General features: G+C 35.3%; 1 pseudogene; it reads right to left on the bottom strand.

The window, feature by feature from the left end:
* Positions 1-19,553: 19,553 nt before the first annotated feature.
* LOC124994537 (UDP-glucuronosyltransferase 2A3-like) lies at positions 19,554-103,296 on the bottom strand (annotated as a pseudogene).
* Positions 103,297-110,746: the final 7,450 nt, after the last annotated feature.

Below are 110,746 nucleotides of genomic sequence, written 5' to 3'. Positions count from 1 at the left end.
GACTGTTATATATATAAAAAACCTATTTTTGAAGACTTTTTTTTCTGAGAAAGAATTTGGTATTGAAAAATAATATTTTCATTCAAAATCCAAGATAGAAAGGAGAGAAATAGGACAAATCTAGGGATGTAAAGAAGTTACAGATTGTAAAAGAAAGTCACCAAGGCTTGTAGAAGATAAATCTTAGGCAATTTGTATATGGATTAATTTGGTTCTATTGAAAAGGTTATTTAAGGACTGTTTCTGAGGTCAAAATTCAATATGCTAACTTAAGAGCAGAATCTAATTTTCTATACGTAAAACAAACAGGTTTTCTTAAGATATTGATCTTCTCTTGGTTATGTTTGCAAAATCTTAACAATATGAAATAGCAAATTGAATATGTTCAGCACCACATCTCTGAATATCAAGGCAGTAATCATTTGAGGGAAAACAGATGTTATGTCATTAAACACAAAAATCTCAATGTAATTGTTCAACTTTCTTGTGATGTCTAGCAGATTTTCAGTGTAAGCTACAGCAAATTTAAAGTTATGTAAGCATGAATGAGAAAACTAAAAATCCCAATATGTTTGGATTAGCCAAATTTCAACTTTCCCAGAATCTCACATAATGTAGTGATGTGATGGCAAAGTCAGATCTCATTGTGAAATAAAGCTATAAAAACCTTATAGTAAGAAACCAATGTCTGGAGAAAGTGTTTGTCCCCACCCTCAGTCTAACCCTTTGGAATAACTGCCCTAGCAGTCTGACCACTCTCTCTTGAAATGTAACGATTTTCTTCTTATCTCTTTCTATAAACATGCTTTATGTTAGACACCATGCCAAAGGCCTTCAGTCTGATAGATTATGATTTTTTTTAAGAAAAGAGAAAAAAGTCCCAAATAGGATGGGTCTAAGATGACAAAAAATTATGTATAAATTTTGCAAGGCACAGTGAATCAGGGCTCCAAATCTGGAGTTTAATTTTCCCCGGAACTGCCAGCATAAAACAAAGTTTGGAGTTCTCATCTTCTCTGAGTGCTGCTTGCTACTTCTCCACCTGTTAGATTCCTGCAATACTGAATCATCCTGGAGTAACAAATAATAGTTTTCTGGAGGGAGTTAGCATACATTTCAAATAAGAAAATTGTATCACTGATTTTCTGATAAATTATCAAGGCAAAGGTAAGCTTACTTTCCCTGGAATAATTTAGTTTCTGGATGTCAAACATAAGGGGGCATTAATGACATATCAAGGAAAGATAGGAGAAAAGGAAAGAAGGAAGAAGAAAGAAAGAAAGAGAGGGAGAGAGAAGGGGAGGGCAAGCAAGGAAGAACCAAACCAACAATTTTATGATTTTTTAACAGCATAAATAATTAACTACTGAGCTGACTATGATGCATACAACTGAAGACCTCAGTGGGATGTTGAGACAAAAATCCAAAGTTTGAGCCCAGCCTGGGCAACTTATGAGACACCATTTCCAAATTAAAAAATAATGATAATAAGGATGTATCTCAGTGTGGTAAAACACCCCTGAAGTCAATCCCGGGATAAAAATGTTATAACTGTAAATGACAAATGAATAGGTAACTCATTTTTTTTCTCTTCAGAGAATTGAATATGATAGATCATTTCTAAAATACAAGTTCCAAATCACCTTTTGTCTGTTATTTCCAGACAAAAGGAATACCACTCTAAAGAATACAATAATGTCAACGCACTGGAATTCCTTGTATTCCATCCCATCATTTCAATGTATAGAACATTATTCTTTTGTAGTAATTTCCATAGTGATTCATTTACATGCAGATCCTTTTCTTGGGTTTTAAGGTAAAGATGTACATACTATTGAAAGGAGACAATGAGGACCATGAGAACACAAGGTTAAAAGAATAATTCTATGAAATGATTCACTTTACTGACTCTCCACCCGCTTTCTTTGACAAAAAAACTATCTCTCTGCAGCCCCACCTGGCCTGAAAGTCAGGATATGTCACATTTGTCAAAATACTAAGGGGGGGAAGAAGTTCTGGCAGTCCATGTAGGTAAGGAATGATGGGGATTGAGAAGATCAGGGTTGGTCATCAAAGTAAAGGCATGGTTTACTGAGAGCTAACTGCTAGGATCACACTTCCCAGCACAAGGAGTTAGTAATAATTAGCCCCTGTGCTTCTCCTTCCTAACCTTCCTCACATACATGGAAGAATGGAAGAAGAAAACCAAGTGTGGTGTTCTGGGTGTATAAAAGAGCAAGACACACATACACACCCATGGATTCCCAGTTCTTCCCCACCCCCACTTCCAAAGAAGTTTGTCCCTTGCTTAAACAAAACTTGCTTCTTATGTTTTTTAGTGTTTCTCAGGTGTTTCATCTTCAACAATTGGGGATCAAGGGTCTGAACCTGAACTACAAAACTGGTGTCACATGGGGCCTTATCCAGGATAAACATGGAGGTAATCTCTTACATACTTCATATCTTTCAGAGGTGTGTTTTTACATCCTTTTGTGTCTCTTTCTTTCTAGAGTACTTGAGCTCTACAAAAGTCTTCCCACCCTTCTATCCTGACTTTGGCATATCTAGTGCCCTGGACAGAAATTCCTAATACCAGTTTACATTTGAAGCTGAGGAGTTGAGTGAAAGAGGGAAGCAGCTGTTAATTTCTTGTTAGGGCCACTCCCTGGTGAATTCCATAGGCATCTCCCCTGACTACCTCTCCTGACACCCCTCTGGGTATCCTGTGGTAACTGGTTGATCAAGTGGTGCTGAGTCAATGTCCCAGTAACCTATAACACATTTGTATGACCTAACCACGTTTTCCCTCCCTCTGCTCATTCCTCCTGGCACCCCTTCCCTTGACAATAAAACTCCAGCCATGAAAGGGGGACATTTTACATAAACTGATTCATAGAAAAATCCTCAGTCCTTCAATTGACCTATTCCTTAGATTTCTCCAGGGAAAGGGCATTAAAAGTTCAACAATGACTTGTTATCCTTGCCTACTAGACATTCCTTTGGCCCAGAGCAAGCTTAAAGACTTTATTCCAGCATTTACCCCTATTGTTTACTGCTACCAATCATGAGCTCAGTACAAACTCACCAATAGAAAATCATGGGCATCAGAGGAAAGAGACATTTTAATAACATTTTACAGATTAGCCTGTTCTGGAAAATGTGAGGAAAATAGTCTAAGTGTCATTTGTGGAGGCCTAAGGACATCTCAGACTTTATTTATAAAACCCAATGTGTGCCAAAAATATAAATTAGACTCAGATATGATCCTCCGTTTGGAGTGATGCCCAATCCCCCCCACATAAAATCAAAAAGTTTATTAACCAATCCTAGGCTCATCAAAAACAGGTCAGGATTTATTATAAGAAACATATCTAAGGATCTCATGATCTCCCAGAGTAACAAGTAACATGGTAGGTGTGGATAATTCTAGGCTTACACCTTTTTCATGGCAACCAGGAAAAAGGAGAGAAGTTATGACCACATTGATAAAGTAGCAGTCAATACAGAGGTCATGGGAGGAGAGGTGGAAACTGCTGACCCCCAAAAGCTCCAGGAGTTACAGGCTCCAAGATCAGGGAGATGTCCCCTAGCTAAAGAGACAGTTTCCTCAGAGCAGGTACCCATGTTCTGATCTCTTTCATTCATTTCATTTTTTTGTTCAGAAGGGAGCTTTGTCCTAATATATCATAATGGGAGATGACATAATCACTGTAGAGGAAAAGAAGATGACTTATAATTGGCTACATAGAATCCTGGTCTGAAAGGATTAAAAATGGTCTATGTATGAGGTTTTGCATCTCACATGGCAAACAGTAGTTTCCTTACTCCCTAGCTTTCTTCCAGACCTCTGTCTCTCCAAGGCTTGCATCTGAAATATAAGCTAGAGAGACAATTGTCCAAAACCTATTTGGAACCAAAGGGAAAAAGAAAGGTGTCACTTTTAAATTCAAACTGCTCAAGGATCTGAATGTATATCTTACAGGTATTTGCACTTTGCGACTTACTCTCTTAAAACATTACTCCCTAAATTCTACAGCACTGAGAGGAACAATGAATATTCTCTTATGTACAAGCATTCTTTACCTTGAGAATCATTGCCTAAGGATTTCAGGGTGTTCACATTCTTTATATACGGGGACTGACTTTACTCTGACCCAAAAGTGCACTCTGATAGGATGAAGATGTTCCATATGCTCCTTTTTTTTTTTTTTTTTTTTTTTTTTTTAGTGGTGCTGGGGATCGAACCCAGGGCCTTGTGCTTGCAAGAGCGAGCACTCTACCAACTGAGCTATCTCCCCAGCCCACATGCTCCTTTACTAGAATAATTACAACCATTTCACTTTTTTAGAACTCATGTATTTTTTAAAATTTCTGTATTTTTGAAATCATGGTTTATGGTGAATACATATGCACCTAAATAATATAATTATCTGGTCAGTCTTGTTTTATCTGACTGTAAAGTTTGACTTATTTTGTTTTTATTTTTTATCACTCTATCTTTATTCAGAGGTCAAATACCCAGGGGAAAGCACAAACCCTTCTTTCCTCTTGGGTTTTATGTATATTTTTTTACACCTGTGTATTGTATATGTCTCTATATGTCTCTGTCCATTCAACTTTGACATTACAAAAATTGGTCTGTAGATAAATGAACACTTATAAATTAAAATTTAAGAAAAGGAATAAATCTAAATAACTTTTAGTTCACATGGCATCAGAAAAACTTCAATTTAAATTGGGTAAACAAATGAGAGCAAGATGTTTTAGAAATTACTAACCCACAAGACTTTCTAGGTGTTCAGACAATTAACATGATTTTTCTATAAAATATCTAGAGAATAGACTCCATTGCTTCTGTGACTTTATTTCAAAGGGAAGATATGACTGACACCACTAACTACACTTGTCTGATATCTGGGTTTTTACAGGTAAAAATGAGTAAGTTAGATTTAACATAAAAGGGATTAATCTTCATAAATGTTTAGTAGATCAAATGTCTGATTAAAATGCTAAAATATCAATTTCTATAAAATCAAGTACTCTAGGCTTTTTGTATTCCACAAGGTAATATATATATTTAAGTATTGGATGTGTTTTCATAAATTGAAAATAAAAAAAAAAAAAGTGTTCAAGACTGTTTTGGTTTTTGTATCTTCAGTAAATGCAAGGTTACCAAGAGTTAAATTCTAACGTGTGTAAAACTATGTACAAAGAATACAAAAAATTTCAGTTCAGTTTCAAATAAAGTATTATATTATTTTTTTTTATTCATTCTGTTATTTTTTCCTTTCCCCCACCCCTCCCACCCCTCTTTTCCCTCTATACAGTCCCTTCTTCCTCTATTCCTGCCCCCCTCCACCCCCCATTATGTGTCATCAGGCGGAAGGGACCGTTGGCAGGTGTGCTGTGCGGAGGAGCAGGTGGCCGTGTCCAGTGGCCTCTAGGCCCACCCTCAGCAGGCCTCTAGGAGAGGAGAGTGGTCCCTGTCCTGAGGCGGAAACGACAAGGTGGGTCTCAGTCCTATAGCCGCAAGGAAGCAGCTCTGCTAGAACTCCCAGAGCCTGTAGAAGACACAGCGCCGGATGAGACCTCAGCCCTCGTGACACCTGGTTTCAGCCTGGAGGTCTGAGCAGACTCTGCTGTGCTGTCCTGGATCCCCACCAGCCCGGACGATGAAAGTAGGTTGACACAGCTCGTCCAACACGGAAAAGGACACGGGTGCGTGTGGCGATTGAAAGAAGGGCGCTGAAGTCAGACCTGGAGCAGACGCGGCAGGCACGCCCTGCAGAGCGACAGACCCGTGCCTCTGGGGTGTTTTGTCTTCACTACTGGACAGAAAGTACGCATCTGCACCAGGCAGCAACTTTCTGCTCTTTACCCATTTTCTAGTTGCTATATAATAGAAGAAAGGAAAAAATATCCTCCATACATGATACAAGCAAACTCACGGGAGGAATTGCAAGCATCTTGAAAGCTCCTGTGTGCTCCTTTCCAGCCAAACCACTTCTCATCTTCAGTCTCCATGTGGACACAAACATCAGTGGTGCAGAGGCGTCCGTAGTGGCGAGAGCTACACCACTCTAGGGGGCATTTGTGTTAACCACGGTGTAAATCATGTCCTTTCCAGAGAAAGGAACCTAGTACCTCACCCATGCTAGGCAAGCGCTCTATCACTGAGCCCCCACCCCAGCCCCAGAGAGCCTCCCTCTTAATGAAACGAGGTTGGCTGAAGATGGACAGCACGACCGTTATACAAGTAGCACATGGACTCCGTAGAGCTTGAGATGACTTAATTCCTCCCCCTCCCTCTTGGAGGAACTACATGTTGACATGGAGGAAATGAGATCAGAAGGATTATTGGATTGGAATTCCTGCCTCTCTCTTCTCTCACCCACTGTTCACATGAGACTCTTCTGGTTACCCAGACACCCCGGGAAGTGCTGAAGACTGTTTGGGAAACACGTGACTCTGGCTCTCTTCTGAAGGTCTTGTAATTCCATCTTGCTGTGTTGTCCCCAAATCTGAATGATGGCCTGCCTTAGGGTCTATCTGACCAAAATAATGCATAGCTTCTGGAAGGGCCTGCTGTTGACATTGGCTGTGTTTTGTCTTTTTTCATTTTTTTATTCTATTTGCAACAAAGTATGGTCTCATATTCCCTTGATACCTGCTTATTATTTGAGAAGCCTTTATCCATGTGTATTTGAATAGGAAGAATGACTGGAAAAAAATTAAAAATAAATATTTTATCTTACTGAAATGGAGTAATTTGTATAAATTTGGAAATTTTTTTTAAGGATTGTTTCAGAATATAAATTTTGAAAAGGGTCATTAACTAGGAAAGAGATATATGTAAGAAACTTTTAGGTATGGAAGCATATTAATGTGGAAAGTAGAGGGAAAAAGGAATGTTCTGGATAAGGAATTCTTTTTTATGGTAAAATAAAAAAGTTGTAGAATGTCTAAGTAAGTAGCACAAGGTTTGTAACTCAAAGGGAAACTCAAAAATTTGTGTGTGATTAAGATGGCTATAATTAGCACAATCAGGTAAAACTATTTAAGTTTGTTTTCTAAGGTCAAGTATTAATGTACTGATATAAACCAAACTTTAAACCTCTATGTGTTGAGCAACAAGGGTTTCTTAAAACATTGATCTACTCTTATGTATCTAATAATTTCTATTGACTATTGTTTTATTAAGAGAAACGAATATGAAGGAATTAGAGTTTTTACAACTCTGCTTTAAAAACTACTTTTGTTTTAGTGTATTAAAATACACTCGGGATTCTAAATATGTTTTTAAACTAAACTTGACTACTATAAGAACATCAGTATAATTGTGGTGCTCTTACTGGCTTCATTGTACACTGCATGCATTCATGTCATCCAAATATAAAAGTCTTTAAAATACAAGATTTAGAGGAACATTTTACCCAAGTGAAAATACCACAAACTAACATTTTCTGAAGGAAGAGTCTCTTTCAGACTCACACAGTAATAACACATTTAGTTGGGAATTTATTTATATCAATTAATGTGTTGTAAATGATTGAAAATATCCTGTCATAAGTTATGTATAATATTTGTGTTACTCTTTACAGTTGAGTGGGAACTTAAATGAATTTTTTGAAAGTAATAAGAAAAGACTGGTTTATTTAAAGGTTAACATTGTAAAATAAGAAAACATTTTCCCACTTCCCCACAAAAAGCGATTAAAATCTCTCTTATCTTCTTTTATTCATGGTTCAGATGTGATGTTGAACTGTGTTAACTAACATTAGGGAGCAATATATGTCCACTTTGTAAAATAGTATTTTAAAAAGAAGCAAAGATCAGCTTCAAAATAAAAGATTTTTCCTAGATTTTCAACAAGCCTTCTTAACTAAGTAAGGACACTGATTCTTGCCTTATTCCATGTTAGAATAACTACTTAAATTCATTCAGAGTTAAGTTCAAAAGATTTTTTTATACAGATTACTGTGATGTTAAAATAAATAGGAATATAATATATAGTGAAGTAAAGGTTTGGAATTTTAAGAATTATGTTTCTTGGTTCATAGCTATTATACAAAACAAATGTTATTGGTCTTCTTAATTACATTTTTCTATTATCTTTTAAACTTTATAATTGTTGCCTGTTGGTGCATTATAGAAGTGCAATTTCTAATATAAAATCATGAGCTAATTTGAGATAACAGGCCATCTCCTATAAGACACATTATAAAAAATGATTTGCATGGATGTGTTTGTAACAACTCTGATAATGTTTCTAAAGCCTTAATTGGCCTATATTTAAAAATAAGTAGCATGTGAATTGCATGTTATCTTTTTCATGGTTTCCAGAGACCAGTTCATAATACTGATTGCTTTTATGGTAATTGTTTGCAAAAAAAATAATTATTTCCTGTTTATTTAGTGTTGTGTCAGCATGATCCCTGCCCCAGGCACACCTCATCTAGTCACCCAACAACTGCTACTGATACCAGTTTTGAAAATCAGTATTGGGTCTTGGTTCTTCAGTATTGAAGATTAAACACTTGAGAAATGTCAAGGTAAGATAAAGAACAAGTCAGCGCCTTGTAGGAATTTCAGATTAGTCAATGTACAGAGGAGCAAAAGTCCTTAGAGTCAAGCAAACTCCTCTGGACACAATAGGTCCTCTGAATGACTTAGACACACTCTGCATTTCCTCTGTCCTTGAGGCCTAGAGACATTATCTTATTATAATAACCTTTGTTACTAGTGAACTCTGAGAAGCAAGCAAGTTATGTGATATGCACCTGGGCAAAGCTAAATACACTATGTAACCTAGTGTAACTTTATATGACCCTGGAATAGATAATAATGTGGACTGAATCATACAATATTTGTCCTTTTGTGACTGACTTATTATACTTAGCATAGTGTCTTCAAGATTCATCTATGTTATAGCATGTATCAGAATTTTGTTCCTTTTTAAGGCTGAATAATATTCTACTGTATGTGTATACCACATTTTGCTTAACCATTTGTCTGTTGAAGTACATTGATTATTTCCACCTTTTGGCTATTAAGAATTTGTTACTATGAACATAGAATTGATTTTAAAGTATGAACTCTTTCATATTCTCTAACTTTTAATTTTTACTTATTTTTTGTTTTTGTTTATGGAAGTGACATTTTCTTTCATGTCCCTCAAAATATTATAGTTTACTTTTTTCTCCTGTTCTTTGTATGTCTCTGTTCCCTTAAATTTCTTTTTCTGTTTGTTTTATTTTTAGCTTTCATTCAAAGCTTTTGTCAAATGTCTGATGATTCTTTGTTTCATGTGTAAGAGGGTAGCATTAAAAAATGCTGGAAGCTTTGTGGGGAGAAGCGGTTAGACTGGTAGACTTGACTATGAGACTGATCAGGTCTTTTTATTGGAGTATGCCAAATGCCAATCTTGTGAAGAAATTTTCTCTGGAGCCATTTTTCTCCATGTAAGAATTCTCATTTCCTGTCTGAGGACAATGGGGCACAGGAGACAGGCAGGGTTTAGGGAAGCAGTAACTGTGGGTGACAGGAATATGAGTAAGCCTTGTAGAAGGTTTCTGAGAGCAGAATGGGGAACCCACTTTTACTTACTCCATCTGTTTTCAATCCTGACATCTCCAATATTGAGTCTCTGAGGAGTTCTGTGCCTCAAAATGTCTAGCTTCTAGTTACTATTATCCTTTGAGATATTTAATGTGTAATTTTACCCACTCTGCTAGTCAGTAATTTTTCCTTCATCTGCTTTTTCTCTTCCAAAAATGTATTGAAATATTTTATCCACTGTTTTTCCTCTATTGTTCTCTTTGTCCTTGTTGTTTAATACAATTTTTATTGCTTTACTGACATTTTGATTGGGGTTTTAGATGGAGAGAAAGGGAACACAGAATACATCATAGGTAACTCCTTAGAGTAACTAGAGTTTATCATTCATAAATGATTTACAACATTTCTTTCCCTCTTGACAGCAAAATATTTTACTCAGGGCAATAAATAAAACTAAGATATCATAATAACTTTTTTAGTAAGAAAGGGTTTTGAATAGTCAGGTAATATCCTATAGCATTTCTAATGATCGTGTCTAGGTTTCCTGAGAAAAGATAGAAAATAAGATGCCCAGGATTTAAAAATCTGTTGATTTTTAAAAATCATACAGCTCATAGAGGCATTATATAAAAGGCATATTGTATGATTCTACTTATAAGAGTTACCAAGAACAGTCAAATATATAGCAAAGAAAGTAGAATAGTCAGGATAGGGTACAAGAATGAGCAGTTAGTGTTTAAAGGGTACAGAGTTTCAGAATGGAATGATGCAAAGTTTCTGGAGATGTGTAGGTTGCACAACAATGTGAATATACTTAATGCCACTGAGCTGTATAGTTAAAATGGTAAATTTTATGTCATGTAAAATTTAATAGCAATGTTTTCTTAAACTAATAAAGGTATTAAAAGATGAAGAGCCTCCCAAGAAATAGGAAAAAAAGAACAAAAAGTTATATTAGCAAGAAACAAGTGGAAATTAAAGTTTTTTTTTTAAAAAAGCCATATCAATGTTGAAAAAGGATGCCAAATTTCAGTTACAAAGAAGGAGTAAGTGCAAGAGAACTATTGCTCAAATGGTCACTATAGTTCCTAACAATGTGCTGTATTCTTGAAAATTTCAGAGATTTTAAGTGTTTCATCACAAAAAAAGGAATACATATATTAATTAGCTCGATTTAGTCATTCTATAATGTATACATATTTCAAAACATCATGTTATAAATACATATCATTTTTATTTGTCAATTTAAATAAATAAATACTGAAGAGTGGATGAAATACTGAAGAGTGGATTTAACAAAACATGCCCAATACCATTACACTGCAAACTACAAGCATTGAAGAGAGAAAACATAAAGAAGTCAGAGGAACTTAAACTTGAATTTAAGATTTATGTTAAAACCACACATTAAAGACAGTGTAGTACTAGTATAATGGTAGAGATATAAATGAAACAGAATAGAGAATAAAGAAATAAACCCATAGATTCACATACACAGCCAAAGAGTTTTTGACAAAGACATTAAGGTATTTCAGTGATGAAAAGATAATCTTTTTAACAAATGGTGCTTGCTATAGCGCGGATCTGGAATATCCCTAAAGGTGATGTGTTAAAGGCTTGGGGCCCAGGGAAGCACTATTGAGAGATGGCAGAACTTGTAAGATGAGGGTCCTGGTTAGAGGACTTTAGGTCATTAGAAGTGCGCCCTCAAAGGAAATAGTGAGACCCCCCAACCTCTTCTTCTTGCTCTCCTCCAGAAAAAAAAAATAATAATAATGTGGACTGGCTTTCCCACAGAAGTTACTACTACTTGCTCTTCACCACCCTGTGTGCTGGCCTCTTTATTTGCTCTCCCCTTAACACTTTTAGCTGGACTCCAATTAACCTTTAAACCTCCTCTTCCTTTCTTGCCTATATGCCCAAAGGCAGGAAAGAATAGCTCCAAGGGTTAAATCACTTGTGTTAGAAAGTGAGAAACTTTTCCCCACCAGTGGTATTTGCAGGCAGTTGAGCAGTGGGACGTATTAGCATACCATTTCCTTTTTTTGATAATCAGTCACCATCTTTCAAACACAATCATTTATTATCTTTGCTGACTACTTGTCCTTGACCTCTGACTTATTCCCCCCACTGGCTTAAGGGAACCCTTACTGCTGCAAGGGGAAATACGTGAACTGCACTAGCTGCTCCTGGTTGAGAAGGGATGATGAGGGCAAGCAGTTTAGGTTTCTCCTTTATGAATATTTGGTTCTGTTGAGGGGATCTGTGGCAAAAGTCTGGTTCTGAAAGAATAGGTTGTAAAGTCATCAGAGAGGTATGTGCTCTTTGTAAGAGACAAGAAGTCATGAGTACTGGGTTGTGATTAATACAAAACAAATGATACAGTGTCTGAAACATGTCAGTGAATATGATAATGATGATAGAGACCACCAGTTTCTTCACTAGGAGGTGCAAAAGCTAAGAAGTTGTTCCTATGATAAGGCCAGTGAGGACATGACATCTATTTGGACATGTAAGCCTTTAAAGATATTAGTTACATTGCCAGAGTTATCACAAATGTAAATACAACACTTAGTTTTATGTCACAGATACCTCCATGAGATATCCAAAATATCCATATCATATGATTTTTTGAAGTACCTTTCTATTAGCATAATCTCTGTGTTTAGTACAGATACCTTTATTTCAGTTCCTTAGGGCTATATAATCATACTAGCAACACTGATCAAGATTACATATTTGGTGTTTAGGAGGATTGAATTGACTACAAAAAAGCTTTCAACTCATACTCTGTTTTGATAGTGACCATGGTCTGCTGTCTAATAATTTCTCTTTTATAGCCTCAAGTAGTACTCACTCCTGCTGGGGCTGTCTCAAGTGTACATCTTAAGTTACATTAAGAGGAATATATATATATACATATGTTGGAGATTAGTGCTCTACCTGATATGTGTGTGGTAAAGATTTTATCCCATTTCACAGACTCTCTCCTGAAATTATTCTTTCCGTTGCTGAGAAGTTAACTATTTTGCTTGAATTCATCCCCTTCCTGTTTCTTGATTCTTGATTTTGTTTCTTGGGCTTTAGGACTCTTGTTAAGGAAGTCAGATCCTAAGCTGACATTATAAAGATTTGGGCCTACTTTTTCTTCTATTAGGCTCAGGGTCTCTGGTCTAATTCCTAGGTCCTTGATCCACTTTCAGTTAAGTTTAGTTCAGGGTGAGAGATAGGATTTTAATTTCATTTTGCTACATATGAATTTCTTGTTTTCCCAGCACCATTTGTTGAAGAGGCCATCTTTTTTGTAATATATGTCATTGGTGTCTGATAAACAAATAAATGAAAATATGTTCAACATCTCTAGCTTTTGACAAATGCATCTCAAAACTACTGCAAGATTTCTTCACACTTTAGTCAGAATCATTATTATCAAGAATACACGCAACAGTATGCATTGGTGAGGACGTGGGGAAACGTAGACTCTTACATTGTGGTGGGACTGCAAATTGGTACAACCACTCTGAAATTCCACTCTGGGGATTTCTCAGTAAACTGGGAATGGAACCACAATTTGACACAACTATTCCACTCCTCAGATTATACCCAAAGAACTTAAAATCAGTTACTACAGTGATGCAGTCACATCAATGTTTATAGCAGCTCAATTCATAATAACTAAACTATGGAACCCACATAGAGGTCCTTCACATATGAATGGATAAGAAAATGTGGTGTATATATACACAATGGAATATTACTCAGTCTTAAAGGAGAATGATATTATGGAATTTGCATGTAAATGAATGGATTTGGAGAATATCATGCTATGTGAAAAAATTCAATCCCCAAACAACCAAAGGGGAAATTTTTCTGTGATGTGTGAATGCTGATTCATAATGGGAGAGGGTAGGGAAGAATGAAAGAACTTTGGATTGGGCAGAGGGGAGGTGAGGGGATGTATGAATGGGAAGGATTATGGATTAAGATGGACATTATTAACCTATATAAATGTATCATTGCATGACTGGTGTGACTCTGTGTTATGTACAGCCAGACAAGTTAGAAGTTATGCTCCATTTGTGTACAATGAGTTGAAATGCATTCTGCATGCATAAGTAAATAAAATAAATTAGAAAATCGAAATGAATAAACCTGGAAAGAAAGAGCTATTATGTTTCTTTTTACTTACCCAGGTATTGCTGTGCTTTGGTTACAAATTTCTTGCCTGAGGTTTAAGGCAAAGATGATCAAATTGATCTTGTTCTCATCTATATTTAAGAGTCAGCTGATATTCCTCAGGGGTTAACTCTTGGGAAGTTGGGAAAACCTCTTAGTTCCTCTAGTGTCCTCTTATATGATAGGTCAGGGTCTTCCTGACCATATGTGGCTTCCCTTGAAATCATTAAGTATATTTCCCTCTCCAATGTCCTGCTTCATTGTAATATGTACACTATTTGACCTTCTGAAATCCATGTTCTCATTGATCCCTCTCTAATCAGGAAGTTATATGACCAGGAGTTGCAAAGCCCTTGGAGAAAATCCATTGTTCCTTGAGTTTGAGCTCCCTCAGAGAGAATGAGTTAAATATTGGCTATTTTCTTTCTTGACCCTTTTTCTACTTGACATTAGTCTCCAATTTCTGGTTTTTAATATTTGTCATGTCAGTTTTACCAGTCTTCAAGTAGGAGTACTAAATTTTATCTTTAACATCCATAACTTTACAGTTACTTATCCTTTTCATTTTATGGAACTCAGTATTAGTGCTGAAAGTGAGCCTTATATCCTGTGCGGTCTGTGTGTAATGGCCTGTTATCTGAAATTATCTTATTTGCATTCAGAAACAATCCTTATAAAATTTCTGATACATTGTTCTAATTTAATAACATGACATAATTTATGTTTTATAGTCCTTTAATTGAAACCCAACAGAAATATTTTGTACTCTTTCTATATATTATACTTGATATAAACTTACCTCTCAGTAATTTTGAGTTTTGTGAACACACAGAAAAAGAGCAATCCAAACTTTTTTCCATTTATCATACTAAAAACTCATATTTAATATTTAAATATATTATCTCATGGATTTTACGAAGTCAAGATTGCTAGATTTTATAAATAAGAGTTGCTGTTCCAGCATTTTAACTTGGTAAATTAATCAGATGTCTTCTCTAACATATTTATGAAGACTATTCATTTATTTTAAATCTAATTTACTCATTTTACTGTAAAACCCTAGCTATTGGACAAGTATCATTAACAGTATTATCCATCTCTTCCCTGTTGAATGAAAATCTCAGAAGCAATGGATAATACATACTAGATATTTTTTAGAAATTAACATTGTATTTCCTGACCACCTACAACAACTTGTAAATTACTAATTGTAAAGACATCTATACACTCATCCATTTACCTAATTAAAAATAAAATTTTTAGGTCACATGAGCTAAAAGGTACCTGAATCCATTTTCTTATGCTAAATATCCTTAACTCTCAAGAACTTTTGAGTTTTTTTCCCCCAAGACATCACCAGAAGCAGTCAAACACTCTAAAAGTGTATACCCAAATATTCTAACATAACTTAGTGACCCAAAGTCCTTAGGGGCAATGTAAGGGGACAACTACATGAGGACCATGGGAACACAAGGTTAAAAGAATAATTACATGAAATGATCCACTTTACTGACTCTCCACATGCTTCCTTTGCCAAAGTGCTATCTGCCTGCAGCCCCACCTGGCCTTAAAGTCACATTCATCTACAAACAAACTGAGGCATGGAGCAGAAGGACTGGCAGTCAGTGTAGGATATGAATGATGGGGACTGAGAAGATCAGGGCTGGTTATCAAAGAAAAGGCCATGGGTTGTTAACAACTAACTGACAGGATCACATTTCCCAGCACAAGAAATTGCTAACATTTATCCCTTGTGCTGCTCATTCCTACCCTTCCTCACATACATGGGAGAAGGAAGAGAAGATGGGGTCTTCTGGTGTCTATAAAAGAGCAAGACACACCCACCCTCAAGGACACCCAGCCTGGAAAAGATGATGCAGTGACCATCAAAATAAATTAGTCTTTGTTTTCCATTTTTAAAATTTCATTGACAGATGCATTTCTAAGAAAAAATAAGTAAGATGAATGGAGTAGATAAATTTGGGGAGGGAGTTATATGGAGTAGGAAAGGACTATTTTAAGTAAAATGAAATTCAAGATAAAATATGAAGGATTAGGAGCAAAAGGCATCTGAGGGAAAGGAATCATAATATAAAAAGACTGTGTGAGTTAGATGTTTTTCTGCCTGCTAGAACAGGGGTCCACATACCATGAGCTGGACACACCAGAGGGAAAGTGTGGGTCAGATGATTATGTAAACCAGAGTTTTCATTATGCACAAGGTTGTCTTTGGACACAATATACTGAGGTAGACTATGTGGCTGAAGGGTTTGAAACTGAACAGAGACACAAATGGTTTAAGATTTAAAATATCACTCAAGTTGAGGAACATAGAGAGTATAATGGGAAAATTGGGCTAAGGTGAATATGCACATGAAAACTGGCAATGGATGCAAAAAACAGTTCTGAAGAGAATACAAAAGGACTTGATTCTGGGCATGCAGGTGAAAAGTTGAAGGAATGAATGGAAATGATGTGCATTTTGCAGTACTGATATTAGCTGCTAAGTAAGTATTGTCGTTGGTTGTAAAATTTTAAAACTGTAAATGTCAATGATGTGTATACTGTACAGGTGAAAATCTAGAAATCATTTTCTTGTTTCTTTTATGGAATAAGCTAAACTCTCCAACAATTGAAATATAATCCTATTTTTCTGCTTATAATTGCCAAGCTTTCAAAAATAATAAAATTATTAATGAAGATATAGAAAAAGTGGCAAACTTTTCATTGCTTCTGGAAACATAAAATGATGGAGCCACCATGTAAACATTATTGAAGTTCTTCAAATGTTTAAAAATAGAATTACCATGTGATCTAGCAATCCTATTCTGATTACTTATCTGATAAACTGAAATCAAAATATCATAGGTGTTATTTGCACTCCATATTCATTGAAGTATTATTCAAACTCGTCAAGATATGGCATTAAGCAAAGTGTCCACTGATGAATGAATGGATCAGGAAAATGTGGTATATACTTAAAATACTTTTCAACTTTAAAAAAGAACAACATCTTGCTATATGAAACAGTATGGATAAGTTGTAGGGTGTTCTGCTTGGTGAGATAAACCAATTACAGAAAAAAAAAATACCACAGAATTTCACTTAGGTGAGATATCTGAAGTGCTGATGCCCTGGACTCACATAAAGTCTTTTGCACAAAGGGTTCTTTACACTCTCTCCTAATCCCTGTGCTACATAGCAAAAGTAGTCATTGGCTTTTATTAACATTTAGATGATACTGGAAACCTGACCATAACTATGCTACTTCTCATGACCATTAAGATACTATAAAAATAGAAATAGAACTGAACATTAACAATATTCTACTATTAAATGGATTATATATACATTATATATATAATCCATTTATATATATATTTATATATATATAAATGGGCTTGACCAATTCCAGAGAAATAAGTAATTTTTCATACCTTACTTAGAATTTCATGGAACCTAGTAATATTTTAAGATAAATCACAGTAATTCACTATCTTAGAACATGGAGAAAGTCTTTATTAAAAGCAGGGAAAATATTCCAGGAAAAGGTTATGTAGGCTTGCATTATATTCACAGAGCTACAGGAAGTAGTCTTTGATAATATCCCATTCAGCAATGTCACTGAAAGATAACTGTGAAACAAAATCTTTCCAATCACAGAATATGAAGCAACATATCTGGATAACATTTGGGTTCAGGTGAGGAGGCAACAATGGCTTGTATTACAAATCTAGAGTCAGGGCAGTGACTAATGCATTGACTAGTTGAGCAAAGAGTTGATTTAGAGTGGAAGATTCATGATCAGATTTCTAAGCTAGGATTACATCAATGCCACTTGGATTTGGCATAGGTATCTTGAATTTTCAATTTCCATGGTACTTCCCACCAGAAGGCCTAAAATCCAAATAGTATCAATAATAAAGTAACCTGATGACCTGTCCCATGGGAGTCAATCTCTTCCTCCTGACACTCCAGAATTTGGATTAAAACTCATGTACAAAAGAGCAGCGATGACTGGAATGGGGACTATGCATTAATGTTCAGCATGAATGTTATCACTAAAATCAGTCTGGTTACTGATGCTGCCATGCCCTTTATCTCTTAATAGCAATTATCTCCCCACTGCTTCCCAAGAAGGCTTTTACTCTCTAGAATTCTAGCTAGCTACAGGTAACAGATTGTCTGCTCACCCTCTACCCTACAGGATGCATCAGAAGAACTTATAATCACGGTAGCATTTCTGCATGAAATTCAGTGGACATAAAGTACTAGTGAAAATCATAGTGTCAATCTTCACGCTGAACATGACCAGGTAATATATTAATAGGAAAAGAAATACAACAAGGTCAAATGTCCACAAAATTTGCAGATTTTTATCACGTTCTCATTACTTAATGACAGTTGTCTAAGATTTAAGTTAAAAGACCATACCTTAGGTATTTGAAGGGATAAACTGAAGGATATATTCTATGTTTTAAGTCATAACCTGATACTTGATGTCTTTTTATTTTAGTTTGAGTACCTAAGTCTGGAAGTCAAGAAGTTGAAAAGGAGAATGGGGCAAATAAGAAGTAGTCTTTACTCTTTCTCTCTGAAAATTTTGTCTTTCATTATTATGATCTGGAGTTAGAAAGTTTGGGGGTTGCATTTTCAGGGAAGAAATAATTCAACCCAGGATTAGGGTCATGATTACTTAGATTGGAAGATATGAGTGTTCTATTATTATTCTGTTTTTCTCTTTTACAAATTCAGTTATAGAAAGCAATGCTATCTTGTATATGTGGTGACTGGTCCAACTAAGTTGCAGAAACACGTTGGGTGCAGGCAAAATTCTGTCTAGTATTCAGCACATTACTTGGATACAACTCAAATCTCTGATGTTCAATAGTAAAGTACAATGGAAAGTTGTGAGAAATGTCAAGAAACATGTTATCATATTGATTTGGAATTGATGAATTTTGGTTCATCCTGCCAGTGAACCTTAAGCACTGGAGAAGTGGCAAGAGGATACCCTGTTCAAACACATGGAATGTATATGAACAAAATAAGGTAAATTATCAACTTCACCCTCTCCTGCAGCTCCAAGGGATATGAAAGAGCTATGCAGAAGCATTGTATTGATGTGCCCAGGCTCTGTTTAATGGTGTCTAGAATTTTCATATCAGAAAGTTTTAGGAATGACATTAAAAGAAGTCTACTCCCAAACTTTTTTTTTTTAAATCAAAATTCATACCATAGTTACATGGACATACTATAGTTACCCAGGAATTTCTGCCAGATGAAACTTCTTTGTGATGATATTTAGGAAAAAGAAGACACTAGCAGGATATCAAAAAGCAGGGGGAGAAAAATCCAATGAGCTGGAACTCTTGAGTAGTAGTGAATCTTTTATGACATGGTGACCAGTCTCAGGGAACAAAAGGGGGCCTGAGCCTCAGCAGGGCTCAACTCACAGAATAAATATTCTACTGCTCCTTGGAGGTATTCCAACTGCACAAAACAACCTGATAAGGGAGTCAACATAAAAACTCTTAATTAAAATATAGTAAAGTGGTAAAACTCAAAACACATCCATATGAATCAGATTTTTTAAAGGTTGTTCAAATATATCAAATGCATTTTGAGCCTTCACAAAACATTTAATTTGCATTATCTGTAATATATATATTCATGATGGTATACATGTCATATAGTTACTTTTTAAAATGAAGTCATTTTCAACATATCACTTTAAAATGAGTAAAAATTTAAAAATTTTCACTAAGCCAACGAATGTCATTTATGTCAATTTCTATGTCAGATACTAAAAAGGAAACAAACTATGCATACCATTAAGTTTAAAAAAGTTAAAGAAAGTAAAATTTTAATATATTTGATAATTTAATGCAGAGATGATTCAAATAGCAGTATTTGCCTTTAATTACTGTTTTCCTTGGCAAATATTTATTATGCCATATTCTTGTTCAAGCTGATAGACTCATGTATCTTTAGAATGAGTATTATTAGATTAATTTAAAGTTGTAGAAGATACAGAGTGGAAACAATGATCTCAAATTGAAAACAGGAATTTTTGACAGAAAATTAAATGATGATAAATACAGATAAAAAGTTATGAATAGTAATGTTTAAAACATAATTAATTGATACTTATCAATAGTACTGTCACTTAAATTTTTTTTTAAAATAACTAATTATGTTCTGTGGTCCTGATTATTTTTTCTAAAAATGATCTCTTCAACTTTATTGCTGATTCTGAAAAAAAATTTTGATGACTTCCTCTTCTGGAAACAGTACCTAAATCCATCCAGTAGAGGACACACAAGAATATTTGTTGAAGAAAAGCAGAAAAAGACAATGATTACCTAAATGTGTTCAATGAAAATTTTGTAGACCTACTGTGATGGACCATCAGTTATAAATCCATGCTGTAATCACTGTAACAGTAAAGAAGCAAAAGAGTTATTATTTAAATTTAAAAATAAATTTAACTAATTTCCTATGGTGGTTCTTAGATTTGTGTAGTATATGGGGACTTTTGAATTTGACTCCTGATTTCCCTACATCCATCAAATTCCATTTACACTTTGTGCCTGTCCCAGGGTTCAGTATCTTGTTAGTCAGCATATAATTTGATGTTAAAATTTTTAAATTACTTATGAAAAGAACATACGTAGACGTAGTAATGTCCCTGCGTCAGGAAAGTGAGAGGAAGATGGTAAAGACACCTGGGAAAGAAAGAATGGAACACACTCACTAGTTAATGATCATATTGAACTCTAGGTTTTTCCCTAGACCAAGTCAAAGGACTAGGATTTTGGTTTGTTTTGCTTTGTTTTTCCTTTTGTGCCACTGTGGATTGAACCCAGTGCATCCTAGGCAAGCACGCGAACAACTGAACTACTCCTCCAAGCCAGATTGGGATATCTGAACACAGCATGCAGATGGGTTGTCAGTCATCTCTTGAAGGATGGAGTTAATAGGATTTCCCCGTTCAGGACTTTGTCAAACTTAGAAAGGTCTGTTCCCTCTTTTTCTTCATCTATTCCCTCTTTTTCTTCTTTCCTGTCTTACCAATTTTTTGACAAGAAAATAACATTTTGTGACTATGAATATAAAAGTTGCCACACAACCCAGTAAGAACCCAATCACATCTAAAGAGTGATACTGGAACCAGGTGAGGTCATGGGAGTCTGGCCTGAGGTGCTTGGCTCCTTTGTGGCGCATGACAAACTTGATCCAGAAGACTGCTCTGTCCAGGGGCTTTATAGGCTGATTATGGTGAATTCTTGATAACCTCATAGCATTCTCTTTATAACTAAAAGACACAATGCATAAAAATTAGTTTTGATTATCATTTTTTACTGTAGTTAAGTTCTATGTTGTACAAGTCAAATGTTATACGATGTGTTATACTAGCCAAAATTCATAGACATGTTGAGGGAAAGTTTATCTTGCATGAACTTACTGAGTTGCCCGGGGTTTTAAGAGTCATAACAGGGTAGACGTGCAAGATTCTTAACACAATGTGATTGTTAGGCGTACAGATATAGATAAGAAAGGAATGGAATATTTATTTGTGAATGGATAACCTTATTTTTCAAGGAAATAATTGATTTTATGTGAGCTATATTGTCTGGAACTTTTAAGATCAAGATGTGATTGACCCAATATTATTGGATAATATCATTTAAAACATCAATATGCATGGTCACTGACATTTAACTACTTTATATGACAAACATGGGGAACTCGTCATAAACATTAATGACTCACTTTACAGTGTTGAGATCTTTGCAGTGTGCTAATTACTCCTTTGCACACATTTGCATATTTGAGATGAAAATGACAATGTCTTTATTGGCCGTGTTAGGACCGAAGGGAAACATTAGGATAATTTAAAAAGTAGCATATCCAAGTACACTGATTTCTTGAAGCTAATAAAAATGTCTCCCTAGAATGAGATCACCTAATCAACATGGCACTAAAATATCAAGAGTCATAGTTAACAGCTCTAATCATTTCTCAAACACAATTGGGTAGAAGTCTATGTATTTAAAACTTCATTTGAAGTTTCCTAGTAGCCTAGCCAGAATTTTAGTCGGTTTCACATTGGGTTATGTCTTAAGTAAAATTTCCAGACTGGCTTTCATGGAGATGAGAGCAGGTTTGTGGTTTGGGGCGATATATCCTGGTGTTGGCAAGACAGTTTTATGATCAGGGAAAGGGAGTGTACTCATCTTTCACAAGTGACTATAATGCACTACATCCAGAGGGTGAGATTATCAACATGCATTCTTTGTGTATAATGAAGAAGAGTCATGCCGCCATTCACCTCCATTGAACTATATAGGAAAGGTCATTCTATTGCATTTTAGGCAAAGTGAAGTAGTTATCAAAACATTTTTCTGGGGATGGAGTTGTGGCTTAGTGGTAGAGCACTTGCCTAACATGTGTGAAGCACTGGGTTTGATTCTCAATGCCACATATAAATAAATAAGTTAAAAAAATAAGGCCTATCAACATCTAAAAGATATTAAAAAAAAAAAAAACTTTTTCTGCCAATCAAATATTTGTTAAGATTTTCACTCTTCTCAGATTGAGAATATATATAAATTCTATAGATAAATGTATACAGATGAATGCATATAAACTATGTCTTTTTAATGAATAAGACAGAATAATCAAGAAAAGTGTTCGTCAATGTATTATTTCATATCTTAATGTGCTGCTTCATATTTATGATACAATATTTTGAATAATTAAAATTACTATGATTTATATATTCCAATGTAATATTTTGTGCTTATATGTTTTTTAGAATAAGACAATGGAATACCATAAATCCATATTTATTCTCTGCATTTTACCATCCTTGTGTGTTCAGGATAATCTCAGCTGTAGTATTAGGTTGAGGGTTACTATGAATACATTTTAAATAGACAACTGTTAGTATTTACTTGGAAATATCTATGAGTATTAATAATTCCATTTTCTTGAATCAAAACTTTAAAAATTAATAAAATTCAATGGACAGTCTATACATTAGAGTTAAAAAGAATCACAAAATAGATCTACTTTCATGTGTAATAAAATGAACCAAATTATCAGTGAGTAACATCTTTGTAAGAATGTAATCAATTAGATATCAAGATCAAAATTTACAGGGAAAAATAATCATACTAAGAATTATTGAAATTCCTAACCCCTAGCTATCTCATAAATTATGATGTCATTAATATCCTGAAGATTATAAGTCATTCAGAAATAACTGTTACCTAAAAGCAGTGTTTAAAACACTGTTTAACACTGAGTAGTAGTAGTTATTTTGAGTGTTTAATATTGGGAACATTACTGCTTCTATTTTGTAGTTAATAAATGGCTTATGATATTTAAATATTTTTATTCATGACATTATACAAATAATCCAGAAAACAATGTAAGTTCTTCTATTATATGGTGCTTATTTTGCAAAACATTGGTAGATTTTTTGAAGCCAAGTTTTGTTGCTGTTATTGTTGTTATTTTATTTTCATCTCAGGAAACCATTTTACCAGTTGGGAATAAAATAAATGGTTTTACATTAGTCAAGCTATATTATTTGAAAATAAACCGATTACAAAGTTATTAGGTAGTGGAACTTTCCTAGGATTACCGATAACATAATCACTGACAGAGAAGTCTTTAAAAGTAGCAGTACTCACGAAGGTTCATAAATGACTGTTCTCAAGGCACTGAGCAAATCCGCACTTGTCATTGTGTTGAAGTTCACCTCCACAGCTGCTCCTTTGGCCTTCATGTGAGCGATGTTATCAGGTTGATCAGCAAACATGGGGATTCCCACTATAGGGATCCCATGATAAATAGCTTCATAGATCCCATTAGTTCCACCATGAATGAAAAAACTTTGGTTTTAGGATGACCTAGTTTGGGAATAGAGTGAGAAGTTTGCATGGATTTCAAGCTAAGACATTGGCAAAATTTCAGAGCTGGAAGGGACCAAAAAACTATACTATATAAGTCACTGAAGATGTAACATTTGTTTTCTGGTTTTCATTTTTGTTTTTGTTTTGTGGAAAAGCTTACCACATAACACAATGCTACTCTAGAAAACTGTGATCCCAGAAAGAGAATAAACTCTTCTTCATTGTCTGGGAAGGCATTACTGAGGTGGTGTTATCAGAGCTGGAACTGCAACTTGAAGTATGAGGAAAGTCTTAACAGAACTAGGGCATGAGTCTATGAACTTAATGGACAATTGTTTAATTTTTCCTGCTTTAAAACTGGAAGACAAAAATTGAAATATTTGATTATTAAATATTTTTAAATGCATTTGCTGCTATTTAACAGAACTTTTATGTGACAACACACTGTCACAAGCAATAACTTAACTTTTCTGTTACCCAGTTGTATAGCTTTTCTTCTCCCACAGTCTTACCAAGAAGGTCATTGTGATAGCCAATCAAAAATCCGAATATTGGCTCCTAGTGTGGCTGGCTTCTTTCCTATGTATTTCCATAAGACCTGTGGAAGACGATGCTATAATGTTGCAGGTACACACAGTGAGGTTGTGTTAAGTCTGTAGGCTTATTTAGGAATCTCATTCCTCCATATTGTAGGTGCCAGCTGAGAGCGAGCATAGAGAAAGAGTTCGTAGCTTGTAAACACTGAGGTATATATTAGGACTGCTCATGTCTATCTGTAAAGGCTTCTACTCAAAATCTATTAAGAATAGTATACATATTTTGAGGCTTATCGCTTTAAAATTAATGAAAGTGGTTCTTTAAATAAAAAATAGAAAACAAATAGGACTTGTCTAAAAAATCAGAACATGGAGGTTAAAAACAATAAGAGAAACACAAATTCTTTGTAAATTTATTTATTTCATTTCTACCTGTTCTGTTACACATGTAATTTTTTTCAACAATATAATTAGCTTTAGTTTTTTAGTGTTTTGTTGTTGTTGTTGATGGTATTTTCTTCATGGCTTTCCTTCCTCCTCCCTGCCTCCTTTCTTACCTCTGCCTTTTCATCTTTCTTTACTTTTGCGCTCCCTGTCTCTCCAGCAATCTGTCTTATTTCTTTAACTTTCTGGAAGGGGGATTAAGTAAGGATTTCCTTATAGACTACTTTTAAAAGAGTATTTAAAATTAGGATATTAACCATTTTTGTACATATTTTTCTTCTGGGGTATAAGGCAAATTTTAAGAAATAAGAATGGAAATAAAATCCAGATTATAAAATGCCTAATTAGCATATGTACCTAACTACCATCCTATGTAGTTTAACTAATATATAAGTATAAAAGTACCAGGATGGATTATGAATAGGATTATACAGAGAATAGAATATAGACTTCTAATTACAAAAATCAAGGTAAATTGAAAACAAATTACAAATGCATATTGCTTGAAATACTCATGTTTTTTCTTTTTAACTGTAGAATATTCAGTTGGGAAAGAATAAGTGAATCTTAACTTCTACTTCTAAGGCAACTACACTTTGATAGAGTTTTTAAAAGACTCAGAAATTTGGAGTATATTTTTTAGCATGATTTTCTCTACTCTTCGTATAATCTTTCTCTTTTCCCGCATGATGGAGCTAACATACTTCAGAACTAGTCCATGAGTAGTTCAAGAGCAGTCCATGTAAGCCAAAATGTTACAAGTGGGCTAATATTTACACCTCTATTCTATTAAAAACAAATGATTACAAAGTGAGTTCCCATAGAAAAGTCAAGGTGCAGTCAGCAAGTGATCAAATATACCTAAGTATAAGTTTTTAATGTTATATAAATATTTACTTAACACTGGTGTCAGTTATGCTTAGTGTTCATGAGTTCCAGCATCCATCTGGGAAGAGTACTCTTAGGCAAATTGTTTATCCCATTAGTAAGAAGCTGTTGACCAGAGTTTCAGGTTGTACCAACCTTCTGTGGAAGTTGGACAAGGGCCGAGGCAATGAAATTGTCCTTTTCTTCTGTGAGGTTTTTGACCATTGACCCCAGAGAAAACACCACAACACCATCTTCACCTGAGCTCTGGACAAAGTCTTCCATTTCCTGCAGACATACATTCTTTCTATTAAAAAGTGCAGCATCATGAGGAAAAACATGTTTGCCTATACTTCTAAGAAGAAGAAGTAAAAAGTAATGTCAGAGAAATTGTTAGACTAGTTCTGTCTTCTGACACATAATTACATGTTTATTTGAAAAGAAGTATATCCCTGAAATTTATGGCTAAAGTATATCATAAGTGATTGCAAGTATAAATAAGAATCAAATCACCACAGAAACGTATAGGCAATGATGGCAGCTCATCTCATGGCAAGTGGAACTGTTATTCTCAAGGTATCATTTTCCCAACCAACAGAGTTATCTACAAACTTGTAAAACTATTTCATGACAGGAAGCCCAAGAAAGGATCCAGACCTAGGCTTTTAAAAGTATGCCTGTTACACCCAACAATGTACCTTCTTTTGAGACAAACTTTCAAGATAATTTTCAGAAGAATCCACTTTTCTGATTAATAGGGCTATGAAGAAGTTTGTTAAAAATGTGATATATAGTAAAATATTTTGGAGGGAGATATCATAGTTTATCTATAGCTACAATAATAATCACATTTTTAATATAGTACATTTAATTTGAGCCTTAGAGCAGAACTAAAGTACAAATTCCTATGTAATTAAAATTCCCTTAGTCACTACTTAGAGATTTGCAAATTGGGCACTGCAAAGTCCAGGACTGGAAACATTTACATAATAATCTATGTGAATGCCGCCTTCTAAAGGTATGTTCTATTTTCTTTGTGCAACTATTTGTGTTTACTCTGTTAACACTCTATCTCTCAGTTAATGGCTAGTAAATTATTGGGGGAGGGGCAATGTGTTGAGAGAGAATACACTGTAATTACCACCTTGCTTAATATCAGCAGAGTGTCTCTGAGGTGCTAATAATTGTTTTCTCCTAAACAGGTGTTCATCAAGCAAGTCAAAACACCCAAACACACACACACACACAAAACCACACTGATCTGTATTTTTGACTTAACTGGGTCCATTACTTCTTTATTCTATTCATCTAGTGACTAGCATAACTCATTCATCACACATAAAGCTATGATTGGTAGTCATACTCCTCGAAGCCTGTATCAATAAGTAATCTGGGTATGGAATTGAATCACTAGCACTTCTTGTAAACCATGTCTAAGTTTTTTTTGTGTGTAATTATTCATGTGAAGGGGGGAAAAAACGGATGAATAGTATGGTAAGGGTATTATCTAGTGATTATGGATGTGTTATATCTCTCTCTGTGTATTTTTTTAGTTATTGTTTTGTTAACTCCTGTACTGACCGTACTCAGCAAAGCTTCTCTGCATCCATAAACTTGTCTGCTAAGTAAAGCACATTCATAATATTGAAATGAAATTTTAAACTTAGGTATGTTTTATTTATGTTAAACAGAAGTCAAAAACTCTCCTGGGAACTCCATTTGACCTGCAGCCTACTAAGGAGAATATCATTGACCTACAAACCAGATAAAAAAATGTTTTGTCTCCTCACTTACCCCTATTAATAATTAACAATAATGTTCTTACCAAGGTGATCTAATGATTTATTTCCTAAAACTTATTTCTGTCCAATATTTCTGGCATTCCAAATTTATTCATTGAAAACTTTGGAATTTGACATACAATTTTATTTTTCACTCAAAAACCAAATATTAATCATGCTTATAGAAAACAATGATATTATTTAGACTCTCTCTCTCTCTCTCTCTCTCTCTCTCTCTCTCTCTCTCTCTCTCTCTCTCTCTCTGTTAATAACGATTAGGTTTATTTTGACCACATGAGGAATGCTGGCGGTCAGAAGGTACATGTGAGCTTCACCATGTAAAGAAAGAAAAAATGACCATGTATCCCTTTTTCCTCCCCAGAGAACAACTCTAAGGGACATGAGCAGGGTTGGCTCACTCCTCGAAATTGGATCTCATCTCTGGTATGATTTCACATACACTGGCAGGGACATATTTTGTATTTAAATTACTGCTAAGTCATTATGACATGAAATTTTCTCTTGTATCCATGCTTCTCAGCCACAGTGTTTGAGAAACCTTGTTTTCTCTCAATGCTTCTTCACAATACCTTTCTTTAAGAGAATTCCATAAGACCCAGGCTGCCTTCCATATCTTCCAGGGTCAAGGCTGAGGCCCCTTGGGGTAGCTGGAAACACTTGGGGCGGCCACTGCTCAGGAACTGAGGTTCTGCTGTCTCTTGCCTGCTTGCTGAGGTGTCTGAGTGACCAGTGCTGCCACAGCCCAAGGACTGGATTGCAGGACCAAGGAGGGAGAGATGGGGGTCACTATTCAGCTGGTTATTCCCAGTAACTCATGGAGTGAAGGCTCAGGCCTGTGACTGTGCAGCATTGTGTTGGCAGTTGTCCAGAAGTGGGGACCTGAGGCTGAGGCTGTCTTTGAATTTGTGATCTTCCTGACTCAGCCTACTGAGCTGCTGGGATTATAGGCATTGTGAGTCTTTCAGTTTTATTATTAATTCTGTATGTTGATGACTGTCAATTTATTTTTAATGTTTTCTACCAACACTGAGACCTTGTACTACCCAAACAATTTTCAGAAATCACATGAAAATCCCTTTTAGGCAAAAACTAAACTCATCATAACTTTGTGCTTTTTTTTCACCAATTGTTACCTCTGATAATAAAGGTTACTACTATGCAATAACCCTCAGGATTAAAATCTAGGAATGCTACTTTGTTCCATGTCCTCCCTTAATATTTATCTTCTTATTCATCAAATCCTGTGCAATTCACAAGGAATTCTCATGAAGGTATCTTTCTCTATCAACCTTTTGGAAAGTGTGCCTGGTGATACTTTCTTCATGCAAGTGGAAGACCAAAGTGTTCACCTTGGTGATTCCCATGGTTCTACTACCTGTCCCTGTACACAGTATCCACACTAGAGATGCAGGTATTTTTTAGTATACAACTGGAATTATTCTTTTTGGCTACAATCTCATGTAATTCCAGAAAACCTAATATAACTCAAAAAAGACCCCCCAAAATAAGGAAAATAACCGGGAAGTGACAGACTGAAGTGATTCAACAACATATCTGTGTTATAGGAGCTATAAACTTTAAAGAAAAATGGGACAATTTTCATTATCATAGACCTACCTTAGGTAAAGTTTTGGCAGGTTTGTTGAAATATTGTAAGTTTTCATCAGGATGAGAAAACGTCAATGGTGTGTATAAGGACATATCAATCCAACAATGTTCTACACTACTGCAGTTAAATAAGAAAACAATTATGTGAACAAAGAAGATCTAGGTGCTGGTCTAATGATATTTTGTTTTGTATATAATCCAAAAGAAAATACTAATAAGTCATTAGAATTTGTGACAGTTTAAATTTTGAAAGTTAAGGCTAAATATAAGTAACAATGTCTGTGCACAAGCAGATGAAAATTTAATCTAAATTTTTTTAAATTTAAACTTGAATACATTCTAAACGATTGTATAAACTAGGGGGTCAATTGTATCTCATTCTTTGATTCCCAACATCAACAAAACCATGTGTAAACTATATTTTAGGATTATAAAATCTTATTTAAACTCACAATAATAAAACATCTAACATTTTCATGGACAACAAAGGTCTACATTCATAAGGATGTCCAATTTCCCAAATTGATCTGCAGATTCATTGTAAACCTTACTACAATATAAAAATCAGAAGATTCATTGAACCTGACAATTTCTATAGAACTTTATATGTGCCTCTAAAAACCTACATGGAAAAGCAAAGAGCCAAAAATAATGAAGAAACTCCTGTCAAAGAGTTACAACGGAAATAGGAATTATCTTACAGATGACAAGAAAGTAAAGGAAAGTAAGTAGGATAACAGCAACAAAACCACTTTGATAACAAAAGTTCTGAATGACAAAGCAACCATTTCAGATATGTATGAGAATGAAGGAGCCTTCAACAAACATTGATGGAAAACTCCCCATTCCTGTGCAAAAGTAGAAGAACGAAATGAGATGAGAAAGGTTGAGAAGGAATGATTCAGAGAAGAGGATATAGAATTGAAGAAAAGTAAAATGCAAAGAAACTGATCCATCTTACAAAATATGCAAAAATAAAATTTTAAGTAGATTAAAATCTTCAAAAAAAGGAGCAAAAGAATAGTCTCTTTCAGTCAATTAAGTAGAAAATAATTTCCATTGCTCTAATAGAACAGAAGACATATACCAGAATGCTCTCAGCATTATACAAAAACTATAAATAGATAGTTGTCTTGCTATAGTTACATGGTAGAACACTACAGAATACATAAATGTATCATAAAATTAGTATTAAATGTAAGTATCAAGTGCAAGCATCCATTTGTACACTATTTAGAAAAAATAAACAATATAATGTTTAGAAAATAACATCCATGTTAGTACTGTCAAAGTTTGCAAAAGGATGTTAAAACCAACTACGCAAGATGATTTCTAAACTATTGGTAGCAATCTCTTAACTACAGGAAATAAAAATGTTCATTCTATTATTTCAAGGATTCACTTAAATTAGACTAAAGTTTATATGTCAGTAGGTGCACTGAAAAAAATATTTGTAATATTTTTTACAGAAAAGTCCTACAATGCCTAAAATGATAGAACAAGTTACAGGTCAAAAGATAAAGAACCCACTAGAAAATGGAATAACTGTATTTGCTGCCCAACTTCAGAAAGGTCTGAGGATAAATGCTATGTGGCTCAACAAGATTAGAAGGCATCATGGCAGAGACACAAATACAATCAATTCAATTTAATGCTTTTTGTAGTGGCAGAGTTGGAACAACACAAGTACTTCTCAGAACTGAAGTAATTCAGTGATTTCTTATATCAAAAAATTAATGTTATTATGGTAATTCCAAGAATGGTGAAAAGGTTATGAATTTTAATGGAAAGATTTTCACATCTGCACCGGGTTAAAAAAAATAGACATGTATATTTAGCATTTGTCCCTAGTGGACAAAAACAATTATGTACGGACTAATGCTAAATATAGCATAGAACATGTCTTAATATGAAGACAAGCTAATGGTGCTTGCAGGAAATGAAAAGTCAGCTATTTTTAATTTAAATACACTTTGCTCCTTTTGAATTTTTTTAGCCATTTGTTATTTGTCCTTTTATTGACACTTTTATTGAATTAAATTATATTCTTGGTGCATTGCATTTGCCTAGTAAGTAAGGAATATGGAAAAATGAAGGAATAAAATCAATGAGAGCTGGGCACAGTGGCACATGCCTATAATGCCAGTGGCTTGGGAATCTGAGGTAGGAGGATCCCAAGTTCAAAGACAGCCTCAGCAACTTAGTGAGGTCCTAAGAAACTCTATAAGACTTTGACTCTAAATGAAATGCCAAAAGAAAAAAAACAGTCAATGAGACACTTGCACCAAAAGGAAAATCTTTTAAGAATTACAGATTAATTTGCCATAGAGTTTAAGGATTACATTTCAACTATAAGCGTTATATAGACAAAATCCCATTCCTTTTCTCTGTTTAAGCAAATGTCTCTGAAAATAGTTTTGAAATAGGGAACCACCCTAATTTTCAAAATAAAGAGAACCTACTCTATTCTTCTAGTAAAAATAAACATTTGGAAATATATTGATTTTCTAAATTTGCTTTTTTCTGATAATTTAAACACCTATGATAAGGTCAGAAGTAAAGAGCAATGACAAAACAACCTCAAACTTTTACTTTTTTTCTACCACAGTTTGAACTCAGGGGCACGCAACAACTGAGCCACAACCTCAGCCATTTTTGAGATAAGATCTTGCTAAATTACATAAGGCCTCCCTAACTTGAGGAGACTGGCTTTGATGATCTTGCCTCAGCCTTCTAGGTGGCTGGATTATGGATGAACACCATGGCGTGCAGCTTCGAACTTCTTTTTAATTAACTTTTTTTTACCTCTTCTTTCCTTGTTAACTGCTGAAAGAAAAACAGCACACATTATTTGAATTAATCTTTGAATTGTTAGCCACAGTTATTTCAAAGGACATTTCTCAATTCCACAAAATAAATTAGCAAACAGAAAAGTGACTTAAGTTTTCAAGGAAAACCTTACATAGATCATAGGATCAGTCTGAATAGAAAAATCTGAATTCATGTTTGGATGTGACTGCATTCCAGAGACTATGTCTACATATAAGTAGGAAAACCTTCAAGGGGAAGTTGAACAAAAGTAAATCACTTTTCTTCCAATCAATGTGTCAAAAAAGAAAGCTGTCCTCTAAGGATTGTGACTTTAATTATATTGGGGGAAAAACAGTTTCTTGATGGGTAATGATGAAAAACTAAAGTAGGTAGTTTGGTAGAAAATTTATCAGTTTCTATGCATGCTTTCTCTCACTGAAGCATGGTTTTCTTTATTTCATGGAATAGCTTAACCTTTACTAAATATAAAAAGTTGGACCATCATTGTCTTTAGAGTAGTGGCTATAGAGAATTTAATTGCTTACAATGGATACTAAAGTGGAAAATATTTATTGTTCCATGTAACACAAGTAAAATGGAAAAGCAGTGTTTAAAAACATGACATAACAACGTCAGTGTACACTTGTGCCCATCACAAAACCTGAGTTTATAACCAGATATATTTAGAAACAAATATGCCTACTATTTTGTTTTAAATTATTTTCTGTTTTGACATTGATATAATCTAGTATCATTCATTATCTATGGACTAAAGCTCTTGAATATGATACAGATTATCAAGGAACCCCTTCATAGAGAATATCACATATTTGCACTCTTGTTAAAAGTACAAGATTAGTTAGAGGTAAAAAAGATAACTTTTAGAAAGTCTGGTTTGCATGGCAAACCAGAAACTGTCATCATACTGAATAGGAAAAATGGAAAGTAATTTCTTTAAAATCAAGAAAAGAAAGAGTTGACTATCCACTCTTAGGAAACTTAGGAAATTGGAATTAAAAATCATAACTATATCATGAGAGACCACGGTGAAAAGACCAGTATAGAAACTGAGTTGTCTTAAGCCAGTATGAGAGTCTTAAGAAGAAAATGAAAGACCATTCCTTCTTTTCACCAGAAGAATCATCTGGTAATGTTTTACTAAAACTTTGCTATTAAAAGGGTGTCCCCACACAAAAAAATGTGTGATATTTCCTGTACATTCTCTGCTTAATGGAAGAATTCTCCCATTGTATTCTGTTATAATATTTCTACTTCTGCTCACCTTCAATTTATATTCCCAAAAGACTTCATTCTTAATCCTGTATACCAAAGTTTCACAGTGATATATTTATGGCTCTATCTCTTCCATTTGTCTGTGAAGGCAGAATTAAAACCAAGATCATGGTCTTATTAACCTTAAGTCCAGTTTACTAGATGTTAAATTATTTACTGAGATGCTATTACAGTATCACACTATTTCAAAACCTTGTCTAAAGCTAAGAATTTATAAATGGTGTTACTTGAACATTATTATTTCAGTGAAAATCAGTGTTATATGCCCAAATAAAAAATGCAATACACAACATAAAAAGAACAAAGGACAAAAACCACATGCATATTTCAAGATGCAGAAAGGTGCTCAACAAAATACAAAATCTCTTCATGATAAAATCTCTGAGATAACTTGGGATAGAGGGAAGTTACCTTGCAATAATAAAGGCTGTGCATGGCAAATCAGAAACTGTCATCATACTGAATAGGAAAAATGGAAAGTAATTTCTTTAAATCAAGAAAAGAAAGAGTTGACTATCCACTCTTTCAACTCATGTTCAATGTATTACTTGAAATTGTAGTCAGAGGAATTAGGCAACAGAAGAAATAAGTGGTACAAAGAGGATAACAACAAATCAAATTATCCATATTTGTAGGTACTATAATCCTATACATAGATGATCCTACAGATTCCACCAGAAGATTCAAGAGTTGATAAGCAAATTAATCAAAGTAACAACAAACAAAAATCAATGACTTTTCTGTACTACAATAGTGAAACTGCTCATAAAAAAATCAGGAAAGTAATTCCATTCATAATAACTTCAAAATATAAAATATCTGGGAATAACCTAACCAAGAAGGTGATGACTTCTATAATGAAAATTACAGAACACTGAAGAAATATATTCAAGGAAGCATTAGAAAATGGAAAGACTTCCAATTTTCATGAATAGCTAGAATTCATATCATTGAAATGACCATTTTCCTAAAAGTAATGAATAGAGTCAGCATAATTCTCATCAAAATAGTATGCTCACCATGTACAAAAGAGAACTCAAAAGGTATTAAAGACTTAAATATAAGCCCAGAATCTTTAAAAGTGTTAGGAAAAAAAATAATAAAACTGCAGAAACATTTCAAAAAATAGATACAGGTAAAGACATTCCTATGACTCAGGAAATAAAAGCAAAAGTCAATAAATGGGATGGCATCAAATTTAAAAGCCTCTGCACAGCAAAAAAAAAAATTTTTTTTTTAAATGAACTGAGTTAAGAGAAGACTGACAGAATGGTAGAACATCTTTCCTGACTGTTCTTCAACAAGGAATTAATAGACAGAATATATAAAAAATTCAAAAACTTCAAAACAAAAAGAACAATAACCCATAACCAGAAGAATGAGAAATTACACTCCATTATATATGCTGTATAAAAATGTATTCTAGGGCTCTTTCCATGGGGTGATCCAAGATGGCAGACTAGATGGTGACTGCATCTCCTGTCGCTCCAGAACCCAGGATTCAAGAAGGGTAGGCACTGAGAGACTCAGACTAAAATAGAGCCACGGGTTGGGTCTCCACCACTGGGTGAAGCTTGGCCTGGGCGGCAGCCCTGGATGAAAACAGCTCATCAGAGCAGGGCAGGGCAGCTAGAGTCTTCCCCAGGCAGCCCTGCTCCCTCCGGCAGTGGGCTCCTCCCACACAGCAGGCTTCTTGGAGCAGGCCCCCCAGTGAGAGCCTTTCTGCACAGAACCAGCTCCAAGTCCAGAGCCAGTGGTGAGCTCCGGCCCGCAGGCAACTTCAGGGAACAGGACAGGGCAGTCAGAGACTTCCCCAAGCAGCCCTGCTCCCTCTGGTGGCAGGCTCCTTTCACAGCCAGCTTCTCGGAGCAGACCGCACAGTGAGAGCATTTCCGCACAGAGCCAGTTCCAAGCCCTGGAACCGGAACCAGTAGCAGGCTAGGGGCAGCTTCCTTCAGAAGCACTGCATTATCAAGTTCCTCCAGGACTTCAGGCTACTGAAGGCTGGGAGGTGATACACTGGAAATCTACAGGGACACTAAAAGCCTATAGAGGAAATCTGCAATAACTCAGAGTCCCACTGACATCTGACCAATATGAGAAAACAAGGGAAAATAATGTTCCAAACAAACCTAGATACTATATCAATAAAACCCAATGACAGCACAGCAGAAGAAATGTCAGAAAGGGAATTCAGAATGTACATAATTAAAACAGGGAAGCAAACGAGGAGATGAAAGAGCAAATGCAGGCATTAAATGATCACACCAATCAACAGTTAAGAGAGCAAATACGGGAAGCAAGAGATCATGTCAATAAAAAGTTAGAGATACTGAGAAAAAAACAAACAAACAGAAATCCTTGAAATGAAGGAAATAATAAACCAAGTTAAAAACTGCATAGAAAGCATAACCAATAGGATAGAACACCTGGAAGACAGAACCTCAGACATTGAAGACAAAATATTTCATCTTGAAAACAAAGTTGAACAAACAGAGAAGATGGTAAGAAATCATGAAGAGATTCTACAAGAATTATGGGATATCATGAAAAGGCCAAATTTAAGAATTATTGGGATTGAGGAAGGCTTAGAGAAACAAACCAAAGGAATGAACAATCTATTCAATGAAATAATGTCAGAAAATTTCCCAAATCTGAAGAAAGAAATGGAAAACCAAGTACAAGAGGCTTATACGACTCCAAATATACAAAATTACAATAGACCCACACCAAGGCACATTATTATGAAAATACCTAACATACAAAATAAAGACAGAATTTTAAAGGCCGCGAGAGAAAAGAATCAAACTACATTCAGGGGGAAACCAATAAGAATATCAGCAGATATTTCAATCAAGACCCTAAAAGCTAGAAGGGCCTGGAACAACATTTACAAAGCCCTGAAAGAAAATGGATGCCACCAAGAATCTTATACCCACCAAAACTTACTTTCAGATTTGACGATGAAATAAGATTCTTCCATGATAAACAAAAGCTAAAGGGATTTACAAAAAGAAAGCCGGCATTACAGAACATTCTCAGCAAAATATTCCATGAGGAAGAGATGAAAACAATGATGCAAATCAGCAACAGGAGGAACTAGCCTAAAGAAATAGCCAAATAAAGGAGAAACCAAACCATGTCAAAAATAAAAATGAGTCAAATGACTGGGAATACAAATCATATCACAATAATAAGCCTGAATGTTAATGGCCTGACTCATCAATCAAAAGACATAGACTGACAGATTGGATTAAAAAGAAAAACCCAACAATATGCTGCCTGCAAGAGACTCATCTCATACAGAGAGATACCCATAGACTAAAGGTGAAAGGATGGGAAAAAACATACCATGCACACAGACACAGCAAAAAAGTTGGAGTATCCATCCTCATTTCAGATAATGTGGACTACGAGCCAAAACTAGTCAGAAGGGATAAAGAAGGACATTACATACTGCTTAAGGGAAGCATATATCAGCAAGACATAACAATCATAAATATCTACAACCTGAACAGTGACTCATCCATGTACGTCAAACAAATCCTTCTAATTCTAGAATCAAATAGACCACAACACAATAACACTAGGCGATTTTAACACACCTCTCTCAACACTGGATAGATCCTCCAAACAAAAATTGAATAAAGAAACCATAGATCTCAACAACACAATCAACAATTTAGACTTGACCGACATATATAGAATAGACCATCCAACAAAGAATGAATACACTTTCTTCTCAGCAGCACATGGATCCTTCTCTAAAATAGACCATATTTTATGCCACAAAGCTACTGTTAGCAAATACAAGAAGATAGAGATACTACCTTGTACTCTATCAGATCACAATGGATTGAAATAAGAAATAAAAGACAGAATAAAAAATAGAAACTTCTCCAATACCTGCAATTTAAATAATACACTATTATATGATGAATGGATAACAGAAGACATCGGGAGGGAAATAAAAAAATTCTTAGAAGTAAACGAGAACAAAGACACATCATATCAAAATCTCTAAGACACTATGAAAGCTGTACTTAGAGGAAGATTTATTACATGGGGCGCATTCAACAAAAGAAGTAGAAATCAACAAATAAACGACTTAACACTACAGCTCAAAGCCCTAGAAAAAGAAGAGCAGACCAACAGCAAAAGTAGTAGAAGACAGGAAATAGTTAAAATCAGAGCCGAAATCAATGAAATTGAAACAAAAGAAACAATCGGAAAAATTAACAAAATAAATAATTGGTTCTTTGAAAAAATACACAAAATTGATAAACCCTTAGCCACACTAACAAAGAGAAAGAAGGAGAAAACTCAAATTACTAAAATTCGGAATGAACAAGGAAATATCACAACAGACACGAGTGAAATACAAAACATAATTAGAAGCTATTTTGAAAATCTATACTCCAACAAAACAGAAAACCTCGAAGACATCAACAAGTTTCTAGAGACATATGAATTACCTAAACTGAAGGAGGAGGACATACACAACTTAAATAAATCAATTTCAAGCAATGAAATAGAAGAGGTCATCAAAAGCCTACCAACAAAGAAAAGTCCAGGACCAGATGGGTTCTCAGCTGAGTTCTGCAAAACCTTTAAAGAAGAGCTCATTCCAATACTCGTCAAAGTATTCCATGAAATAGAAGAGGAGGGAACCCTCCCAAACTCATTCTATGAAGCCAATATTACCCTGATACCTAAACCAGGCAGAGACACATCAAGGAAAGAAAATTTCAGACCAATATCCCTAATGAACATCGACGCAAAAATTCTCAACAAAATTTTAGCAAATTGCATACAAAAACATATTAAAAAGATAGTGCACCATGATCAAGTGGGTTTTATCCCAGGGATGCAAGCTTGGTTCAACATCCGGAAATCAATAAATGTCATTCACCATATCAATAGACTTAAAGTTAAGAATCACATGATTATTTCAATAGATGCAGAAAAAGCATTCGATAATAAACAGCACCCCTTCATGCTCAAAACCCTAGAAAAATTGGGGTAGTGGGAACATTCCTTAACATTGTAAAGGCCATCTACGTTAAGCCCATGGCCAATATGATTCTAAATGGTGAAAAACTGAAAGCGTTCCCCCTAAAAACTGGAACAAGGCAGGGATGCCCTCTTTCACCACTTCTATTCAACATCGTCCTTGAGACTCTAGCCAGAGCAATTAGACAAACCAAAGAAATTAAAGGGATATGAATTGGAGAAGAAGAACTCAAACTATCCCTGTTCGCTGATGACATGATTATATATTTAGAGGAACCTGGAAATTCCACCAGAAAACTTTTAAAACTCGTAAGTGAATTCAGTAAAGTAGGAGGTTACAAGATCAATGCTCATAAATCCAATGCATTTTTATACATAAGTGATGAATCTTCAGAAAGAGAAATTAGGAAAACTACCCCATTCACAATAGCATCGAAAAAAAATAAAATACTTGGGAATCAATCTCACAAAAGAGGTGAAAGACCTCTACAATGAGAACTACAGAACACTAAAGAAAAAATTAAAGAAAACCTTAGAAGATGGAAAGATCTCCCATGTTCTTGGATAGGCAGAATTAATATTGTCAAAATGGCCATACTACCAAAAGTGCTATACATATTCAATGCAATTCCAATTAAAATCCCAATGATGTACCTTGCAGAAATAGAGCAAGCATTTATGAAATTCATCTGGAAGAATAAAAAACCCAGGATATCTAAAGCAATCCTCAGTAGAAGGAGCAAAGCAGGGGGTATGGCAATACTAGATCTTCAACTCTACTACAAAGCAATAGTACCAAAAACTGCATGGTATTGGTACCAAAATAGACAGGTAGATCAATGGTACAGAATAGAGGACATGGACACAAACCCAAATAAATACAATTTTCTCATACTAGACAAAGGGGCCAAAAATATGCAATGGAGAAAAGATAGCCTCTTCAACAAATGGTGCTGGGAAAACTGGAAAACCATATGCAATAGAATGAAATTAAACCTCTATCTCTCACCCTGCACAAAACTCAACTCAAAATGGATCAAGGACCTCGGAATCAGACCAGAGACCTTGCATTTTATAGAAGAAAAAGTAGGTCCAAATCTTCAACTTGTTGACTTAGGATCAGGCTTCCTTAACAGGACTCCCATAGCACAAGAAATAAAAGCAAGAATCAATAACTGGGATAGATTCAAACTAAAAAGCTTTCTCTCAGCAAAGAAAACTATCAGAAATGTGAAGAGAGAGCCTACAGAGTGGGAGAATATCTTTGCCACTCATACTTCAGATAGAGCACTAATTTCCAGAATCTATAAAGAACTCAAAAAACTCTACACCAAGAATGCAAATAATCCAATCGACAAGAGGGCTAAGGAAATGAACAGACACTTCACAGAAGAAGATGTACAAGCAATCAACAGATATATGAAAAAATGTTCAACATCTCTAGTAATAAGAGAACTGCAAATCCAAACTACCCTAAGATTCCATCTCACCCCAATTAGAATGGCGATTATCAAGAACACAAGCAACAATAGGTGTTGGTGAGGATGTGGGGAAAAAGGTACACTCATACATTGCTGGTGGGTTTGCAAATTAGTGCAGCCACTCTGGAAAGCAGTATGGAGATTCCTCAGAAAGCTTGAAATGGACCCACCATTTGACCCAGCTATCCCACTCCTTGGCCTATACCCAAAGGACTTAAAATCAGCATACTACAGAGATACAGCCACATCAATGTTCATTGCTGGTCAATTCACCATAGCCAGATTGTGGAAAAAACCTAGATGTCCTTCAGTTGATGAATGGATAAAGAAACTGTGGCATATATATATATATACAATGGAATATTACTCCGCCATGAAGAATGATAAAATTATGGCATTTGCAAGCAAGTGGATGAAATTGGAGAATATCATGCTAAGTGAGATAAGCCAATCTCAAAACTAAAGGACAAATGATCTCGCTGATATGCAGATGAGGACATATAATGGGGGGGGTGAGGGGTTAGTGTTAGGATTATGGTTAGGTTTAGGGTTAGGGTTAAGGAGGGTGGTAGGAATGGCGGAAGGAAGGACTGTATAGAGGGAAAAGAGTGGTGGGAGGGGTGGGGGGGTGGGGGGAAGGGAAAAATAATAACAGAATGAATCAAACAGCATTACCCTATGTAAATTTATGATTACACAAATGGTATGCCTTGACTCCATGTATAAACAGAGAAACAACATGTATCCCATTTTTTTACAATAAAGAAAGCAAAAAAAAATAAAAAGAAAAATTGAATTCTCCGTCATGTATAACTAGTTAAAGCAAATTCAAAAATTTTTAAAAAGCAATAACCCAATCAATAAATTGGAGGACAAAATTACATGAAAAACTATCCAACATCATTAGTCCCCAGGGAAATGGAAATCAAATCTACACTGAGATTCCATCAAAATGGCAATATACCAGTGAGGATGGCAATCATCAAGACTACAAATAATAACTGCTGGTGAGGATGAGGGGAAAAGAAGTTCTCTGGCAGCATTTGTGAGAATGTAAACTGGTATAGTCATCATGGAAACCAGTGTATAGTTTCTCAAAAAGTATAAAATAAAGCTATCATAAGTTCCAGCAAGTCACTCCTTGTTAATTATCCAGAAGAATTAAAGTTGGCATACTACGGTGATACATGAATTCTCATATTTATTTCAGCATAATTCACAATAGTCAAGTTGTGGAATCAACCAAACACTTACTATGTCATTTGAAGGAAAGGGGTGAAATTGCCAACCATCATTCTGAGTGAATTAAGTCAGATTCAGAGAGGAAAGCTTTATTTGTTTTCTGTCACATGAAAAGCTGAATGAATAATAAGTGGGCAAAGAGGAGCAGATGCCATGAAAGTAGAAGAGAGACCAATGGGTAGAGGAAGGGATCAAGGAAAATGAAGAGGAGCAGGTGGGTGAGGTGTTGGAGAGTAAACTTGATCAAATTACGTTTTTAAGTATACACAAATATGCCACAATGAAACCCACCATTCTGTATAAATAAAAAGCACCAATCAATGTATATATGAAAAAGAAAATCAATGTGATGGACTCAGTTGTGTTTTCCCAAATTCCCTTGGAGAAACTTGACTCTATTAGAAGTAGTCCTTAGAAGTGATGAAGGTTAAGTGAATTAAAGGGTGAGGCCCTAATCCAATATGACTGGTATCCCTCTGTAAAAGGAAAACACACCAGGGCACAGAAATGGAAGAGGCAAGGCCTTGTGCAGACACAGGAAGATAGGAATCTGCAAGAGGGGAGAAACCCCAAGAAAAAGACACCTTTGCAGCCCTTGATATCAGACTCCTAGCCTCCAGAACAGGATAAAAGTACATTTTAAGTCACCAGAGTCTGGTCCTTAGTTTAGCAGCCCTAGCAAATTAACACAATTGTGGAGTTTAATTAGCTATTATGTTTTAATACCCACTATCATCTTTTGTGTGGAAGCTTGTATTTCCTCAATATTCACAGTTGAAATGCAAGCCTTCCTTTGATGGGTTCAGAAGAAAATTAGAAAGGAACATCAATCACTAGAAAACAGGTAAGCAACTAAAAATAAGTTGAATAAATATTACCAGTGAAGTAAAAATTTATTACATTTTTAATGTATTGAGAAACAAACTCTTTTAGAGTATTTTAAGTTTTCAACTCTCTGTTATATACTCCCTGAAGTATAAAGCACCCTAGGATATTCTTCATTATGACCAGCCATGGTGAAGCAGTTCACAGGACATACTGAAGTTTCCTACCTGATTAATGAGATGCACAGAAATAGTAGGTACACTGATCCAAGTCAAGAAATTTGAGAGTAATAAGAAGTTATTCTCAAAAATTAAGGAAGGAAAATTCAAATGTCAAAATTCAGATTAAATTTATAATGGATTTAATTCCATTCTCAAAATACTCACATTTCAGTTTATTACTGGTACAATGCAAGATTTTCTTATTATGTCATACACTGCAATTTTTCTTTTTTTCTTTTTTTACCCTTTAACCAATAAGAAGCTGAATAGCAGAGAAAAGGGGAATTCAATGTCTTGCAAGTATTTATATAATATAAATATATTTGGCAAAAAAAAGGCTTCTTCCCTTGGACTGACATTGATTTACAAATGGTTTTATTTCTTGTTTTGATAAGAATCTACTAAGTTTCAAGGTATCTTACAAAACACTCTGATAATTATGAAGGAGTAACACACAGGGTGGTCATGCATACTTTTAATTCCCTCTCAGCTAGGAGAAAGGACGATCTCAGTTCAAGGACAGTCTCAACAATTTAGCAAGAAGCTAGGCAAAAATTAAAAATAAAATTAAAGGACAGGGATGTACCTCTGTGATAAGACACCGTGGTTTTAATCCTAAGAGAACTTCCCCCCAAAAAAAGGAAAGAAAAAAAGAAAGGGATTAATCATGGCAAAAGAATATTTGTCTTCTCTCCATTCATTGTTATCAATTACAGAGATTTATGTGGAAATCAATGATATGAAAAATGTATTCCTTACATTTCTGCAGGTTTTCCTTTGGCTTCCTAAGGGTCTTTGGATACTAGTGTACCATGAGAAGCAGTGTCTCTTACCTAATGCTTCACTGTAAAATTGATCCCAAAACTGAGAGTCATATTCCTGGAGCATGAAGTCAAAGAGCAATGTAAACATCATATTTTTAACCCTTTCTATGAAGGTCATGAAAGTCCTCCCATTGAAACAGGCACGTAGGAAGGCAGAACTGGAAGATTCCCAAAGTACCTCTCCATAGTGTTGCCCATGGACAGCCTTATTGTGTTCACAAAAGGGACCCCAAGCAACTCAGCCACCAGCTCCCCACAGGGAACCACAGGGTCTATAACCATGACATCATACTTGGTTTCCCGGAGCTTCTCCATGAGGGACTCATTGTAGACTGTTAGATCAAGAAAGTAATTTTGAAATAATTTAGCAATCAATGACAATGATTGGCATAATATTCACAGCTAAATCTAAAAGTCGTTTATTGATTTCTCTGCATCCTCTTGGTTCCCTGACACAAAGATCACCTCAAAATTAAAGGCAAAAGGGTTGTGATAGTTAACCAAATAACTCTGTGAAGAAATCAAAATTGTCACTTCATGTCCCCTCTGCAGGAGTTCCTCAAGAATGATCTTCAGGTTGAGCCAGTGGCTCATTTCACAGGGCCACACGAGGACCTTCCCACAGAATCCACAGCCAACACAGCAGAACTGCAGCAGAAGAATTGTCAAAACCCATTTCTCAAACATCTTGTCAGTGTCTCTCTGCACTGTTCTTTAGTGGTGGAGTGTTCACTGGGTTAAGTAAGAACTTTGGTAAAGAGCAGGTTAAATATTAACTACCGAAAGTAGGAAAGGACACATGTGCAGAGAACTTTTGTCAATCTTTGTCTGGGTGCAGCACTTATATGACATTTGTTAAATTATAAGAACCTTTTAAACATTTGTGCAGAATTTGTTTTAGTATTCCAATCATTCTACATTAAATATCTTAAAATAGCAAAAATTTGAATATCTTCAGATTAATAATTCAAAGTACAATAGAAGAATACATTTAAGGAAATTCAGTAAATCGTACGGTGTATCTTATGGAAAATGATAATTGATAATATGGGGAAATATAAATATAGGTCTTGCCTTAAAATTGGTTACATACTAGTATGCAGAAGACACATAATATAATGAAAGGAGATAAATACTAATTGTCAAAAATGTGTTACACTGTTTCAGGTCTCCAGAAAAAGATGCCTCACTTTTAGAAGAAGGAAATCAGGAAACCTTCTGGAATTGGAGCAGACATAACAGCTCTGTCTAGAAGCAAAGTTGGGAGAAGAGAGCTACTCAGGAGGAGAGGAAGAACTCAAGATAAAGAATGATAATGCAGAAATTGTGGAATTGTGATCACCTGAGTTCAGTATGCGTGGAGCACAGGGTGACACAGAAACAGTGTGGAAAAGGAAAATTTAGGTGAATTTGAAGAGACTTGATGCTATTCTCTGGTTTCAATTTTTAACTCTAACTTGGTTTACAGATGGGAAACATAGAATGAGTTCTTAGAACTGTTGAGAAGTGGAAGGGGACCAACCTTTACGTAAAAGCAAAGGAATGACTTATTTTTTAGTTTGAGGAACCAGAGAACAATGACTCAACAGAGACATGAAACACAAAGTTAGGAATGACTGTGGGAAAACTTTTTGGCCTGCCAGGTGTAAGTTATTAGTCATGTCTGTGGATATACATACATTTGACCTATAAATACTTGATTCTTAGGAAAGAGGTAAAGATTAGAAATACAGGTTTTGTATCCAATTATCCATCCATATTTCAATGTGATTTCAGTATCTCCCTTCTTAATAATTTCATGTATTTAACAGTGTTTAGCACTTGATATATGACAGTTTTTGTACTATGACAGGACATAGAGAGCATGATATAGTCCCATTTAAAAGGAGTTCACACTTTATTTTAGTACAGATTCAAACAACACTAACTACAAACATAAGAGAGGGGTTTTAGCAGGTAGGAGGGAAAAACCCTGGAAAGAATTGTTTGGCTGAAAGAAGGAAATGATAAAATAATGCTTTATTTAAGACTTTAAGAGTGAACTGAAAATTATAATTTTGAAGGAAATCTACTGATGTAAGGGCATTCTATGAAGTGATACTAACTATATCAAGGGTTAAATTCAATAATAATGATTAGTGCAATAAACAAATTATCAAAATTTCAAATCTCTTGACCCAAAATAGGTTTATTTAAAGGACACAACAGTAAAGCTAACATGGAAGATTAATAAATTTTATTATATTGTATGACTAGGGTTTGCAGAATTTCTGGTGCTAGCTGATAAAAAGCAAGGAAAAAAATCAGAAATAACACCAAATACATGGGCCATAAAAGTATTGTAATCAGAGTAGGTAAAAGTGTTTTTATACAAGAAAACCAGGAATCAATTAGGAGAAAAAAAATGAATTTATATACACACTTTGACCAGTTCATGATGTGCTATAGAATACTTTAAACAAAGACAAAGAAAGAAATGGTATAGAACATACAAATATTACGTTCAAGTATATATATATTATTTGAGAAATATGTATAAATTACTTTATTATCCAGAAAATTAAAATCTAGCTCTGATAATATAAAAGAAATTTAAAAGAATGGCAATATTTTCTCTAATGGCAAACTACAACATTTAAAAGATTCTATAAAATATAAATGTATCTCATAAAATTTATTTTTGATTTTGCAAGAAAATTAAAATCAGCAGTCTGTCATAAACCAGTAAAAACAGCAATTCTGAAGCACAAGCTTTCACCAGAAATTCAGCTATATTTGCAAAGGATACACAGGGTGCTTGAGGAGTAAGGAAGTGTGAAAGTCCAAAGTCTTATCCCAGCTCCCTACTCTACACATACATTCACTCCAAAATTCCACACTCACCTTTGCAAGTGAATTTCAATACACACAGGTTTACAACAAGGAAAATTGCCTGTGTAGAGTTGGCATTGTGTGGAACAACAATATCCTCCCTGTGATTGGTTAGCACAGGTAGCCCTCAGGTGGATTTTCATTCATTTCAAATTCAAGAAAGAAAAGGAATGATTCTGACATAAGTTTCCTATGTACACATATGAATACTGCTCAGTGAAACTCTACATCATGTACTACAAGACTGGGATGCTGATTAGAAGAAGATGTACTCCATGTTTATATAAATAAGTCAAATTATTCTCTACTGTCATGTATAACTAAAAAGAACAACAATTAAAAAGGTTATGTGGCTGGGCATGGTGATGCACATATGCAATCCCAGGAGACTGAGGCAGGAGGATCTCAAGTCCAAAACCAACCGCAGCAACTTAGTGAGATCTTGTCTGAAAATGACAACAACAAAGAATAAATTTAAAAGACTAGGGATATAACTTAGTGGTAAAACACCCCTGGGGTCAATAAGGAAATAAAGGGGAAGAAGCAGAGGCATCAGCAAGAATCAGATACTAACTTCTAACATTTATCACAGATAAAATTGTAAATAAAATAAGTACTAATATTGTTTCACTATGAAACAATTCTTAATATCTTAGGGTCAGCAAAAGCAAGAGACAGATGTGACACTCCTACTTCAGCCTCCTGTGTAGCTGTGATTATATGTGTGTATCACTGTACCTGGGTTAGAATTGTTTCTTACACCTGAACATTCATATCATCTCTAACTTACCCATTCAACTAAAGAACAACCATTACAGATTAGCAAAGAATTACATAGAAAATAATTAGATTACAAGAACACAAAACATTAAGGTAAAACTTGGAAAGAATTCAGATGCCATTAAAAGAGGAAGAAATAAATAAACTATGTGATACTTAATAGAGTGGACATCATATACCAGTGAAACTACATGAACTACTAGTACATTTATGTGTAACATATATGGTATATAACACAATATGAAAATCATGTTATATATATAATAATGATTTTGGAAAAAGAACTATGTGAGAATGATAAGTATAACACTGTGAGTAATTCAGTAAAACAACTTATTTCATTAGCACAAAGGAATTATCTCTGTAAAATACTACATTCTTGATCTTGAATATACAAGCACAGTGAAAATTCCAGAAGAATGGCATTGAAATTATTTACTTAAATTTAGTTCTTAGATTTAAATGTGACTTTAAATAGGTTCTTTTTATTATCTTAAAAAACACTATAGCCCAAATTCAGCCTGAGAAATTAGTATTTTAAGACACTCTAAACACATAGACATTTGACTTTCTCTTTATTAATGAGGATTTACCAACAGTTGCCACTATATATATATATATATATAATATATATATATATATATATATATTATATATATATATGTGTGTGTGTGTGTGTGTGTGTGTGTGTATTTCCTCTTTTAAAAAATGGATAAGGTAAATTTCTCTACTATTCCATTTGCAATAATAGAACATTTTTTTCTATTCTAAAAGGGAAAATCAGTTTTACGTGCCTTAATATCAAATTATATTTTTGCTTTTTATTGATTATTTTTAAAAGGCAGGTAGCTCAGGCTTGAGTTAATTCTAAAACCACTGAGACACTTTGTGGTTTTATTGACACTAGTTACATGAACTTTGGATGTAAATAGACTTACATTCACATATTCTGCAATCTGATGTTTGTCAATGAGAGTGTTACATTATTTCTCTCAACTTTCATCACCCACTAAAATCAAATTACTGGTACTATTTTGTTAACATATTTTGAAAAGTAGTAACAATGGTCCATATGTTAAGAAGAAGATGCTTCTATGTAGGTTGAAGGCATTCATATCTTCATATTAAGCTGAAGATTTCATCATAACAGAGTTATTATCCACAGACTGACTGACGCATTGATTCTGAGAAACAGGTCAGAGAACAAAAATATAACATTGTTAATCATGCTATTTTGAAAAATTACATTACTCTAAGATCAACAAAAACTGAGAGAGAAGAAAAACATAGTGTTGTGCCATTAAACTGAAATCTGTGGATCAAAATATCTCAGTAGCTTACAAAGAGTTATGAGAGATTTTATACTACTATTTGGAAAATGTTGCTTTTTTTTCATTTAAGTGCAGAGGATCAATAGTTACACATTCATAAGACATCAATCAATGCAGAAGGGTAGAAAATAGAATGATTATATAGAGGGGAAAAGAAAACTGAGTTCTAAGATTGCCAGATGGAACAACTCAGGGCTCTGATTCAAGAATGTTCTTCCATCACCAACTATCCAAATTCTTTTTATTTTTAAGAATTTTTTCCACAATAACATTATTCTATTTATTTTTATGTGGCACTGAGGATTGAACTCAGTGCCTCACACATGCTAAGCAGGCACACTACCATTGAGTTATGGCCTCAGCCCCACAAACTACCCAAATTTTATTGTCTTTAAATAACTTTCTATTTAGCTCATGGTTCTGATCTAGGCAAGATGAGCCACTTCTAGGCTGGCCTTGATGTGAGTGAGGTTGGCAGGAGCTGAGCTTGTCCTATAGACCCTCCCTGGCATGCTTTGCTGGTGACTGGTTCCTATCTTTGTGGCCTCATTTCATGGGCATATATGTCTCTCACCATCCAAAAGATAGATTTAATTACAAACACAAGATTTCCAGAAAACTAAGAGTAGAACAATATTTTTAAAAGTCCTTTTGTAATGCATTCACTAATGTTGCACTACATTAACATAAAATAGAATAAAGATCAAATTGTAAGCAAGTGACTGAGTGAATCAAATATCAAAATAGACAATTCCCCCCAGAGGTAATTGCTGGTGAACATAAATAGTGCCAAAGTTCAACTTAATGAATGATGAAGAGGACAAAAACAACCATTTCTGTGTAAATTAAGATTAATTGGGCCATATTTCCTGGGTACAAGCTACTTGATATATTTTTTTAAATGAATTTACTGTATCTTTATGACCTGCAGAATGTAGTTGCTATGTTGCCCTCACAAATTAGAATTCAACAATATTATTATAAAGAAAAGATTCAGTGGAGATAAATTCCTAAGTATGTACAATAAATATATTTGATTTTTTCATTTGTAGAATTATTTTCTAAATTACCTTCCATTTTTTACCTCATTTTCTAAATGATAGAATAGGTGATAAATGTCTAGTAGTTGGTTTCCAAGATGCAAACAGAATAAACAAAATTTTAATCTCTAAAAATACAAAGGCAATATGCTGTAGATTTAACGATGTTTAAGTCAAAGTGACTGATAGACAAGATAGATATTTTAGTAATGAAATACAAAAGATGATTTCATACCATAACAAAAGTAAAAACTACTCTTTACTAAAATTATGTCTTTTTCTGTTTTCTATTGATACAACAATATACACAGGGCCAATTAATGTATAAAGAAAATCTGTTTATTTAGCTTACATTTTGTGAAGCTAAAACTCAAGATCAGGTCTAAGGCCCACACATTCAACATCTGGTGATGGCCTTTTGGATACATCACCAAATAGTGGATGGCATCATGGAAGGGGCCCATGAAAAACGGAAAGATCAATCGCATGGCAAGACAGGGAGCAAGAAAGGGTCAGGGGCCAGACTTCTTATTATAATCACTTGCTATCACAGAAAGTAACCTGGGTTCCTCCAGAACTCTACTATATAATGTGTGGAAGAACCTATCACTAGTCCCCACTTAAGTATTCCACCAACTCTACACTGCCACACTGAGCTTCTAGCACCCGAAATTTGGGGAGACAAACTCAACTCTTTCCAAACCACAAAAATTCAGGACCACAATTACAGCACTTTTGGTGTCACTATGAATTATCAATTCTGAGATAAAGTCATTTTTCATAATTGTTTTATGTTGGGAATTTATCTGCAAATCATACAGGGAACAGAAATGTTCTTAGTTCTCTTTATGTGGTTTTAACTATTTTGACAGGTTTATTTTGATGGGAATGTCCTATAATGCAGGCTTTCTAATTATGATTTCTTTTAACTTTGGTTCAAGATGGAAGATTTTTATTTCATCTTCAAATATAAAACAATTTTGCTGGATATAAAATTTTTCTTGGCATCCACTTTTTTGCATAGCTTGAAATATGTCCTTCCATGACCTTCTAGATTTGAGGGTCTGGTTTGAGCAATCAGTTGAGAGGTAACATTGTTTTCCCCTACATATAATTTGCATTTTTTCTCTCAGTCTTTAAGATTTTATCCTTATTCTTTATTTTAGTCATTCTCATTATAATGTGCCATGATTAGAGTCTGCTGTAATTTTGTACATTGAGGGTTCTGTTATCCTTTTGTATTTGATTTTCTATTTCATTCTTTAGGTTTGGGGAAATTGTTGATTTATGGCATTGAAAAGATTGTGCATTCCTTTGGTTTATGTCTCTGCTCCTTCATTTATTCTTTTAACTCTTAAATTTGGTCTTTTCATGTTATTCCATAATTCTTGGAAGTTCTGTTCATAGGTACTTACTCTCTTCTTCAAATGGTCAAATTTATTTTCAATATTATTTATTTTGTTTTCATTGCCTAAGGATCTGTATTCCTAGTGGTTTAGTGTGTTGGTGATTCTCTCCATTGAATTTATAATTTGTTATATCAATGTCTTCATTTCCAGAAATTTTGCATGTTTTTTTTCTTTTCTGAATCTCTAACACTTTATTGAGGTGATCTTTCACTTCCTGTATTTTCTCTTTAAGCCTTCATACCATTCTTACTACAAAGATGTTTAAATATACACATTCTAAACTCCTTCTTGGATATTCGTTCTACTCCGTTGTCAGTGGATTCTGTTATTGGAGCACATTGGTTTGTTTGGGGCACTTTGTTCCCTTGTTTTCTCATGTTGCTTGTGTGTGTTCCCATCTAGTTGTGAGGATCTAAGGTAGTAGAGAGTTCACTCTGCAGAACGGTCTTTGAAGATTTCCAGTATCCCACCGTTAAGAGGAAGTCTAATATCAACAGCATCCTGAGTAAACAATGTATAGCTTTAAATCTAATGGCTTCCACCAAGGTGTCTAGTGCCCTGTCACCATAAATAGAAATGATGAGTTCACTCACTGTCCACAATACAAACAGAAAATTTACCCAGTTTACAATTTCAAATGGTGGACAAAGAACACAAGTAGTGTAGGAAATGATGTTCATGATGGAGTAAGAAAGAAGTCATAAGTACAAATCCACAGGATAACTGGAAATAAAATCAATAGGGATTGGTCCATAGGTGCATAAAAAGAAAAAAAATCTAGGAAAATGGACAGGTGAGAAGAAAAATACATATAGAGAAAAGTTTAAAATATAAGAATATACAAAAGAACTGTAAACTACCATGCATATATCACTGTCCTCAATGAACTGATGCATGAAAAATACCTTGCTCCAAATATGGTGGAGAAAGATGTTAGAGAGAAGAAATAAAAATAACATAAATCTTGATGAAAAATTGAACAACTGTCTGTTGGTGTTTGAATGTTTTTCAGCCCTGTCTCTGACTTCTCATGGGATAGCCTGTCCCAGACTGGCCCTGGCAGATCCAGTCACTATCACACTCATGTGGGCTTCAGGTGTCCCAGGCTCAGCCACATTTCATTTCCAAGATCTCAATGCTGCTGGTACTTTGAGAGAGATCACCAGGAATGAGCAATCCTGAGAAACAGTAACTATATGGCGCCTACAAGCTTCCAGGAGGAAGATCCCAGGTGCAACCATACAGCAGGCACCCTGATACTGAACCTATAGGTCCTGACTGGAGTCCCCAGACAGAAGTGTTTGTGCCCAAGATGGTGGTGACATCAAACCTGGACCTAGTCGGCTCTCAAGATGGATGCAGCTATGTGCAACCAAATCTGGAGTTTCCCTGGCAGCAGACCTCTGGGCAGTGGTGGAAGCAGTAGTGGTGGGGATTGGTGACAGCAGGCAGCTTGTCAGTAGCAACTGCAGTGGGTCATTCACTTTCACAGAACATAGGGGGATTAGCAGCAGCAGCAGTAGTGGCCACTGTCACTGTAGTTGCAGCATCATCCAGAGAGAAGACCTCCAGGTGACCTCCAGAGGTCAGCAGTGGCATTGGTGGCTGTGGTGTTGGAGGCAGCAGCAGTGTTGCACAGCAGTCTTGACAGCAAAGGAACCCAGAGAAAATTCCTACCGACCTTGCCTGCAGGGGCTTTGTTAGCACTGGAGTTTAGAGAAAAAACCACCAGGCATCTGGGCAAGGGAGTCAGGGGCAGCAGTGCCCTGAGAGAAGACCTCTGGGTGGGAGCAGGAGATCTGTTGCTATGGTAAGTTTTATTTTGTAGAACTGGAGGTTTTTGAATCCCTATCTACATGCTTTTTTCCCACTCTTTACTCAGGAACCAATTATTCAAGAGTTAATCCTCAACTCACTTGACACTGAAAAGAAAAAGAGAAGAGATCTTCCCCTTTGGAGAGTCCTATAACCATGATGATAATAAATGTGAGTCTTCCTCATGAATAACAAGTGGTGCCTGAAATGTTTGATTGTCAACCATGACTGGCAGATTCTGCCATTGACATGTTCAACTGTAAGGACTTTTCCCATGTCTGTACTATGCAATGAAAATCTATGACTGGGGGCGATCCAAGATGGCGGCCTAGAGGGAGACTGCACCCCCTGTCGCTCGAGAACCCAGGAGTTAAGAAGGGGAGGCATTGAGAGACTCGGACTGAAATAGAGCCACGGGTGAGTCTGCCCACTGGGTAAAGCGCGGCCCGGGTGGCAGGCCCAGATAGAGGTGGCTTATCGGAGCCGGGCAGGGCAGCTAGAGTCATCCACAGGCAGCCCTACGCACTCCGGCGGTGGGCCCCGCCCACACAGCCAGCTTCTCCAGGTTCTCAGAACGGAACTGGCCTGCTAGTGAGAGCCTTTCTGACCAGAACAAGCTCCGAGTCCCGGAGCCAGCGCATCGCAGCCTACTCCGGCACGCAAGCAGATTCAGGGACCAGATAGGGCAGCCAGAGACTTCCCCAAGTAGTCTGGACTCCTGCGGTGGGAGGTGCCGTTCAAGGCTAGTTTCTTGGAGCTGACCGCCCAGTGAGAGACTTTCTATATAGAACCAGCCACAAGCCCCCGAACCAACGTAGAGCCTCGATCCGCAAGCAGCCTCTGAGATCAGGGCAGGGCAGCCAGAGACCACTTCAGGCGGCTCTGCCGACTCCGGCTGCAGGCTCTCTTCACGGGGCGATCCAAGATGGCGGCCTAGAGGGAGACTGCACCCCCTGTCGCTCCAGAACCCAGGAGTTAAGAAGGGGAGGCATTGAGAGACTCGGACTGAAATAGAGCCACGGGTGAGTCTGCCCACTGGGTAAAGCTCGACCCAGGTGGCAGGCCCAGATAGAGGTGGCTTATTGGAGTCGGGCAGGGCAGCTAGAGTCTTCCCAAGGTAGCCTTCCACACTCCGGCAGTGGGCTCCTCCCACACGGCCAGCTGCATGGTGGAAAACCAAGTACAAGAGGCTTATAGAACTCCAAACATACAAAATTACAACAGACCCACACTAAGGCACATTATTATGAAAATACCTAACATACAAAATAAAGACAGAATTTTAAAGGCTGCGAGAAAAAAGAATCAAATTACATTCAGAGGGAAACCAATAAGAATATCAGCAGATTTTTCAATCCAGACCCTAAAAGCCAGAAGGGCCTGGAACAACATATATCAAGCCCTGAAAGAAATGGATGCCAACCAAGAATCTTATACCCAGCAAAACTTACCTTCAAATTTGACGATGAAATAAGATCCTTCCATGATAAACAAAAGCTAAAGGAATTTACAAAAAGAAAGCCAGCATTACAGAACATTCTCAGCAAAATATTCCATGAGAAAGAGATGAAAAACAACGATGCAAATCAGCAACAGGAGGTGCTAGCCTAAAGGAATAGCCAAATAAAGGAGAAACCAAATCATGTCAAAAACAAATATGAGTCAATTGACTGGGAATACAAATCATATCACAATAATAACCCTGAATGTTAATGGGCTGAATTCATCAATCAAAAGACACAGACTGGCAAATTGGATTAAAAAGAAAGATCCAACAATATGTTGCCTGCAAGAGACTCATCTCATAGAAAGAGACACCCAAAGACTAAAGATGAAAGGATGGGGAAAAACATAACCATGCACATGGACACAGCAAAAAAGCTGGAGTATCCATCCTCATCTCAGATAATGTGGACTTCAAACCAAAACTAGTCAGAAGGGATAAAGAAGGACATTACATGCTGCTTAAGGGAAGCATAAATCAGCAGGACATAACAATCATAAATATCTATGCCCCAAACATTGGCTCATCCACATACGTCAAACAAATCCTTCTCAATTCCAGAAATCAAATAGACCACAACACAATAATACTAGGCGATTTTAACACACCTCTCTCACCACTGGATAGATCGTCCAAACAAAAATTGAATAAAGAAACTATAGATCTCAACAACACAATCAGCAATTTAGACTTAACAGACATATATAGAATATACCATCCAACAAAGAACGAATACACTTTCTTCTCAGCAGCACATGGATCCTTCTCTAAAATAGACCATATTTTATGCCACAAAGCTACTGTTAGCAAATACAAGAAGATAGAGATACTACCTTGTACTCTATCAGATCATAATGGATTGAAATTAGAAATAAATGACAGAATAAAAAACAGAAACTTCTCCAATGCCTGGAGATTAAATAATACACTATTATATGATGAATGGATAACAGAAGACATCAGGAGGGAAATAAAAAAATTCTTAGAAGTAAACGAGAACAAAGACACATCATATCAAAATCTCTGGGACACTATGAAAGCAGTACTTAGAGGAAGATTTATTTCATGGGGTGCATTCAAAAAAAGAAGTAGAAATCAACAAATAAATGACTTAACACTACAGCTCAAAGCGCTAGAAAAAGAAGAGCAGACCAATACCAAAAGTAGTAGAAGACAGGAAATAGTTAAAATCAGAGCCGAAATCAACGAAATCGAAACAAAAGAAACAATTGGAAACATTAACAAAATAAATAGTTGGTTCTTTGAAAAAATAAATAAAATTGATAAACCCTTAGCCACACTAACAAAGAGAAAGAGGGAGAAAACTCAAATTACTAAAGTTCGGAATGAACAAGGAAACATCACAACAGACACGAGTGAAATACAAAACATAATTAGAAGCTATTTTGAAAATCTATACTCCAACAAAACAGAAAACCTCGAAGACATCAACAAATTTCTAGAGACATATGAATTACCTAAACTGAACGAGGAGGACATACACAATTTAAATAAACCAATTTCAAGCAATGAAATAGAAGAGGTCATCAAAAGCCTACCAACAAAGAAAGTCCAGGACCAGATGGGTTCTCAGCCAAGTTCTACAAAACCTTTAAAGAAGAGCTCATTCCAATACTCCTCAAACTATTCCATGAAATAGAAGAGGAGGGAACCCTCCCAAACTCGTTCTATGAAGCCAATATCACCCTGATACCTAAACCAGACACACATCGAGGAAAGAAAATTTCAGACCAATATCCTTAATGAACATCGACGCAAAAATTCTCAACAAAATTTTAGCAAATCGCATACAAATATATATTAAAAAGATAGTGCACCACGATCAAGTGGGTTTTATCCCAGGGATGCAAGCTTGGTTCAATATTCGGAAATCAATAAATGTCATTCACCATATCAACAGACTTAAAGTGAAGAATCACATGATTATTTCAATAGATGCAGAAAAAGCATTTGATAAAATACAGCATCCCTTCATGCTCAAAACACTAGAAAAAATTGGGGTAGTGGGAACATTCCTAAACATTATAAAGGCAATCTACGCTAAGCCCATGGCTAATATCATTCTAAGTGGTGAAAAACTGAAAGCGTTCCCCCTAAAGACTGGAACAAGGCAGGGATGCCCTCTTTCACCGCTTCTATTCAACATCATCCTTGAGACTCTAGCCAGAGCAATCAGACAAACCAAAGAAATTAAAGGGATACCAATAGGAAAAGAAGAACTCAAACTATCCCTGTTCGCTGATGACATGATTATATATTTAGAGGAACCTGGAAATTCCACCAGAAAACTTTTAGAACTCATAAGTGAATTCAGTAAAGTAGCAGGTTACAAGATCAATGCTCATAAATCCAATGCATTTTTATACATAAGTGATGAATCTTCAGAAAGAGAAATTAGGAAAACTACCCCATTCACAATAGCATCGAAAAAAATAAAAGACTTGGGAATCAATCTCACAAAACAGGTGAAAGACCTCTACAATGAGAACTACAGAGCACTAAAGAAAGAAATTCAAGAAAACCTTAGAAGATGGAAAGATCTCCCATGTTCCTGGATAGGCAGAATTAATATTGTCAAAATGGCTATACTACCTAAAGTGCTATACATAATATGCAATTCGAATTAAAATCCCAATGATGTACCTTGCAGAAATAGAGCAAGCAATTATGAAATTCATCTGGAAGAATAAAAAACCTAGAATAACTAAAGCAATCCTCAGTAGCAAGAGCGAAGCAGGGGGTATTGCAATACCAGATCTTCAACTCTACTACAAAGCAATAGTAACAAAAACGGCATGGTATTGGTACCAAAATAGACAGGTAGATCAATGGTACAGAATAGAGGACATGGACACAAACCTAAATAAATACAATTTTCTCATACTAGACAAAGGTTCCAAAAATATGCAATGGAGAAAAGATAGCCTCTTCAACAAATGGTGCTGGGAAAACTGGAAAACCATATGCAATAGAATGAAATTAAACCCCTATCTCTCACCCTACACAAAACTCAACTCAAAATGGATCAAGGACCTCGGAAACAGGACTCCCATAGCACAAGAAATAAAAGCAAGAATCAACAACTGGAATAGATTCAAATTAAAAAGCTTTCTCTCAGCAAAGGAAACTATCAGAAATGTGAAGAGAGAGCCTACAGAGTGGGAGAATATTTTTGCCAACCATACCTCAAATAGAGCGCTAATTTCCAGAATCTATAAAGAACTCAAAAAACTCTACACGAAGAATATAAATAATCCAATCAACAAATGGGCTAAGGAAATGAACAGATACTTCACAGAAGAAGATGTACAAGTAATCAACAGATATATGAAAAAATGTTCAACATCCCTAGTAATAAGGGAAATGCAAATCAAAACTACCCTAAGATTTCATCTCACCCCAATTAAAATGGCGATTATCAAGAACACAAGCAACAATAGGTGTTGGCGAGGATGTGGTGAAAAAGGAACACTCATACATTGCTGGTGGGGTTGCAAATTAGTGCAGCCACTCTGGAAAGCAGTATGGAGATTCCTCAGAAAGCTTGAAATGGAAACACCATTTGACCCAGCTATCCCACTCTTTGGCCTGTACCCAAAGGACTTAAAATCAGCATACTACAGAGATACAGCCACATCAATGTTCATTGCTGCTCAATTCACCATAGCCAGATTGTGGAACCAACCTAGATGCCCTTCAGTTGATGAATGGATAAAGAAACTGTGGCATATTTATACAATGAATATTACTCCGCAATGAAGATTGATAAAATTATGGCATTTGTAGGCAAATGGACGAAATTGGAGAATATCATGCTAAGTGAGATAAGCCAATCTCAAAAAACTAAAGGACGAATGATCTCGCTGATAAGCGGATGAGGACATATAATGGGGGTTGGGAGGGGTTAGCATTAGGTTTAGGGTTAGGTTTAGAGTTAGGCTAAGGAGAGCAGTAAGAATGAAGGAAAGAAGGACTGTATAGAGGGAAAAGAGGGGTGGGAGGGGTGGGAGGGGTGGGGGGGAAGTGAAAAAAATAAACATCATTACCCTATGTAAACTTCAAAAATAAATAAATAAACAAAAAAAAAAAAAAAAAAAGAAAATCTATGACTCTCTAAATCTGACATGTTCTCTATCTAGTGAGCATTTCTTTCTAGTTGCATACCATGGGAGACCAATTACCTGGTAAATAAAAAACATATAATCTTTGTTTTTAGATATTTTCACGTGTATTATTGTATTCAACTCATGGTACTTTACCTCTTCAAATGTGCTTATGTCTACATATTTTTTACATTTTTACATGGTGCCAGATTACCTCATAGGTAAATGCGTGTGTATAAATTAAAAAAAAAAAAAAAAGACACACTGCCTCTTAGTTCCCATGACTTTGGTTAGACTTAAAATCTTTTTATGTTATAATAAATGTAAAGATGTTTAGAATTGTTAAAACAAGTGATCTTAATTTTTCTTGGTTACCAGTCAATTGGAACTCTATTTGTCTCTTTTTATATGTTTAAAGTACTATGTCCATTGCTTTTAGGGTTTTTCTTTGACAAATAAAAACAACAACAACAATAATTTAAAATATTAATGATGTTCATCTGAGACTTTGTTCTTTATGGGTAATATAAAATTTTAAATTTTAATTAGGTAAAAATGTATAAATTCTTACAAGAATGCTCTTTTTATTATTTAAAATATAAATCTTATATGTAAAGGAAAAAATGGAAAGAAGGTAGTAAAGAGGAGAATGACTCAATGTAACACATGATTATTTGGGACAAATCTGTGCACGGGGGACCTGTGTAGACTGAAACATATCTTCCACTTATAGCCTGGGATACAAATAACAATGTAAAGGGGGATGGTACAATGAAGTCATTTAGGTAGTTTCAGGATTTCAGTCCCAGATAACAATTTTCTTTCTTATAGTGATGGAATGTTTGGAGTTTCTTTGCATGATAATGGAGCATTGATGACTTTAGTGGCCTTTGGTGATTCTTGCTTTAAGATGAAGGCTATGTTTCAAAATGGCATTACTGTGTCAAGCTCTTTCAAACAATATGATACAGAGAAAATATCTGAGTCATTTATAAGTAAAATAAAACACTGATAAGTATAAATTTGTATATATTTATGTATAGGTTTATTAAAGTCTGTAAGATAACATTTGGGTCTAAACTCTGTTATTTTAAATTATTGGTAATGATAAAACAAATTGATTTGCCATTTGGGGACTTTACTAAAAGGCAAGGTTACTAAAAAATAAAATCCTAATTAACATATTTAACTTTATATACAAAGGATACAGAGAATGTATACGGTGCTTTGGTGAAAACACTATAATAAAAGCATAAAGCATGTTACTTCATTAAGGATAAAGTAATTTTTCTAGATTCAAAAATTTCAGAAGAGTTGATTTAAATAGTAAACTTAAGAAAGGGAGAAAAAGCAGAAAAGAATCAATCATTAGGAGTAATATATAAGACTGTTATATATACAAGAACCTATTTTTGAACAATTTTTTTTTTCCTGAGAAAGGATTTGGTATTGAAAAGTAATATTTTCATCCAAAAATCCAAGACAGAAAGGAGAGAGATAGGACAAAACTAGGGATGTAAACAAGTTACAGATTGTGGAAGATAGTCACTGAGGCTTGTGGAAGATCATAGGAAATTTGTATGTGTGATTAATTTCGTTTTGTTGAAAAGGTTATTTAAGGACTGTTTCTGAGGTCAAAATTCAATATTCTAATTTAAGAGCAGAATTTACTTTTCTATGTGTAAAACAAACAGGGTTTCTTAAGATATTGATCTTCTCTTGGTTAAGTTTCAAAAACTTAACCAATATGAAATAGCAAATTAAATATGTTCAGCATCATGTCTCTGAATATCAAGGCTATAATCATTTGAGGAAAAACAGTTGTTATGTCATTAAACACAAAATCTCTCAATGTAATTGTTCTACTTTGGTGGAACATCTGGCAGATTTTCAGTGCAATCTCCAGAAAATTCAAAATTATGTAAGCATGAATGTGGAAATTCAAAATCCCAATATGTTTGGATTAGCCAAATTTCAACTTTCCCCAGAATCTCACATAATGCAGTGATGTGATGGCAAAGCCAGACCTGGTTATGAAATAAAGTTATAAAAATCTTATTGTAAGAAACCAATGTCCGGGGGAAGTGTTAGTGCCCACCCTCAGCCTCTCTCCAGGAAGACTAATTAACCATGGCTCCCTACATTTTAGATTGTAAATAGCTGCCCTAGTAAACTGACTACTCCCTATTGAAATGTAACACATGTCTCTGAAAAGAGCTGTTTCTTCTTACCTGTTTCTGTAAAAATGCTTTATGTTAGATACCATGCAAAGGCCTTCAGTCTGATAGATTAGGATATTTTTAAATAAAGAGAAAAAAAAAACAATCATAGAATGGATATAAGATGACAAAAAATTATGTATAAATTTTGTAAGAAATAGTCGATCAGGGCTCCAAATTTGGAGTTTTATTTTCCCCTGGGACTCCCAACAAAAAACAAAGTTTGGAGATGTCCTCTGCTCTGAGTGCTGCTTGGTGCTTCTCCACCTGTCGGATTCCTGCCACACTAAATCATCCTGGAGTAAACAAATAATAGTTTTCTGAAGGGAGTTAGCATATGTTTCATATAGGAAAATACATCTCTGATTTTCTGATAAACTATTAAGGGAAAGATAAGCTTACTTTTGTTGTGCCCAGATCGTGAATCCCCAAAGACCACCAGGGAGCTGTCTCCGATGCAAAAGCAAAAGGGTCTTTATTGCAAGCTCAAGCTCAGACTCACAGTGTTCACTGACACTGCAGGTACTGGTTGAGCTTCTCGAGTCTCGATTCAGTGGGATTTTTATGAGCTCCACAGTAGAGCGGGAAATTTGAACAAAGCAAAGTACACAGTTGGCTGATCTTCCAACATGTGTGGTTTGGCATGTTTCCATTGGTTTAGGGTACCCAGGTCTTAACATATTGACATATATGGTTTGGAATGCTGGGCATTGGCTTGTTAGCTCCTGATTGGTTGTTTGCCAAAGGCCAGTCCTAATCTAGTAGCCTTCCTAGAATCAGCTCTCTAGGCCTGAAATCTTTCATGCCCTAAATGCCACGGTTTAGCTCCCTTTTCACTTTCCCTAGAATAATTTAGATTCTGAATGTAAAACATAAGGGGGTATTAAGGAAATATCAAGGAAAGATAGGAGAAAAGGAAACAAGAAAGAAGAAAAAAAAGAAAGAGAGAGAGAGAAGGGGTGGGCAGGCAAGGAAGAACCAAACCAACAGTTTTATGCATATTTTAACATCATAGAAGATTAACTGCAGAGCTGGGTATGGTGCCATACAACTGAAGTCCTCAGTGGAAAGTTGAGGCACAGGTTCCAAAGTTTGAGCCCAGCCTGGGAAACTTATGAGATACCACTTCTAAATTTAAAAAAATTAATACTAATAAGGATGTATCTCAGTGTGGTAAAATAACCCTCAATTCAAACACAAGCATAAAAAAATTATAACTCTAAATGAAAAATAAATAGGTAACTCATCTTTTCTCTTCAATGAATTGAATATGATACATTATTTCTGAAATACAGTACCAAATCACCTCAATTATTTCTATACAAAAGGACTACCTCTCTAAAGAATATAATAACATCAACTTGTAATGTATAAAGCTGCTCCCCCACCCATCAGGTACAGCCATTTTGCCCGCCTCCCAACCACTTGTCAATCTGTGAACATCCTATCTAGCTATTGGTTCATCAGTGAGCTTGCAAGTATCCTTCTCCGATATTGGTCCCCTGTTAGCCCGGTGGAATTCAACTGTTTTACTGTAGCTTCCCTGCAATCTTTTCCTTTCCTTCTGTCAGTCCTCCTCACTTTTCTCTATTCTCCTCGCTTTCCACTCTCTCTAGCACACGCCCTTTCTTTTCTTTTCTATTTTCCTCTCATTTTCTCTCTTACCCTGCAGGGAGACACTCTGTTCACTTAATAAATTCCCTTATGTGATTTCCTGTGTCCAGCGTGGTTTCGTGGCATTTTCTTACATCTGGTGCTGTGACGTGGGATGGGTCCTTCCACTGTCGCGAGTGGAACACCATCTGATACCCCAGTGCCTCCGGACATGGCTCCACCTTCCATTCTTCCCGGTAGCTCTGCTCTGCATTTATCACAGGACATCAGGTTGGTGAGTAGGCCGGTTCCCCTAGGCCGATTTATAGTTACGGCTGGCCCATATAGTCGGTCTTATCTGCTGGGTAGATTCCAGATTTTATGGTGGAGATTCTCTCAGGGTTGAGGCTCATCTCCTACTCGCATTCGCACTTGAAAACCCTGATGTCCTCAACTCTTCTGGCTTTTGCTTAGCCCACATGGATGTTTGTGTGACGACACCATCTATGTGCCGCCTTCTTGTCTCCAGTTGACTACTCTGTGGCCTTCGGACGCCGGGGCACATACTCAGCTGTGTCAGTGCCCACCATGGAATCTGGGTCCTCCAATCTGGCAGATTCCACCCTGGGAACCCTTCGCCCGACCCCTGGTACTTAAAGCCATCAAAATCCGTTTGTGTAATGGCACACAGCTTCCGTGAGCCAGCGGGCAGATGGAAAGGGATTCCTTATCTTCAAGTCTTTTCTTTCTCGCCTCTTGGCTCTTCCTGTAGGCTCAAGCACCTCCAGACCCTGCTTCTCCATCTTCCCCTGCTTCCCCATGAAATATAAGCAGCCCCATTTGCCAAGTAGTGGGAGATAATTGTTTAACAATTTTCTGCATCCAAACTTAAATTAATTACTAACCAGTAAAAGAGTTAAAAGGACCTAAGCATCAAGCTTCTGCTAGAACATTTTAGCCCCTTTCAGATTCAGATCTCAGTCAAGGCTAATGTTGAAATGTAAATGGAGGAAGGCTCTGTGGGAAACCAGTCTGAAGTCCAAGGAAAAAAAGTGTCCATTTTAAATTTCTCCTGGGCTACAACTCAGAATACTTTTCTCCCTTTCACCTTTTTTTTCCTTCTTTTTCTCATGCATTTTCTCATGCTTTAATTAATAACCATTATCATTTTTCTTCTAGGACTTTTGTTTTTCTTAAATGCTATATTTTTGAGCTCACAATTTTGATCCTACATACCTAGGTTAATGATTTTTGATCAGTTCTTTTTATCCAACTCTAGAGTTAATTTTGAACATCTATTACTTTGCAATGGAGATAAATATTACAAGGCCTTTGCTTTTGTGTTAAATATAAATGTGCATAAAAATTAAAATTTTAAAAATGCATCCAAATATTTTTAATTCACGTGATTTAAAGAGGTTCAATTTAAATTGGGTAAACTAATAGAAGTAAAATGTCCTTAAAATTAACTCACAAGTCTCTAGGTGGTCAAACTAATAAAGTGTTGATGTTTATAAAATTTCTAACATCAATTTTTCTAGGACTTTTCTTTAACAGGAAAGAGATGGCAAATACTGTTGGTACATTTGTCTGATATCTTGGTTTTTCTACAATAAGATGAGTGCATTAGAGTCCACATGTATGGGATAACTCAAATGTGTTTGTTAGAGACATCTGATTAATTTATAAAGTTATTCCATGGAGTAACATATTTAAAAACATTATTCTTTGTATATTAAATGTGTTCATGTTTTCCAGGTATACAAGCCTCTAAAGCAGAAAATTTATCAAGCTGCTGTTCTCCAAATTAAGCTTGTCTATAATGGTAAACCTATCATTTAATGCTCTATTATAGGACCTGTCATCAATAGGGTATATGTAAAATTTGTTAATGTTCACATAGACTCAGGAGTCAATATATGTAAACTTCTTAAAATAACATTTAAGAAAGAGTGTAATGCGCAGTAGCAAAAATGGGACAACAGTGACTGAGACTGGGGTTTCTGATGACCTCATGACTGTGGCATGCCTGGTGCCTGGGAGTGCTCCTGTGCAGGGGCATAAGATGCCTAACTGCTGTGGCAGTACATTGATCTCAGGCACACAGCTCTTGGGCAGGAAGGAATTCTTTTGCTAGATAACCAGTGTTTCATCAGCTCCCTTCTCTGGTTCCTGCCCACCTTATAGTAACGTTGGAACCTAACATTGCACATATATAAAGATTGCTGACATAACTCTTTAGATCCATGTTTCCATCAGAGAACAGAGCTCCATCTGATCCTAGCTTAATCTTCAAAATCTGTGTTTATAACCCTTTATTTTCTAATACTCCTTTGCCCCTCACTGAAAAGCACAATGTTGCCTGAGATAAGGCTCTACCTCACAACCCTGCTACACATTAAAATGACTCCAACGTAAGCCCGACTTTAACTCATTTAAAGTTGTGTTCAAAAGTTTGATGTTTGTTTTAAAGATTACTGTGACCTCAAACGGGAACTCTGCCAAAATTCAAGATAGCTATTGCACAAACTGAATGTTTTCCTGTTGGTGATTCCATTTTGTATTTTCCTTATAAACTCTAATTGTTGCCTGATCAATATTTTGCAGAAGTATTGCTTCAAGAGCAAACATCATAAATTACCTTGGAATAGTAAGCCATCACCTATAGGACAGATATTGTAAACCCTAATTAGATAAAAGGGGGTAAATAACTGTAAAGTTATAGACATTGAAGCTAAGCCCAGTACTCTTACTTTATGACTGGTGAGACTGACTTGCTTGATGCTTAAGATCAAACTTAGAGAATGAGATTAAATACAGAGGTCAAGAAAAGTCCATATTTGGGTCTTGCCCTCAAAGTCAGCCTGAACCCAGGGAACAAGAGACCTTCTCCAAAGAGTTTTGCAACTCTGGGTCACACAATCTCCTGACCAAGGAGATTGATGAGACCACTAGAGGATGAAAAATCACTCAGTGCATCTGCTGCAGAGGAGGGTAATGGACAAAGGGAGACATCCCTGGTGCTTTCAAGGAAAGCCACCTCATCGAGGAGATCCTGCCTAACCAATGGCACTGGTGGAGCTAAGAAGCTGCTCTTAAGTTCTCCATGAGTGATCCCTGTGGGAACTCAGCTGACTCTTTAACACACAAGAACAGGTCACTTTGACCAGTTTGATCTTATACACCTAGCAAAACAGTTAAAACCAAAATATAGCTATTCTTGGCCATTTAAAAGAAATAATACTTAATCTTAAATTAAGATGTACACTTGTGGGCTGGGGAGATAGCTCAGTTGGTAGAGTGCTTGCCTTGCATGCACAAGGCCCTGGGTTCAATCCCCAGCACCGCAAAAAAAAAAAAAAAAAAAAAAAAAAAAAAAGATGTACACTTGTGTTAGCCCACTAGAATAAAGACTAAAAAGAGAGATAAAGACAAAAGAGAGATTCTTAGGCAAATGTGCCTGGTAACTATCAAGAGAAACTGCCAGAGTCAGAAGTTTTTAGTCGGTTTAAGGCCTACAGACACAGGCAGGCTTAATCTATATTTGCTAGTATCTCTACTAAATGTTGTGTTCACATTCCTGATAACCTAGACAATGTTAACCTTCCCAAATAAAGGCCTTGTCCTCTCCAGCCTTTGCTAGGCCTTGTTATGGGAACAACTTCTCAGTTCTTCCACCCCCTGGTGAGGAATTATTGACTTCTGTCATCTTTATGATATGCATTGGCATGTTCCAGATTCTGCAACATTTATATTATATCAATCTCATTTCAGTACTCATGTCTTTTTGTTCTTCTCTCATAGAAGCACCCAACCCCAGATGCCTTTACAATCTGCTCTTCCCAACCAGACTTCTACCATGAACCCCTCAATTGACCTGGTTTCTAAAAAGAGAACTCCAAACTGCTTGCCCCACACTGCCCCCTTCCAGCTTGAAGGAGCCAGATCCGTCATCACCCCCTTTCCCTACAGTAGTGAAGGAGTTCCTAGAATTAGAGGGGTAAATGAAGTCAGAATTGGGGACAAGCAGTTAGTGTAGAAATAGGGGATCAGTCAAATCGAGGAAATGAAGTCCATGAAAATCATCTGGATGTCTGGAAGGAGAATGGACTCTTTACATCTCACCTGCAAAACCAACCCCAGTCACTTAGGCAGAAAAGAGAGAGAAGTCTTCACAAAGAACTGGAGTGCAAAAGATTTTCTTATAAAAAAAGAAATGGGGGAATGTGATGTATAAAGCTGCTCCCCCGCCCATCAGGTACAGCCATTTTGCCCGCCTCCCAACCACTTGTCAATCTGTGAACATCCTAGCTAGCTATTGGTTCATCACTCAGCTTACAAGTATCCCTCTCCGATATTGGTCCTGTTAGCCTGACGGAATTCAACTGTTTTACTGTAGCTTCCCCGCCATCTTTTCCTTTCCTTCTGTCTGTCCCTCCTCACTTTTCTCTATTCTCCTTGCTTTCCACTTTCTCTAGCATGTGCCCTTTCTTTTCTTTTCTATTTTCATCTGATTTTCTCTCTTACCCTGCAGGGAGACAATCTGTTCGCTTAATAAATTCCCTTATGTGATTTCCCATGTCCGGCGTGGTTTCATGGGATTTTCTTACACAACCCACTAAAATCTCTTGTATTCCATCCCATCATTTCAATGTATAAAACAACATTTTATAAGAAATAATTTCCACAGTGATTAATATATGTGCAAACCTTGTTTTGGGGTGGTAAGGTTAACAAGTACATACAATCGAAAGAGAACAAATAGATGAGGACCATGGGGACACAAGACTAAAAGTCTAATTCTATAAAGTGATCCACTTTAATGACTCTCCACATGCTTTCTTAACCAAAAAGCTATCTGCCTGCTGCCCCACCTGGCCTGAAAGTCAGGATATGTCAATTTGTCAACAAACAAACTAAGGCAGGGGGAAGAAGTTCTGGCAATACATGTAGGTAAGGAATGATGAGGACTGAGAAGATCAGGGCTGGTTATCAAAGAAAAGGCCATGGGTTGCTGAGAGCTAACTGCTAGGATCATACTTCCCAGCACAAGGTATTGCTAACAACTAGCCCCTGTGCTACCCGTTCCTGCCCTTCCTCACATACATGAGAAAAGAAAGAGAATGTGGGGTGTTCTGGGGTCTGTAAGAGAGCAAGACACATTCATTCCCATGGACACCCAACTCTGCCCCCCACCACCACGAGAGAAGTCTGCTACCTCTGTCCCTGGCTTAAATAAAACTTGCTTTCTATACTTGTCTTAGTGTTTCTCAGGTGCTTCATATTCAACACTGGGTAAAAAAGATCTGAACCTGAACTCCAAGACTGGTGTCAGCTGGGGGCTTATCCAGGATAAACATGGAGGTAATCTCCTACACACCTCATATCTTTCACAGGTGTGTTTTTACATCTTTCTGTCTCTCTTTCTTTCTAGAGTACATGAGCTCTACCAAAGTCTTCCCACCCTTCTATCCTGGCTTTGGCATGTCTAGTGCCCTGGACAGCAACTCCTAATACCAGTTTACCTCTGAATGTGAGGAGTTGAGTAAAGGAGGGAAGCAGCTGGGAGTTTCTGCCTGGGGCCACTCCCTGGCGAATCTGAAAGGCTTCTCCCCTGACCCCCTATCCTGAAAGCCCTCTGGATATCCTGTGGTAACTGGTTGATCAAGTGGTGCTAAGCCAATGTCCCAGTAACCTATAATACATGTGTATGAGCTGACCATCTTTTCTTGCCTCTGCTAATTCCTCCTGAGCATCCCCTTCCCTTGACCATTAAACTCCAGCCATGAGAGAGGGACTTTTTACATAACATGATTCATAGAAAAATATTCAGTCCTTCAATTGGTCCATTCCTTAGATCTCACCAGGAGAAGGGCATTAAAAGTTCAAAAATTACTCGTTTCCTCTTTGCCCACTAGAGATTCTTTTGGCCCACAGTGAATTTAAAGTCTTTATTCCAGCATTTACCCCATTGTTTTCTGCTACCAAACTTGAGCTAAATACAAATTCTCTAATAGAGAATCTTGGCATCAGAGGAAAATATACATTTTAATACCATTTTACAGTTTAGCCTGTTCTGTAAAATGTGAGGGAAATAGTCTGAGGTTCCTTTGTGAAGGCCTAAGGACTTCTCAAACTTTATTTATAAAACCCAAATTGTGCCAAATGTGTAAATTAGACTCAGGTATCACCCTCCATTTGGAGTGAGTGAGGCCCAATCTCCCCCATAAAAAAACAAAATGTTTATTAACTAATCCTAGGCTAAACAAAGACAGGTCAGAAATTATTATAAGAAAGACATCTAAGGATCTCATGTTCTCCCAGGGTATCAAGGCACATGATAGGTGTGGATAATCTGGAGGCTTACACCTTTTTCATGGTAACCATGAAAGAGGAGAGATATTATGACCACAATGCTGAGTTATGTGGTAAGGTAGGAGTTAATTCAGACGACATGAGAGGAGAGGTGGAAACTGCTGACCCCTCAAAGATTACAGGAAGCTATAGTCTCCAGGATCAGGAAGATGTCCCCTAGCTAAAGAGAGTTTCCTCAGAGCAGGTACCCATGTTCTGATCTCTTTCATTCATTTTATTTTTTTGTTCAGAAGGGAACTTTGTCCTAAAAAGTAATAATGGGATATAATCTAATTACAGTTGAGAAAAAGAAGATACCTTATAATTTTCTATATCCAAACCTGGCCTGATTACCAATTAAGAGAATGGAAAATGATCTAAAAGTAATAAATTGGAACATCTCACCTTTAGAGACTGATTTTACAAAAGGGGGAAAGAAAAATGGTTACAAATGGTCTATGTATGAGGTTTTGCCTCTCAAATGTCAAACAGTAGCTTTCCTTACTCCCTAGATTTCTTCCAGATCTCTGTCTCTCCAAGGTTTGCATCTGAAATATAAGTTACAGAGACAATTGTTCAAAACCTATTTAGAATCAAAGGCCAGGGGGGAGGCGTCACTATTAAATTCAAGCTGTTCAAGGATCTGAATGGCTACCTTATAGACTCTTGTACTTTGTGACTTTACTCTCTTAAAAAGTCTCTCCCTAAATGCAACAGCACTGAGAGGAACAATGAATGATCTCTTAGGTACAAGCTTTCTTTACCTTGAGAATCTTTGCCTAAGGATTTCAGGATGCTCACATTCTTTATATATGGGAACTGGCTTTACTCTGACCCAAATGTGGACTCTGATCTGATGAAGATGTTCCACATGCTCCTTTACTAGAATAATTACAACCATTTCATTTATTCAGGACTCCTGTATTTTTTTAAAGTTCTGTGTTTTTGAGATCTTGGTTTTATGGTGAATTCATATTTATTCCAGTGTGCCTAAATAAATATAATTATCTGATCAGCCTTGTTGTATCTGACTGTAAAGTTTGGGTTGCTTTGGTTTTTGTTTTCTATCATTCTGTCTTCATTTGGTGGTCAATTACTGAAGGGAAAGCACAAATCCTTCTTTCTTCTTGGGTTTTATGTGTGGTTTTTTTACACCTGTGTATTGTATGTGTCTATATGTGTGTCTCTGTCCATATATCTTTGACATGGTACCCAATTTTCTGTATAAATAAAAAAGCACTAATGAATTGAAATTTAAGAAAAGCAATAAACCCAAATGCCTTTTATTTCACATGACTTAAGAGAAGAGTTCATTTTAAATTGGGTAAACAATTTGGTGGGACTGCAAATTAGTGCAGCCACTCTGGAAAGCAGTGTGGAGATTCCTTAGAAAACTTGGAATGGACCTACCATCTGACCCAGCTATCCCACTCATCGGCCTATACCCAAAGGACTTAAAATCAGCATACTACAGAGATACAGCCACATCAATGTTCATAGCTGCTCAATTCACAATAGCCAGACTATGGAACCAACCTAGATGCCCTTCAATTGATGAATGGATAAAGAAACTGTGGTATATATATATACAATGGAATATTACTCGTCTATAAAGAATAATAAAATTATGGCATTTGCAGACAAATGGATGAAATTGGAGAATATCATGTTAAGTGAGATAAGCCAATCTCAAAAATCCAAAAGGCGAATGATCTCACTGATAATCAGATGATGACACATAATGGGGAGTGGAAGGGGGGCAAGAATGGAGGAAGGAGGGACTGTATAGAGGGAAAAGAGAGGTGGGAGGGGAGGGGGAAGGAAAAAAATAACAGAATGAATCAAACATCATTACTCTATGTAAATGTATGAATATGCAAATGGTATGCTGTTACTCCATGTACAAACAGAAACAACATGTATCCCATTTGTTTACAATAAAAATAAATAAATAAATAAATAAATTGGGTAAACAGATGAGAGTAAGATATCTTAAAAATTACTAACCCACAACTATTAGGTTATCAGACAATTAACAGAATGTTTCCATAAAATGTCTAAATTTAGAATCCATTGCTGCTAGGACTTTAATTCAACACAGAAGTGATGGCTAATACTGCTAACTACACTTGTCTGATATCTGGGTTTTTACAGTTAAAAATGAGCAAGTTATATTTAACATAAATGGGATTAATCTTCATAAATGTGTTTATTAGATGAAATGTCTGATTAATTTACAATGTTAAAATTCTAAAACATAAATTGCCAAAAAATCAAGTACTCTAGACTTCTTGAGTTCCACAAGTTGTTATATATATGACATATATGTTATATATATGAAATATATTCATATATATGTTATATATATGAATGTGTTTTCATAAATAAAACAAGAAAAAGAGTTTAAGATTGCTTTGTTTTTCTGTCTTCAGTAAAAGAAAGGTTGCTAAGAGTTAAAATTCTAACAGGTAGAATTCTATATACAAAGATTACAAAAGATTTCAGTTGGGTTTCAATTAAAGTATTATAAAAAAATTTTATTATACTGAAAAGGAATAATTTGTCTATATTCAGAAGTTTCTTAAGGATTGTTTAAGAATGTAAATTTTGAAAAAGGTCAATAACTAGGAGATATGTATATATATATGATATATATATATGATTTTATATATAGGAAAGATATATATTTATAAAAGAAAATTTTAGGTGTGAAAGATTTTAATGTGAAAAGTAGAAGGAAAAAAGGAATGTTCTGAATAAGAAATTCTTTTGTGTAGTAAAGTAGTTGTAGAATGTCTAAGCAAGTAGCACAATGTTTGCAACTCAAAGGGAAACTCAAAAAATTTGTGTGTGATTAAGTTGGCTATAATAAGCACAATCAGGTAAAACTATTTAAGGTTTTGCTCCTGAAGTCAAACATTAATGTACTGATTTAAACCAAAATTTAATCCTCTCTGTGTTGAGCAACAAGGGTTTCTTAAAACATTAATCTACTCTTATGTATCTAGATAATTTCTTTTGAATAGTAATTTTTTTCATTAAGGGAAACTAGTTATGAAGGAATTAGAGCTTGTACAACTCTGGTTAAACAGCTACTGTTATTTTAGGGTATTACACTGCACTATGGATTCTATTTTTTATTTTAACTAAAGTTGACTAATAAAGAACATCAGTATAATTGCGGTGCCGTTACTGGCATCTTTGTATACTACATGCATTCATGTCATTCAAATATAAAAGTCTTTAAAATACAAGATTTGGAAGAACATTTCACCAAATGCGCATACTACAAAGTAACATTTTCTGGAGCAAGAGTCTCTTTCAGATTATACAGTAATAAAACATTTAGTTGAGAATTTATTTATATCAATTAATGGTTGTAATTGGATTAAAATAACCTGTCCTCAATAAGTTGTGTTTAACATTTTGTGTTACTATTTACACTTGAATGGGAACTTAAATGTATTTTTTGAATGTAATAAGAAAAGCCTGGTTAATTTAATGGTTAACATTGTGAAATAAAGAAACATTTTCCCACTTTCCAACAAAAAGGGATTAAAATCTCTCTTATCTTCTTTCATTCATGGTTCAGATGTGATGTTGAATTGTGTTAATTAACATTAGGAAGCACTATATGACAACTTTGTAAAATAATATATTAAAAAGAGGCAAAGTTCAGCTTCAGATACAAAAGAATTTTCTAAGATTTTCAAGGAGCCTTCTTACCTAAGTAAGGACACTGATTCTCACCTTATTCCACATTAGAATAACTATTTAAATCATTCAGACTTAAGTTCAAAAGATTTTCTTATAAAGATTACAGTGATGTTAAAATAAACAGGGAATATAATATATAATGAAGTAAAGGTTTGAGAGTTTAAAGATTATTTTTCTTGGTTCATAGCCATTATATAAAATAAATGTATTGGTCTTGATAATTACATTTTTTTCTATATTCCTGGTAAACTTTATATTTGTTGCCTGTTGGTGCATTATAGAACTACAATTTCTAATATAACAACTGAGCTAATTTGAGATAACAGGCCATCTCCTATAGGATACTTTATAAAAAACAAATGTTATGGATATGTTTCTAACAACTCATAATGTTTCTAAAGCCTTAATTGGTCTCCACTTACGAATAAGTAGCATGTGTCATGGTTTTCAGAGACCAGTTCATAATACTGATTGCTTTTATGGTAATTGTTTGCAAATATATATATATAATTCTTTCTTGGGTTATTTAGTGTTGTGTCAGCATGATCTCTGTCTCAGATATACCTCATCTAGTCACCCAACAACTGCTACTGATACCAGCCTTGGAAATCAGTATTGGTCTTGGTTCTCCAGTATTGAAGATTAAACACTTGAGAAATGACAAAGTAAGCCTAAAGAACAAACAACCTCATTGTAGGAATTTCAGGTCAGTCAATGTACAGAGGAGCAAAAGTCCTTAGAGTTGAGCAAACTCCTCTTGACACAATAGGTGCTCAGTTTGAATGGTTTAGATATGCTCTGCATCTCCTCTGTCCTTGAGGCCTGGAAACATTATCTTATTATAATAACCTTTGGAACTAGTGGACTCTCAGAAGCAAGCAAGTTATGTGCCATGCACATGCACAAAGCTAACTGCACTATGTAACCTAGTATAACATGATATGACCCTGGAATAGATAATAAACTGGACTGGCTTTCCCACAGAAGCCACTACTTTCTTGCTCTTCACCATCCTGTGTGCTGGCCTCTTTATTTGCTCTCCCTTTAACACTTATAGCTTGACCCCAATTAACCTTTAAACCTCCTCTTCCTTTCTTGCCTATATACCCAAAGGCAGGAAGGAATAACTCCCAGGGGTAAATCCTTTGTGTTAGAAAGTGAGATCATTTCCCCCAGGAGAGGTATTTGAAGTCAGTTGAGCAGTTGGATGTGTTAGCATACCATATCCTTTCTTTGATAATCAGTCACCATCTTTCCAACACAATCATTTATTATCTATGCTGACTACTTGCCCTTGGCCTCTGACTTATTACCCCCTCTGCTTAGGGAAACCCTTACTGCTGTAAGGAGAAATACATGAACTGCTCTAGCTGCTTCAAGTTGAAGAGGGTCCATGCGGGCAAACAGTTTCGGTTTCTCTTTTAAGAAAGTATGGATAAGTTGAGGGGGTCTGTGGCAAAAGTCTGGCTCTGAAAGAACAGGTTGTAAAGTCATTTTGAGGCAGGTGCTCCAGGAAAGAAACAAGAAGACATGAGTACTGGGTTGTGATTAATACAAAATACATGCCACACTGTCTGAAACATGTCAGTAACATGATAATGATGACAGAGCCCTGCAATTTCTTCACCAGAAGGAGTAAAAGCTAAGAAGTTGTTCCTATGACAAGGCCAGGGATGACATGACATCTATTTGGACATGTAAGTCTTTAAAGATCTTAGTTACATTGCCAGAGTTATCATGAATGTAAACACAACACTTACTTTTATGTCACACATGCCCCCATGAGATATCTAAAATACCCAATGTCATCTGATTTTTTAAAGTGCCTTTCCGGGGCTGGGGATATAGCTCAGTTGGTAGAGTGCTTGCCTTGCAAGCACAAGGCCTTGGGTTCAAATCCCCAGCACCGCAAAAAAAAAAAAACAAAACTTGTAAAGTGCCTTTCCATTGGCATAATATCTGTGTTTAGTACTGATACCTTTATTTCTGTCATTTAGGGCTAGATAATCATACTAGCAAACATAGATCAAGATCACCTATTTGGAGGTTAGGAGGATTGAATTAACTATAAAAAAGCTTTTAACTCCTAATCTCTTGTGATACTGACCAGGCTCTCCTGTTTCATAATCCCACTTTTACAGCCTCCAGTATTACTTATTCTTGCTGGGGCTGGCACAAATGTACATCTTAAGTTACATTAAAAGGAATATGTATCTGCATGTTCATATCTATATCTATCTCCTGAACATTAGTGCTCTATTGATATGTGGTAAATATCTTATCCCATTTCACAGGCTCTCTCTTCATATTCTTTCCTTTGCTGTGAAGTTGGCTATTTTGTTTGAATTTATCCCATTTTGTGGTTCTTGATTTTGTTTCCTGAACTTTAGAACCCTTGTTTAAAAAGTCAGGTCCTAAGCTGACATGATGAAGGTTTGGGCCTCCTTTTTCTTCTGTTAGGCTCAGGGTCTCTGGTCTAATTCCTAGGACCTTGATCCACTTTCAGTTAAGTTTAATTCAGGGTGAGAGATAGGATTTTAATTTCATTTTGCTTCATAAGGATTTCTGTTTTCACAGCACCATTAGTTGAAGAGGTCATCTTTTCTATAATATATGTCTTTGGTTCCTGATGAACAAATATATAAAAAAAAGTTCAACATTTCTAGATTTAGAGGAATGCATATCAGAACTACTCTAATACTTCATCTCACTTCAGTCAGAATGGTGATTATCAAGAATACAAGCAACAGTAAGTGTTGGTGAGGATGTGGGGACAAAGGTACACTCATACATTGCTGGTGGGACTGCAAATTGGTGTGACCACTCTGGAAAGCAGTATGGAGGTTTCTCAGAAAACTGGGAATAGAACCACCATTTGACACAACTATTCCACTCTTCAGTTTATACCCAAAGAACTTGAAATCAGTGTACTGCAGTGATGCAGTCAGATCAATGTTTATAGCAGCTCAATTCATAATAGCTAAACTATGGAACAAACATAGAGATCCTTCGACAGATGAATGGATAAAGAAACCGTGGTGTGTATACATAGTGGGATATTACTCAGCCTTAAAGAAGAATGAAATTATGGCATTTGCAGGTAAATGAATGGATCTGGAGAATATCATGCTAAGTGAAACAAGGCAATCCTCAAACAACCAAAGGGGAAATATTTTCTCTGATCTATGAATGCTGATCCATAATGGGGGAGGGTAGGATGAATGGAGGAACTATGGATTGGGCAGAGGGGAGTGAGAGAAGGGGAGGGGTGTATGAATGGGAAAGATCATGGCATAAGATGGACATTATTAACCTATATACATGTATCATTGCACGAATGGTGTGACTCTGTGTCATGTACAGCCAGAGAAGTGAGAACTTATGCTCCATTTGTGTGCAATGAGTTGAAACACATTCTGCAGGTTTAACTAAATAGAAAAATTTTAGAAAATCAAAATGATTAAAATCTAGAAAGAAAGCACTATTATGTTTCCTTTTAAAAGCCTAGGTATGGTTGTGCTTTGGTTATAAATTTCTTGCCAGGTGTTTAAGATCAAGGTGGTCAAATTGATCTTGTTCTCATCTATAGTTAAGAGTCAGCTGAGATTCCTCAGGGGTTAACACTTGGGAATTTGGGAAAAGTCTCTTAGTTTCTCTAATGCCCTCTTATAGGATATGTCAGGGTCTTGTTGACCATATGTGGCTTCCCTTCAAATGATTAGGTATATTTCCCTCTCCAATGTCCCTCCACATTGTAATATGTGCACTCTTTGGCCTTTTGAAATGCAGGCTCTCATTGATCCCCCTATGCAGGAAGTTATGTGGCCCAGACTTGTAAAGCCCTTATAGAAATTTTGTTTGTCCTTGTTTTGAGCTCCCTCAGAGAGTATGAGTCAAATATTGGCTATTTTCTTTCTTGCACCTTTTACTTCCTCAACCTTAGTCTCCAAGTTCTGGTTTTAAATATCTGTCAGGTCAGTCTTACCAGTCTTGAAGTAGGAGTACTGGGTTTTAACTTTATCATCTATAACCTTACACTTACTTATCCTTTCCATTGTATTGGGCTCAGTATTAGTGCTGAAAGTTAGCCTTATATCCTGTGGGGTCTATATGTGATGGCCTGTTATCTGAAATTATCTTAGTTTTTTATATTAGAAGTAATATGAAATTAACTGTTTGTTACATTTGAAGTAAAGCACTAACAGATCATCATTGTAAAATTTACAAGAAAAATACAAAATGAAATTAATGTGAGTAAAAACATATTCAGAATGTATAATAAATTTGAATTAAGAAACTTAATTCTTATATGAAGTCTTTAATTCTGACTGTAGTTTAAAGAACATTAGCTTGGTAATATGTTCTTCTAAACCTTATATTCTAAAGACTTGTATACTTAGATGGTATGAATAATTCTAGTATGCAAAGAAGCCAGTAACAGTACCACAAATGTACTGTTCTTCTGCTAAATAAGTTTCACTTTTAAGGAAAATTCAGAATCTGTGGTATAGAATAATAGTACAAAATAACACTTGTATAGCCAGAGTTGCACAAACACTAATTTCTTTAAGATTGCTTTCTCTAAATAATAAAATATAACAGATGTGAGAAATCGTCTTTTTGGTTAAGAAAAGATTATTATTTTAAGGAATTCTTGTTAACATAACACAGAGGATTCAACATTGGTTTATATCCACACACAAATCTAGTGTAACATTCTTAGAAATTCTACATATCTTTACATTACTATATAAAAGGTTTTTCATCCAGAAACATTTCTTATTCTTTCTACTCTCCATATTAAAATATATTACATACCTAGAACATTTTTCTATCTCAATCCTAGTTGCTGATGCCTCTTTTAATATCTGCATTCTCAAACAACCCTTAAAAATTTCTGATATATTAATAAGATGAAATACTTTATGTTTTATAGTTGTTTAATTGAAACCCAAGTGAAATGTTTTGTACCTTTTTTTTTTATTGTAAACGAATGGGATACATGTTGTTGCTCTGTTTGTACATGGAGTCAAGGCATACCATTTGTGTAATCATAAATTTACATAGGGTAATGTTGTTTGATTCATTCTGTTATTTTTCCCCTTCCCCCCACCCCTCCCACCTCTCTTTTCCCTCTATACAGTCCTTCATTCCTCCATTCTTGCCCCCCTCCCTAACCCTAACTCTAACCCTAAAACTAATCCCTCCCACCCCCCATTATATGTCATCATTCACTTATCAGTGAGATCATTCTTCCTTTGGTTTTTTGAGATTGACTTATCTCACTTAGCATGATATTCTCCAATTTCATCCATTTGCCTACAAATGCCATAATTTTATCATTTTTTATGGCTGAGTAATATTCCATTGTATATATATACCACAGTTTCTTTATCCATTCATCAATTGAAGGACATCTAGGTTGGTTCCATAGTCTGGCTATGGTTAATTGAGCAGCTATGAACATTGATGTGGCTGTATCTCTGTAGTATGCTGATTTTAAGTGCTTTGGGTATAGGCCAAGGAGTGGGATAGCTGGGTGGTTCCATTCCAAGTTTTCTAACGAATCTCCACACTGCTATCCAGAGTGACTGCACTAATTTGCAGACCCACCTGCAATGTATGAGTGTACCTTTTTCCCCACATCCTCACCAACACCTGTTGTTGCCTGTATTCTTGATAATCGCCATTCTAATTGGGGTGAGATGGAATCTTAGGGTGGTTTTGATTTGCATTTCTCTTATTACTAGAGATGTTGAACATTTTTCCATATGTTTGTTGATTGCTTGTAGATCTTCTTCTGTGAAGTGTCTGTTCATTTCCTTAGCCCATTTTTCAATTGGGTTATTTGTATTCTTGGTGTTGAGTTTTTTGAGTTCTTTATAGATTCTAGAGATTAGTGCTCTATCTGAAGTATGATTGGCAAAGATTTTCTCCCACTCTGTAGGCTCTTTCTTTGCATTGCTGACAGTTTCCTTTGCTGAGAGAAAGCTTTTTAGTTTGAATCTATCCCAGTTATTGATTCTTGCTTTTATTTCTTCTGCTATGGCAGTACTGTTAAGGAAGTCTGATCCTAAGCCAACAAGGTGAAGATTTGGACCAACTTTTTCTTCTATAATCTGCAGGGTCTCTGGTCTGATTCCGAGGTCCTTAATCCATTTTGAGTTTAGTTTCGTGCACTGTGAGAGATATGGGTTTAGTTTCATTCTGTTGCATATGGATTTCCAATTTTCCCAGCACCATTTTTTGAAAAGGATATCTTTCCTCCATTGCATATTTTTGGCACCTTTGTCTAGTATGAGAAAATTGTATTTATTTGGGTTTGTGTCCGTGTCCTCTATTTTGTACCATTGATCTACCTGTCTATTTTGGTACCAATAGCATGCCTTTTTTGGTATTATTGCTTTGTAGTAGTGTTGAAGGTCTGGTATTGCGATACCCCCTGCTTCATTTTTCCTGCTAAGGATTTCTTTAGTTATTCTGGGTTTCTTATTCTTCCAGATGAATTTCATGATTGATTGTTCTATTTCTGTAAGGTACGTCATTGGATTTTAATTGGAATTGCATTGAATCTGTATAGCACTTTAAGTAGTATGGCCATTTTGAAAATATTAATTCTACCTATCCAAGAACATGGGAGATCTTTCCATCTTCTAAGGATTTCTTTAATTTCTTTCTTTAGTGTTCTGTAGTTCTCATTGTAGAGGTCTTTCACCTCTTTTGTGAGATTGATTCCCAAGTACTTTATTTTTTTCGATGCTATTGTGAATGGGTAGTTTTCCTAACTTCTCTTTCTGAAGATTCATTACTTATGAATAAAAATGCATTAGATTTATGAGCATTGATCTTGTATCCTGCTACTTTACTGAATTCACTTATGAGTTCTAAAAGTTTTCTGGTGGAATTTCCTGGTTCCTCTAAGTATATAATCATATCATCTGCAAATAGGGATAATTTGAGTTCTTCTTTTCCTATTCGTATCCCTTTAATTTCTTTGGTCTGTCTAATTGCTCTGGCTAGAGTTTCAAGGACGATATTGAATAGAAGTGGTGAAAGAGGGCATCCCTGCCTTGTTCTAGTTTTTAGAGGGAATGCTTTCAGTTTTTCACCATTTAGAATGATATTAGCCATGGGCTTAGTGTATATGGTCTTTATAATGTTAAGGAATTTTCCCACTATCACTATTTGTTCTAGTGTTTTGAGCATGAAGGGGTGCTGTATTTTATCAAATGCTTTTTCTGCATCTATTGAAATAATCATGTGATTCTTGACTTTAAGTCTGTTGATATGGTGAATCATATTTATTGATTTCCTGATGCTGAACCAACCTTGAATTCCTGAGATGAAAACCACTTGATCATGGTGCACTATTTTTTTAATATGTTTTTGTATGCGATTTGTAAAATTTTGTTGAGAATTTTTGCGTCGATGTTCATTAAGGATATTGGTCTAAAATTTTCTTTCCTCGATGTGTCTGTCTGCTTTAGGTATCAGGGTGATATTGGCTTCATAGAATGAGTTTGGGAGGGTTCCCTCCTCTTCTATTTTCTGGAATACTTTGAGGAGTATTGGAATGAGTTCTTCTTTAAAGGTTTTGTAGAACTTGGCTGAGAACTCATCTGGTCCTGGACTTTTCTTTGTTGGTAGGCTTTTGATGACCTCTTCTATTTCATTGCTTGAAATTGGTCTATTTAAATTGTGTATGTTCTCCTCGTTCAGTTTAGGCAATTCATATGTCTCTAGAAACTTGTTGATGTCTTCGAGGTTTTCTGTTTTGTTGGAGTATAGATTTTCAAAGTAGCTTCTAATTATGTTTTGTATTTCAATCGTGTCTGTTGTGATATTTCCTTGTTCATTCTGAATTTTAGTGATTTGGGTTTTCTTTCATTTCTCTTTGTTAGTGTGGCCAAGGGTTTATCAATTTTGTTTATTTTTTCAAAGAACCAACTATTTATTTTGTCTATTATTTGTATTGTTTCTTTTGTTTCAATTTCATTGATTTCGGCTCTGATTTTAACTATTTCCTGTCTTCTACTACTTTTGGTGTTAGTCTGTTCTTCTTTTTCTAGGGCTTTGAGCTATAGTGTTAGGTTGTTTATTTGTTGATTTCTACTTCTTTTGTTGAATGCACCCCATGAAATAAATTTTCCTCTAAGTACTGCTTTCATAGTGTCCCAGAGATTTTGATATGATGTTTCTTTGTTCTCATTTACCTCTAAGAATTTTTTAATTTCCTTCCTAATATCTTCTGTTATCCATTCATCATATAATAGCATATTGTTTAATCTCCAGGTGTTCCAGTAATTTCTGTTTTTTACTCTTTCATTTATTGCTAATTTCAATCCATTATGATCTGATAGAATACCAGGTAGTGTCTCTATCTTCTTGTATTTGGTAACATTAGCTTTGTGGCATAATATATGTTCTATTTTAGAGAAGGATCCATGTGCTGCTGAGAAGAAAGTGAATTTACTCTTCGTTGGATGGTATATTCTATAAATGTCTGTTAAGTCTAAATTATTGATTGTGTTATTGAGTTCTATAGTTTCTTTGTTCAATTTTTGTTTGGAAGATCTGTCCAGTGGTGAGAGAGGCATGTTAAAATAACCTAGTATTATTGTATTATGGTCTATTTGGTTTCTGAGATTGAGAACGATTTGTTTGACATACATGGATGCGCCACTGTTTGGGGCATAGATATTTATGATTGTTATGTCTTGCTGATTTATGGTTCCCTTAAGCAGTATGAAATGTCCTTTATCCCTTCTGACTAACTTTGGCTTGCAGTCCACATTATCTGAAATGAGGATGGATACCCTAGCTTTTTTGCTGAGCCCATGTGCACGGTTTGTTTTTCCCCATCCTTTCACCTTTAGTCTGTGGGTATCTCTTTCTATGAGGTTATTCTCTTGTAGGCAACATATTGTTGGATCTTTCTTTTTAATCCAATCTGCCAGTCTATGTCTTTTGATTGATGAATTCAAGCCATTAATATTCAGGGTTATTATTGAGATATGATTTGTATTCCCAGTCATTTGACTCATTTTATTTATTTATTTATTTATTTATTTATTTATTTTTGACACGACTTGGTTCCTCTTTTATTTGACAGTTCCTTTAGGATAGCTCCTCCCTTTGCTGATTTGCTTTTGTTTTCATCTCTTCCTCTTGGAATATTTTGCTGAGAATGTTCTGTAATCCTGGCTTTCTTTTTGTAAATTCTTTTAGCTTTTGTTTATCATGGAAGTATTTTATTTCATTGTCAAATCTGAAGGTAAGTTTTGTTGGGTATAAGATTCTTGGTTGGCATCCGTTTTCTTTCAGGGCTTGAAAAATGTTGTTCCAGGCCCTTCTAGTTTTTAGGGTCTGGATTGAAAAATCTGCTGATATTCTTATTGGTTTTGCCCTGAATGCAATTTGGTTCTTTTCTCTCACCGCCTTTAAAATTCTGTCTTTATTTTGTATGTTAGTTATTTTCATTATAATGTGCCTTGGTTTGGGTCTGTTGTAATTTTGTGTATTTGGAGTCCTATAAGCCTCTTGAACTTGATTTTCCATTTCATTCTTCAGATTTGGGGAATTTTCTGAAATTATTTCATTGAATAGATTGTTCATTCCTTTGGTTTGTTTCTCTAAGCCTTCCTCAATCCCAATAATTCTCAAATTTGGCCTTTTCATGATATCCCATAGTTCTTGGAGATTCTGTTCATGATTTCTTACCATCTTCTCTGTTTGGTCAACTTTATTTTCAAGGTTAAATATTTTGTCTTCAATGTCTGAGGTTCTGTCTTCAGGTGTTCTATCCTATTGGTTATGCTTTCTATGGAGTTCTTAATTTGGTTTATTGTTTCTTTCATTTCAAGGATTTCTTTTTGGTTTTATTTTCAATATTTCTAACTCTTTATTGAAATGATCTTTTGCTTCCTGTATTTGCTCTTTTAACTGTTGATTGGTGCGATCATTTAATGCCTCCATTTGCTCTTTCATTTCATCGTTTGTTTCCCTTATCATGTTAATTATGTACATTCTAAACTCCCTTTCTGTCATTTCTTCTGCCATGCTGTCATTGGATTTTATTGATGTAACATCTAGATTTGTTTGAGGCATTCTCTTACCTTGTTTTCTCATATTGTTCAGGTATCAGTGGACTCCTGAGTTGTTGCAGATTTCCTCTATTGACTTATAATGTCCCTGAAGATTTCTAGTATATCCCCTCTTAGCCTTCAGTAGCTTAAGTCTTGGAGGAAGTTGATAATGTGGTGCTCCACAAGGAAGCTGCCTCTCTAGGGGTGGTGGCCTTCAGATGGGGTATATTCCCTGCTAGTGGGCAGAGGTGCCTCCACTTGTTGACCAATGGTCAACCACAGGGGATCTAGGCTGCAAGCTGAGCAAGGCCTGTTTGGGTCTATGTCTCTGGTTTTACCGTCCTTGTGGGAAAACCTCACCCGGTAGGGAAGACTCACCCAGTGGGAGGTCTCGCTGGTCAGGTCCCCTCCTAGAGGTTTCCCTCAATCCTTCCTAGGCAACGTTCCCAGGGGCCCGGATCTACCTCCTGGGCCTGGGAGCCTCACCCTTTGCACACGAGTCTCCTTAGGCTGCCTCTCCTCAGATAAGCTGCCCACAGTCCTGGAACCTTCGCTCCGCCCCTCAGCTTGTCTCTGTGCAGCTCTTCCACTGAGACGCCACCTAGGTCCTGGGACCGTGCTTTGCACCTAATCACCTGGCTATGTGGCCCCTCCTCTGAGCAGCCACCTGGAGCCCCGTATAGACGCTCTGAGCCCCAGCGACCCGCCGCTCGCCTCTTCCTCCAGGCAGCCACCCAGTGTTCTGTGTGGTCGCTTAAAGACCAAGCAACTGACTGCGCACCTCCTCCTCCTCCAGGCAGCTTCAGCAGCGGTTGCTCTGAGTCCAAACAGCTCACCTCACAGCTCCTCCTCTGGGCAGCTGCTGGAGCCCCAGGGGGTTGCTCCGAAACCAAGCATTGTGCTGAGCAGCCTCCTCTACAAAGTTCCCAGCTGTCCGTGTTCACTGCTCTAGTGGGGGGAGGGGTATCTTGCCGCCTGGGCTGGGCAGTCTTCCTCTGCAATGTTCCCAAGGGCCTGGACCTACCTCCTGGTCCTGGGAGCCTTGCCCTTCGCAGACGAGTCTCCTTAGGCTGCCCCTCCTCAGAGAAGCTGCCCGCAGTCCTGGAACCTTCGCTCCGCCCCTCAGCTTTTCTCTGCAGCTCTTCCACCGAGAAGCCACCTAGGTCCTGGGACCCTGCTCTGCACCTAATCGCCTGGCTATGTGGCCCCTCCTCTGGGCAGCCGCTGGAGCCCCAGCAGGTTGCTCTGAAACCAAGCATTGTGCTGAGCGGCCTCCTCTACAAAACTCCCAGTTGTCCATGTTCACTGCTCCATCGGGGGGAGGGGTGTCCCGCCGGGCAACTCTACCTCACAAATTTCCCTGTGTTCTGGTACTTCTGCCCTATCTGGGATATCTCCCCAACGGGAGAGACTCACCCGGTGGCTTTGAGTTGGTCCCAAGTCTCTCAATATCTCCTCTTTTGAATCCTGAGTCCTGGAGCAACATGAAATGCAGCCACCCTCTAGTCCGCCATCTTGAAAAACCCCATTTTGTACCCTTTGTATATAAAATTACAACTCGATAGAATCTACTCTCTTAGTAACCTTAATAGAAACAAAGCAATCTCAAAGCTTTTTCCATTTACCATTTTAAAAACTCATAGTTAATGTTTAAATATATTAACTCATGGAATTTCAGAAGTCAAGAGTGCTTGATTTTATAATTAGCAGTTGATGTTCCAGCATTTTAACTTTGTAAATTAATCAGATGTCTTCTCTAACACATTTATGAAGTTCACCCATATTAAATCTAATTTACTGATTTTTACTGTAAAAACACAGCTATCAGACAAGTGTCATTAACAGTATTAGCCATCTCCTCCCTTTTGAATGAAAATCTTAGAGGCAATGAATACTACATTCTAGAAAATTTATAGAAACCAACATTGTATTGTATGACCACCTAAAAAAACTTGTGAATTACTAATTTTAGGACATCTATATTCTCATCTGTTTACCTAATTAAAATGAAAATTTTTTTTAAGTCACATGAGCTAAAAGGTACTTGAATCCATTTTTTTCATGCTAAATATAATTAACTCTCAAAGACTTTGGGGTCTTTCCCTAGACATCACCAGAAGCAGCCAGAATAAGTTGATGCCCCAATTCTCTAAAAGAATTTAGTGACCCTAAGTCCTTGAGGGGGCAATGTAAGGGGACAACTAGATGAGAACCATGGGAACACAAGGTTAACAGAATAATTCTAGGAAGTGATCCACTTTACTGACTCTCCACATGCTTTCTTTGCCAAAAAGCTATCTGCCTGCAGCCCCACCTGGTCTGAGAGTCAGGATATGTCACATTCATCTACAAACAAACTGAGGCAGGGGGCAGAAGGACTGGCAGTCAGTGTAGGTAATGAAAGATGGGGATTGAGAAGATCAGGACTGGTTATCAAAGAAAAGGCCATGGGTTGATAACAACTAACTGCCAGGATCACACTTACCAGCAGGAGAAGTTGCTAACAATTAGCCCCTGTGCTGCTTCTTCCTCCCTTCCTCACATACCTGAGAGAAGAAAGAGAAAGTGGGGTGATCTGTGGTCTGAAAATTCAAGACATATCCACCCTCAAGGACTCCCAGCCTGGAAAAGAGGATGCACTGACTATCAAAATAAATTAGTCTTTGTTTTCCATGTTTAAAATTTTATTGATTTATGCATTTCTGAGAAAAAATAAGCAAGACATATGGCATAGATAAATTTGGGGAGGGAATTATATGGGGTAAGAAAGGACTATTTTAAGTAAAATGAAATTCAAGATGAAACATGAAGGATTAGCTGGAAAAGGCATGTCAGAGAAAAGATACATGATATAAAAAGACTCTGAGAGTTAGCTGTTTTTTTCTGCCTTCTAGAACAGGGGTTCACATATCATGAGCACAACGTGCCAGAGAGAGTGTGAGGGTCAGAATGGCTAGGTAAACCAGAATTTCATCATGAAGAAGGTGCTTTTAGACTCAAGATACTGAGGTAGACAATTTGACTGAAGGGTTTGAAACGGAACACAGATACAAATGATTTAAGATTTAAAATATCATACATGTTGAGGACTGTAGAGAAGATTATAGGAAAATAGGGCTAAGGGGCTAAGATGACTATCCACTTGAAAATTGGCAATGGATGCAAAAAACAGTTCTGACGAGAACACGAAGGAGTTGATGCTTCTGGGCATACAGGTGAAAAGTTGAAGGAATGAATGGAAATGATGTGCATTTTGCAGTATTGATATTAACTGCTAAGAAAGTAAAATCATTGGGTGTGAAAATTTAAAAACTAGAAATGTCAATGATGTATATACTGTACAGGCGAAAATCTAGAAATCATTTTCTTGTTTCTTTTATTGAATAAGCTAAACACTTCAACAATTGAAATATAATCCTATTTTTGCTACTTATAATTACCAAGCTTTCAAAAATAATAAAATTATTAATGAAGATATAGATAAACTGGCAAACTTTTCATTGCTGGTGGAAATATGAAATGATAGAGCCACCACGTAAACATTATGGAAGTTCTTCAAATGCTTAAAAATAGAATTACCATGTGTTCTAGCAATCATATTCTGATTATTTATCTGAAAAACTGAAATCAGGATATCATAGGTGTTATTTGCACTCCCATATTCATTGAAGTATATTCACAATAGTCAAGACAAGACATTAAGCAAAATGTCCACTGATGAATGAAAGACAAAGGAAAGTAGGGTATATATCTAAAATAAAATACTATTCAACTTTAAAAATGAATGACATCTTGCTCTATGAAACAGTATGAATGAATTGTAGGATGTTCTGCTTGGTGAGATAAGCCAATTAGAGGAAAACAAACACAGAATTTCACTTAGGTGAGATATCTGAAATGCTAATGCCCTGGACTCACATAAAGTCTTCTGCCCAAAGGGTCCTTTACACTCTCTTCTGATCCCTGTGATACATAGCAAAAGTAGTCATTGGCTTGTTATTAAATTTTGAATGAGACTGGAAACTTGACCAAAACCGTGCTACTTCTCATGTTCATTAAGTTATAATAAAAATAGAAATAGAACTGAACATTAACAGCATTCTATTATTAAAAGGATAATATATATATGAATTGGCCTGAGCAGTTTCAGAGAAATAAGTAAAATTTTCGGGAGCTGACTTAGACTTTCATGGAAACTATTTATTTTAAGATAAATTGCAGTTACCTACCATCTTAGACCCATGGAGAAAATTTTTATTAAAAGCAGAGAAAATATCCAGGAAAAGGTTATGTATGCTTGCATTATATTCACAGTACAGCAGGAAGTGGTCTTTGATAATATCCCATTCAGCAATGTCACTGAAAGTTGATTGTGAAACAAAATCTTTCCAATTACAGAATATGAAGCACCACATCTGGATAATGTTTGGGTTCAGGAGAGGAGACAATAATGGCTTGTATTACAAATCTACAGTCAGGGCAGTGACTAATGGGTTGACTAGTCAAACAAAACTTGATTTAGAATGGAAGATTAAAGGTAAGAAAGTCTAAGCTAGGATTACGTCAATACCTCTTGGATTTGGCATAGGTATATAGGATGTTCACATTCCATGGCACTTCCCACCAGAAGGTGTGAAATTCAGAGAACTGTATCAATAATAAGGTGAGCTAATGACCTGTCACATGGCAATCTTTTTCTCCTGACACTCCAGAATTTGGAATAAAACTCATGTACAAAAGAGCAGTGGTGACTGGAATGGAGACTATGCATTAATATTCAGCATGAGTTTTCTCACTAAAATCAGTCTGGCCACTGATGCTGCCATGTGCTTTATCTGTTCATAACAATTATCTCCCCAACTCTTTCCAAAAATGCATTACTCTCTAGAGTTCTTGCTAGCTACAGGTAACAGATTGTTTGCTTGCCTTCTACCCTACAGGATGCATCAGAAGAACTTTTAATCACTGTACCATTTCTGTCATGAAATTTGGTGGGCATAAAGAGGTCCTAGTGAAAATCATGGCAACAGTCTTCATGTTGAACATAACCAGGTAATATATTAATAGGAAAGGAAATGCAACAAGATCAAATGTCCACAAAATTTCAGATTTTTATCATGTTCTCATTACTTAATGGACAGCTGTTTAAGATTTTAATTTGGAGACCATATCTTAGGTATTTGAAGAGATATATTGAAGGATATATTATGTTTTAAATCATACCTGATATATGATATCTTTTAATTTTAGTTTGAGTACCTAAGTCTAGAAGTCAAGAAGTTATAAAGGAGAGAAGGGCTTCTAAGAAGTAGGCTTTCCTCTTTTTCTCAGAAAATTTTGTCATTTATTATTATAATCTGGAGTCAGAAAGCTCAGGGGTTGCAATTATCAGGGAAGAAATAATTCAATCCAGAATAGGGTCATGATTACTTAGATTGGAAGATATGAGTGTTCTGTTATTATTCTGAGTTTCTCTTTTCCAAATTTAGTTATAAAAAGCAATGCTATCTTGTATACGTGGTGACTGGTCCAACTAAGTTGCAGAAACACATTGAGTGCAGGCAAAATTCTGTCTAGTATTCAGCACATTACTTGGATACAACTCAATTCTCTGCTGTTCAATAGTAAAGTACAATGGAAAGTTGTGAGAAATGTCAAGAAACATGTTATCATATTTATTTGGAATTGATGAAGTTTGGTTCATCCTGCCAGTTAACCTTAAGCACTGGAGAAGTGGCCAAAGGATACCCTATTCGTGTACATGGAATGTATCTGAACAAAATAAGTTAAATTAACAATTTTGGCCTCTCCTGCAGCTCCAAGGGCTATGAAAGAGCTATGGAGAAGCATTGTATTGATGTGCCAAGGCCTCTGTTTAAGGTGTCTAGAATTTCCATATCTGAGTAGTTTTAGGAGTGACATTAAAAGAAGTCCATTCCCAAACTTTTTTTTTAATCTAGATAAATACTGTAGTTACACAGATATACTGCAGTTACCCTGGAATCTGCTAGCTAAAACTTCTTTCTGATGATATTTAGGCAAAGGAAGAGACCAGCAGGATATCAGAAAGCAGGGGGAGAAAAATCCAATGAGCTGTAACACTTGAGTAGCAGTGAGTCTTGTATGACATGGTGACCAGTCTCAGGGAACAAAAGGAGGCCTGAGCCTCAACAGACCTCAACCCACAGAGTAGTCTACTGCTCCCTGGAGGAATTCCAACTGCAGAAGACAACCTGATCATGGACTAAATATAAAATCTCTTAATAAAAATACGGCAAAGGGGTGAAACTCAAAGCACATCAATATGAACTACCTTTTTAAAAGGTTGTTCAAATTTATCAAATGCATTTTGAGCCTTCACAAAAAGTTTAATTTGCATTTTCTGTAATATATATATTCATGAAGATATACAAGTCACATAGTTACTTTTAAAAATTGAGTCATTTTCAAATTATCACATAAAATGAATAAGAATTTTAAAAATTTTACTAAGCCAATGAACGTCATTTATGTCGATTTATATATCAGATACTGAAATGAAAACAAACTGGACCTGCCATTAAGTATACAAAAGTTAAACAAAGTACAATTTTAATATATTTGCTAGAATAATGCAAAGATGATTCAAAGAGTGTAATTTGCCTATAATTACTATTTTTCCTTCATAAATATTTGTTATACCATATTCTTGTTCAAGCTGATAGGCTCATATATCTTTAGCATAACAAGTAACGAATGAATTTAAACTCATAGTGGATAAAGACTAGAATCAATTATCTCATATTTAAGCCAGTATATTCTGACAGAAAATTAAATGATTATAAGTTATGAATATTAATAATTTAAAACATAACACATTCATACTTATCAATAGTTACTGTCACTTAAAAATTTCAAAAAATTACTAATTTTGTTCTGTGTTCCTGATTATTTTCTCTAAAAATGATCTCTTCACCTTTAACATATTGCTGATTCTGAAAAAAAAAAAAAGATGTACTCCTTTCCAGAGACAGTACTTAAATCCTTCCAGTAGAGGACACACAAGAATATTTGCTGAAGAAAAGCAAGAAAAAGACAATGTTTATCTAAACATGTTCAATGAAAATTTTGTAGACCTACTGTGATATACCAACAGTTATAAATTCATGCTATAATCACTGTAACAATGGAGAAGCAAGAGTGGTTTACTTTTTTTAACTTAAATTAAAATTGTTAACCAATTTTCTGTGGTGGTTCTTTGATTTGTGGGGTCTATGGGAACTTGTGAATTTGACTCCTGATTTCCCTACATCCATCAAATTCCATTTACACTTTGTGCCTGTCCCAGGATCATTTTGTTAATCAGCATATAATTTGAATTTAAAAACTTTAAAATTACCTTATGAAAAGAACATATATAGACTTAGTAGTGCCTCTGTGTCAAGAAAGTGATAGGAAAATGGTAAAGCCACCTGGAAAAGAAAGAATGGGACACACTCACTAGTTAATGATCATGTTGAACTCTATGTAGGCTTTTCTCTAGACCAAGTCAATGGAATAGTTTTTGTTTTGTTTTGTTTTGTTTGTTTGTTTGTTTGTTATTGGTATTGGGGATTGACCCAGTTCATGCTAGACAAGCACTTGATCAACTGAGTTACTGCCCCAGCCCAGATTGGGATATCTTAACACAGCATGCAGATGGGTTTTCAATAAGACCTTGGTTCCCAGAGTTATTAGAATTTCCCCATTCAGGACTTTGCCAAATTTAGAAAGGTCTGTTCCCTCTTTTTCTTGGTCTATTCCCTCTTTTTCTTCTTTCCTGTCTTACCAATTTTTTGACAAGAAAACAAACAACATTTTGTGACTATGAATATAAAAGTTGCCACACAGGCCAGCAAGAACCCAATCACATCTAAAGAGTGGTACTGGAACCAGGCGAGGTCATGGGAGGCTGACCTTAGGTGCTTGGCTCCTTTGTGGTGCATGACAAACTTTATCCGGAAGACTGCTCTGTCCAGGGGCTTTATAGGCTGATCATGGTGAATTCTTATAACCTCATGGCATTCTCTTTATAACTAAACGACAAATACATGAAAATTAGTTTTATTTTAGTTTTTTACTGAAGATAATTTCAAAGTTATACAAGCCAAATGTTTTACAATGTGTATAGAAGCCCAAATTCATAGACATGTTGAGGTAAAGTTTATCTTGCATGAACTTAGTCAGTTGCCCAGGGTAGTAAGAGTCAAAAAAGAGTAGGTGTGGTAAACTCAAACACAGTGTGGTTGTTAGACATAGAAATGTAGACCTAGAAAGAAATGAAATATTTTGTTGAATCTATACCTAATTTTTCACTGAAAATATTGATTTTATGTGAGGATTATAAAATCAAGATGTGATTGACCCAATATTATTGCTTAATATCATTTAAAACATCAATATGCATGGCCACTAACATCTAACTAGTTTATAAGACAAATATGGGGAACTGCTCATAAACATTAATGACTTGTTTTATAGTGTTGAGATCTTTGCAGTGTGGTAATTACTCCTTTGCACACATTTGCATATTTGTGATGAAAATGACAATGTTTTATTGGCCATGTCAGGACCAAAGGAAAACACTAGGGAAATTTATAAAGCAGCATGTGCAAGTGCATTGAGTTCTTGAAAGTAATAAATATGACTCCCTAGAAACAGATTCCCTAATCAACAGGGCACTGTAATAGCAAGTCATTGTTAAAAGCTCTAATCATTTCTCAAACACAACTGGGTAGAAGTCTATGTATTTGAAAGGGTAAGGTATGCCTTCATTTGAAGTTTCCTAGTAGCCTGGCCAGAATTAATTGATTTCACATTGGTTTAAGTCATGAGTAAAAGCTCCAGACTGACTTCATGGGGATGAGAGAAAGTATGTGGTTTGTGATGGTATATTTTGGTGCAGACAAGACATTTTCAGGATCAGGGAAAGGGAGTGTACTCATCATTCACAAGTGACTATCATACACTAGATCCAGCAGTGTGAGATTATCAATAAGCACTCTTTGTATATAATGAAGAAGAGTCAAGCTGCCATTCACCTGCATTGAACTATAGGTAAGGTCAAGATAATAGTTTCACATGGTAATTCGATTGCATTTTAGGCAAAGTGTAGTTGCTATCAAAATCTTTTCCTGCAAGTCAAATTTTTTTTAAGAATTTCACTTTTTACACTGTCAGTATAAATTTGGATTATACATAGATTTTATACATAAATGTATACACATGAATGCAGTTAAACTATATTCTTAAATAAATAAGAAAATAATCAAGAACTGTGTTCATAAATGTATTATTTCATATTTAAATGTGCTGTTTTATAACTATGATAAAATATTTTGAATAATTAAAATTACTATAATTTATATATTACAATGTAACTTTTTATTCTTTTAAATTGCTTTCTGGAATAAGACAGTGGAATACCCAAAATCCATATTTATTCTCTACACTATACCACTCTTGTGTTTTCAGATACTTTCAGAGGTAGCATTAGGTTGAAGGTTAGTGTAAATATATTTAAAATAGGCAACTGTTAGTATTTACTTGGAAATTTCTGAGTATTGATAATTCTGTTTTCTTGCATCAATAATTTAAAAATCAAGAATAAAATTCAATGGACATTGTATACATTACAGGTAAAAAGAATCACAAAATCTATCTACTTTCATGTGTAATAAAATGAACCAAATTATCAGTCAATAACATCCTAGTAAGAATGTAATCGATTAGATATCAAGAGTCTAAGAAATTAATGGCCAATTGTTTAATTAAAACTGCTTTAAATCTGGAAGACAAAAATTGAAATGTTTGATTATTAAGTATTTTTAAATGCATTTGCTGCTATTTAACAGAAGTGTTATGTGACAACATACTGTCACAAGCAATGATTTGATTTTTCTCTTATCCAATTGTATAGCTTTTCTTCTCCCACAGACTTACCAAGAAGGTCATTCTGAGATAGTCAATCAAAAATCCAAGTATTGGCTCTATATTGTAGGTGCTAGCTGACAGCAAGCATAGAGAAAGAGTTTGCAGCTTGTAAACACTGAGGTATATATTAGGACTGCTTATGTCTCTCTGTAAAGGTTTCTACTCAAAGTGTATTAAGAATAGTATACATATATTGAGGTTTATCACTTTAAAATTATTGGAAGTGATTCTTTAAATAAAGAAACTGAAAATAAATAGGACTAGTCTAAAAAATCAGAACATGGAGGTTAAAAACAATAAGAGACACAAATTCTGTGTAAACCTGTTTATTTCATTTTACCTGTCATGTTTCAAATGTAATTTTTTTCAAAAATATAGTTAGTGTTAGGTTTTTAGTCTTTATTTTTAATGATGGTATTTTCTTACCAGCTTTCCTTCCTCCCTTCCTCCCTCCTTTGTTGTTCTCTAATTTTCTTTCTTTCCTTTTCTGCTCCCTTCCCCCCAGCAATGTGTTATTTCTTTAATTTTTTTAAATGGGGATTAGATAAGAATTTTCTTACATTCCCCTTTTTAATAAAGTATTTAAATTAGGATTTTAACAATCTTTATACATATTTTAATCCTGGGGGATACTGCAAATTTTAAGAGACAAATATAGAAACAAAAACCAGAAGTTCTATCATGCCTAATTAGCATAGGTACCTTTGTATCATCTATGTAGTTTAACTATAAATATAAAGAGTACCAGGTGGTTGAAGAACAGGATTATTAGAGAATAGAATATAGACTTCTAATTATAAAATATCAAGGTTAATTGAATAACAAATTACAAATTCATATTGCTTGACAATAATATTCTATTTTTTTTAACTGTATAATATTGAGTTTGGAAAGAATAAGTTAATCTAATCTTCTACTTCTAAAGCAACTACACTTTGATAGAGTTTTTAAAAACTCAGAAATTTGAGGTATTTTTTAGCATATTTTTCTCTACTCTGTATAATCATTGTCTTTTCCTGGACCATGGAGCTAACATGTTTCAGAACTGGGAGTAGTCCATGCTAGCAAAAATGTTACAAATGGACAAATATTTACACCTCCATTCTATTAAAAATCAATGATTACCAAGTGAGTTCCCAAAGAAAAGCCAAGGTGCAGTAGGCAAGTGATCAAATGTACTTAAGTAGAAGATTTTAATGTTATATAAATGTTTACTTAACACTGGTGTCAGTTATGCTTAATGTTTATGAGTACCAACATCCATCTGGAAAGAATGGGATTAGGCATATTCTCTGCCCCATTAGTAAGATGCTGAAGGTGCACAAGGTCCGAGGCAATGAAATTGGTCTTTTCTTCTGTGACATCTCTGACCAAAAACCCCAGAGAAAACACGACAACACCATCGTCACCTGAGCTCTGGACAAAGTCTTCTATTTCCTGCAGACAAACATTCTTTCTATTCACAAGTGCAGCATCATAAGGAAAAACATGTTCACCTATACTTTTAAGTAGTAAAAGTATAAAGTAATGTCAGAGAAATTATTAGACTTTTCTGTCTTCTACCCATAACTACCTATCTATTTGAAAGGAAGTATGTCCCTTAAACTTATGGCTAAAATATATCATAAGTGACTGCAAGTATAATATGAATCAAATCACCACAAAAACAAACAGGCAATGATGACAGCTCTTCTCATGGTTGGTGGAACTGTTATTCTCAGGGTATCATTTTCCCAACCAACAGAGTTGTCTACAAACTTGTAAATATTTCACGGCAGTAAGTCCAAGAAAGGATCCAGACCTAGGCTTTTTAAATTATCAGTATGCCTGTTACATCCAAAAATGTACCTTCCTGTGAGACAAACTTTCAAGGTAATTTTCCATAAGAATCTACTTTTCTGATTAATAGAGCTATGAAGAAATTTCTCAAAAATGTAATATATAGTAAAATATTTTGGAAATAGATACAACAGTTTATCTATTGCTATAATAATAATGACTTTTATAAGATAGTATATTTAATTTGAGCCTTAGAGGTGGTAGTAATGTGGAAATTCCAATACAAATAAAATTCCCTGAGTACTTACAGATTTACAAATTGTGCACTGCATAGTCCAGGACTGGAAACTTTTACATAATATTCTATGTGAATGCCACCTTCTAAAGGTAAGTTCTATATGCTCTGTGCAACTATTTGTGATCATTCTGGTATCACTCTATTTCTCAGTTCATGGTTAGTAAATTTTGAGGGGAGGGATAATGAGTTGAGTGAAAGTGCACTGTAATTTCCAGCTTACTTAATGTCAGGAGAGTTTCTGAGGTCCTAATAAATGTTTTCTCATAAATAAGTCTTTATCAAGCAAACCAAAGTGCACAAACACACACATACACCACCATGCTGATTTGTACTTTTGATTTAAGTATGTCCATTACTTCTTTATTCTATTTATCTAGTGACTAGCATAATTCATTCATCATGTATAAAAACTGTGATTGGTAGTCATACTCCTCAAAGTCTGTATCAATAGGTAATCTGAGTTTGGAATTGAGTCCCTATCACTTCTTCTTGCAAACTATGTCTAAGCTGTTTTTTGTGTAATTATACATGTGAAAGGGGAGAAAAAAGGGTGAATAGTATGGTAGGGTATTATCTAGTGATCGTGGGTGCATTATATCTCTCTCAGTATATTTATTTAGTTGTTGTTTTGTTAACATCTGTACTGACAGTACTCAGCAAAGCTTCTCTGCATCCATAAACTTGTCTGCTAAGTAAATAGTATTCATAATCTTAAAATGATATTTTAAACTTAAGTATGCTTTATGTATGTTAAACATAAATCAGGAACTCTCCTGGGCTCTGCACTTGACCTTCAGCCTACTGAGGAGATTTTAGTCATCATCCTACAAACCAGATAAAAAAATATTTTGTCTCCTCACTCACCCCTATTAATAATTAACAATTGCTCTTACCAAAGTGACTAAATAGTTTATTTTGTTTCTTAAAACTTATTTCCGTTCAATATTTCTGGCATTCCAAATTTATTCATTGAAAACTTTGGAATTTGTCATATAATTTTATTTTACACTCAAAAAACAAATACTTAAAAAAATAATGATCATTCTTATAGAAAACAATGATATTATTGACTCTCTCTCTCTCTCTCTCTCTCACTCTCTTTCTCAATAATGATGACTTTATTTTTTGACCATGAGGTATGCTGATAGAAGGTGCAAGTGAACCTCACCATGTAAATGGAAGGAAAAATGACCATGTATCCCACTTTCCTCCCCAGACAACAACTCTAAAGGACATGAGCAGGATTGGTGGGGTTGTACACTCCTGGAAAGTGGATCTCATCTCTGGTATGATTTCACATACACTGGCAGGGACATATTTTGTATTTCAATTATTGCTAATTCATTATATTATGACATGAAATTTTCTCTTGTATCCATTCCTCTCAATCATTGTGTTTGAAAAAACTTGTCTTTTCTCAATGCTTCTTCACAATATCTTTCTTTAAGAGAATTCTATAAGGCTGCTGGATGCCTCCTCCTCCAGGGACAGGGCTGAGGTCACTTGGGGTAGCAGGGAGGTAACACTTGGGGCAGCCACTGCTCAGGAACTGAGGATCTGCTGTCTCTTGCCTGCTTGGTGAGGTGTCTGAGTGACCAAGTGCTGCCACACCCAAGGACTGTTTTGCATGACCAAGAAGAAGGGAGAGATGGGGGTCACTATTCAGTTGGTTGTTCCCAGTAACTCATGAAGTGAAGGCTCAGGCCCGTGACTGTCCAGCATTGTGTTGGCAGTAGTCCTGAGGTGGGGGCCTTAGGCTGAGTAGGTTTCAAATTTGTGGTTCTCCTGACTCAGCCTCCTGAGTTGCTGGGATTACAGACATTGCCCTGCAAGTCTCTCAGTTTTATTATTATTTCTCTATGTTAATGACTGTCAATCTATTTTTAATGTTTTCTACCAATACTGAGAACTTGTACTATCCAAAGAATTTTCAGAAATCACAAGAAAATCCCTAGTGACCAAAAACTGAACTCATTATAAACTCCATGGTCTTTTTTTCACCAATTGTTTCCTCTGAAAATAAAGGTTAATTCACATTATGCAATAACACCCAGGATTAAAATATAGGAATGCTACCTTATTCCATATCTTCCCTTAATATTTATTTCTTCTTATTCAAAAATCCTGTGCAATCAGAAGGAATTCTCATGAAGGTATCTTTCTCTATCAACCCTTTTAGAAAATGTCCATGGCGATAACTTTCCTCATTCATTGGGAATACCTAAGTGGTCTCCTTGGTGATTCCCATGGTTCTACTCCCTGTGTGTGTGCTCAGTATCCACACTAAAGATACAGGTATTTTTAGTATACCACTGGAATTATTTTATTTTTTTGACTAAATTCTCAAAAAATTCTGTAAGACCTAATATAAGTCGAAAAAGAAGACCCCTACAATAAAGAAAATAATGGGAAGTGACAGACTGAAGAAATTCAACAATGTATCTGTATTATTGGGGCTGTAAACTTTAAAGGAAAATGGAACAATTTTCATTATCCTAGACCTACCTTAGGTAAAGGTTTGGCAGGTTCACAGTGCAATCCTCCAACAAACTCAAAACTGGGTAAGTATGGACGAGGAAATTCAAAATCCCAGTATGTCCGAATTAGCCAAATTTCAACTTTGCCCACAGTCTCACATAATGTAGTAGGTCTTCCTGGACAAAATAAAGATTTGAGTGGAGAAAGTTAATACACATATTTACTAAGAAAAAAAAAAATGCACCAAGAATTACCTTTTAAGCTGTTAAGGAAAAGAATTAAGACCTCTAGAATAATTACAATGACTATATGTTAAAAGGAAGAAAGGAACAAAGGAAAGTAGGAAGAAAGGAAAGAGGGGGTAATGGAGAGAGGAAAGAAGGAAGGGAGTAAGGAAAAAATCAAGAAAGAACTTGGGGGCACTGAACGAGAAATGATATGCAAGTATAGATTCATAACTTTAAAGGAAACAAAAATTTAACTACAACTATTAAGAGATTTATTACTAATTTTTTCTCTCTAATTAAGTATAGAAAATAGATTAACTCCATTCCATAAGCCTCATTCATGTCACTTCTCAACAATTTCCCAGTTTTTGTCCAGGAATACATCTGTGTCTTACAGCTTCTGTATTCTCATTCAAACATATCATTGAAGGACCCATACTTAATTCAATTCATCTTTTTTTCATGAATAAAATCCTATTACTTAATTTGATTTCTCAATATTTTCAGTAAACAGTTCCTGATTAATTCACACCCAATACAAACCCCTTATATGTGAGATACATATATAAATAACATTAATATCACATACTTATTCACATGTTAACTTATATGATAGTTTTAGACATAGGCAGATTCTAAGTATTAAGTTTAGGAGTTTTGTGAAAAAGGATGAGTATTTGTAAATAAAGTCAATCTCTACACATAAAAAAATGTGTTTGGCCACAGAGAAAAGAAAAACTCCAATGAGAATATTTTCTTACTAAGAACTCTAATGTAGTTAATAACTTTTGAGCCTGGTATAGAAAGTCTCTTTGAATAGTCATTACTTAGTAGTGTTTGAAGATATTTGTGAAGGCACATAGCCAATGTCTTAATTTGATCACGAAGAAAGATGGCCCAAATATTCTCAGCTTGAAATTTCCAGAGATTGGAAGAGAACTTTTCCCCCCATCTTCCACATCAGAGTGTTTATGCCCTATATGTCCCTTTTTTGGGACTGGGGATGTACCTCAATGGTAAAGCCTAACTGTACAAGGGACTGGGTTTGATCCCTACCACTTCGAATAATGGGTGCTTCATTTCATGTGTGCTTCATCCTGGCCTGATCACTAATTCCCTAAGTGAAGTTTATGTTCATAAATTCCAGACCAAATTTTTAGGAAGACCTAACTGATTCAATAAACTTGTATTTTTAAAGCAGTTATTCACAATTACACACATAAAGTCAAAGAAAAATGAAAACAAAGGTACACAAAATTGGCAAATAATTTCATAAGACATTTTAAAAGTTATGCTGAAGAACTATGAATAAAAGTACTGAATTAAAATTTAACATCAATTCTTTTCTTGTAATTATATTATTTATATAAATAGTGATAAACATTGGATAATTATGTAATATAAAATTAATAAATTAAACAATATGAGCTGCCAAGTGATTATTGTTATTGATTGCATCTATTTTTTTAAAATCATATATGAGTCTAAAGAGATGGTTTTTAGTTCAAAGAACTCCTGGAGGTAACTTGAATATATTGCTACATACCTTTCTGTAATTGATGTAGATAAAACTTTCCAGAGTGACAGTTATCAATTTCTGAGGTGACCTGTTAGTTAGACTGACATGTACAGATGACTTCTAGGCTACCTAGATACTAGTTTATTTCCAATGTCTTGTGAGAAAATTCATATGCACAATGTCTGGAGCATTTTTTTAAAGAGTAAAAAGCATATTCTCTATTTCACTTCACTTTCCTTCAGGTCAGTCTACAAATGACCTAGTCCAATTATTTAAGCAAGAACAGTAACACAATGTATGGAAGAACAACTACATAATTAGTTCTGGATTTCTGGATGACTTAGTGACTAGAACTTACTTTCTTCATATAGTAGTTACATGAGGGAGAAATAATTTCTGTGCATTTATGGTGTTTTGTTGTATATGTTTTTACTGCACCTCACACTGTAGAGTCAATTGTTTCATGGTAGGTGACATATCATAGTAGCACAAACCAGAATAGTAACTATGGATGATATGAATGATTTCAAATCCTACAAACATTTTGAGAACAGAAATGACAGGATATCCAGTCAGAATATTTATGTACTGTGAGAAAAATGTTGCATGTACAATGATCCCAGTTATTTTTCACCTGAGTCACTAGAGGAACTGAGTTTAATTGAATAAAATGGGGAAGACTTCCAAAACATATTTGGTGTCAGCTAATTTTTGACATACAACTAAACATCCAAATGGTGATAGATATCTGGAGTTAGAGGTGAGCATTACAAGGCAGACAGTCTACCCCAAAATGCAATTTTGGGGGTCATTGGCATACAAATGATAACTAAAACCTAATAGTTTTATGAGACAATCAAAGAACTGGATAAATACTGAGACCATATAAAATGATAAAGTGGTTCACTTTAGCTTGATAGACACATATACTTGTAATGAGCTATGTGCTCAGTACATTCTAAAGTAATGGACTGAAATGTTTGCCAGCCCCACAAATAGAAGGAAACTTTGAAACAATAAAGAAAACTTTAACCAGTTCCAAAGTCTCTAAAATATAACTGGTAATAGAAAAAATTAGAAAAATTTAAAGTAGAAAAAACAGTTGTAAAATTAAAATATGCCGAATAACTCAAAGAATAAAATGTATAAAAATTTCAGATGAAAGACATGGAATTTACATTAGATTTTTTATTCAATTATGTTCTAATTATCAGAAACACATCAAAATAGCAGCATAATAATTAACTTCCATGAAAGTACTGCAAATCAATTATTTTTAATAATATAGCCACATATGCATTAATTCAGTTATTTTTGCACTACATTTTTCTGTCAACTTACTTTATATTGTTAAAAATTTTAATATTTTAGATAAAGCATTTTTGACCAAAGTATACCTAGATATTTTTAACCTCGTGTTCTCTCTAACAGGAAACTTTTGTCTATGTGAATTCATTTTAATTCTAATATTATTTCTTGGATTTTCTCTTTTTACTCCCCCCAATTTCTTGCATGTTTATAACTGGGTGACTTTAAATTTTTTAATCTTCCATTTTTCCATGAAATGAAACCCCATAAGAAAAACATTAATAGAATTTTTGGTAATATTTAAAAGTTCACCACAATTGAGAAAGAATATTACTGATTGTTCAGAAACTGACATATCCCTAGGAAGCCAGAAGCAGAGCCATCAAACTGACACAGTTGAATTTGTGAGCTCAGTTGCACTAAGAACTACTCTGACAAATAAAGCTCTTAAAAAATAATCGGATGGAAGTGTATCACCACAGGGTTTAAATATTTTGCTACAAAAGTTTACTTTCACATCAGCTGATTCATAGCCTGCTTTACACTTAGAAATTTACAACCACTTTTCCAAGAGCCTTTGTCAACAATGAAATCAGAAATTAGCTAGAAAAATATATTAAAATTATATAGATTAAAAATAAATGGGGGCTCAGGATATAGCTCAGTTCATAGAATGCTTGCCTCACATGTACACGTCCCTGGGTTCAAGCCCCAATACAACCAAAAAAATAAAAAACAAAAATAAATAAACAAATAAATGTAAGACAGCAAATATAGGATGTTCATTATAGTTATAGCATTTATTATAATTAATAAAATAAATGCATGTAACTTAAGAAGTTAAAGAAATAGTAAAGTAAAACAAAGAAAAACAAAATCACTGAAGTGTTTTTGGAAAGGGACATTATTATTAATAGGAATCATATTAATACCATACTAAAAATCAACCCTACCTAAAATTTAGGTGCTATAACCCTATGATGATTAGTTAACTGAATACAGTAATATTTTAATGGAAGATAAGGAAAAGTAAAATTTGCTGTAAATGAATTGATAGTTTATGTTTTTAAAAACAGTTATCCACTTTATCCACAGGTAAAGAGCAAAATCTTATGACCATTTGTAGAAACAAAAGTAATATTATTCATAAAGTTGAAAGTTATTAGTGAATTAGGAATAGAAAAATGCCCTCTTAGAGTATCAGGCACAAAATTTTTAAAACGCTTCATTAAATATAGCCTTTTGTGTTGAAATATTGTAAGCATTCCGATCAGAATAAGACAATGTGAATGGTATGTATAAGGATATATCAATCCAATCAACATTCCACACTACTGCAGTTAAATAAGAAAATAATTATGTGAACAAAGAAGATCTAAGTGTATTTATCTAATGATGCTTTGCTATGTACAAATCCAAAAAAAAACACAGATCAGTCATTAGAATTTGATAGTTTACATTTTGAAATATATGACAAAATAAAAATAACAGTGTGCTTAAGTAGTGAAATTTTATTTAAATACTTTTTAATTTAAACTTTGATTAATTTCTGACAGGTTGTATAAATGAGGGGCTGAGTTGTAGCATAATTGATTATGGAATCAACGAAACATTTACTATGTCATTTGAAGGAAAATGGGTGGAACTGCCAACCATCATTGTGAGTGAATTATGTCAGATTCAGAGAGGAAAGCATTATTTGTTTTCTGTCATACGTAGAAGGTGGAGTGAAAAATAAATGGGAAAAGAGGAGCGAATGCCATGAAAGTAGAAGAGAGACCAATGGGTAGAGGAAGGGATTCAGGAGAAGGAAGAAGAAGCAGGTGCGGAGGTATTGGAGAGTAAACTTGATCAAATTACATTTTTAAGTATACACAATAATGCCACAATGAAACCCACCATTCTGTATAAATAAAAAGCACCAATCAATGTATGTATGAAAAAGAAAATCAATGTGATGGACTCAGTTGTGTTTTCCCAAATTCCCTTGGAGAAACCTGACTCTATTAGTAGAAGTAGTCCTTAGAAGTGATGAAGGTTAAGTGAATTAAAGGGTGAGGACCTAATCCAATACGACTGGTATCCCTCTGTAAAAGGAAAACACACCAGGGCACAGAGATGGAAGAGGTAAGGCCTTGTGCAGACACAGGAAGATATGAATCTGCAAGAGGGGAGAAACCCCAAGAAAAAGACACCCTTGCAACCCTTGATATCAGACTCCTAACTTCCAGAACAGGATAAAAGTACATTTTTAAGTCACCGGATTCTGGTCCTTAGTTTAGCAGCCCTGGCAAATTAACACAATTGTGGAGTTTAATTAGCTATTATGTTTTAATACCCACTATCATCTTTTGTGTGGAAGCTTGTATTTCCTCATGGTTCTCAAACACATTTGAAATGCAAGCCTTCCTTTGATAGGTTCAGAAGAAAATTAGAAAGTAACATCAATCATTAGAAAAAGATAAGCAACTAAAAATAAGTTGAATAAATATTACCAGTGAAGTAAAAAATTTATTACATTTTTAATGTATTGAGAAATAAACTCTTTTAGAGTATTTTATTTAAGTTTTCAACTCTCTGTTATATACTCCCTGAAGTTTAAAGCACCCTAGGACATTTTTCATTATGACTAGCTGTGGTGAAGCAGTTCACAGGACATATTGAAGTTTCCTACCTGATGATAAGATGCATAGAAATGGTAGGTAAACTGGTCCAAGTGGAGAATAGTATAAATTTCAGAGTAATAAGAAGTTATTCTCAAAAATGGAGGAAGCAAAATTCAGGTAAAGTCAAATTTCAGATTAAATTCCATTTTCAAAATAGCTCACATTTCAGTTTATTACCTGTATATTGCAAGATTTTCTTATTATATCATACACTGCAATTTTTCTTTTTTTTCCTTTTTCCCTTTTATGTAATAAGATGGTGAATATCATACTAAAGTGAAGTTCAATGACTTGGAAGTATTTTTATACTATAAATATACCTGGAAAAAAAAAAGATTTATTCCCTTGGACTAACAGTGATTTTTTATATGGTTTTCACTTCTTATTTTGATGAGAATCTATTAAGTTTCAAGGTGTCTTACAAAACAGTCTAATAATTATAAGGAAGGAGTAACCATACAGGGTGGTAGTGCATACATTTAATCCCCTCGGAGACAGGAGGATCATAAATTCAAGGACAGCCTCAACAATTTAGCAAGATGATCAGCACACATTTAAAAATAAAATGAGAAGGATGGGGGTTGTACCTCTATGATAAGACACCCCTGGGTTCAGTCCCAATAGCACTTACCCCACAAAAAAAAAAAAAAAAAAGAAAGAAAGAAAGAAAGAAAGAAAGAAAGAAAGAAAGGGGTCAACCATGGCAACAGAATTCTTGTCTTATAATTAGTTTAACACACCATTCATTGTTATCGTTTACAGAGTTTTATGTGGAAATCAATGATTTGAAAAATGTATTCCTTACATTTCTGCAGGTTTTCCTTTGGCTTCCTAAGGGTCTTTGGATACTAGTGTACCATGAGAAGCAGAGTCTCTTACCTAATGCCTCACCATAAAATTGATTCCAAAACTGAGAGTCATATTGCTGGAACATGAAGTCAAAGAACAAGGTAAACATCATATTTTTAACCCTTTCCATGAAGGTCATTCTGTCTGTTAGTCCTCCCATGGAAACAGGCACGTAGGAAGGCAGAATTGGAAGATTCCCACAGTATCTCTCTATAGTGTTGCCCATGGACAGCCTTATTGTGTTCACAAAAGGGATCCCAAGCAACTCAGCCACCAGCTCCCCACAGGGAACCACGGGGTCTATAACCATGACATCATACTTGGTTTCCCGGAGCTTCTTCATGAGGGACTCATTGTAGACTGCTTTCCGACAGATTTCTTCAAAATGTTCAGTTACATCAAGAAAGAGTTTTGAAATAAATTTGCTGATTGCCAGAGTGACAATGTTGGCATAATATTCACAGCTACATCGAGAAACTCATTTATTATTTTCTCTGCGTCCTATCACTTCCCTGACACAAAGATCACTCAAAATCTAATGCAAAAGTGTTGAGATAGTCAAACAAGTAATTCTGTGAAGAAATCAAAATTGTCACTTCATGTCCCCTCTGCAGGAGTTCCTCAAGAATGGTCTTCAGGTTGAGCCAGTGGCTCATTTCACAAGGCCACACGAGGACCTTCCCACAGAATCCACAGCTGACACAACAGAACTTCAGCAGAAGAATTGTCGAAACCCATTTCTCAAGCATCATGTCAGTGTCTCTCTGCACTGATTTTAGTGGTGGAGTGTTCACTGGGTTAAGTAAGAACCCTGGTAATAAGAAAGTCAAATATTAACTTCTAAAACTAGGAAAGGATCCATGTATACAGAACTTTGTCAATCTTATTGTCTGGGTGCAGCGCTTATATGACATTTGTTAAATGATAAGATCCTTTTAAACATTTGTGTAGAATTTGTTTTAGTTTTCAAATAAATCTGCATTAAATATCTTAAAATAGCAAAAATTTGAATATCTTCAGATTAATAATTCAAAGTACAATAGAAGAATGCATTTAAGGAAGTTCAGTAAATCGTATGGTATATCTTATGGAAAATGATAATTGATAATATGGGGAAACATATATACAAGTCTTGGCTTAAAATTGGTTATATACTAGTATGCAGAAGACACATAATATAATGAAAGGAGGTAAATACTAATTATCAAACAGTGTTATATTGTTTCAGGACTCAAGGGAAAGATGCCTCACTTTTATATGAAGGAAATCAGAAAACGTTCTGGAAGTGGAGCAGTACTAGCAGGTGTGCCTAGAAGCAAAGTTGGCAGAAGAGAGCTACTCAGGAGGAGAGGAAGAACTCAAGATAAAGAATGATAATGCAGAAATTGTAGAATTGTGATCACCTAAGTTCACTATGTGTGGAGCACAGGGTGACAAGGAAACAGTGTGGAAAAGGAAATTTAGGTGACTTCAGAGACACTTATTGCTATTCTCTGGTTTCAATTTTTAACTCTGATGTTGGTTTACAGATGGAAAGCATAAAATGAGTTTACTAAATGATGACAAGTGAAAGAGGATCAACCTCTGTGTGAAAAGCTAAAAAATGGCTTATTTTATAGTTCAAGGAACCAGAGAACAATGACTCAACAGAGACATGAAACACAAAGGTAGGAATGACTATGGAAAACTTTTTGGCCTGCCAGGTATAAGTTATTAGTCATGTCTGTGGATATAAATACATTTGACCTATAAATGCTTAAATCTCAGGAGAGAAGTAAAGATTAGAAAAACAGGTTTCATTTCCAGTTATCTATCCATATTCAAAATGATTTCAGTTTTTCCCCTCTTTATAATATCATACCTTTAACATTGTTCAGCACTTGGTATATGTCAGTTTTTGTACTTTGTCAGAACATAGCACAATATAGTTCCATTTAAAAAGGAGTTCACATTTTATTTCATGATGGAGTCAGTTAAACAACACTAACTACAAACATAAGAGAGATGGATCTTAGTAGGTAGGAGGGAAAAATCCCTGAGGGAAATAGTTTGGCTGAAAGAAGGAAACGATGAAATAATGCTTTAGTTAAACTTTAAGAGTCTGAAAAGTATTATTTTATAGGAAAATTACTGATGTATGGGTATTCCATGAGGTTGATACTAATTATATCAAGGGTAAATTCAGATATAATATTTGGTAAAATAGACAAATCATTGAAATTTCAAATCTCTTGACCCACAATAGGTTTATTTAGAAGACACAAAAGTAAAGCTAGCATTGAAAATTTACAAATTTTATTACATTGCATGACTAGGATTTGCAGACTTTCTGGTGCTAGCTGATAAAAATCAAGGAAAACAATCATAAATAACACCAAATACATGGGCCATAAAAGTAATATTGTAATCCGAGTAGGTAAAAGTCCTTTTATACAAGAAAACCTAGAAGCAATTAGGAGAAAAAAATGAATTTATGTACACACTATGACAAAGTTCATGATGTGCTATAGAATACTTTAAACAAAGACAAAGAGAGAAATGGTATATAACATACAAATATTACATTCAAGTATATATTTTATTTGAGAAATGCCTATTACTTATTTTATTATCCAAGAAAACTAACATTTAACTCTGGTAATATAAAAGAAATTTAAAAGCATGGTAATATTTTCTCTAATGGCAAACTAAAACATTTAAAAATTATACAAAATATACATGGATCTCATAAAATTTATTTTTGATTTCACGAGAAAATTAAAATCAGTAGTCTGACAAAGTACAAAAACTGACATATACCAAGTAAATCAGGAGTTCTGAAGCACAAGCTTTCATGAGAAATTCAGCTATTCTTGCAAAGATACACAGGGTGCTTGAGGAGTGAGGAAATTTGAAAGTCTAAAGTCTTATCCCAGCTCCCTACTCCACACATACATTCACTAATGCTGGACTCCAAAATTCCACCCTCACCTTTGCAAGTGAATTTCAATACACACAGGTTTACAATGAGGAAAATTGCCTGTGTAGAGTTGGCATTGTGTAGAACAACAATATCCTCCCTGTGATTTGTTAACACAGGTAGCCCTCAGGGGGATTTTAATTCAATTCAAATTCAAGAAAGAAAAGGAATGATTCTGACATAAGTTTCCTATGTACACATATGAATACACCTCAGTCTCAACTCTACATCATGTACTACAAGATTGGGCTGCTAATTAGAAGAAGATGTACTCCATTTTTGTATAAATAAATCCATTTATTCTCTACTGTCATGTAAAACTAAAAAGAACAACAACAAAAAGATTATGTGGCTGGGCATGGTGATGCACATTTGCAACCCCAGGAGGCTGAGGCAGGAGGTTCTAAAGTCCAAAACCAACCTCAGCAACTTAGTGAGATCTTCTCTAAAAACAACAACAGCAAAAAAATAAATTAAAAAGACTAGGAATATAACTTAGTGGTAACACACGACTGAGTTTAATAGAGAAAAAAAAAAAGAGGAAAAGGAGGAAGCAGCAGCACCAGAACATAGATGCTAGCTTCTAAGATTTCTCACAGATAAAATTGTAAATTAAATGAGCAAGTACTATTCACAATGAAACAATTCTTAATATCTTAGTGTCAGTAAAAGCAAGAGACAGGTGTGACACTCCTATTTCATCATTCTGTGTAGCTGTGATTATATGTGTGCATCACTGTACCTGGGTTAGTATTGTTTCTTAAACCTGAACATTCATATCATCTCTAACTTAAGCATTGTTTCTTAAACCTGAACATTCATATCATCTCTAACTTACCCATTCAACTAAAGAACAACCATTACAGACGCGCAATGAATCACATAGAAAATAATTAGGTTACAAGGACACAAAATATTAATGTAAAACTTGGAAAGAATTCAGATGCCATTAAAAGAGGAAGAAATAAATGAACCATGTGGTACTTAATAGACTGGAAATCATATAGCAGTGAAACTACATGAACTACTAGCACTTCTATATGTAACATATATAGTATATAACACAATATGTAATATCATCTTATGCATATAATATTGATATTAGGAACAAATTATGTGAGAATAAGAAGTATAACAGTGTGGATAATTCAGTAAAAGAAAACTTATTTCATGATCACAAAGCAATTATCTCCATAAAATACTACTCTCTTGATCTTTAATATACAAGCTCAGTGAAAATTAGGAAAGAACAGCCTTGAAATTATTTACTTAAATTTAGTCCTTAGATTTAAATGTGACTTTAAATACGTTCTTTAAATTATCTTAAAAAACCCTATAGCCCAAATTCAGCCTGAGAAGTTGGTACATTTAAGACTCTAAACATGCAGTCTTTTGTCTTTCTCTGTTTTAATGAGGATTTACCAAGAGTTGCCACTATATACATATATTTCCTCTTTTAAAAAATGGTTAATGTAAATTTGTCTATTATTCCATTTTCCAAAAAGATAACTTTTTTATTCTAAAAAGGAAAATCAGTTTTACGTGCCCTAATAAAAAATTATATTTTTGCTTTTTATTGATTCTTTTTAAAAAGCAGATAGCTCAGGCTTGAGTTAATCCTAAAACCACTGAGACACTTTGTGGTTTTATTGACATGAGTTACATGGACTTTGGATGTAAATAGACTTGTATTCACATATTCTGCAATCTGATGTTTGTCAATGAGAGAGTTACATTATTTCTCTCAATTTTCATCACACACTAAAATTGAATTACTGATACTATTTTGTTAACATATTGTGAAAAGTAGTAACAATGGTCCATATGTTAAGAAGAAGATGTTCTATAGAGGTTGAAGTCATCACAGATTTTCATATTAAGCTGAAGATTCCATCATGAGTTATTATCCACAGACTGACTGACTGGCAAGGATTCTGAGAAACAGGTCAGAGACCAAAAAACATAACACAATTAATAATGCTATTTTGAAAAATTACATGACTCTAAGATCAACAAAAACTGACAGAAAAAAAATATAGTGTTGTGCCATTAAACTGAAATATGTGGATCAAAATATCTCAGCAGCTTACAATGAGTCATGGGAGGATTTTATTTCCCCTTTTAGTGCAGAGAACCAATTGTCACACATTCATAGGAAACCAATGGATACAGAAGGGTAGAAAATAAGGTGATTATGTACAGCAGAAAAGAAAGCTGAGTTCTAAGAATGCCATATGGAGCAACTCAGGGATGTTCTTGCATCACAAACTATCCAACTCTTTTTTTTTTTTTTATTTTTAAATCTTTTTCTACAATAACTTTATTCTATTTATTTTTATGTGGCACTGAGGATTGAACACAGGGCTTCACACATGCTAGGCAGGCAAACTACCACTGAGTTACAGCCTCAGCACCACAAACCACGCCATTTTATTGTCTTTAAACAAGTTTCTATTTAGATATGGTTCTGAGTTAGACAAGATGGGCTACTTCTTGGCTGGCCTTGATGGTGTCCACGTGAGTGAGCTTGTCCTAGAGGCCCTCCCTGGCAAGTTTTGCTGGTGACTGTTTCCTATCTTTGTGGCCTCATTTCATGGGCATATATGTCTCTCACCATCCAGAAGATAGATTAAATTACAAACACAAGGTTTCCAGAAAACTAAGAGTAGAACAACATTTTTAGAAGTCCTTTTGTAATACATTCACTAAAGTTGCACTATATTAACATAAAATAGAATTAAGATCAAATTGTAAGCAAGTGACTGAGTGAATTAATATCAAAATAGACAATTCTCCCACAGGTAATTGCTGGTAAACATAAATAGTACCAATGTGTAACTTAATGAATGTTGAAGAGTACAAAAGTAACCATTTCTGTGCAAATTTAGATTAATTGGGCCATATTCCCAGGATACATGCTGCTCAATGTATTTTTTAAAAATGAATTTTCTATATCATTATGACCTGAAGAATGTAGTTGCTATATTGCTCTCACAAATTAGAATTCAACAATATTATTATAAAGAAAAGATTCAGTAGAGATAATTTCCTAAGTATGTACAATGAACATATTCATTCTTTTCATTTGTAGAATCATTTTCTAATTTAGCTTCCATTTTGAACTCATTTTTTAAAAGACAGAAAAGGTGATAAATATGTCTAGTAGTTAATTTGCAAGATGCAAACAGAATAAACAAAATTTTAGTCTCTGAAAATGCAGAGAATATGCAATAGATTTAAAGATGTTTAAGTCAATGTGACTTAAAGGACGAGATAGATATTTTAGTAATGAAATACAAAAGATGATTTGATATCATAACAAAAGTAAAAACTAGTCTTTATAAATTTATCCCCTTTTCTGTTGTCTATTGATACAAAAAAATACCTGGGGCCAAATAAGGTAAAATTAAAAAAAAAAAATCTGTTTCTTTAGCCTACATTTTGGGAGGTAGAACCCAAGATCAGTTCTAAGGCCCACAGATTCATCATCTGATGATGGCCTTTTGGATACATCACCCAATAGTAGATGGCATCATGGAAGAGGCCCATGAATAAAGGAAAGATCAATCACATGGCAAGACAGGGAGCAAGAGAGGCTCAGGGACCAGACTTCGTCTTATCATGATGCTGTCACAAAAAGTAACCTGGGTTCCTCCAGAACTCTATTATATAATGTGTTCAAGAACCTATCACTAGTCCCCACTTCTTAAGTATTCCACCAACTCTACACTGACACACTGAGTTTCTAGCACCCGAAATTATGGGGGACACACTCAAGTCCTTTCCAATGCACAGAAATTCAGGACCACAATCATATCACTGTTGGTGTCATTATGAATTTTCATTTCTGGGATAAAGTAGTTTTTCATAATTTTTTTATGTTGGAAGGTTATCTACAAATAATACAGGAAACAGAAATGTCCTTAGTTCTCTTTACTTGTGTTTAACTATTTTGACAGGTTTGTTTTGTTGAGAATGTCCTGTAAAGCAGGCTTTCTAATTATGAATTCTTTTAATATTTGTTTATCATGGTCAATTTTTATTTCATCTTCAAATATGAAACAATTTTGCTGGATATAAATTCTTGGTTGGCATCCACTTTCTTGCAGAGCTTGAAATATGTGGTTCCATGACCTTCTAGATTTGAGGGTCTGGTTTTGAGAAATCAATTGAGGTCTGAATTGGTTTTTCCCTATATATAATTTGCATTTTTTCTCTCAAAGTCTTTAAGATTTTATCCTTATTCCGAATTTAGACATTTTCATTATAATCTGTCTTGATTAAAGTCTGCTGTAATTTTTTACATTTAGGGTCCTGTTATCCTCTTGTATTTGATATTCTTTTTCATTCTTTAGGTTTGGGAACATTTTTCATATTATGTCATTGGAAAGATTGTGCATTCCTTTTCTATATGTGTCTACTCCTAAATCTATCCTGATAACTCTAATAGTTTTTTCTTTTCATGTTATCCCAAATCCTTGGAATTTCTGTTCATGCATGCTTATTCTCTTCTTTGCATGATCAAATTCATTTTCAAATTATATATTTTGTTTTCATTTCCTAAGTTCCTATCTCACTAAAGGTTTATTGTGTTGGTGATTCTCTCCACTGAATTTATAATTTCATTTATTAATTCCTTCATTTCAAGGATTTTGTATTTTTTTTTTCAGAATCTCTGTTTCTTGAGGTGACCTTTCACTTCCTGTAATTTCTCTTTGATTTAAGTCTTTATACCATCCATTACTACAACCTTGTTTAATGTGCACATTCTAAACTCCTTCTTGAACATTTCTTGTACTGTGTTTCAGTGGATTCTGTTATTGGAGAACACTGGTTTGCTTTGGAAACACTACTCCTTATTTTTTCATATTGTTGTGTGTTTTCACATCTAGTTTTGTGGATCAGAGGTAGAAGAACTATACAGTCCCTGAGGATTTCCACTTCACCACATTTAAGAAGGACTACAATATCAACAGCACCTGGGGTAAATAATATACAGCCTTATATCTAATAGGTTCCCCCAAGGTGTCTACTGATCTATCACCATAAACAGCAATGATGAATTCAATCACTGTCTAAAATATAAACAGAAACTTTGCCCAAATGATTTACAATTTCAAGTGGCAGACAAATATCACAAGTAGTGTTGGAAATTGTAAGGAATCCGGCCTCCCCACCACCTGTCAATCTGTGTTCAGCCTGCCTCTCCCGTGTCAGGAATTTCCGGCTTCCCCACCACCTGT

This window comes from Sciurus carolinensis, chromosome 10 (genome assembly GCF_902686445.1).
Source record: "Sciurus carolinensis chromosome 10, mSciCar1.2, whole genome shotgun sequence".
Lineage (NCBI taxonomy): Eukaryota > Metazoa > Chordata > Mammalia > Rodentia > Sciuridae > Sciurus > Sciurus carolinensis.
The sequence above is the reverse complement of the archived record's forward strand: the minus strand, read 5'-3'. Positions and strand labels throughout refer to the sequence as shown.